Source organism: Phyllostomus hastatus, unplaced genomic scaffold, assembly GCF_019186645.2.
Source record: "Phyllostomus hastatus isolate PE091 unplaced genomic scaffold, TTU_PhHast_1.1 phas_contig_210, whole genome shotgun sequence".
NCBI lineage: Eukaryota > Metazoa > Chordata > Mammalia > Chiroptera > Phyllostomidae > Phyllostomus > Phyllostomus hastatus.
This window is the reverse complement of record NW_025333737.1, coordinates 30,058,505-30,194,485: the sequence shown is the minus strand read 5'-3', so window position 1 is coordinate 30,194,485 and position 135,981 is coordinate 30,058,505. Positions and strand designations below refer to the sequence as shown.

The 135,981-nt window shown below is 52.0% G+C and overlaps 13 protein-coding genes across 13 annotated transcripts in view; all 13 read left to right on the top strand.

Moving 5' to 3' along the window:
• KRT13 (keratin 13) overlaps window positions 1–47 on the top strand; it is a 3,829-nt gene extending 3,782 nt beyond the window's left edge. The window contains exon 8 of the mRNA XM_045835861.1: window positions 1–47. This exon is cut by the window's left edge and continues 380 nt beyond it. The gene's annotated coding sequence lies outside the window, so the exon portion shown is untranslated.
• A 7,389-nt stretch (window positions 48–7,436) lies between these two features.
• On the top strand, window positions 7,437–11,202 carry KRT36 (keratin 36). Its single transcript, XM_045836477.1, has 7 exons — window positions 7,437–7,949; window positions 8,597–8,679; window positions 8,941–9,097; window positions 9,623–9,784; window positions 9,889–10,014; window positions 10,203–10,423; window positions 10,794–11,202. Exons 1-7 carry the CDS (start codon window positions 7,500–7,502, stop codon window positions 10,972–10,974), a joined length of 1,380 nt encoding a protein of 459 aa, XP_045692433.1. The 5' UTR covers window positions 7,437–7,499; the 3' UTR covers window positions 10,975–11,202.
• Window positions 11,203–16,786: 5,584 nt separating this feature from the next.
• On the top strand, window positions 16,787–20,525 carry KRT35 (keratin 35). Its single transcript, XM_045836922.1, has 7 exons — window positions 16,787–17,257; window positions 18,089–18,171; window positions 18,365–18,521; window positions 18,634–18,795; window positions 19,086–19,211; window positions 19,686–19,906; window positions 20,195–20,525. The coding sequence occupies exons 1-7, from the start codon at window positions 16,787–16,789 to the stop codon at window positions 20,340–20,342; spliced, it is 1,368 nt and encodes a 455-aa protein (XP_045692878.1). The 3' UTR covers window positions 20,343–20,525.
• A 5,270-nt stretch (window positions 20,526–25,795) lies between these two features.
• Window positions 25,796–32,462, top strand: KRT32 (keratin 32). The gene is made up of 7 exons (XM_045836746.1): window positions 25,796–26,263; window positions 26,950–27,032; window positions 27,193–27,349; window positions 28,612–28,773; window positions 28,854–28,979; window positions 29,710–29,930; window positions 32,077–32,462. The coding sequence occupies exons 1-7, from the start codon at window positions 25,796–25,798 to the stop codon at window positions 32,204–32,206; spliced, it is 1,347 nt and encodes a 448-aa protein (XP_045692702.1). The 3' UTR covers window positions 32,207–32,462.
• Window positions 32,463–38,246: 5,784 nt separating this feature from the next.
• LOC123817190 (keratin, type I cuticular Ha7-like) lies at window positions 38,247–48,836 on the top strand. The gene is made up of 9 exons (XM_045836745.1): window positions 38,247–38,401; window positions 39,882–39,910; window positions 45,408–45,712; window positions 45,901–45,983; window positions 46,746–46,902; window positions 47,249–47,410; window positions 47,505–47,630; window positions 48,107–48,327; window positions 48,728–48,836. The coding sequence occupies exons 1-9, from the start codon at window positions 38,247–38,249 to the stop codon at window positions 48,834–48,836; spliced, it is 1,347 nt and encodes a 448-aa protein (XP_045692701.1).
• A 9,426-nt stretch (window positions 48,837–58,262) lies between these two features.
• Window positions 58,263–63,385, top strand: LOC123817103 (keratin, type I cuticular Ha7-like). Its single transcript, XM_045836575.1, has 7 exons — window positions 58,263–58,691; window positions 59,720–59,802; window positions 60,786–60,942; window positions 61,236–61,397; window positions 61,510–61,635; window positions 62,030–62,250; window positions 62,973–63,385. The coding sequence occupies exons 1-7, from the start codon at window positions 58,263–58,265 to the stop codon at window positions 63,103–63,105; spliced, it is 1,311 nt and encodes a 436-aa protein (XP_045692531.1). The 3' UTR covers window positions 63,106–63,385.
• Window positions 63,386–73,712: 10,327 nt separating this feature from the next.
• LOC123817189 (keratin, type I cuticular Ha1) lies at window positions 73,713–77,159 on the top strand. The gene is made up of 7 exons (XM_045836744.1): window positions 73,713–74,060; window positions 74,264–74,346; window positions 74,693–74,849; window positions 75,568–75,729; window positions 75,814–75,939; window positions 76,112–76,332; window positions 76,997–77,159. Exons 1-7 carry the CDS (start codon window positions 73,713–73,715, stop codon window positions 77,157–77,159), a joined length of 1,260 nt encoding a protein of 419 aa, XP_045692700.1.
• Window positions 77,160–84,770: 7,611 nt separating this feature from the next.
• On the top strand, window positions 84,771–87,955 carry LOC123817150 (keratin, type I cuticular Ha3-I-like). Its single transcript, XM_045836680.1, has 7 exons — window positions 84,771–85,133; window positions 85,220–85,302; window positions 85,799–85,955; window positions 86,755–86,916; window positions 87,001–87,126; window positions 87,299–87,519; window positions 87,898–87,955. The coding sequence occupies exons 1-7, from the start codon at window positions 84,786–84,788 to the stop codon at window positions 87,953–87,955; spliced, it is 1,155 nt and encodes a 384-aa protein (XP_045692636.1). The 5' UTR covers window positions 84,771–84,785.
• A 7,494-nt stretch (window positions 87,956–95,449) lies between these two features.
• LOC123817144 (keratin, type I cuticular Ha3-I-like) lies at window positions 95,450–100,898 on the top strand. Its single transcript, XM_045836670.1, has 7 exons — window positions 95,450–95,797; window positions 97,251–97,333; window positions 98,278–98,434; window positions 99,578–99,739; window positions 99,824–99,949; window positions 100,122–100,342; window positions 100,772–100,898. Exons 1-7 carry the CDS (start codon window positions 95,450–95,452, stop codon window positions 100,896–100,898), a joined length of 1,224 nt encoding a protein of 407 aa, XP_045692626.1.
• Window positions 100,899–107,188: 6,290 nt separating this feature from the next.
• Window positions 107,189–111,938, top strand: LOC123817104 (keratin, type I cuticular Ha3-I). The gene is made up of 7 exons (XM_045836576.1): window positions 107,189–107,567; window positions 108,600–108,682; window positions 109,176–109,332; window positions 110,545–110,706; window positions 110,800–110,925; window positions 111,098–111,318; window positions 111,508–111,938. Exons 1-7 carry the CDS (start codon window positions 107,220–107,222, stop codon window positions 111,623–111,625), a joined length of 1,215 nt encoding a protein of 404 aa, XP_045692532.1. The 5' UTR covers window positions 107,189–107,219; the 3' UTR covers window positions 111,626–111,938.
• A 9,323-nt stretch (window positions 111,939–121,261) lies between these two features.
• LOC123817734 (keratin-associated protein 17-1) lies at window positions 121,262–121,755 on the top strand. The gene has a single exon (XM_045837572.1). It carries the CDS (start codon window positions 121,262–121,264, stop codon window positions 121,601–121,603), a length of 342 nt encoding a protein of 113 aa, XP_045693528.1. The 3' UTR covers window positions 121,604–121,755.
• A 5,496-nt stretch (window positions 121,756–127,251) lies between these two features.
• On the top strand, window positions 127,252–128,817 carry LOC123817769 (keratin-associated protein 16-1). The gene has a single exon (XM_045837619.1). The coding sequence runs from the start codon at window positions 127,252–127,254 to the stop codon at window positions 128,815–128,817; it is 1,566 nt and encodes a 521-aa protein (XP_045693575.1).
• A 3,990-nt stretch (window positions 128,818–132,807) lies between these two features.
• On the top strand, window positions 132,808–135,003 carry KRTAP29-1 (keratin associated like protein 29-1). Its single transcript, XM_045836743.1, has 3 exons — window positions 132,808–132,812; window positions 133,376–134,433; window positions 134,834–135,003. Exons 1-3 carry the CDS (start codon window positions 132,808–132,810, stop codon window positions 135,001–135,003), a joined length of 1,233 nt encoding a protein of 410 aa, XP_045692699.1.
• Window positions 135,004–135,981: the final 978 nt, after the last annotated feature.

Genomic DNA, 135,981 nt, shown 5'->3' with positions numbered 1-135,981 from the left:
AAAAGAAAAGATACGTCAATAAAATTTCCTGCCTTTTTGCAAACGTACTTTTGATTCTGGCCTGTTTTCTGTGGGTGGCACGTGCCAAGACCCCGATTTGGGGCTGTGGGTGAGCAGGTCACCCCGATAAGCCCAGCCCAGGGAGCTCGCGGTGGGGAAGGACGCAGACACCTGAGCACGCCACCAGCGCACAGGTGCAATCATCGCAAACACGGAGGGGCGGTGCACGGGCGGCTCACGGACGGCTGGGGCGAGCCAGAGCCATGCAGGGGCACGTGAGCTAGTTCAGCGCCTCAAAGGGCGTCCAGTAATACGGGAGCAACGGCTCTAGTGGAGTCAGCTAATGGGGAGACGCAGATGAGAGGTATGGAGGGCGCTGGGGCAGGCCGCCAGCGCAGGGCTGCTTTGGGGAGAACGGGGCCCGAGACGACTGGCCCAGCCCTGGCCCGCTGCCTCCCTGCTTCCTGCAGAGACGATGGGCACCCGGGCCTCAGTGCCCCCTCGGCCCGCCCCAGGGTCCTGCCACTCCCGACAACCACAGGACTCAATGAGCAACCTGCCCCTCCTCCTGCTTCTCCGCTGCGGGCCTGGCCCTGCCCCATCAGCTCCTCCGTGGAAGCCCCAGCTCGGGCTCACTGCCCCCTCTCGCTCAGCTCCCTCCGAACGCGGTGACTGGGCTCCCGGACTCCGGTGCGGGCACTCTTCTCTTTTTCCTCTCGTCCATGACCGTTTATGAATAAAAACACTAGCGCCGTGCGTTACTGGAGGAGGTTCTGAACTAGAGGAGACAGTGACGAAAGGAGAAGAGACACTGTGCCCACACTCTCGCTGCACAGGGCTGCTCTCACGCTTCATTTCTTGCACCTTTGCGATAATGCACGAGTTGGCACCCGCCGCACGCACCTGAAGGCTGAGGCTCAGGCTGGCGCAGGGAGCTGCCCGGCAGGAGGGGGCTGTGTCCCAACGTGCTTTCCCAGATGGCAGCTGGCCTTCGTCAGAGTCAAGCGTTCAGCCCTGGGAACTCGGTGGCGGGGTGGGGGTGGGGGTGGGGTGGTGAGACATGAGGCTTTCTCCTAAGCCCCAGTGTTTAGGGGACAAAGACATCGGCCACAGAACATTCTCATGGTGTCCCCATGCCTCAGACCTCCAGAGCAAGGCGCCTCCGCACGGCAGGTGCTGCACAAAGGTGGCTAATTGGCGCGATGCCTGTGACTCCTGGCTGCTCTGTCACCCTCTTTCTCGCCTACAGCACAGGGCGCCTCCCTCTCCCCAGGCTCTGCCCAGATGGCCGAGCCTGTGCACCTTTGTGCTCCCGTGGGCTTGCGTGTCCTGCCTGGGTCCTGCAGGGGGCAGGCTCACTCCAGAAAGCAGGTGAGTGCCTGCAGGGCCACCTTCTGGGACACAGAGAAGGGACAGGGCTAGGCACTGGGCCCTAGCCTGGCTTGCTCCCAACATGGCCTCACATTGGGCAGCTGGGTGCTGGAGCAAGCAGATCACGGCTGAGGACAGAGCTGCAGCCCCAAGACCCTCCTGGGTGTCTGTTGTCTCTCTGTTTTGGGTGACAGCCTTGAGGGTCCACAGAAGACCTAGAGTAAGGGATAACTGCACCCAGGTTTTGCTGGCAAGGGGAACCTCGCTCCCTCCAGCCCACCGCCCGCTGCATGCCCACGGGAAGCCTGGCGAGGAGAAGAAAGAGCTTCCACAGGAAGGCCGTGGGCAATGGCACCGCTCCCTGTGTCAGCTGCTGGGCCTTTGTCCCTCCCTGCCTGGTACCTCTTGGGGGCTACTGGGGGCTTGCCGCCTGTTGGATGACGTTCCTGAGGTTTTTGGTGGCTGGAGTGGGGCAGGGCATGTGGACTGCTTCCCTTTGAGCAGCTCCACGGGGCGCTACAGAGTTGGGAGGAATCAGGCAGGTGGGTGGGGGCTGCCACTGGGGGGTGGAGATTTGGGGGAGTGAACCAAGAACTGGAATTCACGCGTCTGGCCCGGTTTTTACAGCCAGCCATAATGACTCTGCGGCTTCTTTCATCCCGGGATCTCAGGGCGGGTAGAAAGTGGAGTCCCCAGGGCCAAGTGTGGGTGATGACGACCTGCGGCAGCCCACAGCCCGGGGTGCGGACACGCCGGGAGGGCCGCTGCGCGCCAGCCCCTGTAAACGCAGACCACGGGACCCGATCAAACGGGGAACTCGGCTTTGTGGTTCGGTTAAGTGGCACCTGAACCAAGGGGACGCGGGAGACGGAGGTAGCAGCTTCTTTCTGCCCCTGGGCCTGGCGGTGCGTCTCCCACAAACCACACGTTCTCTAAGCACACCGGGGACAGCCGTGGCAGCCCCGGAATTCTCCATAAAAGCTGGGTGGGGGGAGCCAGGGCCTGAGTGCACCTGAGCAGGAGGCCCTGGGCTCTTCCAGACGGGAGCTGGCAGCCAGCACGGCCGCTCGGGAACAGCTGCCCACGGTTGGGAAGGCAGAGCTGGGCGTGAGAAAACCATAGAGGTACGGCTGAAGACTGGGGTCCGGTGGCTCTCTGGGCCTCCCCCAGGGCAAGAGCAGTTTGGGGCAGAATCCTGAAGCCCTGGGCAATTGCCGAAACCATAGCCTGGGGAGAGAAAACACCTTTGTATTGTGGGGGAGATGAGAGTCCCAGGGCAATTCTGGCCTGGTAAAGGGGGCGTTCTGAGGCCTTCTCCGGATAAGGTCAAGGCTCACGGGGACTCAGGACCATGCACGGAGCAGCATGTAGGAAGCTGGGTCCCTGGGGTGCCCTGCAGACCCAAGAGCCTGGGGAGGAACCCCTATTCAGAGCCATGGCCGACTCATCAGCTCTCCTGAGGCCTCTGGGCAGGGACTCTGGGCTCTGTAGACAGGGTTGGGGGCCGACGTCCTTGGTCACCTGCTGTGTGTCCAGACCGTCCTGAGCTCGGTGAGGCCTGGTGATAGCAGGAGGTTGGCAGAGGTTTGGGGCACAGGCTGGGGGCATAAGAAATGGAGCAGAAAGGGGCTTGCCAAGTCTTGCCTAGGAAGATCTGAGTCACCCCACTGGAGGCAGCTGCCATCAAGGTGGAATGTCACCGAGGCAGCCAGGACGAGTGTTAGGGCAGCTCAGCACTGCCTGCGTCCCCCTCGCTGGACGTGTGAGGGCAAAAATGGCAGCCACTGGGAATAGGGAATACAGGTCAGAAAGGGGCGATTTTGCAAGGGAAGCCAGGTATACCTGTCCCCAAGACCAGCCAGTCTTGGTGACAGGCCAAGGAGGGAGAAAGGAACAGCCGTGTCTTGTTTGCCGAGGCTCTCACCGAGGACTGCCAGCTAAAATGCAAGCCGCTCGGTTAAATCGGAGTCGCAAACAGACAATGAATCAGTTTTTAATGTAAGTGTGTCCCAGACATTGCCCGGATTTGTATTTGCTAAATCTGGCCACCCCAGCCGTAGCGGGTCCGTGAACACTGCCGAGTCTCCCTCCACCGAAGATGAGTAAGCGAGGCCTTCCTCCAGCTCCCGGACGAATGAACTGGGTAGCTTAAAATGTCTTCATTGAAGTTTTTCACCCCCACGATGTTTCCCTCGACGTGGCGTACCTGTTGCTGCGTGTCTGCACTAGCACCCAACGTCAGCGGGCAGCTGTTTAGGCACAAGCTGTTGATGTGGTTATTTGCCACAGAGCATAGAGAAACTGTGCCTTTCTGGGCGGGGCCGGGAATTTCAGGCGCTTTGTCGCTTGAACTAGTCGTTACAAGGGAAAAGCAGTGGCGCGTGTGTGAAGGAGTGAGACCAGTGTGGGTCTCCCCCTTTCTGGGTGACTAGCTGGGTGGCGTCTGAAGGGGTTAAGACACGGGATCAGCATTTCTTGGATCCTGTGAAGGGTGGTGAATTCTGTGGGACCTGTGTGCGGGGATATCCAAGGTGGGACAGGCAGCAGGAGACACCAAGGAAGAGGAAGTCTACACCAGCAGGACATTAAGAGAGGCAGTCATGGACTTCCTGAATGACCTTAGTCCCCTTGGCGCCCAGTTGTAGGTGACCTGGCTGCTCCGTGGTCCACTGTCTGCTTCCTCCGATGCCTTTGGGGCAGTGTGGGGTGGTGGTGGCCGGCACCCCCTGACCACAGCCCAGAGAAGCAGGTGAAGGGGCCCACTGCTCAGAGAGCCCGTTTCCTCCTCAGCTCGCCGTGACAGGCTGTGCCTGGTGCCTCCCGCATTGGAGGGCCTGTTCAGAGCCAGGGAGAAGGAGATTCAGGTTTGATTTCTTGGCTCTTTGCCCGTGGAGAACCTTGGCTTTAGATGGAAGCTCATTTAAGGATGGAGACTTCTTCTTACCAAAGAAGGAGCCACAAACTCAGTGGTTGACTTTGAACTTGGTGGCCTTCCACGGTGGGCTTGGGAAGAGCCGGGGTGTTTCCTGCTCCTGCAGCAGCACCTCCCTGAAGCCAGGGGTGAGTGGGCAGAGAGCTAATGACACCGAGCCTCTGAATGGGGTCTTCTGGGAGCAGCCTTGGGAGGTGGTCAATGTTGCCCCTGCCTACGGAGGACAGCCAGGGAGAAGCCCAGGCCAGTCTGCGCAGAAAGGAAAACCCCACTGCGTCCTGGAAAGGGACGTATTGCCTCTTTCTTCTGTGGGTCAGTGACAGAGAAGGGACGGCGACTGTGGGAGATGGTGAACAGGGCACAGACACACCCGGGTGACTTCCGGCTCTCTCCACAGGAAATGCGGGGCCGCAGATCCGATAGCGTCCGAGATGCGATGGCCGCAAGTGCGCCGTGTCCAGGCCTTTCATGTTCAGACAGGACCCTGGGCCTCGGAGTGGAGGTGGGTCACACAGAGACTTTGGGGCTGAGCTCGGACTGGAGTCCCGTTCCCTGATCCTTAGCCCAGTGTGGTTTTGATTAGTGTTGGAAGCAATGGTCTCAGAAGAGGACTCTATTTTGACACAGAACCCATTGAACGGGCAGCCTTGATTTGCCAAACACGGAGCAGGTGGATTTTCTCCGGGGCTGGGTCGCCGTGAGGGGCGGGGCTGGCTGCCACCTGGTGCTGTCCTGGGGGGGGTGAGTCCCGGTTGTCTCTGTGGATACGGGTAGAGCCTCTGCTCCACTCAGGCCTCCCTCACCCCACGATGGTCCACGCTTCTGCGTGGAAGAGAACAGAGCTGTTCTGTTCTCCTGGTCTGTCACCAGCCCATGAGGCCCCTGCCACACTCGCCTCCAACAAGTGGCCTTGGAGTCTGTGACGTTGAGAACGGCAGGGGACCGAGAGCGACGGAAAGACCTGCTCTGGCCAGCTCGTCGCCTGCCCCGGGAGGGGTGCACGCCTCTCCTCGGCCCTGGGGAACACGAGCATGGACGCCGGCCCACGGGGGCCCTCCTGAGCAGAGGCTGAGACGGGAAAACAGCCAGAGCAGCTCAGGGTCTGCTTCGTGAGCCGCCCTGAGGGAAACCTGGAATCAGCTTCAGATACGGGGTTCGCAGTGGAAGGGTTAGACACACGAGAATGCCAGTTTCAGCCAGAGACTCCGCCCAGAGAGGAGCTGTGCTGGGCTCTATCTATGTGGCAGAGGCTGCCTGCAGGGCGAGCCCGCTGTGTCGCAAATGAGGTAAACCGAGGCACACTGAGCACCGAGAAGGCCCCGCAGTGACCGCGAGACTCTGCACTGTTGTCCTAGAACACAAAGGGGGTGCTTAGAGGAGGCCCGGTGAGAGCCCCGGTCCCTGTCCTCACAGTCCAGTGGGTCTCCACTGAGGGCGGTGTGCCCCCCAGGGGATATTTGGCAATGCCTAGTGACATTTTTGGTTGTCACCAGTAGGGGACGGGATCGTTACTGGCACCTGGTCGCAGAGTCGGGGGTGCTGCCAACATTTTACGATGCACAAGAAGCCCCCATAAGAGAACTATGTGGTCTGTTTGTCAATGGGGTCAAGGCTGTGAAACCCTGGGACGGCCCCGCCCAAGGCCCCAGCAGCCGAGCTGGGCAGAGGGGCCGCCGAGAAGCACCGTGGCCGGGGCAGCCGGGGCCCTGGCTCCCAGGAGGAGCTCACCAGGCAGCTCTCGGGCATCCTGTCCAGGCGTCCACTGCACCGGGGGAGGTGCTGGGCACCTCCTGAGTAATTTCAGAGAGAAGCTTATAAAGCGTTTTAAGAGGTTGGTAAATTACAACTCCAGAAGCACATAAATGCTTCCATAAATTCCAGCCTTGCGAAGCAAGTCTGTGTGGGAGAGGAGGGACGGGTGGCCCACGCCTTGGGAGAGCCCGCGTGGGGAGGCAGGGTCCCGCACTCACCTTTGCTCCTTAATTCTCAGGCGCTCCTTCTGGCTTGCTTATCTGTCTGGCGGAGCTTTGTTTGTTCTTATTCCTTTCCTATCCAAAGAGGCTTCATCAACCGTTTCTGTACGCAGTTCAGGGACTGGGGGTGGGGTGGGGCGGGCAGAGCAGGCTGTCTTGGGGTCCTGATTCTACCCTCCTAGGTTTGGAGAATTGGGGGCCACAGAGAGGACTGCTCTCCAAAGCAGCTCCATTTTCAGGCTCACTCCCATGATCCTTTGCTGGCCACAGCCGCAAAGGACCAATGGAGACTGTTTGCTTAGCCTAACCAACATCTCCATAGCACCCAAGTGGTTTTCAAAACACTTTGACTCCTGACGTTTGATCAGTGTGAAGTAGGCGGGGCAGGTTGGCGATCTCCATGGACATGACGAAGACACGGAGGAGGCCAGACAGGCGGGGACGTGTTCTGCAGGTCAGCAGCAGAGCGAGGTTTTGAGCTTCGGTCTCTTGAGTGGTGGCACTTGACCTTGGTTGTGTGGGGGATGAGAATGTGGGATTTGGGGCCCGAGAGCCCCAGTTGTAGCTCCAGGCTCTTTACTCACTGCCTGTTTACCCAAAGCAAGCCTTTATGTATTTATTTCCTAACCATTCTGAGCCTCAGTGTCTACCCTGGTAAGATGGAGACAATATTGGCCGCTTTCCGGGACTGTCGTGAGGCGTAAATGAAATAACTCTACACATAATAGATGCTCCAGGAATGTTAGCTTGCTTTGCTCCTTTTTCACCATCCCTGGGGCCTGGACCCAGGGTGGCAGCTGTGAGGGTGGGGTCAGGGCTGATGGTGACAAATGGACGACAGATCGGGCTCCTTAAGGGAAGACACGCCAGCAGGGCAGGAACCCCATGTCATCTGTGAGGCCACTCCCAGTTTATAGGATCTGGTGCGAAGTCTTTGAAGAGGCAATAAAATTCATATCCTGTCACGAAGAGGCAACAGCGGAGAGTCCTGACTTAGCAAACCAAATTGGACCATTTTTTTTCTTTTTCTTTACAAGGCGGGGAATTCTAGATGGGCAGCAAAAACCGTGTTCTAATGAGATTAGCTTTCCCGGCTAGGAATTAGGCTTTCCCAAGAGTAACAGGACAACACCCCACGAAGTGGGTATATAAGCACCCCGGAAAGGCCTGGAGAGCACAGCGCCCCAGCTCTTGGCTAAGCTGCGACCTTCCTTGCTGGCATCATGGCCACCCAGACCTGCTCCCCGATCTTCTCTTCTGGGTCTGTCAAGGGCCTCTGTGGCTCGGCGGCCAGCGCTTCGCGGGTGTCCTCCGCCTGCTCCATGGGCTCCTGCAGGACTCCCAGTCTTGCCGGTGCTGCGGGGGCTGCCTCCTCCACCAGGATGGGCTTCTCCAGCCCCGGGAGCTGCTCCTACCTGTCTTCTGGGTGCCAGCCCTCTGGCTTTGCTGGGAGTGGGGCCTGGTTCTGCGAGGGCTCCTTCAACGGCAGCGAGAAGGAGACCATGCAGTTCCTGAACGACCGCCTGGCCAACTACCTGGAGAAGGTGCGGCAGCTGGAGCGGGAGAACGCAGAGCTGGAGTGCCGCATCCGCGAGTGGTACGAGTCCCAGATCCCGTACATCTGCCCGGACTACCAGTCCTACTTCAAGACCATCGAGGAGCTGCAGCAGAAGGTAACGGGGGCCTGGCCCCTGTCTAGCCAGGCGGCCCAGCCCCTGGAGGGGGCCGTCTTCCCTCAAGGGACTGCAGATGCAGCTATAGCCCTGAGGGAATTCTCGTATCTCCCTCTTTGGGGTCTTGATGTCCTGGGGGCCCCAGACCTCTCCGGGCTGGTAACCTGCAGCCAGCCCTTCCGCCCCTCCCCCCGCTGTCTCGGCTACATGAAGGTCAATAACATGCATCGAGCCCCTTTTGGACATAAGAGCTATGCCTGACATGCTCCTCTCCTTGGCTTACTTACTCCTCATCTCAGAGAGACGGGCATTCCTGGACCCATTTAAGAGATGAGGAGGCTGGATTTTAGGGAGGCTCAGCCACTTGCCCAAGATTGCACAGCCTGCCGGTGCTGGATGCAGAACCCGACCCCAGCTCGGCCCAGTTCTCTCCAGTCACCCTGGTGCTTCCCACGGGGCCGCTCTGGGAGCTACAGACGTCAGGACCCATGGCCACTGACACTCCCTCCACACCTGGGCTCGGGGCTCAGGGTTGGAGACGCCGAAGGTGCTGGTGGCACTCAGAGGTGTGAGCTGGGCTACCCCATCCCAGCCACCCCTACGCTGCTGGGTCTTCTCCAGCTCATGGGGTATCCCTTGCTCCCCAGATCCTGATGACCAAGGCTGAGAATGCCAGGCTGATCCTGCAAATTGACAACGCCAAGCTGGCTACCGACGACTTTCGGACCAAGTGAGTAGACCTGGTTGGGGAGGTTTCTGTGCGATTCCCTTGCTTCTGTCCCCTGCCCTTGGGAGCTGGGGAGGTGGCCGTGGGGCCAGAGGAAGCTGCAGGTGGAAAATGCGGCATTGGCTTTGGATCCCTTCTGGGTCAAGGGAAAGGACCTCTGTGCTGCTGACCCCATATCAGCCACTGCAGCTGGATGGCAGGGCTGGGGGCCCTCCCTGTGCGTGGCCCCTCTGTCGCAGACTCGGCAGGATTCTGTGTGCGCAGGTACGAGACGGAGCTGGGCCTGCGGCAGCTGGTGGAGGCCGACACCAACGGCCTGCGCAGGATGCTGGACGAGCTGACCCTGTGCAGGGCCGACCTGGAGGCCCAGGTGGAGTCCCTCAAGGAGGAGCTTCTCTGCCTCAAGAAGAACCATGAGGAGGTAGGGCTGGTGCCACGCAACCTCCCAGTGTTTCCCGTCCAGCAGGGAGTCTTGGGCAAGACAGTGGGACCACCACCTCCTCAGGAACTCCAGCTGACATTTGTTTATGGCTTACTGGTGCCAGGAACTATGTGACGCACTTTGCACTTCATTTCATCCTCACACCAATCCCAGGAGGGGTGTACTAATGACGAGCTTCATTCTACAGACAAGAAGACTGAGGCACAGAGAGGTTAAATCACTTGCCTGAGGTCACACAGATCCCACACTCCTGCCCACGACACTAAATCTCCATTTGAGCTGTAGTGCCTGCTAACAATTCCGTTCACCTGGCACTTGCGTCCTCCCCCCTCCCCCTGAGGAGGGAAGCACACGTCCACGAGGAGACTGAGGCCCAGAGAGGTTCAGTGTCCTATTTAGTGTCACACAGCTGGCAACCGAGGGAGGAAGGTTTGCGTGCAGCTCACCTGCAACCCCATCCAGCACCCTTTTTGCACCTTACGCCTTCTTGTCTGCTGTCTGCAGGAAGTCGGCACACTCCGGTGCCAGCTCGGGGACCGGCTGAACGTGGAGGTGGACGCCGCCCCCCCAGTGGATCTCAACAAGGTCCTGGAGGAGATGCGGTGCCAGTATGAGGCCCTGGTGGAGAATAACCGCAGAGACGTGGAGGCCTGGTTCAACACCCAGGTGGGCTGGGGGCAGCCCAGCGCGGCCAGCTCCTGGGGTGGGGTTGCCCTTCACCGTCGCTTCCCTTGGTCTGACCGTGCTCTGGGCACTTGCCTGTTTCTCAGACCCAGGAGCTGAGCCAGCAGGTGGTGTCCAGCTCCGAGCAGCTGCAGTGCTGCCAGACGGAGATCATCGAGCTGAGACGTAACGTCAACGCCCTGGAGATCGAGCTGCAGGCCCAGCACAGCATGGTGAGTGGCCCCTGCCGGAGGGGCCGGCCACCACTGGTGGCAGGCAGGCTCCCTGACCCTCCAGCCTCAGCACTTGGACCCCCACGGGGTGCGATCATGGGGACGTGCAGTATCCCAGGGCTGCGGGCTTCTGGGCGGGGTGGGCGGGGTGCCGTCCCACTGGCAGCTCACCCTCTTTCCCGCGGCAGCGGAACTCCCTGGAGTCCACCCTGGCGGAGACCGAGGCCCGCTACGGCTCCCAGCTGGCCCAGATGCAGTGCATGATCAGCAACGTGGAGAACCAGCTGGCGGAGATCCGCTGCGACCTGGAGCGGCAGAACCAGGAGTACCAGGTCCTCCTGGACGTCAAGGCCCGGCTGGAATCGGAGATCGCCACCTACCGCCGCCTGCTGGAGAGTGAGGACTGCAAGTGAGTGGCCCGGCCCTGGGGAGCCAGGCTCGGGGAAAGGGCTCGCCACTCAGTGCCGTGCTGGCGGCGTCAGCCCCAAAGTGGCTGTTACACAGGTGCAGGGGACTGATCCACAGCCTCTCGAGACAGATTCCTTCCAGCCCTGGACTTCGGTCATTCACAGGGGGACAGGCCAGTCCAAAGATTGTTTTAGCTGGGAGTCCCTAGTCCTCATCCCTGTAGCCCTTGGGGACATGACAGGCACAGTCTGAGGCCCTTGTCATCATCCCCCACCTGTCTCACATTCGGTCCCCTCGACCCGTTTAACACGATGTCAGCGCGATGCCCTGGTGCTGCACGCACACACCCTGAAATGATCTCCTCTCCTCAGGCTTCCTGCCCACCCCTGCGCCACGGAATGCAAGCCCGCCGCTAGGGTTCCTTACACCTCGAGCATGACCTGCGGCCCGGCTCCCCAGGTCAGCAGCACCCAGATCCGCAGCGCCAAGGACGAGATCAGAGACGGGAAAGGCATGTCCTCCAGGGAGCACATGAAGTCCTGCCAGCTGTAGCCGGCCACGCGGCCCGCCAGGGCGCATGCACCTGGGCCCGCAGGAGGGAGGACGCCCCTGTGGCCCCCAGCTCCCAACGACCCCGCTTCCCTGGAGGGGCTCCCCGCCGAGCAGGTTTTTCTACCAGAATACTTCTTACATGGTGTTTCTGAGTTTCACTGCTTTTATGCATGCAAAGTAGCTTCCCCTGGAGAGTCACCCAATAAAGCGTTCTTCTGGCATAGCAAACGGGAGTCCGTCTGTTCTCACGGGGTCGGCAAGTGGGGGTGTTGGGGAAGCGGCTGCACTGAAGCCCTGGGTTTTGGTTTCGGCTCTGCCTTCTCGGGCGCTGGGGGATACGGAATGACGGGGTGGTCAAACATATTTAGTAATGGGGGTACCTCAGGCCCTGCTCCACCAGATCAGACACTGAGCCAGCCCCAGTGGGTGCCAGTCATAGCCCTCAGGCTTGGTGGCCGTGCCTGTGGACACCCGCCTGGGGTGACCCCAGAAGAGGCAAGGGCTCCCAGGCCAGTCCTCCTCAGAGGCCCTGCCTGGATCTGGTGCTTCGGTCTCCCTGCCCTTCAGCTTCTCCCTCGTCCAGCTCTCTTTACCCCGCTCACCCGCCCTCACACCTGACCCCGGGACAGTCCCGAAGAGGGGGTTCCAGGACCAGCCAGAGCGGGGCAAACGCCAGGCTGCCAGCCTGGGCCAACCACCTCAGGGAGGGGCGTCGGGGCGACCTTGGGGGGATGAAGGTGGGAGGTGAAGCCATGTCCCCAACACTGGGAGCAAAGTGGAAGTGAAAGGGGGTGGTGGGGACAGTGAAGTGGGGGAGGGGTCAGATGCAGAGGCTCACAAGGGGGCAGAGTTCAGAGTGCCCCGGATTCTGCAGCGGAAGCCGTGCCCCCCTGGGCATTGAGCCTAACCGTGCCAGGCCCTGCCCACCTCTGGTCAGAGGGGCGTGGCCTGTGAGGAGTCCGAGGCCCTCACGCCTCTCGGCCTCCCTCCTCACAGGCCCAGAGAGGGCAGCGACTCCCCCGGGCCACACAGCGGTGAGGGCGGCAGGCCCTGGCCGAGCTACGCAGACTCCACCTCCACTGCTCTTCCCAGCACACGGGTTCCCAGCCCTCTCTGCGTGTCTGGCTCTGTGTCTGCGTCTGTCTTTTCTTTTTCTGCCTCTGGAGTCTCACGCGAGCCCTAGACCTCTGTGGGCAAGAGGTGGCCATGACTGATGGCACCGGGAAGGTGGTGCTCAACCAGAGGTGCAGCAGGCACCTCTCGGACCTCAGGGGGAGGTGCGCATGGGCAGACGGGAGCACCCTGTGCTGAGCCTGGCCCTGCATCTGGCAGTGGGCACCCAGTGGGGCTGCAGGAGGCTCAAGGGTGCACAGCACCCAGGAAGTAGCCATGAACTTGTGTTAAATGAAGAGCTCCTGGGTGGCATGTGGAGAGTGGGACCCCCACCCCGTGGGCCTGAGTTCTGTGCTTGGGTACCTGGCAGGGCGAGGGTGGGGCCTGCACTGTTGGCCAGCATCACCCTCGGGGGTGGGTGCTGAAGCTGAAGGCCGGGGCCTCAGAGGGGCTGCTTGGCCTGGGGGCAGGAGGGCCGTTCCACCAGGTCTCACTCTCCTGCTGCCCTGCTCCTGCTCTGGGGCCTGCGGTCTGCAGTTCCTGGCTCGTGCCCGAGGCTCAGGAGATGACAGGCAGGCAGCTGGGCATGCAGAGGGCGTCACCCCCATTTGGTTTGCTGGTACGTGGGAGCAGCCAGGGACTGGGGAGTGGGCTGAGCCTTCTGTTACAGCTGCAGCTCGAGCTGCCTGGGTAGTGTGTCCGAGCAGGCAGACGGACCACTCGGGGTTGTGACCCAACAGATGATCACACTGTCACCTCCTCGCACCATGCAGGCTGTCTCTTTCTGCACTCACTGTGCAGTTTACAGAGTGTGCACTCATCTCATGCACGCTCACAGGCGCCGTATCTATGGAGCTTTGTCCAGCCTTCCGTTACACTGTTTAGAGCACCTGTGTTGGTTAAGGAACCACCCCCCCTTCCTACTCTCAACCTCACACACACCCTCGACGGAGTTCCAGTTTAAATCACCAACCAGCGTGTGTGCCAGAACTGAACACGCGTGTGGACCAGACATTAACCCAGCGAGCGAGCGGCAGACTTTAATCAGCAGATGTGCACCGGACACTCCATGCGTGGAAAACCCAGCGCCGAGGCAGGGGCTCCCTAGGGAGAGGCAGGCGAGGAGAAGCAGCTTGGCCAACTAGCAGAGAAGAGGCGCAGTTCCCATGGGGCCAATGGTCCAGGTTTGCGGACCTCCCCCCGCGTGACCCCACGGCACCAGGGCCGGCAGGTGTGGGAGAGGGCAGGCTGCCAGGTCCTCGGGAGGGGCAGAGAGCACTGAGAGCTGGGACAGCCAGGGAAGGCTTAGGGGGCAGTTAGAATCGACGGGCACCTTGATGGGCGGGCAGAAGCAGGAGGAAGGAGGGCAGAGGGTACCTGAGAACATGGCCAGGTGCATCTGTGGGGTGTTCTGGGGGCAGCACAGACCCCACCTGAGCAGAGTGCAAAGTCTTACCGGGAAAGTTATCAGAATACTTGCCACTAATGTTAGTTCGTGCTGATGAGGAATTCTAGGTAATTATTTTGTTCTATTAGAAAGAATACTAAGAAAGGATGGAAATAGACCAGAACAATTTACAGGATAATTCATAGCTTTAAAAATATTACTTACATGTCTTATAAAATAATCTAAAAAACTCATCAAAAACTTGTAGCCGCACCTTTCACGCTGAGGTCTCCCTTGGGGCAGAATGGCTTTGGGCCGAGAGAACGCTTTGTTCTCTGCCAAAGGGGCTGATTAGTGCGAGCAGGTGCCGCGTGCCCACACGGAGACGCCTAATCTCCTCTTATCACTGAGTCTCTCTTTCCTCCTCTACGAGAGTGAGGGTGATAAGACTGACCTGGGAGGCATCTTTGTCTCTCCGTTCTCTACCCACATTTTTTCTCCTTCTTTCATCATTCCCTCCCTTTCAGTCCTCCCTTCCTCTAGAAATCCTTTCTTTGCTGCCTTAGTACAATTCACGATGAGCAAAACATTCATTCACTCATTCATTCATTCATGCTGAGACATCTAGAAGCCCAGCACTGTGCTTGACGCTGCAGAGGTTTCGAAAGCAGTACCAGGTCAGTCCTCGCCCCGAGGAACTTGCAGTCTTCCTGGGAGGACAGGGCTGAAACACGAGACAATCTCAGGGGACCAGTGACTGGAGGGCCAGCAGCTCAGCCCCCAGCCTGTGCTGCGGGTGTCTGCAGCTGGCAGGGCACAGCAGGGCTGAGCAGGGGGCAGGATCCCGGAACATCCCAGGCCTGTTTATTCCCCTATTACACGGGGGCATGGGCGATGCCCTTCTCATGAGACGGTGGAAGGAGCGGGTGAGAAAACGCCTGGAGAGAGCTCAGCGTGGAGACTGGCAGGTGCTGAGGTGCTCGACCACAGATGTCTGGCGCCATCAGCCTTGTTATTGCCAGGGCTGTGTGGGGAGAGGAATCCCTTCCGGGGAGCACAGGTGCGGGGCCCTGCCTGGGAACCCACGCGAACCCCAGGGCTGTATAAACAGACGGTGGCTTCCCAGCCTCCACGGCTCTAGGTTCTCTGGGCTCTAGGGTGGCTGCAGGCTGCTGCGGGGCTTGGGTGGAGACCTGGGCTCACCTGGGCGGGAAGCACAGACACCCAGGGAGGTGCAGCCAGGTTCCCAGCTCAGCTGCCTCCTTGCGCCGGGCATGGGTTTCTAGGGAGGAAAGGCCGAGGCAGCCAATGGGGGGCAGAGATGCCGATCACACCAGTCCCCCAGAGGCGTGGGAAGGGCATGGTGACTCACAGAAGCTCTGTATCTGAGGGCCCCCGACACACGCACCTGGCCTGTGGGGTGGCGGCCTGTGTGTTCAGAGACTCTCCGCACTCCCTGGCGACAGCTGTTTCATTTCACCAGTGTGAGTGCAACAAGACTCCACCCGTGTGGGGACGAGCAGTCACAGCAGCCTCCCTCACTGAGCTTGTACCACGGGATGGCTCGGTGCCATTCTAGGGGCTCCGTGCTCACACAACCCTCAGAGCAGCCCTAGGGAGCAGGCACTGTTATCCTCTTCCCAGTTACGGAGGAGGAGAAGGGAGAGGAGGATGAGGAGGAGGGAGAGGAGGAGGAGAAGGGAGAGGAGGAGGAGGAGGGAGAGGAGGAGAGAGAGGAGTTTAGCCACATAGTCCCTACGTGGCGGGGCTGGGATTCAAACCCACAGAGGTCGCAGGTAACCACGATGCTGTGCTCCCTCTCCTGGGACGCCAGGGGCTGCCGGCCATCGCCCTGGGGAGCCCACCCCATCCTGTCCTTTCCTTTCTCCGCGGAGACCGACCCCCTCTGCAGCCCAGGATGGGGGTGGGCAGCGGCGGTGGAGGCTGGTGGTGTAGTGGACAGGGCCAAGCTAGACTCGGGTTGGCATCTTGGTTCTGCTTGTCCCTGGGTGGTGGTCTTGGCTGCCTCGGCTTCTAGATGGGGAAAACAAGCGCGGGCTCCCAGGGCAACGTGAGGATTAAATGTGAGACCACCACGGGAAAGCGCTGAGCACCCGCCTGGAAGGCCGCTGGCCCGCAGCTCACAGTCCTCCTCCGGACGGAGCAGATAATAATAGTACGTGTCCCTGGAAGGGTAAGCGGGACCCCAGCCTGCAGGGCCGAACAGAAGGCAGAGCCCGCTGGCCTACCTGGTGAGACACCCTCTGCAGCCACGCCTGACCCTGGCTCAGCGCTCAGCCCCTCTTCCAGGCCCCACCTGCTGGGCAGGTTGGGTTTTCTGGGACCATATCCCGCCCTTGTCAAGCTTTCTCGGCACTAGTCCCGCAAACTCCTGTGGCAGAGCTAGAACCCTGAAGGCCAGGCTCTCTGCACCTTCTGAGGAGGCCGGGGAGCCAAGAACACGCCCCCCGGCCCCCGACAGCTAGAAGGAAAGGCGTCTCCACCTCTCCGCCAGGGCCTGGGAAGACAGACCTTCCTATCGGTGGAGGCGCCTGTGGGCCGGTCCCCAGGGAGCCGAGCTCGAGTCACTTTGGCTGAAGCTGAGGCTGCATGACTGGAACGGACCTCCTGACCAGGGAGACGGCGGGATGTGGCCATGGAGGCTGAGCTGGGTCCAGGGCGACCACAGGAACCAACCCCCCACGCCCCTCAGGCCTGAGGGATTTTCCAGGGACATGAAGCTTTCGGCACCGAATCCAGAACAATCCTGGGGAAACCGTAATAGTTGGTGACCACAGCCCAAAAGGGCTCTGGGCCTCTGTGCCTCCTTGGGCTGGAGGCCCCACTTTCCCTGCAACAACCAGACTTATTCTTCCAACCCAGAGGCCTCCCCTACTCCCCGGGGCCCATAAAAGAAGACAATGCTGGAGAAAGTCAAGGCCGTGGCGGGACGCCCACGCCTCTTCAGGAGGAGGCCGAGGGCTGGGCCCTGATCACAGGCCCCTTTGAAGGGCTGGCGGCGACTTGGTCTTTCCAGCAACACGGGGCGGCGGAGACACGTCTCCACGTAGCCGCCAGTCCAACGGGGCTCCTTTTTTACGAGGCCGGGAAGTGTTCACGGGAAGCTAAATAACAGGTTAACGAGGAGGTATCATAGAAAGTGGTATTAACTTTACGAGGAGAAAGCACTTTGTCTGGCGAAGGCCGACGCCCACTGGGGCAGAGATATAAACCCGTGTGAGGAGCCGCGTCTCTGCATCGGGGGGTAGCTGGCCTTGAAGGTCTGTCCCTTGTGTCCTGGCTGCTGAGGTCATGGCTTCCAAATGCCTCAAGGCCAGCTTTTCCTCAGGGTCTCTCAAGGGCCCGGGAGGGGGCTACGGGGGCTCCGCACGTGTGTCCACCGTGTACTCCAGCAGCTCTTGCAGGCTCCTGGGCCTCCCCCGGGGGGCCCGGAGCTTCTCCACCTGCTCCGCGGGGCTGGGCAGGAGCAGCCGCAGGGCTGCCAGCTGCCTCCCCACTCTCTGGCTCCCATCTGGAGGCTTTGTCACCAGCTACAGTGTCAGTGGGGGCTGGTTTGGGGAGGGCATCCTCACCGGCAGCGAGAAGGAGACCATGCAGTTCCTGAACGACCGCCTGGCCAGCTACCTGGAGAAGGTGCGGCAGCTGGAGCAGGAGAACGCCAGCCTGGAGAGCCGCATCCGCGAGTGGTGTGAGCAGCAGGAGCCCTACCTATGCCCCGACTACCAGTCTTACTTCCGGACCATCGAGGAGCTGCAGAAGAAGGTGAGGGGATTTGAGTGGCGTCGGCTGCTTGGGGGGCTGGTGCCACCTGCACTGGGCTGGAAGCCAGGACACCTGTGGCGGTGGCCCTGCTCCCAGGGGGCACTGCAGGGGTCACAGGGCATGTTCACACTGTGGCCTTGTTTGCTGCTCCTCCCAGTAATCTTATGGGGGAGGCATCGCCAGCCCATTTAACGGATGAGAACACTGAGGCACAGGCTGGTTCAGTGACTTGTCTAAAGTGGTCCAGCTGGTGGAGTGTGGAGCCAGAACATGAACGTAGGCTCTATGAACTAATTGATTGTGTCACCTTTGGTACCGTAGCCCGACTCTTCTCCGCCCACTCCCTCCTCCTCCTTCAAGGTAAGGGGATTGAATTTGATGAGTTTGGTGCAGGTCAGGTTTCCTATACCTGGTCCAGGAAAGGAAAAGCCTGTCTGAAGTTTCCTTCTTGCCCGGCCCCCATCCCCTAAAGGTCTCAGCTGCCTGCTGAGAAGGGCCATTTATGACCAAGGAATCTCAGAGCATGCCCTTGGTAATAACCTGCCCAGAGACCCCAGTGGCCTGGGCAGAAGGAAGACAAGAGGAAGCCACCGCGCCGGGTCTTTCCCGCAGCGTCTCCGCACCCCTCCCCCCACTCTGTTTCAGGTTCAGGTCACAGATGTGCTGGGAGGGACCCAGGCAGCAGGCCCAGAAGTCCTCATGGAGGCTCAGCCACTGAGAGCCCAGGGACGGACGGGTGCTGCCCTTTGTCCAAAGGGAGCGCATCCAGCTTGGGGGCACCCCACCCTCAGACTGTCCTTTCCTTCTCTGAAGTCACTTTCCCTCCTCCAGACTCTGTGCACCAAGGCGGAGAACGCCCGGCTGGTGGTCGAGATCGACAATGCCAAGCTGGCCGCGGACGATTTCAGGACCAAGTGAGTGTCCCGCTCGCCTCTTGGTTGGGGTCTGGCGGAGCTGGACACCGTCGATGTCTAGACTCGGGGTTTCGGCTTCATCAAGTCCCTGAGGCATCAGGGTGGACACACAGCACCGGGCCCGTCTGGGGTGGGATCTGACTCAGATACACAAAGGGCGTGTGGCTTCAAGGGCCCTGTATGTGCCTGCCAGGTATGAGATGGAGGTATCCATGCGGCAGCTGGTGGAGTCGGACATGAACAGCCTGCGCAGGATCCTGGACGATCTGACCCTGTGCAAGTCCGACCTGGAGGCCCAGGTGGAGTCCCTCAAGGAGGAGCTGCTCTGCCTCAAGAAGAACCACGAGGAGGTAAGTGAGTGTGGGGCAGGAGGTGAGCCCAGGGAGCAGGTAGGTGTGGGGCAGGAGGGCGAATGAGGCAGCCGGCTGGGAAAGTTGGCGCTGACCCCGGTCTGTGCCACAGGAAGTGAACACGCTGCGTTGCCAGCTTGGGGACCGGCTCAACGTCGAGGTGGACGCCGCCCCGCCCGTTGACCTCAATCGGGTCCTGGAGGAGATGAGGTGCCAGTACGAGACCCTGGTGGAGAATAACCGCCGGGACGCCGAAGACTGGTTCAACACCCAGGTGGGCACCGGGGAACGGTCCGTGCAACGGAGACACGCCTCGGGCCACGCAGGAGCCAGCTTGCAGCCCTGGGTCAGGCAACCTGTGTTTGAGTCCCAGCTCCGTTTCCACCTCACCAGGCATCGTGGGCAGGTTGCTGTCCTCTAAGCCACAAAGCCCTCGAGTGTAAAATGAATGGTTTGGGTGATCTGGAAGGTCCTTCTGGGCTCAGGGCCCTCAGTGGCCTCTGTCAGACCTCTGACGCTGTGTCCTCAGTCGTCCTGACCAGGGCCTGGGCGTGTACGTTTCAGACGGAGGAGCTGAACCAGCAGGTGGTGTCCAGCTCGGAGCAGCTGCAGACCTGCCAGGCAGAGATCATCGAGCTGAGACGCACGGTCAACGCCCTGGAGATCGAGCTGCAGGCCCAGCACAGCATGGTGAGTCCTGAGGCTGCTGGGGACCAGGCCTAGCTGCACACGAAACCCCCGACTTCCATGTTCTGACCACACAGGCAGGCCCTAGTGGTTCAAGTTCTCGAGCACCTGAGATTTTCTGTGCAGAGAAGATGGAATGAGGGCCCAGCCCCCATTCACAAATGTCCCAGTGGTGAAAGACAGGAGGCCTGTAGCAGCTGGCATGTCCGGGCAGCTGCTCCCATATTTGTGGGAGCAGATTCTTTCTGAGTTATTCAGAGATATTATCCATGGACTTACACTCTCGAGACCAAGATGGCTACGGGGGCTCTCAAGCAAGAAGTCTGACTGTGGTTCATTCTCGATGAAAGTGATTCTCCAAGCTTCTGCTCTTGGATTCTGAGGCTACACGGAGACTCAGATGGATGAGGTGCATCTTCCTTGCTCCTCCTCCGATCTCCAAACTCCTTCTTCTCTATGCAATCCTTGCTTTTACAGAGAGATGCTTTGGAATCCACCCTGGCGGAGACAGAGGCCCGCTACAGCGCCCAGCTGACCCAGATGCAGTGCATGATCACCAACGTGGAGTCCCAGCTGGCCGAGATCCGGGCTGACCTGGAGCGGCAGAACCAGGAGTACCAGGTGCTGCTGGACGTGCGGGCCCGGCTGGAGGGCGAGATCGCCACGTACCGGGGCCTGCTGGAGAGCGAGGACTGCAAGTGAGTGTCACTGCACGCTCCCATCTCCTGGGTGCAACCTACACAGTTCTGGGAGGCAGCACAGGGCCTGGGAAGAGCCCAGCCTTCGGCGTCAGGAGCCTTGGGTTTTAGTTCTGGTCTTATTACAAACTCAGCACATGACCCTGGCAAGTCCTCTGTCTCCCTGCGCCTCTTGTTTTCCTTTTGGTGAAACGAGGGGGGCAGGACTAAGCGGTTTTTAGGGTGATCTGAGTTATTAAAAACAGCAGCTGGAGAAACATACTGATCGGATCTTTTTCTTTCCCTTAGGCTCCCCTGTAACCCATGTGCTCCTGAGCCCTCGCCCTCCAAGTCGTGCCTCCCCTGTCTCCCTGCAGCCTCCTGTGGCCCCGCCACAGCCCGCGCCACCTGCAGCCCCCGCCCCCTCTGTGCGCCCTGCCCAGGAGGCCGGTTCTGAGAGGGACTGGCCCAGAAAGTCAAGGCCATTGTCTCCAGGGCTTGGACTTGGCCACTCCTGAACCCTAACCCTAAAGCCCGATCCCTTCTCTTTGTGCAGAGCCCAGGGCCTGGCCCCGAGGGGCCTCACGGCAAACACAGGCCATAAGGTTTCTCAGACCCTGTCACTAAGGCTGGCCGCGCCCGACGGCTGCAGCTCCTCATCATTTCAAAGGGGGCGAGGCCTCTGTTCTCAGGCTGCCTCTTGGGCCAAGATTTCCTTCTGGGTGCTGTCTCAGGAGGTTCTGAAACGCAGTGCAGGGCTTTGGAACAATAAAGCGCATTTGCTCTGGCTCGCGATGCCTAAGCAGCACCGTTCAGGATTGTCGGTGTGTGTCTCTGCTGGATGAGACGGTGACCCCTGGGCAGATGAATGGGGGATGTTTGACCATGTACGATGCTGGGGACGACGGGGGTCCCTACGCTCCTTTCCGGGGTGGGTAGAGAGGTCTGCAGTGGGGCTTTTGCTAAGCTTTCCTGATGAAGACCTTTCTCCAAGGGTCCCACGTGGTGGCAGATATTACCAAGCCCCTCCTACCATTCAGTATACATGGTCACCTTGGGGTCCTGGAGGATGGATACCCCTGGGGCCAGCGCAATGGGAAGCACCTTGGGGCCACTTTATTAGCTCATGTCTGTGGCTCTCAAGGAGCAGCCTCGTGAAGTCCCGCATCAGCGTGCTTTTAGGGGTGTGTGTACACCAACCCCACTCTTCCACGGCAGCCCTTTTCACTCAGCCTCCCCTTCCAGTGACCCCCCTGAAACCCACACTCCATCAGAAGCAGGAGACACGAGAGTGAGGCTGTCGTGATGTCCACTCACAACCCCAAGACACTTGTCCTGAGGAGGCTCATCACGTGCTGCTGTGACCTTGACACCTGATAAGGCACAGGGGCTTTTGGGTACCAAGGCATCTCAGCATAAAAGCGGGGGCTCCCCCACATCTTGACCCAAAGGCTCTCACTTGTGTCCAGAATGTTGCCTTCACCCCGCCCCACCCCAAACAGACAACGGCACACACCACGTTCCGATGGGAAATGCGGAAGGATGATGGTGAGACTTTCCAAAATGGGAAGGAAGGCAGGTTGCCCCCAGATGGCCGTGGGCTCTTTTGAAGATGCCAAGAACACATGCTAAGGAGCCTCGGTAGTGCTGAGAGTCATAACCACGTCCAGAGTGGAAAACAGATTGGGGAAGGTGCTAGGTCACCCTAGGACCTCACTTCTTAGGGGCACCCAGTGTAGTTTGCCCTGATTCAGCGTTAGAATCCTCCCCTTTCCAGCGCCCCGGGAACGGAGGCCCGGGGCTTTGGCTTCTCCCAGCCCTCTCCTTCCTGCCGCTCGGCATCACCTCTGTTCCGGGCTTGGTGGACACCTTGGCCAGTTCAGCGGAGGCCCAGACACCCAAAGAGGGTGCTGGTCTCAGGATCATGCAGTTCATTCAACACCCCCCACTGAGCACCTTCCCGGCCAGTCGGCGTGTTAGGTGCCTGGGCAGGACTGACCCTCGTCAGACGGGGGCCTGGGGGTGGGACAGGGAGGAGCCCGCTCTCTGCCTCTTTTCCTCCCTAACTCAGTGGTGGGAGGAGGCCAGCCGGAGGGGCCAGGGCGTTAGAACGGTGAACGTGGGCTCCTGACGTGGGTCGGACTGGCCCGAGCTCACCGCTTGGCTCCACCCACTACCTGGGAGACCTTCAGCAGGGGCGGGGCTCAGTTCCGTCATCATACATGAGATCGTGGTGTTGACTGTGTTGTCAGGTCCCTCCGGCTACGCCAGGCTCACGCTGAGCGTTTGAAAATGGGTCAGTGTGTGGAGTCGTTATTCTAGCTGGATGCCTGGATGCTCTGGCGGTGGGCATCCATCTCGGCCTGCTTAGGTTTCATGTCTGAGGTCTCCTTCTAAGCGGCAATGTCCAGGGCACACCGGGCCAGCTAACGTGAATCAGTAGTTACATGACTTTTTAGCCAATTCTGACTTAGAGCAAAGCCGGCGGGAGGAGCTACAGCCAGCAAGCGGTAATGCACACTCTGTATAACACAGGGGCCTGTGCTCACTGTTTTACACAAGACACAGTCTTCCTCTTTACCATGTTCTTTGTCATACAAGCCCCTTTCAAATCCACACTAACGCCCTCCAAGATGGAGCTAGCCAGGTCCTGCCTTGAATGACTATCTATGTTATTTGCTTGTGTTTTTGAACTGTAAAGCTGTTTGCATTTGGCCAGAGGTCCTCAGTCCTGGCTGCACATTGGAAGGACCTGGAGAACTTTAAAGTATATGGATGACTGGTCTGAAATCCTGAAATCTTGACTTTAGTTGGTCTGGATTATGGCCTGGTGTTGGGGCTTTTAAAAGCTCCCCACGTGGTTCCAAGGTGCAGTCGGGGTTGAGGGTGCTTTTGGCAAGACAGCTGGGAGTTTGGGTGCTCAGGGCAGCTCTGGCGGAGACCTTTGTACGACCTGGTTCCCACGTTGTACTTTTGACTATTCTTGGTCCTGGCGTCCCCACTCCTCCTTCCATTTCAAACATCTGTACTACGTTTTTAATTGCAGCTGTCATATATTTAACTCCGAAGAGCTCTGTTCTTATGTTCTGTTCCTCTTTTATAACACCCGGTTCTTGTTTCAAGGATGTAACTGCTATACTTCTCTCCGAGGTTATAAAAAATATGTGCATAGATGTCTTAACAGATCATTTTAGAGTCTGCATTATTTTTGTTCCCCCCTAAATTCCTCTTCATTGTTTTGTTTGTTTGCTTGTTTTGTCTCTGTTCTTAATGTCGGAAAACTTCCAATGTCTGGTGATTCTTCTGCTTTTATTTAATGACCAGGCACTAAATAGAAACCGATGGAAGTTTCTACGTGTATGAGCACGTGGGCAAACTGGCTGTTTGGACGGTAGAACTACCTAAATTCGGTTTTCGCAGGTCTTTTCCGTGGGGTCATTTTTCTGTTTTTTCAAACAGTGGGAAGAAGGGGGCCGTCTGGGGCCGGAACCTGACATGCATCCTATCTGCCCTTTGTTTGTTTAAATGGGTCCTTCATCCTAGACCTCTTTGGCCCCAAACGCTCACTGGTATTTCTTTCTTGTCCCCCCCACCCCATGTTCTTGGCTTTATCTGCATCACTTTCCTTTCTAAGCCTCCCATTTTTCTATTAAATGCGTGTGTTCGATAGTTTGCGTTGGCCTCAGAGAGGCTGGGGTACAGTGGAAAGTCCTTGGGTCCAGGTAGACCTGGGTGCACCCTCTCGCCCTGGAGTGGCCTTTCCCGCCCCCCACTTCTTCCCTGTGAAATGGACCCAGCTCGGGCATGTTGGCTGGGACCCTGCTCTGCTGCAGCTTTGAACACTCCGCTCTCCTTTACTGTGTATAGTGGGCTTTGCTGCCAGATGTCTTGGGGACCATGGGGTGGGACTGCATCCCAGTGCACAGCCTCTTAGCACCTCCCTGGTGCCTGTCCTCCCAGCCCCTGTCCCCCTGGCCTCTCACCGCTTCCTGCCATGACTGTCCTGGGAACTTCAGCCTCTCCTCCTCTCTCTCCCTCTCCTGCCTTGCCAGCCAACATCAAAGTACTTGGGGGGTTCATCTTTTATCCCCAAAACTCCTTAATGTGTTTTTTCAAGTAAAGATTTTTATTTTTTCTGCAAGAGGAATTCTGGTGGCAGGTGTTAAGATACACCTCTCCTTATACTCCAGCTGTTCTCAAAGCTGCCTGGAGGACCTGTTAGACACAGGTGGCTGGGCCCCACCCTCAGGGTTTCTGCCTCCGCTGGTCTGGGGTGAACTTGAGAAACTGCATTTCCAACACGTTCCCGAGGGATGTTGATGCTGTCGCTCTGGAGACCACACTTCGAGAACCATTGCCGCCCCTTATTATAATACTAATCACCTTCTAGTTTTTTAAGGTGATGGTTTAAGAGGCAAATGAATGCCAAGCGCCCATCATGGTGCTAGGCACCTGTATGCGTTCCATATGTGTTGGTTATGATTCAGAAACCTGGTCTGATGAGTCTCACTCCTTCCGCGCAGCTGGGATTGCCTCCACACCTCTGCCCACCTGATTCCACTGTCGTCCCTAAACAGTTAATCCAGACAAAGGGGCTGGGAATCACACGGAGAGATAGTTCAATCTAACCCTTTCAGTTTGCATGAGGCCCAGAGAGGTAGAGCGGCTTCCCCAAGGTCACACAGGAAGGTAGAAGGTAACATCTCTACCTTGACTTTTCTGAAGCAATAGAAACAGTACATGCAAAATAAGACAAGTGCTTATATTCCAACATTACGCTGAGAAGATGAATAAGTAAGATGTGTCTATACAACGCACACATTGAACATGCAGCGTGTGAGTGGGCAAGCGTTGCAGGCAAGGACCGAAAAGCACCGGTCTTGCCCGTCGCTTTCTTGAGGAATGCCCAAGGCTTCTGTAATTGGGGTCACCTGCTCCCGATCTCCTGGCTTAGCTCGTCCGGGGCTGCAAAGTGTCACTTCTCCAGGGGGCTGCTTCGCACCGCCTCCGTCCTCTGAGTCCCGAAGTGGACCCTGTCCCCCACTGCGAACAGTGCAGGTAGAGCCTGTCCCAGCCCGGCCGGCCTCAGTCTCAACAAGTAATTGAACCTGACAACTCTGTCCATGGAGCAGGGGGAACCCAGGGGGAGGACCCAGAGGCGGTGAAGACAGGGCATCCGCCTCCCAGAGATGGTCATGACGCTGAACATCTTTTCCACCAGTGGCCTTCTCTCACCTCTCTTTCCCAACAGCGTCCCGCTGAAAAGACTCCCCGGTTCTTAGGCTTTCTGTCTGCGTCCTGAGTTTGCTCCCTCCTCGCAGGTATACATTCTCCACGTGGGTAGGAAGATGAATCGTGCCCAGAAGCCTAAGAGGCTCTTTCCTACCTCCCGGGGGTTTCGGCCACTGCCGGTGTTGGCCCAGGGCTGTCACCCACACACTTCCTCCCCGAGGGGCCGGGCCTCCTCCCACGTTCAAAGGAGCGGCTGCTGCCCCACAGCGCGGTGGCCTTTCCCAGGGCCGGGGTGGGCGGGGGCGCGGTGGGCAAGGCCACTGGGGGCACCGTGGTCTCCTGGCGGCTCCGCCCTGGTAATGAGGCCCCAGGCGTGCAGTCCATCCTTTGAAGATGTGTCCGGAAGCTTTCCCCTGGTGATCAATGACAGGAGCCCAGAGTCCTGCTTTAGCCAAATGACACGCTTGGCCTCTTTTATGAGGAAAGGAACTCCTTATTGGAAACTAAATTACAAATTAATTGGCAGCTTCCTCTGAGGCTGAGCCTAAACATCAACACCACCCCCTGATGACTTTCTAGCGTAAACCCCCTCACTCCAAGGGTATAAAAGGGCCCGGACGGGATGGGGTCTGCAGGTGCTGGTGATCCAGGCAGCTGAGGAGAAAGGGCCTCCCCGACATGACATCCGCCTGCTCACCTGCCTCTGTCAAGGGCGGCGCGCGGCCCTCCTCCGTCTGCTCCGGCAGCATGAGCTGCCGGCCGGAGCTGTGCCCGAGTTACGTCTGCCAGCCCGCGACCTGTGCACCTTCCGTCTGCATGCCCACCACCTACCGGCCGGCCAGCTGCTTCCCCAAGACCTACGTGTCCAGCTCCTGCCGACCCAGCAGCTGCCGGCCATCCGGTGGCATCTCCAGCCCCATGGGTCCCTGCGGCTGGTACTGTGAAGGGACCTTCAATGGCCACGAGAAGGAGACCATGCAGTTCCTGAACGACCGGCTGGCCAACTACCTGGAGAAGGTGCGCCAGCTGGAGCAGGAGAACGCCAACCTGGAGAGCAAGATCCAAGAGGCTTGCCAGTCCCAAGCGCCTATCATGTGTCCTGACTACCAGTCTTACTTCAGGACCATTGAGGAGCTCCAGCAGAAGGTGAGGGCAAGTGGTGACCGGTCTCACTGGGAAGGCGGCCGGAAGGGCTGCCGTTCCGGATTGGAATCTCATCATGTACTTAGCTACGTGCATGGGAAAGATACTTCCCTGGGGCATAGAATTGTCTCATAGTGTGAGCGCGCAGCCAGGGCCCTGACTGCGGAAAGAGGCCCGGGATGTGGTGTCAGTTCTGCCCCTGATTCATGGCATGACTTTGGGGGGTTCCTTCCCTTCCCTAGGCCTCCATTTCCCCATCTGTGGAATGGGGATAACAGCGGTCCTTACCTAAAGGGGCTGCCAAGGGGGTTCCGTGACTGGATGCAGGTGAAGTGCTTAGTGCGGCCCCTGGAACACGGGGCGTTTTCAGTAAATGTTAGTGCTTGTTAAGGACCCTCCTCTGTTACCGGAATGACTTCTGACCTCCAGAGAGTCTTCCCTTCCCTATTGGTCATTGAATCCAAAATGGGGCGTTTGGATTTGTGAAGACGCAGGGGCTTAAAAAAATAAATCCCATGTTTCCAAACACCGGCAGTTCACTAAGTAACCCGCCGTGTTCCAGGGAGGAGGGGCTTCTGCAGGGATGGGTGCAAGGTTGCTGTGTTCCACTGGCTACATCGTCTCCTCACTCGGGTTCTTTATCCTTCTTCTTGTCCTGGACGGACCCCTCTGTGTGCTCCGGCCTGCAGGTCCTGTGCACCAAGGCGGAGAACGCCAGGATGGTCGTGCACATCGATAATGCCAAGCTGGCCGCCGATGACTTCAGGACCAAGTGAGTGTGCCCAGGGGACGGGGCTGCCTTCTCTCCTGGCCCTGGCTTCCAGCAGCTTCCCGTTGATTTCACGGGGAGTTGGCAGAGCGCCAGCAGTTCAAGGTCTCCCCTGAGTCCTGTGTTCCGTCTCACCCCTTGCTGCTGACCCTGTCCCCTGCAGGTATGAGACGGAGCTGGCCCTGCGGCAGTTGGTGGAGGGCGACACCAACAGCCTGCGCAGGGTCCTGGACGAGCTGACCCTGTGCAAGGCCGACCTGGAGGCGCAGGTGGAGTCCCTGAAGGAGGAGCTGCTCTGCTTGAAGAAGAACCACGAGGAGGTGAGCGCTGGAAACCAGAATGCGGGAAGAATGTGGGGTTTGGGCCAGAGATACTCGGACTGAAATCCCCAGGCCTGCCACGTACTGATTCTGTGCCCATGCCTGATGTAGGTAACCTTCCTGAGCCTCCCCGTCGGTGCCCTGGGCACAGCACCATCAGGAAGGGGCGCTGTGAGCATTGCACGAGAACTGAATGTCCCTTGCTCAGTGCTCAGAAAGGCTGGCGATCCTCTCTCTGCATTTCCTGGACTGGCACGACTGCCAAATGCTTTCTCGCTGCATTTGTTTTTCTCACGAGAGCCGAGTTTCAGGGGAGAGTGGTGCTCGGGAGCCCCAGGGGCGTCAGGCTCTGGAACCCACACCTGGCCACCTCTGTGAGGCTGGACTGCTGGCGTGACCCCCGTGTCTTCTCAGGGAGAGTCGAGCTGTCCTGGTGTCCCTCTTTTTTCTGCCCCCACCCTCGTCACCCTTGTCTCTTCTATTTGCATGTAATATACTTCGTCCAGAAGCCATAGGTCACCCCTTTACTTTCGGACTTTCCCCACAGGTCTGTGGAGGGGAATTCCCTCCACCCTGGGCACCTGTGTGCTGCGACGCCCACCCCAGCTCTGCTGTTTTTTTTTTCTCTTTCCCTGGGTTGACTCTCAACCTCTTGACTTGGGATTTGAAAGAACAAGTGCCTCTGAATCCTGGCTGGGTTTCTTTAGGCCTGAGTGTAAAGTAACAATCAGGCACCACGCATTTGCCAAGTGCCCTACGGTGCCTGACTCATCCCACCTAATCAGAGAACTGGGACCCGAACCAAGAAACCACTAATGAGGCTTATCGCGCACGCCAGGGTCTCGGTGACAACTTCTTTTCTCTGACAGCCAAACCCGCGGAGGTGCCTGCTCTGATCTGGCCTCGAACCAAGCGAGGCCAGGCGTCTGCTGCCCCCCTTCCCAGATGAACACGGGTGGGAAGGGTGGGCAGGGACACAGGGGCACAGGCTCCCCACGTTTGCTCACATGGATCAGACACACCCTGATGCCGCTCTTGGCTTCTGCCAAACTGACAGGAAGTGTGTAGCTGGAGTGCTTCTCCCACGAGGAGGGTGTCCGGTTGGCCCTGGAAGGCCTTTGGGGTACCACAGGGCACACTGTGCTCCCCAAAGGGCCCTGTTAAAGGTGGAGATCTTGAGCATTTTGTGTTCTGTCTTTGCACGTCGCCTCGGGAGGTGAGCTTGGATACTGCAACTCCCTGGGGCTCTCGTTCCTTTTCAGGAAGTCAATGCCCTCCGAGGCCAGCTTGGGGACCGCCTTAACATTGAGGTGGACGCCGCGCCCCCCGTGGACCTGAACAGGATGCTGGAAGAGATGCGGTGTCAGTACGAGACGGTGGTGGAGACCAACCGCAGGGATGTGGAGCAGTGGTTCAACATGCAGGTGGGCCTGTCGCGGGTGGGCCGGCCCCCGCGGTGTCCCCGAGAAGGCACCCCCAGATGCTTCCATCTCCCCCACTGCAGATGGAGGAGCTCAACCAGCAGGTGACCACGAGCTCTGAGCAGCTGCAGACCTACCAGTCAGACATCATTGACCTGAGACGGACGGTCAACACGCTGGAGATCGAGCTGCAGGCCCAGCACAGCCTGGTGAGTGCCACTGGGGGGGCACCTGTCCCCCAGCTCTGGCTCCCAGGTGACACCAAGCGCAGGTGCGGGCATCCAGGAAGGAGGAGGGGGGCCCAGGTTCAGCCCCTGAGGATGCCCAGCTGCCCTCTCCTGGAGGGAGGTTTCTCTCAAGATCCAGCTTGAAGACAAAATGGGCATTTCCAATCTAGCGTGGGTCAAGTGGTCACTGTCAAACATGACTCCCCAGAATGCTTGTTCTCTGCTTAGTCCGCCCTTCCAAGCCCATGCTTCTCCACCCGACCAGTGGAGATTTAAAAAAAACCCCATGCCCAGGTTCCTCCCCAGAAGAATGAAATCAGAGCCTCTGGAGGTGGGGCCTGGGCCTGGGTGTTTCTTCCAAAGCTCCTGCATGGCTCTAACATACAGCCGGGGCAACAGACCATTGTTCTAAATAATGCTGCAGGGAAGGGGCCTGGCAGGCCCCAGGTCCGAAGCCCGAAGCCAGTCTAAGGTTGAAGGAGGAATAAGGGATTCAGGGTCACACGGATCTGTGTTCAAACCCTGATCTGTTGCTTACTAACTGCTTAACCGTGAATGAATCCCTTGACCTTCCTGGGCTTTCATTTCCACAGGGACTTAGGTAGGGAGAGGTCATGCCCAGACCCAAAGAGCAACTGGGCTCTTTCAGGGTCTTCCCGAATCAGGCCATGAAAATTAGACCTGTTCCTCACAGTCTTTCCTTCTGCCTTAGAGGGACTCGCTGGAGAACACGCTGACGGAGACCGAGGCCCGCTACAGCGCCCAGCTGGCCCAGATACAGTGCCTGATCACCAACGTGGAGTCCCAGCTGGCGGAGATCAGGAGTGACCTGGAGCGGCAGAACCAGGAGTACCAGGTGCTGCTGGACGTGCGGGCCCGGCTGGAGTGTGAGATCAACACGTACCGGGGCCTGCTGGAGAGCGAGGACTGCAGGTGCGTGGGCCTGGCTGAGGCTGCACGGGGAGATGTGTGGGAGGCCTGGGGAAGCCGTCGGAAGCAACTGGATCTACCCAGAAGGTAGAGCTCTGGTGTGGTTAAGAATCGATTAGGAAGCTGATAAGATCTGAAGAAGGGCAGGTATTCAAGCCGCCTTTCCTGGCCCTAAACCTGGCCCTAAACCTGGCCCATTGGCGAGCGTTCCGCTCCATTCCAAGTGAACAAACTCCCTCCAAGTGCCCAGCGTGTGCCAGGCGCCAGGGGCAAGACCGAGATGGATGATGATAAGGCATCTGCTCTCAAGCTGATTCCCATCTGTTCAGAGAGGCAGGCAGACAGGCCACTGGAGGCCGTGCTGGGGGGACATGTTCTCGGCACCTGGGAGGACAATTAAGTGGCTTCCTGGGATGACCTGGGGCGGGGAGGGCGGCAGGCGAGCTCAGCTGGGGCCCACTCGTGGGGAACCGTGGAGACCATGCTGGAGAGGGAGGGCTTTTTTAGTACGCCATTGCGAGGCCTTGCTGTTTTTTTTTTTTGAGGAGGAAAGGATAGCATTTGCTTCACTGCCGATCTCCCCCACTGGAGGGTAAACAAACACCTGGAGTGCAGAGACAATATAACATATTTTTATCCCCTGCACCTGGCACATAGTAGGTGCTCAGTAGACGTTTCTTGACCGAGTCCTTGAGAACTCAAAGCTGCCCCTCAGGAGGATGACGCAGGTGGCCGTGGGGAGGGCTGAGGACAGGGAGGAGGAGCAGGCAGGGCGCTGTTGGGAGGTCCTGGCCTGGCATACACACCAGGCGGCAGGGAGGGTCCGGATCAGGTGAGAGGCGGCGTCAGCCACCAGCCGCCGAGCAGGCAGAATCAGTAGGACACCCCTGGGCTGTGGACACCCGTGGGCTGATCACGGTGATAGACGGTTTCTTTTTTTTTTTTTTTTAAGATTTTATTTATTTTTAGAGAGGGGAAGGCAGGGAGGAAGAGAGGGAGGGAAACACTGATGTGTGAGAGACAGAGCAATTGTTTTGCCTCTTGCGCCCCCCCAAACAGGGACTTGGCCGGCAACCCAGGCATGTGCCCTGACCGGGAATCAAACCTGTGACCCTTTGGGTCACAGGCTGGTGCTCAATCCACTGAGCCACACCAGCCAGGGCCTGTTACAGGCGGTTTCTTATTCTCCATTCAACTTTGCTTCTCTGCCATTTAGATTCTTGTTGCCAAGTCAAATGGTTTTCAAGGACCGGGCTGTCAGCATGCATGTGTGACATGGCTCACGGGGCCTTGTCCAGTCAGCGTGGTGCCGCCCCTCGGGGCCGCTCCCGTCACAGGAGAGCAGCGGTGTCGCTGCGTCTGCTGACTGTGCAAGGGAAGCTGGGAGTCTGGATTTCTGTCAATGTTAAATTCTCTCGAATTTCAAATATCTTTAGCAAATTAAAAAAAAAACAATATAGTGCCCGTCAAACGAAACACATTTCACGCTGGAGGTGGTCCTGGGCTCCTTGTTGTCCGTCCGGCAGCCAGTGCGTTGCTTCTGGTTCCGAGCCCACACCTGTCGGAGCCTGAGATCATCCTGTTTCCTTCTGCCACATGTTTCTTCTCTGTTCATCGATGAACTCATCCTTTTCAATACCTTCTTATTAAGTGCCTGCTCTGGGCCAGGTGTGCAGGTGGGCACACGTCCACGGCTGCTGACCTCACTGCCCAGTGGGGAGAGAGATCATAATAGAACCACCACAGATCACTCTGGAAGGAGCCACAGGGTACCATGGTGGGGAGGGGGGTCTGATACGGAGATCCAGGGGGGCTTCAAGGAGGATGTGGCCCTCGAGGGCAAGGAAGCTGCTCTGTATCCTGAGTTTAAATGGCAGCCACTGAAGGTCTTAGGCAGAGGAGGGAGGTGATTAGATTTGTGTTTGTAGGAGCTCACTCTGGCTACCACGTTGGCAATGGTTAGAAGGGGCAGGCAGGAGTAGGGCTGGGAGACCAGGTAGGTGGCCACGGGGGTCACACAGGTGAAGATGACGAAGGCTGGAACCAGGTGAGCGGTAGGCGAATTTGGGCGGCAGCACGGGGGGCAGAACCGGCTGCGCGTGTGGCCCCCTCCGCTGCTTCAGCCCCTCCCTGTGCCCTTCTTCCGCAGGTTGCCCTGTAACCCGTGCTCCACGCCCTCGTGTGTCCCCTGCGTGCCCGCCCCGGCCGTGCCCCACACCGTCTGCGTGCCCCACACCGTCTGTGTGCCTTGCGTGCCCTGTCCCCAGACCCGCTACTGAAGTCCTTCCGTGCCGGTGGATGCCGGAGGGACCGGAGCTGGGCAGCTGGCGCCTCCGCAGGCCGAGCCTGGCCTCGGTTCAGCGGCCGCCCACTGAGAGACCTGGGCCAGCATGGCCAGCAAGGAAGCCCCGGCCCCCCAATGCTTAGAAACGGCCTCTCTCTTTTCCATGAGCTAATTGTCTCTGCTGATGTTCCTGGTTCCCTGCCGCCCCAAGAGCACGTGTTCTCAGTCAGCTGGCCAATAAAGCCTCATCCAGCGGCGCTGCCAACGTCCTCTGTGTGTCATTCACGATGCTCTCTCCGCCAGCCAATACCACTGCTGCGTTGTCATCAAGAGGAATGGGGCCAGATTCTGTGCCTGTTTTATGCCCCTCTGCTTCCATAGAGGGTCAAGAGGCATTTTCCAAAAAGGCCCACATGCCAGAAACCAGTCAGGACCAGGCAGTTGGTTCAGAGCCAAGTAATAAAAACAGAAAAAGAGGAGGGAGGTAATTATGCCAGGAGCCCCGGCCAGACAACTGTGAGTGAGAATGTTGCAGTGATGGCCCCGCCCCTGAGCCTCACTGCAGCTGGTATAAAGGGACCATTCTTTCATAACGTCCTCGCTGACTGCCTGAGGGAGTGGGGGTAGGCTCTGTGTCAGGCTGGTTAACCCAGGTGAGGGTCCCCCGCCACCTCGTAAATGCCCCATTTAATCCTTGTAACAACCTGTGGCAAAGGGACCCCTATTTCACTCATTTTACAAATGAGGGAACTGGGACCCAGAGAGGTGAAGAAAGACACTTGCTCAAGTTCACACAGTTAGTCATCGGGGGACCCAGGACTCACACTCAGGCCTTCAGCCTCCGGAGATGCTTCCCCAGTTCACGTTCCAAGTCCTGGCCACTTGCAAACTCCAGCTGGGTCGAGGGAACACCACCCGTGCAAGTGATCCCCAGCGTCCAGGCACTTCTCAGCAGAGAGGGAGCTAAGACCGATGTGTGTGGGCCCCACTCCTTCCTCAGTAAGGGCCTGCTGATGAATGACAATGAATGAAATCCATCCCACCACTTACCGAGCACTCACTTGCCCCCCGTATTGCGTTGAGCACATTACACAGATGAACCTGTGTGGTTTTCATGGCCACCTTGTAGGGAAGGAATCATGTCCGTCTTAGAGGTGGGGGACTGAGGTGCAGAGAATGGTTTCGTTAGTTGCCCCAAGTTACAGGCAAGGACAAGGATTTGGACCCAGGTCTACCTGCTTCTGCTGGAGCATTATTCTAACCACTGTGCTACACTGCTGGATTCCTACCCAGAAAGAATGTACACACTGACAAAGTCTGGAAGAAAGTGCTGGGGGAGCAGAGGAGGCTTCATGGAGCTGGTGGTGGCCTTTGAGACCGACCTGGAAGGTCAAGGGGGGATGTCTGCGGAGTCACAGAGGGGTACAGCTGAGCGGGGTCTGCGGGAAAGCCGGGGTCCTGCCTGGGGTCCTGGGCTGGCCCTGCTGGCTGGAGCAGCAGGTTCCTGGGCAAGACTGGTAGAAATAAAGCTGACATGGTAGGAAGGTGTCAGACCGTGGGGGGCCTCGGTTACCCCCAAAAGAGCCTGGACTCCCTCCTGCAGGCAATGGAGGGGGGGGCTGCTGCAGGGCCTAGGGTGACATGAGGGGCGGTATGTTTTAGCAAGTTTCCCAAAGGAGTGTGAACGGGGCGGGGGGGGGGCGGAGAGGCAGCGAGGAAGCTGATGAATGGTGCGGAAGAGGCTGGGAGGGACCTCAGCTAAGGCAATGACAGTGGCAATGGGAAAACAAGGGAGCAATTGGAGGGACTCAGTGCAGGACCCAGCTGGGCAATGGCAGATAGAGAGGAGAAAGCCGGGAGCAGGAATCTGGGGCACCTTTTTGCACCTCACCCTCCAAATCTATACTCTAATCTTCCTTAATGAGCTGAGGTGATGTTTTCATTAAGGATCTGCCCTCTGGACTTGCCAAGAAATTACGAGAAATGGATTGGATCCTGAAGCCGCCTGGGGCTGTTTGGACATGAGTCTACAAGCCTGGCAGACAGAGTCGTGAGCCTGACTGGAGACACACACACACACACAGCTATGGTTCCTGGTGTGTGTGTGTGTGTGTGTGTGTGTGCGCGCGCGCACGCGCAAAATTTTGGTGAGCTGAAATGCCAAAGTGTGGCGTCAGGTGGGGGTGCTTCTGGCTACCTGCGTGTTCTGAGTACAAACCAGCGGTGCTTCCCTTCAATTCCTGTGCAATGGTCTAGAATGTGCTTAGCTTGACAACCACAAGCGACTGAGCAGAACTAAATCTTTGGTTCCAGAATCCTAGGCCCACTCGGTCCAATGAGGCAGCTGCTAACTACACGGGGCTACTGAATGTCTAGTGAAATAAAACGAAGTCAAGCGGAGAAGTTCAGCTCCTCAGTGGCACCAGCCACATCATTTCAAGTGCTCAGCACCTTCGTGTGTGGTTCGTGGTACCATGCTGGGCAGTGCGGATGGGGAATGTTTTTGTTATTGTAGAAAGTGTGTTGGATGGTGCCAGGCCAGACTGTCAGAGTCAAGAGGGACCTTCCCGAGGATCTGGCCCCGCCTCTCCCGCCCCGTTCCAGACGGGGATTCCGGAGGCCCAGACCGATGGAAAAATGTGCTCACGGACACACAGCCGACAGGTGGGGACTGGAGCCAGGTCTTCCGATGCCAAGCCTAGCGGGTCTCTCCGAGTTTGTTATGCTTTCTCCAAGCACCAAGGCTTGTTATTCTTTCAGGCTAATAAATATTTCCTCTTTCCCCATCTTTCACCGCCCTGAGGAGAGAGACATTTTCTCTGAGATGCTGCAATTCTTCCCTGGGAGTATAGTTCCCTTTCAAATAACAATGAGCAACCTCCAACCTCAGAATCTCCTTATTCTTTGCACCTTTGGCTCAGGAAGAGCGCAGACCTCAGGCTGTGGCCGGAGCTGCGGCGGGAGCAATCACGCAGGACTTCCAGGACGGGGCGGAGGGGGGGGCGGGGGGGGGCGGGGTCCAGGCCCCTGGACCAGATGCCGACTCCTGCAGGCTCCTTTGCCCCAGCACAGGTTGTCCAGCCCGACCTGGCCCCTGTTCCCACACCTGTGTGTGACTCCGACTTGCCGAGACCTGTCTGACCACTCAAACACCCGTTAAAGCTTTTTATGTGAAACCAAGCCCCACAGTCCAGGGCCAGGAGTGCCGCCCCCTGCTGGGCATGGATGGGCACCCTCTTTGGTGTTTGGACGGTACCTCCGAGCTAGAGACCTCCTGAGCTATCCTCCTGCCGAGCGCATCTCTCTTATTTGCTGGATGAGGACGCCTCGGGCATAGACTTCGGGAAATATGTCCACCGGCACCCGGACCTTCTGGAAACTGGACCCAGTGCTACACGTACGGGGGATTCTCAAAGGAACTGCGTCTTCATATCAAAGCATTTGGCTTTAATTAACCCCGGTTTACAGGAGAGCTCAGACAGGGCTGTGGCGGAGTCATAAAACCGCTGGCCTATTTGATGTGTGGGAGAAACTCCCACAGACAGCAGGGCCCTCCTCGAACGGGACTGGGAAAGGAGGAACCTGGGATTCAAAGGCACAACTTTCCCTGAAGCCATTGAAGGGCCTGGGACTCATGCCTGCCCCTCACCATCTGAGGGTGAGGCCCTCTTCTGAGGCGGGAGTGGGGACAGAGCGGCCTCCAGGAAGCCCAGCCAGAGGGCAAGGCTCCCAGAGAGAACGGCCCAGGGGAGCGGGACACAGCAACAGGGAGACTGCGCCTGCGGACTGAAGCGCACTGAATGGGCGCCCCACCCCCCACCCCCAGAATACCGGGGAGGCTTTCCCAGCCTGATCGAAAAAGGGCATGCCAGGTGATAACTGGGAGATCATCAACAATAAAATAATTGTCTTTAAGTTTCACACATGTTAGCATACGAATGCAATTCGTATTTCATCTCAATTTCGCTAAACAGAAAGTTCCCGAGATCACTGGGCGTCTTATCTTTGTGAACCATCGGTTGAGAGACATTTATTTGCGAACGGTCCTCGCCCTCAGCCGTGAGTGAGTAACCAGGCACATGGGGCAGCATCTTGCTGTGCTAGAAACTCCCCGTGCCTGGGCTGGAACCCCAGTTCTACTGTGGCCACACTGTGCAGTCCGGGCAGACCCCTGACCCCTGTGCATCTCAGTCTCCCTTTTCCCTTTGGAAACAGGGGTCATTCTACCTCCTCCCGAGGGTCGGTGGGATGGAATACCTCTGAAAGACCTGTCATGATGCCAGTATGTGGCAAGCGCTTGATACAAGGTTGGTTAAGGGAAATCTGCTTTGGCAATAAGTGCCCCTGTCTTCCCAATGGCCGTGGCAGCTGAGTCACTTTTCTGATCCACGTGAAGCTCTAGTTTCAGAAACCACAGCAGCAGCAGCAGCAGCATCAACAGAGACAATAGAAACACACAGGCAACTTTGCTTTGCTCCAAGGTCCCAGAACCTCTGGCTAGACTTCTGGTCCTGGTCTAAATGCCTCAGTAAGCTCTGGCTGGCATAGCTCAGTGGATTGAGCGTGGGCTACGAACCAAAGCATCGCAGGTTCGATTCCCAGTCAGGGCACATGCCTGGGTTGCAGGCCATGGCCCCTAGCAACCACACATGGATGTTTCTCTCTCTCTTTCTCCCTCCCTTCCCTCTAAAAATAAATAAATAAAAGCTTTTAAAAAAATGCCTCGGTAAAGTGCAGGGGACAGTCTTGGAGACCCTGAGTTCAGTTCCGGAGCCCACCTGGGTGCTGCCCTCCCCCTGGCAGCGTGCAGGGCGGACGCAAGCTCTCCCCTCGCGCTCTGAGGGATCCAGTTTCCAGGCCCAGTTCTCTGGTTTGCGGAGTGGCGGTCAGCAAACCTCTGCTCACAGGCCAACCCCCGTCGCTGCTTGTGTTGGTCAATACATTCTACTGGAACGCAGCCACGCCCATCACTTTCACATTGTCTGTGCCGGTCCTGCCCCACAGGGCCAGGGCTGAGCTGCCTGAGAGTGAAGAGACTGTCTGGCCTGCAAAGCCTAAACTATTTACCATTTGGCGTTTTGATAGAAAAGGTCTGATGCACAGGAGGGAGGGTGTGATGGAGTCAGGAGCCCCGGGTCCCAGCCTGGGCCTGTGGCTGCCTTGCTCTGCACCCCGAGGAGCTCACAGCCCCTCTCTCCTCTGCAGCTGAAGCAGGAAGGGGTTGAACTGGCACTTGGAGTTTAGTTCTAACACCTTAGTGCCCCTTCATTCTGTGCCCAGTCTCTCTGGGACTCCTGCCCTGAGACGAGAGGGCCCCACGCTCAGTGAGCTCTACCTCTTCAAGAGGACTGCTGTGTCTTTAAGGCCACGACACTCCAGAGAGACATTAGATGGTCCCTTAGGGAGCAGAATTTCTCAATGGCGTGTCTTTAAAGAGATAACACGAAACATCCCTTTTGGCAAGAGGGCAGTAACGAGGAGCCCAAAAGCAGTCACCTCTCTCTTTTAGGAGGTGGGGTGCTCCTTGTGGAGACCGAATAACTGACTGTTGGCTGACCTGATGGCAGTGGACATGCGGACATCATGGGGGAAGCCTGCAGATTGCACCCACGCCCTCAGCGGGGAGCTACATGGTCTGGGCAGGCAAGCACTCTCATGCTTGAGTGCTTGGCCCCGGTAACCAACCTGCAGCTCAGCTTTCGAGGGCCGTGGCTTCCAGCTGTAGCAAAACCTGTGGCTCTTCAAGCAAGCTCTGTGAAGTCCATCTGAAGGCTCCTGGCTCCAGGAGGGCTGTGGCAAGCAGCTGCCAGAGGAACTGTGTGCCCAGGGGCTGTCCAGCCTCCGGCACCACACAGGGCCCACCTGAAAGAGAGCATCCAATCTGGTAGCCATCTTCCCAGAGCCTGTGGTTCATGGCTAGTCCAGCCCGGCCCTTCTAGCGCTCCCCCAGCTTGCTCCCTCCTAACACAGGCACCTGTAACTGGCTCTGTGAAAGCTCCTCAGTGGCCACAAGGAAGAGATCAGGCAGCTCCTAAATGGTCTACTGCCTGCAGAAGGCACAGCAGCTGCAGCAGGGGAATGGGGGGCTGGGGGCTGAGACCCAGCAGTGGAGCCAAAGGCAGCTCCCCGACGTGCGCTCCAAGGGCTGCCCACACTCTGAGAGCATCGAAGAGCGGCCACAAAAGGGAAGGCGAGTCCTGGGGCTCTGGCCCCCATGGCAGGGACAGAGGGGCGAGTACTGGTGTAAGAGAAATGGAGGGGTTGCCTGGGGCGGGGGATGATGGTCCATAAATGTTCATGGGGATGCACTGCATTAGCCAGAAATGAACTTGGGTGTCAGACGCCCGACCACCTGGTCTTACACCTGGCTCTATTTGACCAGCACCACGGCTGATGACTGGGACGAGAGGCCTCTGATCAGGATGTGGGTTCACTCCTTCATGATCCAGATCTGCCTTATTCAAGGACATGCTGGCATTCATTCGGTAGTTGAGGGAGCCTTGGCTATGGGCAAGCCGCTGTTCCAGTCACTGTTCCAGGCGCCGTGGAGCACACGCTGCCTAGGGAGTGAAGCTGCACGCTTTACCTCGGCATTCAAGGCCACCGTGCCCTGATCCTCACTTCCTGTAGCTCACGCCTTTCAAATCTTCTTCACACCGCCTGTCCTTCTGCTCCAATGCTTGGCCACCCCCACAACACTGCTCACAGAGGTGATGGTATCTTTCCCATCGTCGCACGTCCAAATTCTAGCTGGCTTCCCAGCCGGGTGAGCTGTCACCACCTCCTGGGAGCCTTCTAGAGGTGACCCCACAGGTTAGCCCCCTGGGAATAACCCCCAGCCCCATATCTGAACATCTCCTATGGCATTTTCACCTCTCTGTTCTGCTTTGGGACCCCCGTTCTGTACAAGGCGGTGAGAAGGATGAAACACCTAACTTCATTTGGGAAAGCAAATTAATCCCATTCATTTGGTGTTTTCTTTTCGGTGCTGGTGTTCAGCGGGCACGTCCGGCCTCTCCGCACGGTGTTTCCACAGACTCCTTTTCGACTGCTGACAGCTGCGGGCACCGTGTCTCTGATCTCACCGTTGGTTCCACTAGATGGCCAGGGTGGGCGGGGAAGTTCCTCAGCTTTATTCCTTCCAACCTGCCCAATCTTCACCCTCCGAGGTGAAGATTACGGTTTCTATTCTATCTAGGAACAAATGCACCTTCATGGAGAGCTTCCTGGGCATCTGATGTTGGCTGAACCTGTGTGCTTGGGTCCGCTCCATCCTTACAACGGTTCTATGAGGCCGATAGAACCACTATTTCCATTTCTTAGGTGAAAAGATGTTAAGCTTCAAGGAGTTAGTAGCTGAGCCTAAAGTCACCGAGCCGATAAGCTGCTGAGCTGTGATGAGGGGCCCCTTAACCGCTGAGTGGGTGCCCATGAGGAAGTGGATGAGGAGGCACAGCGAGGTCAAGTGGACCAGGCCCAGGGTCACGGGCAAGGCTCTGCTGGCAGGGGCCCCGGACGAGGCGCCTCCCACCATCTGCCCCATTGCGGCTCAACCCCGACCTGTGTGGTCTGCTCCCCTTCCACACACATCAATGGCAGAACGAGACATGGAACCCCACCCACCCGGGTTTGCGCTGTCACAGAGATCAGCCTGTCCCACTTAACTGCAGACTTAACTGTAAGACCCGAAACTGCAAAACTCCTAGAAGAACACATAAGATAAAGTCTCCTTGAGGTTGTGGAGAAAAGGGAACCCTAGTGCACTGTTGGTGGGATTGCAGACTGGTACAACCACTATGGAAAACAGAATGGAATTTTCTCAGAAAACTAAAAATGAACCTGCCTTTTGACCTAGCAATTCCACTGCTGGGATTACATCCTAAGAACCCTGAAACACCAATCCAAAAGAACCTATGCACCCCAATGTTCATAGCAGCACAATTTATAATAGCCCAGTGCTGGAAGCAACCTAGGTGCCCATCAGTAAATGAATGGATCAAAAAACTATGGTACATTTACACAATGGAATTCTATACAGCAGGAAGAAAGAAGGAGCTCCTACCCTTTGCAACAGTGTGGATGGAGCTGGAAAGCATTATGCTAAGCGAAATAAGCCAGGCAGTGAAAGACAAATACCATATGATCTCACCTTTAACAGGAACCTAAACAACAAAACAAACAAACAAGCAAAATATAATCAAAGACACTGAAATAGAGAACAGTCTGACAGTGACCAGAGGGGAGAGGGGAGGGGATTTCAGGGGAAAAAGGGAAGGGTTTGCAGGAACAAGTATAAAGGACACATGGACAAAAACTAGGGGGGGTGGAAATGGGAGGAAGGTGGGGAGGGCTGGGTGGGTGGGCTGGGATGGGAGTAAAGGACAGAAAACTGTACTTGAACAATAATTAAAATAAAATAAAAAAATAAAAAATTAAAAAAAAGATGAAGTCTCCTTGACGTGGGTCTCAGCAGTGATTTTTTTGGATATGACGCCTAAAGCACAAACAACCAAATAAAAAATAAACTGGTGGAGCTACATTGGGCTCGACAGAGAGCACGCCTTTATGTACAGGGTGGGGCGACAGGGGGCTTACAGTTGTGAGCACGCGAAACACAGAGTTTACTCTTGGCTTATCCATTACGGTATCATTCTCCATGCAAACAACTGTAAACCTACTTTTGCCCCACCCTGTGTTTATTTATTCTGAAAACACTAAGCTTTTAAAAGGGGACGACAGTGAAGTTTGGAGACCCTGAAGAGGAAGGCAGCTGACATTTCTTAAGTGCCTACTGTGTGCTGGGCGTTATGTGGGCAGGTCTACCCCCGCCCCTCGCCACCTGACCGGGAGCTTTCACTCTTACCCGCAGCCCTGTGTGTGAATATTACTGGAATGTTCGTGGTGGTGGCGGGGGGGAGGGGGAGGGAATGAGTGCATTTCAAGATTAAGTAACTTAGTTGAGGTTAGACAGCTCAGAAATGGAGATCTTTGGTGTTTTCCATTTGCACTGCTGTGAAGTGATAGAAAATGCGTGTGTGGATGTCTGTCCCCGGTTCCTGGCACAGAGCTCCCAACACCCTTGTAATTTCTTAAGTGATAAGAACTCCAGCAGCATCCTTTGTTCTAATATTTGCTTGGTCTTTGTCCCTGGTTCCTGACTCAGAGCTCCTCAATCTCATGGAGCTTCCTGGGTGATAGGACTGCCGTTTGTTCTAGTGAGGCCACTCTTGGCGGGGTCCTAGGTGGGGCCTGGTCGCGAGATAAAGACCACGCTATAGTTAGAAGTTTGGAACTTTCCACCCGTTCCCGTGCTCCAGGAAGAGGACTGAAGACTGAGGTAATGAAGGAGCATGCCTGTGTGATAGCCCCCATAAAAATTCCAGCACCTTCCCCCATGTCTTGCCTTATACATCTCCTCATCTGGCTGTTCATCTGTATCTTTTATTATGTCCTTTTTAGTAAAATGGCGAATGTAAGGAAATGATCCCCTGAGTTCTATGAGACATTCTACCAAAGTATTGAACCCAAAGAGGGGCTTATGGGAACCCTAATTCACAGCCAGTCAGTCAGAAGTACCAGTGACAACCTGGGAATTGCAACAGGCGTCTGAAGAGGGGGACGGTTTTGTGGGGCTGAGCCCTTAACCTGTGGGACCTGACACGAACTCCAGGCTGATAATGTTGGAATTATAGACATTCAGAAGGTGTCACGGAGAATCAGCAGGCTTGGTGTGTGGAAAGCCCATCCAGTCTATCCAGTGCTGGAAGTGCTGTGAGTGTGAGACTAAAGAAGAAAGAAACAGGAGTGTTTTCTTTGGATAGTTGCAAAGGAAAACTAGTTTCAACTTTGATCTGCTCTTGGGCCACCGAGAGGGTAATGGGAAGGAAATGGCAACAAGTCTGAAGACCTCGGGGGGAGTGTGGCGCCACCCACACAGGCCCAGTGTGGAGTTTGTCACAGACGTCTGCCCCACGCTGAGGCAGGGACTGTGTCTTTGGGAGATGCACTTCTAGTGTCTAGAGCATGTCCCAGGAGGTGGGGAAATAACACTGATCCGTGAGTAATCATGGGCTATGGGGCTGGATCGAAGAAACCAGGTGGTAGAAATCCTATCTAATTTGGAAGAAAAGGTGCCTTTTCTACTCATCAAAGCTTCAAGAGCTGCATACCTAGAATAATAAATTGGTGTGCTCCACCTCTCTTCCTAAGAGTCTTTATGGTTTTCTTTGGCACTGTTTCCTAACACCGAGGACACATGGCAGTAGGAGGCTCTATACAGGGGAGCTGTCTTCAGTCTTCGCATGCACTGCAGTGTGTGACGGGTGCTGTTCCCATACAGAGCACAGGCCCCTGGAGGCTCCCATTCACTGTCCTGCAGCGTAGACACGGTAGGCTACGGGTTAGACACAATTTTCAGGCACTAGCCTGCAACTTCATACCTTTCTCTCCCATTGGTTGAGATACACTCACAGGTAAAACACCGTGTTTGAAAACAGCATCCCGGGACCACAGTTCCTCACTTCCGTCTACAGTAGACTTCCTGCCTCTGGAGACTGGAGTTTCTGAAGTCGGAATCGGTCCAGAGAACTTCGTGTGTGCAGGCTGAAGGGTCCCATCTATCTCTTGCTCTGTCCTCGCCACTTCTTGTCATTGAACCTGGCTCATGTTTGATCACCAAGGGCCACAGGGACTCTTTTTAAGGGCTGGGAAGGAAGGCGGTCCTAGGTAGGAGGGCAAAGATCCTCACTGCAAACTCATCTGAGGAAAATGCAAATCAGTAGAAACAAGCGAGCTTACAAAGGGACATGCAACATCAGTGTCATTATGCAAAACAGCATACTCGATAGAAGCCGAGCCAGGACCATAATGGAGCTTCAGTAGAGGGGAGCATCATGCAAACATATAAAGCTTCAGCGGTGATGCTACAAAGTAAGAAGTGCTATTTATGTTGAGATGGAAGAAATTGTGGACTTTGGCTGATGAACAAATCCTGCCAGAGAATAAGGTCAGAAGAGGAATTCTATTTAGCAAGTCAAAAGAAACAACTTTGAAAGTCAAGTTCTCCAGTTCACAGAGAAGCTTGTTCCTATGGATGAGCTGGGGAGGGTAGCAAAGGGGTGTCTGAAGATGAAACCTATGCAGATTGCACCCAGAGGCCTCTGAAGGATGGGGTGGCCTGGCCTGGCCTGGTGGTGTCTTCTAATTACAGTGTCTATAAAGGGTTATTCACGGATAAGCGCTGAGTAACCTTAGGCCAAAGCTGACTACCAGTTACCATTCCTTGAAAACCCAATCTGGACAGAGTCAAATTCTGTCTTTCTTTTTGATAGAACTCCAATGGCCTGTGTTTCACCTAAGCACAGCTGGTCCCTACAGAGAGGTCTGTCCAGTTTTTGCTCAATGCTCAAAGCACTGGCAAATATCCATTTTCTTACCATTTTGGGGGGAGATCGTACTCCGCATTAGGTCAAGTTCAGTCTTAGGAGCCTGACTACCACCTGCTACACATTTTGAGAGAAGACTTTGGAACTCTACCAGTTAGCTATCTTGGTTCCCTGGTACCGAGAGCTAGTAGGGAGTGGGCTGTAGTGCAAGAATTTTGGAAATAGAACTTTCTCCCGGGCCTCTCCCTGTGTGGCCCTTGGGGAAACCCTGCCCTACTGCTTTGGCGCCCTCACGTCTGTATTTTCTGAGGCACGAAGAGAAATGACATAGGATGCCAGATTCTTGCTTTGTCTCTTAATTTCAATGATTTGCCCAGTTTGTTGACCTTTTAGTCCTTCTTTGTTCTGGCAACGACACAGTTGTTCTCCTCCTAGCGGGGGGTGGGGTGGGGGGTGGGCTGGGGGTCAAGTTGACGAGAACAAGGATAGGCTCCGGAGTCCAAAGAAACTGAACCTGAGATCAGGCCTGGCCACTTTACAAGGGGGTTGGTCTTAGGAAAATGACTTCACACCTCTGGTCCTGGGTGCCTACTTCTTTCTTTCTCTTCTAGAAGTAAGATAATAATACACACCTCGCAGGAAATGGTGAGAACAATCAAACAATATCATTGATCCATCCCCTAACACGTACATGCTGTAGGTGTTCCATAACAGACTTTAGAATCAAAGAAGTAAGGCAGGAAGAGGACCTGCAGTGACTCTGATAACCCAATGTTTGAGTTTCATGGCCAAATTCTTACTTGGGATTAAAAAGATTATTGTTCATTTTGGTTTGTTTCTGACTTCCTGAGCTCACCTTTCTTGGTCCAGGTCAGGCATGGTTTGCAGGGTCTCCCTCACACTGATGAGCCTCTCAGACACCCGTGCCCACCCAAGTGGTGGCTGCTTCCTGATGGACTTCACATCAGGTGTGGGGCACAGTGCCCCACGTTTAGGATGGGCCAGGAGGTGCATGCTGGATAAATGGGCTTACTGAAATCTTATTGCCCCTCAAGTGAGTCTGAAATGCAAACAACTGAACAAAGAAAGATGTAGAACTTACGAATAAACCAAATCATAACAGCTACTAACCAGGAACCAGGACAGGGAGGGCTGGTTGAGTCTTAACCCAGAGAGGACCACGGTACTCATAGGGGTTTATCTCTCCTGCTGCTCCCATGACCAGTTGGAAGAGTCATGCCTTAGAGCGGGAAAATCAACAAGGTGGGCCAACCCCCGGTCAAGGTGTAAACATCTGATGGCTAACAGGAATTTTGTTCTTGGGACTATAGTAAAAACATCTGATCTCCCGCCATCAGACAACCCGATATCAAAGAGCCAAGAGGCACCTCAGATCATCGGCGTTCCTTTAATGAGGCGAGGAACTCCCGATGGTAAACTCAACAGCTGAGTAACAGGATGACGCCACAACGACAGGCCGAGAACCAAGGCCGAGAGGTCAAAGCACTGGGCCAACACCCACCTGGCACGAGGTATAAAAGGCCTCGGAGGGAAGGGGGTTTGCAGACTCAGACTCTTGGTCTTTCCAGCTGCTCTGAAACTCCTGTGTAGCCTCCGCCCACACCATGGTTCCCTTCTGCGTCAGCTCATGCCGGCCTCTGGACAGCACCAAGACTCCTGGAGAAAGAAATGTGTGTGTCCCCCTTACTGACATGGAGGACCAGCTTGGGGTAGAAGACCAGAATGCCTCCCTGGGCCTCTTGGCCACCCTGGCACATGCCAACCGTGTCCGTGTGGGGACGACCTCTCTGGGCCGACCCAACCTCTGTCTGCCCCAAAGCTGCCACACCGCTTGCCCCTTGCCAGGAACCTGCCACATTCCTGGCAACATCGGAATCTGTGGGGCCCACGGTGAAGGCGTCCTGAACGGGCACGAGAAGGAGACCATGCAGTTCCTGAACGACCGCCTGGCCAACTACCTGCAGAAGGTGCGGCAGCTGGAGCAGGAGAACGCGGAGCTGGAGACCAAGATCCGGGAGTGGAGCAAGTGCCACGAGACCACCGTGTGCCCCAACTACCAGTGCTACTTCCAGACCATCGAGGAGCTCCAGCAGAAGGTGAGGTTCGCAGCAGCCTGAGGTGTGCTGGGTCTGGGGGAGGCAGAGGGCATCGCAGGCAAACACCACTGAAGGCTCAAAGAGCTTTCGGTTTTTGGGTTTTCCGGAGCAGGAGTGTGGATGACATGTGCAGGGCTGAGCCCAGAGTGTGATGTTTGTGTGTGAACGGTCTTCTTGGCTTTTCCCAGATCCTGTGCAGCAAGGCCGAGAACGCCAGGCTGGTGACCCAAATTGACAACGCCAAGCTGGCCGCGGATGACTTTAAAATCAAGTGAGTAAGGGCTGAAGAAGGCCCGAGTAGCTCCTTCTTCCTCCACCTGAGTCCCAATGTCTACATGTTCGTTGAATGAGTGGGTTACTGTTCCGTTTCTTGCTCCCTAAATTCCTAACTTAAGAAACCTCACAGAAGGTGGAGGAGAAAAAACACTACGAAGCCAAGCATGCATAGCGTAGCCTAGTATTCCTCCTACTTCATTTATTCCCAGAAATGGAAGACAAGGCTGCCTGAGCTCATTACCCAAGAGCAAAGTAAGATGTCCAGAGTAAACTGAGTAAGGACAGCCGTTGAATTTCACAGATCAGCTGGGGCAGGGTCCCGATTTAAGTACGAAGAACCTCAGATACCAGGCATTTCCACTAAATAAGGATGAGAGATGACCAAATAGCCCGACATAACGAATAAGGGAGCAAATCAAGGTCCACTCCCCCCGCTGTTGCTTATCCTACGTAACAATAGCCCATGCAAGGGCGTGAGCCCTGTACTGAGTCCTAAGATACACGATCTCAGGCAAGTCAGTTAACCTCTCTGAACCACAGTTGCTTCAACGCACAGTGGTAAAATTATAACCGCGTGACTGCTTCACTAGACCACGGCCCCTTTGAGAAGAGGGGCTGCATGGAATTCCTCTCCGAGTCCAGGGACTGAGCTCAGCGAACGAATGAGGATCCAAGGCCGTGAGGAGGTGGGAACGGGGGTCGGCCGAGAGGGGCTCCCGTGGGCACCCTGTTGACCGTGCGTCTCTTGCGACGGAAGGCACGAGAGCGAGCACTCCCTGCGCCTGCTGGTGGAGGCGGACATGTGCGGGATGCACAAGCTCCTGGATGACCTGAGCCTGGCCAAGGCCGACCTGGAGGCCCAGCAGGAGTCCCTGAAGCAGGAGCAGCTCTGCCTCAGGAGCAGCCATGAGCAGGTCTGGTCCAGCGGGGAGGACACTGGGCGGAAAAGGGAGCATTTCCCCACCTAATGCCGTGGCTCTAGGATGAGAACCTGGGTTCCACTGGCATCGGGATCCTGGGCCGATCGGGGCCTGAGTCAGGCTGACTCTGTGGGATGTGGCAGGTTCTTTTCTGAAGGGTTGCCTTGTGCGTTTAGGAAGGTCTCCAGGGGCGCTCCTCCCACGGGCCCCAGGAACCTTCCACATCAGCGCGAATGTGGGGTTGCCCCTCATACTGCTTGTCAGGGGAGGGGTGCAGATGCTGTGTGCTCTGTCAGAAGCCCTTTTCTCACAGAGGGTGCGGGTTCTTCTGTCCCTGCAGGAAGTGAACACTCTGAAGTGCCAGCTGGGAGACAAGCTCCGCATTGAGCTGGACACCGAGCCCTCCGTGGATCTGAGCAGGGTGCTGGAGGAGATGCGGTGCCGGTACGAGGCCATGGTGGAGACCAACCGCCAGGATGTGGAGCAGTGGTTCCAAGCCCAGGTGAGGCGGGGCTGCAGAGGAGGGGGGACAGGGGAGCCCGGCTTCCGTGTGAGTCAGGGAGCTGATCTGTGTGGTTTGATCCACTGTGCTTCAGTCGGAGGGCATCAGCCTGCAGGCCATGTCCTGCTCTGAGGAGCTACAGTGCTGCCAGTCGGAGATCCTGGATCTGAGATGCACGGTGAATGCCCTGCAGGTGGAGCGCCAGGCCCAGCACAACCTGGTACGGGTCTTCCTTCACCCTCACCGCACCCAGCCGTGGCCTGCTGGCGGCACCTCTGAGCAGTCTGCCCAATCGGTTCCATTAACATTCAGTTAGAGCTCCGTCTGGGTCCCTCTCCCTGGCAGAGGGGACTTGCCATAAAGGCTGGTTGGACCCAGAAAAATGGTTCCTATGAAAAGTGAATTCCACTTCTTCAGAGTAAGGGGTGGGGGCCTAGGCACTCGTTTTGTGAGATCTTACTGGGTTTCCACTTCATGTCAAGTACTTGGGATGTCAGAGGGGACATGACACAGTTCAAGTTAGATTTGTTTTGTGTGTGCACAAACGCACGGTCACCCTGACAGCGATTTCTCCGGAGCTCCGGGAATGCCCGGTGACTGCTTGGACGTAGCCTCCTGCCTGGTGAGTTCGGCCCCGATTTTCACTCCTGAACTTTTTGTCCCCTGGGCCTCTCTCCCCACCACTCCCCACTGCAGAAGGACTGTCTGCAGAACTCCCTGTGTGAGGCCGAGGGCCGCTACGGCACTGAGCTGGCCCAGATGCAGAGCCTGATCAGCACCGTGGAGGAGCAGCTGGCCGAGATCCGGGCTGACCTGGAGCGGCAGAACCAGGAGTACCAGGTGCTGCTGGACACGAAGGCGCAGCTGGAGTGCGAGATTGCCACGTACCGAGGCCTGCTGGAGAGCGAGGACTGCAAGTGAGTGTGACCTAGGCAGTTTCTGGCCAAGCCACGTTCCTGACTGCCAGATTCCTCAGTGATAACCGGTGTGTGTGCTCGTGGAAGGAGAGCTCATTCTAAGGAACGGGCCTCACTCAGGGACTCATTGACCATTGCTGGTGTGTGTGCGCTGTATCGTTGATAGACTGGTACATGGATGGTAGCCGGGTCCCTTGGCCACGTCCCCCTGGGGGGCACCTGGACATGGAAAGCTACAGCTGAGTGTGGAAGAGGGGCTGGCGGAGGAGGTTCCGCTGGGCTGCGTGGTTTGTTTGCAGCAGGCCTGCCCTTCACCATTGTGGTCCGAGCTTCTCTGTCCTCACCACTGGGGTGTCTTTGTATTTCTCGTGTCTAACTCTTCCTTCCCTGTCTCCCTCAGACTCCCCTGCAATCCCTGCTCTACACCGGCCTCCTGCACCCTTCGTCCCAGCTGTCCCCCGCCAGCCTGTGGGCCTCCCTCAGCCTGCAGAGCCTGCACTGGGAGCTGATTCTGAGGGCCCGAGTCCCAATGCAGGAGGTTGGAGCTGTTCGCACCGGGGCTGGGACTGCCCTCACCTTGCTCAGTCTTCTAGAAGCACTAGACCCGCTGAAGGCTGTTTCACTGAATCCAAGGGCAGCGATACTTCTGAGTAGTGGCTTCCTGTTTGTGCCTTAGGCCGTTTTCTTTTTTTCCCCCAGTGTGGTATTTTCTTGCACTTAAACTATTGTTCTTCTTGTCCCAGTCTCTCTTCTGGAATTTTGGTTCTACTCCAGTGCTTCAGAATCTCTAAAAATGTAATTGGGCTCCTGTATTAAATGGTGAATAAACCTTCCCGTATCAAGTGCTCTCCTTCCTGTGTTTGGCTGCATGTGGTTGTGATAAAGTGCCCGGGCCCTCAAGACCTTGGGTGGTTACTGGCCCTGACGTGTTGCTGTCAGGGTCCCTCTGGGGCACTGGGGCCTGAGCCTCGGGATGACCGACGGCCCTCTGCTGACATTGGAAGTGCCTTTACCTTGCCCGGTGATCCCCATAGGCTGGCGAAAGGAAGCTGTGTTGGTGGCCAAATTAGAATTCCTTCAGAACAGCTCAGAACTAACACGTCCCTCCTGTGTTTTTGGCACCTTCAGACTCTTGGGATTTTGTTCAAGAGAAAAATCACACAGATCAGAGTTCCAGCCCAGTCAAAAGGAGGTCCTGCTGAGAACTGCCTTGGCCAAGGTGCCCAGTTTTTTCTCTCATTTAAACTGGCCCCTTGGGGGAGGCACAGAGTTTCCTCCTGCTCCCAGACACGGAGGCCCAGACTGGGCCCTGGGGACAGCTGTGTTGGTCCTGGCCTGCTTCTGGGATGTGGTTTTCTCTAGAGAGACGCCACCATCGATGTGCGTGCTGTCTCCTCTGCCGCCACCTTCCAGGGGCTGGGGTGGGGCCCAAGGTGGCCACAGGCGCTCCAAATGCCTGCCTGCATCTGGGACGTGGCTCTGACATGGGCCGAGGGGCTTTGCAGCCAGACTCTTGGGGAGCAGCACCCGAGGGGCTGTGCTCCTTCCTTGCTGTGCTAGTCAGTTTCACTGGGTGTGTCCAGCAGAACGAAGCTCTCAGATCTCAGCCCACCCATGTACCGTGGTCCGAAGACCCATGTCAAGTTGGCCCTTCTTCGGGGCAGCACAATATGGCGGCAAGAATGTGTGTTCTAGAGTCGGGTGGACCCGGGCTCAGATCCCACCTCTGCAACGCCAGTGGAGTGCAGTTGGCCAGGTCACTGCACTCTCCTGAGACCTACTCCTTGGTTGTAAAATTAGAATAATTGTGCTTCCCTCTCACTGTTGTTGAGGGATAACCCATAGAATGTCCCTAGCATATAGAAATAAATATGGGTTTATGGGGTTCCCTGGGGACCAGCAGGGACAGTCTTTTCCTCCCTGAGGGAAAGAGGGGCTGACGAGGTGGTGGCAGAACCCATTGTAGCACCAGGGGCCACATTTTCCCATGTCGGTGGCCGGGAAGTTGGTCCATACTCCCATCCACTTATAAACCATCATGAAAACCATCCACTGTTTTTACTGGAGTTCAATTTCTCACTCCAAGTGGCCTAACCAAAAATTTTAATAAAGTATTCTTCGGGTTGTCAGAGGACAGGAATGTCCATTGGGCTCTTGGGCTTCCTTCTATTGAGTAAGCCCTAAGAGTCGTATGTTTTAAGGAGTGACCATGACCCTTTCCTGTGCCAGGGCCATGGAAGTCTGGTCTGTCTGCCACTTCTCTGGCTGGGTCACACTCTGAATAAACTCTCACTGTGGGACCCCCATGGCTATTAGGTGTGGCAGGAAAGGCTACTCAGACACAGGCGGGACTGCGGGCTAGGGAGGCCGGTAGGTGGCTGGCCCAGGGCACTTGGACTTTGTGGTTTTACTCTTACAGCCTGAGGGTTCAGGGCTCCCTCGGACACCACTCCCAAGCACTCCTCCTCTTCCTCAGGGTGATTCTCCCATCCGCACACCACGTTCCTCTTTGTGGTGTGGCTGCATCACGATGTGGTATCTGGGTTTGCTTTGGCCACAGTAATTTCAACCAAATTGATTCTTTTTTTTCTCCCTGAGATGTTTGCTGCCTGGACTTGAGACCAGGTCCAGATTTGAGCCACCTCACACTAACTCCATTGGTTTTCATTTAACCAGCCCTGCACTCCTGATGTGCTGGTTTGTAATATTTCTTTCCACTTGGGTCTCTTCAGGCTCCTCCACCCACCATGTTTTTTGACTCCAAATGCCATTTTCCTCAAATCCCAGCAAAATGGAAAGGTGTAGGGTGGGTGGCTGTGGGCCCCTGGGGGCAGACGCTGGCAGCCACTGACAGAGCTTTGGGAAGGGACCATCACTTCTGTTCCCACTACTGTCCATGCTGGGAAGCCAAGAAAATCGAGGTGGAATTCTGGACTTTCCAGAATGGGAACATTTGAAATTTATATACTAGTTTGTGTGTGTGTGCACGTGTGTAGTCCATTATGTGTGATACACAAGGCTCTGCCTCGTCCTCTTCCTAAGAACAAAATCAAATGTGTCCCTACTGATGACCCCTTACAATAATCTTCACAAGCTCATCTTTCCAATCTTTTTCTCATCCATGGCTTTTCATTTAATGAGTATTCAAAAATCCTTCGCCTTCTCACTTAATGTTGTCTTAACTTTCAAAAATATAAATACCAGCCCTGGCCAGGGGGCCCACTTGGTTGGAACATTGCACACCAAAAGGCTGCAGGTTCAAACCCAGGTTGGGGTGTGTATGGGAGGCAACCGATTGATGTTTCTCCACCACTCTCTCTCTCTCTCTCTCTCTCTCTCTCTCTCTCTCGCCCCACACCCTTCTAAAAATCAATAAATATATCCTCAGGGGAGGATTAAAACATTTTTTTAAAAAAAATACCAAACTCATTTTATGATTAAAAGACACCTCATTTACAATATAGATTGTGCTTGTTTTCAAAAGATACTCCCTCTATCCAAGATATCTTCCCTGTTTTGAAGATTCCCAAATGCCGCACCCCTCTGATGTCATTCTCCTATTGAGAATCAGGGCTCCTGTTCAGGGGTGAGCCCCTGAGCTAATTCAACCTCTCTACCTGCCTGCAGGTGTCAGGAACCTTAGCAGCTCAGGAGAGTTTCTCCTTTTGTCCAAACAGCCCAGGTTGCCGTCTCCAGCTCCAGGCATTTATCTCTGACCCCCTTGGTGGGCAGCCCCATCCACTACCTTTCACACTCTCCAAACAAACCTAGATTGCCCTTCTCTCCCTTGAGCCAACTCTTTGCCTCGACTTCTCAGCTTCCCTTCCCATCACATTGTTGACCCAGGAGCCCAGGGGTGCCCTCAAGGACATTTTGGTGTGTCCCTCCCTTCTTTGGTCTGCCATATACAGCAAATCTCTCAGCCTTATAGAGTCCTTTTATAACATCTCTGTCCTCCATCCCTTCCTTCCTAGTGGCACTGCTGGTGGCTAGTAAGAGCCTCCTCCTGCCAGTCTTTCAAGTTCCTGATCAAGTCTCTTTGATATTCTACATCCCTAACACTGTGACCTCTCCTTCCTCTGAGTTACACTGTCTATCTCTACTGCTCTCAGTTTTTTGAGAAGGGGGAATTTCTCTGATTCATCTCTGTACCCTCCGTGGGACCTTGAGAGGACATTGCTGTGTCAGGAGCACATGAATGTTGGATCACCTAAAGTAGGTCACCGGGACAAGGTCGCTGATGAAAGCAAACTCTGCCCCGGTGAATACTGCCCATATTTGTTCATGTCTGTACACAGGTACTGGCCTCTTCTTAACACAAAATCATCCAAAATTTTATTCTAAAGCCCCACTTAAGGGTGGTAAGAATCACGGGGAATATATTCAGAGGAATGTACTCAGGATGGTAGGCAAGGGGACTTAGAACCATGCTGAATAGAGAACCAGGAGTGAGAGGCTTCCAGTCAAACTGGCGGCCATGGCTCACCTCTTTGCACAACCACATCAAAATTACAACTAAAATATAGAATAACTACCACTCAGAAACATCTGAAATGGAGTTGAATGGAAGTCTGACAACTGTGGAATTAAAGAAACCACATCTATCCAGACTGGTAGGAGGGGCGCAGATGCGGAACAGTCTGGTCCCTCACCCATGTGTGGAGGATGAAAATTCAGGAGGGATGTCTTGGGAGAGAGGAGTCCCAGCCCTACATCAGGCTTCCAAGCCCAGAGTTCCAGTGCCAGGAAGAGAAGTCCCCACAACTTTTAGCTGCAAAAAACAAAACAAAACAGGGGTCCGTGGAAGAAACTTTTGGAGTCCCAAGCAGTTCCTCTTAATAAACACACATACAGACTCACCTACACAGACTCACTCCCTCTGAGCTCCAGTGCTGGGTGGCAGCTTGATCGGCACCAGTGACGTACTGGGAGAGGCTGAAGTGTCCGGCATTGGGGTGAGCAGAGGCCATCATCCCTTTTCTGAGCTCTTCCCCTGCAGAGCCACGGAGCCAGCAGGCTGGTGCCATATAGGTGGGCTAATACTGTTTGACCCACTTGGAGATCCTCAGAGACTCTGCCCCACCCAATTTATGGACCCACCCAAGCTGCTTTTCCATGGTCTTTGCTTATGCTTCATGGCTTCCTAACTGGTCTTTGCTTATGCTTCATGGCTTCCTAAATCCTCTAAAACAAGCAACAGCTGGTCTCAGTGAGCGCCAGGCCAGACACTAGCAGCAACCAGATTAGTTTCATAGCTTTGCTTCACCTGGGAATCTCCAAGCCCAGCACAAGTAGCAGCCTTCTCAAGTTGCTTTATAGCTCAGGAAGGGAGGATCTGGGCAAAACACAGGTTGAGGCTGACCTTGGCCTGTACCACTCAGGAAACCTCAGGGCCAGTGCACCCAGTGGACAGCTACAGATCACTTTGAAGCACCACCACCCTGCCCCTGCATACCTGATCCTCCATGGAAGGTGGAAGTTGATCAGAGGACACAGCCAATCTTGCAGGTTAACTGGCCTGGGTAAATCCTTCCCATTGATCTGCCAACAACAACCAAAGCTGAACTGCAAGAAGAGAGTGAACTCAGCCCACATGAAAGACACACCTTGAATACTCAGCTTGGGTGATAGGGTAGGCTATGACACTGGACCCTACAGGACACCTACTACATTAAGGCACAGTACCAAGACACAGAATCAAAGCAGCTCTAACTAATACATAGAAACAAACACAGGGAGGTTGCCAAAATGAGGAGACAAAGAAACATGATCCAAATGAAAACAGATCAAAACTCAAGGAAAAGAGCTAAATGAAATGGAGATAAGGAATCTATCAGATGCAGAGTTTAAAACACTGGTTATAAGAATGTTCAAGGAACTTAGTGAGGACCTCAGCAGCATAAAAAAAGATTCAATCAGAAACAAAGGATTCACTAATTGAAATAAAAAAAGCAATTTACAGGGAAACAACAGTAGAGTGGATGAACCAAGAATCAAATCAATGATATGGAACATAAGAAAGATATAAACAACCAATCAGAAGACCAATAAGAAAAAAGAATGCAAAAAAAAAAAAAAAAAAGAGGGCAGTATAAGCAGCCTCTGGGACAACTTCAAGAGGCCCAACATTTGCATCATAGGGGATGCCAGAAGAAGAGAAAGAGCAAGAAATTGGAAATCTATTTGAAATAATAATAAAAGAAAATTTCCCTAATTTGGCAAAGAAAATAGACATGCAAGTCCAGGAAGCACAGAGAGTCCTAATCAAGTTGGACCCAAAGAGGGCCATACCAACACAAATCATAATTAAAATGCCAAAGGTTAAAGATAAAGAACCTTACAAGCAGCAAGAGAAAAGCAGTTAGTTACCTACAAAGGAGTTCCCATAAGATTTTCAGCTGATTTTTCAAAAGAAACTTTGCAGGCAAGAAGGGACTGGCAAGAAATATTCAAAGTGATGAAAAACAGGGACCTGCAACCTAGATTACTCTATCCAGCAAAGCTATCATTTAGAACTGAAAGGCAGGTAAAGTGCTTCCCAGACAAGGTAAAGCTAGAGGAGTTCATCATCATCAAACCCTTATTATATGAACTGTTAAAGAGACTTATTTAAGAAAAAGAAGATCAAAACTATGAACATTAAAATTACAGCAAACTCACAACTATCAACAACCGAGTCTAAAAAAGTAAAACCAAAAATGAAAACATACTAAGCAAACAATGAGGACAGGAACCGAACCATAGGTATGGGGATCCTTTGGAGAGTTATCAGCTGGGAATGGGAGGGGGGGAAGGGGGTGGGAGAGAACAGGGAAGTGGTGCAGGGATCCAGAAGCATAAATGGTAGGAACAGAATAGACAGGGGCAAGTTAAGAATAGCACGGGAAAGGGAGAAACCAGAGAACTTACACACACGACCCATGGACATGAACTGAGGTGGGGGCATTGCTTGAGGGAACGAGGGCACTGGGAGGAGGGGAAAAATTGGGACAACTGTCATAGCATAATCAATAAAATGTTCTTAAACCAAGAAAAAACTATAGCTAGGCATAGGAAATAGAAAGATGAACAAGAAAAAATTCCCTGTGTGGTCTACATTCAAGTGAGAACACAGGCAATAAATAAATAAACAAGATTAGCCCTGGCTGGCGTAGCTCAGTGGCTTGAGCGTGGGCTGGGAACCAAAGTGTCCCAGGTTCGATTCCCAGCCAGGGTACATTCCTGGGTTGCAGGCCATAACCCCCAGCAACCGCACATTGATGTCTCTCTCTCTCTCTCTCTCTCTCCCTCCCTAAAAATAAATAAAATCTTTAAAAAAAAGAAAAGAAACTTGTAGATTATTAAATTTCTAAAAAAAATAAATAAACAAGATTAAAAAAACTCCAGGAATTAGAAATCACACAGCAGCCACAAAGAACCGAAGGTCTGCCACGAGGCAGAATGACGGGATTCATCCTCTCTGGGACCCCATGGGGTAGCACGAGAATGCAAATGAAATAAAAAGCAAACTCTGACTTACTTGCTAATGCGTCACCAGTGCCCAGCACCTGTGCCTGCTCAGCATAGGTAGGTACTCCATAACAAACATTTGTGAAATGAATGAATAAAAGAACACATGAACACGATAGGTAAAAACAGCAGGGGGGTAGGTTTGTCTCTCCACAAAGAACTTTCTAATAATCCCTATGCTGTCAGTCTCTGAAGGCGAAACTGGCTGTTATTTATCTCTTGACTCCAATGTCTTACACAAAGCCTGGGGTACTGTGAGCCGAGGGGCCAAGGCGGCCAATGACGGGATGAGTCATCCTGGAAAATGGTGGTCTGGGCAACCAGTTAGAGGGAGGGTGTCAGAAAGGATTTATTGCCAGAGGGTCCTAGACGAGAGGACTTGGAGACCCCCTTTGGCTTGGGTATTTCATAACTGCTGCCTCAGGGCCCTCCTGGTGAACCCATTCATCTTAAGAATGGGGTCAAAGGCGCGTCTTCGTTAGCATAGTCTGGAAGCTGGCTGGCTGCCCTCTTCCAGGGTCTATTAAACGGCTGGCCACTGGCTTGCTTGTTTTAGGAATAGAGGAGGCCATAAAACTTCTGATGCTCTGACTGTGTTTGAGGATTAAGAAAATTCAAATTTTGTTCTAGAATCTCCTAAGTCATGGACAGTCAAGGTAGGGGCATTTCAAAGAAATGCGAGAAGTTTCAAAGGATGAGAGATCAAAGTTCTTCCGCGTGTGTCTTTTAAAATAAGGTGAGGAGGGACTCGGTGGGTGAGAACACCAGTGTCTAGCAAGCAGGAGTGCTCAGAAGGATGGGGAGGTGCCTGAGAACAGGCACCGTAAATCACCTCCCTCCTTAATTAGACTGTAGACTCCAATACACAGGGACGTAGTTTTACTTCTTGGGAATCACAAATTCCCCAGTTTCATTCCCAAGTTTTTCCTCCACTTCCAAAGCTGCTCATCCACTTCCCACTTGGGCAGGGCGAGTCTCCTTTGCCAAAACCAGTTCGATACCTTGTATTCTCATTTTAATTCCGTTTACAATACTTTAATTTCTCATTTGACTTCTTGGACCCGTGAGTGACTGAAGTGTGCTGTCAAGTTTTCAAACACCCAAATCAATCTAGAATTTAGGTTTCTCTTTTATTGTTCTGGCTGAGTGTTTCCCGCTAATATTTATACAGGAAACTTCCTTCTCTTTTCTGTTCCTTTCCTTCAAGAGGAAGGAGCCTGGCTATTTTTCTTCATATTTGAGAGCAGCGGCAGATCTTATCTTTGACTCGCCTTTACCTGAACACTGTATGTGGGATGGTGCTGGCATTCAAGGCTTCTCACAGTCTGGGCTAACCACGGCTTCCCGGGGCTGGCATGCGTGTGTTCACTGGGAGCACCAATGCGGGCAGGCTCTTTTCCATTTCCCAGGCGTGTTTGATTCTGTTCATTTTCTTCCCTATGAGAGATATTGTCTCTGCCACTCCTCACGGCATCATCCTTCAAAACACATTTTAAATGCTCCCTATTCTGTGAAGTCTGTTTTCTGGTCTCTCAATGTGGTCTTTTCTTAAAATTTTCACTGCTCCTTTATTTTAAAAAGTTTTTTTTTTTTTTTTAAACACTCCTCCTAGCCCTGGCTGGCATAGCTCAGTGGATTGAGCGTGGGCTGCAAACCAAAGTGTCGCAGGTTCGATTCCCAGTCAGGGCACATGCCTGGGTTGCAGGCCATGACCCCCAACAAACACACATTGATATTTCTCTCTCTCTCTTTCTCCCTCCATTCCCTCTCTAAAAATAAATAAATAAAATATTTTTAAAAAAACACTCCTCCTATTGCCTTTATTAAGATCTAGGCCATTTATTTTCTTCTCTCTCTTATTAAAATCTAAACCCCCTCCCTCCATGCAGGCCAAGTAGTGTCCCACCCTGGGTACTTCCCATACATCTGCTGATACAAACTCATTGTGCTTTTCCTCTTTCCTCGGCCTGTCTGCTGGTCTAACAGTTGTGATTTTGCCATAATGAGAACATTCCAGGGTAGGAGAAGATCACGGGAGTGACAGAGATTTTGAGGAAATTTGAGGAGTGTCTGGGTCTCGGTCATTTCACAGATAAAAGCTGATGGGGGGAAGGAATTCACCGCCCCAGAATGTGGGCAGCTCCGCAAAGGGCTCCTTTTCAGTCTCTTTTCCAGGACTCTGCCCGGATGAAAAGCATCCTGTGTGGGTTAGGCCTCTTTCATGAACTCATTAACTCTTTACAGGAGACAAAATCACTGACTAACCGAGGGATCGTATGACATTCAACATAAATATTAATGAGCAAAATGCCAGTTTTCTTGCACCGACTCCCACTACAGGCCTATATAAGACCTAGAGGAGAAGGAAGGTTTTCGTTCCGAGCTATCCAGCCGTGGACGCGACAGGAGTCCAGCCTTTGAGCGCCATGACTTCTGACTGCTGCAGTTCTTCCCTCTGTGGGCAGCTTTCAGAGGCCGAGGCTGCCTCCCTGGGCCTCTTGGCCACCCTGGCACATGCCAACCGTGTCCGTGTGGGGACGACCCCTCTGGGCCGACCCAACCTCTGTCTGCCCCAAAGCTGCCACACCGCTTGCCCCTTGCCAGGAACCTGCCACATTCCTGGCAACATCGGAATCTGTGGGGCCCACGGTGAAGGCGTCCTGAACGGGCACGAGAAGGAGACCATGCAGTTCCTGAACGACCGCCTGGCCAACTACCTGCAGAAGGTGCGGCAGCTGGAGCAGGAGAACGCGGAGCTGGAGACCAAGATCCGGGAGTGGAGCAAGTGCCACGAGACCACCGTGTGCCCCAACTACCAGTGCTACTTCCGGACCATCGAGGAGCTCCAGCAGAAGGTGAGGTTCGTGGTGCTCCAGATCACGGGTTGGCGAACTATGGCCCGGGGGGCCAAATCTGCCTGCTGCTTGATTTTGTAAATAAAGTTTTATTGGCACAGCTATGCTCGTTCATTGATGTATGGCCTATGGCTGCCACTGTAGTGGCAGAGTCATGACAGAGACTCATGGTCTGCAAAGCCTAAAATATTTAGTGTCTGGCCCTTTACAGAAAAAGATAACTGACCTTTGCAGGCTATGTCCGGGGCCTGGACTGCCAGTGTGAGCCGCACCAGCTGGAACGCTTTTTAGGTTGTGGGAAGAGGATCTCTGGAGTGAAGGTGAATGGGGGTGTGTCAAGGATGAGACGTCGGAGTAGGCTGTCCGGGGTTCTGAGCTTATGCTCACGTACTTACCGTTCCTAAACTGTAGTTGCAGAAACAGTGCGACCTAACTGCTGGTGCAGCGAAAGGGGTCAGAGGAGCACGTTCTAGTGTCCTGTGTGAGCCGGGGTGTATCCAGCGGCGGCACTGGCCTCTCCTCTGCTGTCCCCTTTGATCATCAGGTCAATGCTTCTTAAGAGCCTGCATCCCAGTTGTGTAGACAGGAAGACACAGATTGTCAGATGGGCGCCACGGGAATCTTGCTGGATTCAGAGAAGACCTCTGAGGAGGTTGACCAAACCAGTGGAATGGACTTCTTCTTGGGAACGGACCCCACCTTATCTAAAACTCCCATAACTAGCCATTGTTCTCCGGTCTAGACTCCAGGTCTTCTGGTTTATGTCTGCTGAGCGCCACATCTGGCAAACGAAGTCTTTGTTGTACGTTCAGTGTGCTACTACCTCCCGTCTCCCAGTTCCTCAGACAAGCATCCTCGGGCACCCCCCCCCCCGCCCGCCGCACCGTGCAAGCATCTCGTGCATGTTTGCGAGTTTGTGTTGTCTGAGGGGATACTGCAGTTTGAACTCCAGCCGACAGGACTTCCTTTGACCTGAGGCCACAGACGGTCTGCGAACAGTGACTCACGGAGCTGCTTTCTTTCCCCAGATCCTGTGCATCAAGGCTGAGAACAACAGGCTGGTTGTTCAGATCGACAGTGCCAAGCTGGCTGCAGATGACTTCAGGACCAAGTGAGTTGGGGTTGGACGGGGAGAGGGAGGAGCCAAATGTCTCTCCTGGCTACTCCCTTGTCATGCAGTTGACACCAGCGATGTAATCAACCAGGTCCCAAACCGATACTTCCAGCAAGAGAAAACAAAGGGCATTAAGCCCAAGAGCTTAGAAGAAGCACCTCCCCTCCAATCCACATACTTGTTTTATAGTTTATGACATGATTTAGAATTGTCAGCCACTTGGTTCTATTGTAAGAAGGGCCTGGTGAGGCAGGCTGGGCAGTGGTGGCCTCTTCTTCATGGGGACGCGGAGGCTCAGGGCACTGAAGTGACCTGCCAGAAGTCACGTGGCTACTGAGTGGCAGAACTGGAACTCGGGCCCGATTCCCTGCCCTGAGGCCACTCCCTAGGCAACTGCTGCCTCAGTGAGGACACGACTCCACGCTGCGGCCGGACCAGGCTGAGAGCAATGATAACCATGGTGCCGTGGAGGCTCGTGAAGGCCCAAGGGTTCGTCCCACCGGAGACAGGCCCACCTGGGAGCAGGAAGGGGCACGGCACTTCATTGTCCTTCTTCAGGGCACTGTGGAAGCCTCATTCCTCTTGAGCTAAACAAAGCCATGTCCTTCCTTACGTCCTGGTATTGGACATCTAATCCGAGGATACCAAGGTCCATCTCAGTGGGGAGAACGGAAGAGGGGCATCTGCAGTGATCTTGCTGCACGGTTGTGGCCTGGGCGCTCTACCGCCTCCTCTCTGGCTGTCAGCCCCGTGTCCATCCCGGCATCCTCGGCCCTGGCCGCTCTGCCTGGTCTGTCTTAGGCGCCTAGTGTTGAATGAGCGGGGGACACCCTGTTGCTTTCTGGCCATGAGCACACTACCCAGGAAAGGCCGACTCACAGTCAGACTGCGGAGAGAGGCCAGTGAGGGTATGGCCGTCAGGTGGGCCCTGGGGCCCCTTCTGCTCTTGACCCCCAACTCCTGTACCTGCCCCGGTAAAGGTACCAGATGGAGCGCTCACTACACCAGCTGGTGGAGGCCGACGTCTGCGGCCTGCGCAGGGCGCTGGATGACCTCACACTCGCCAAGTGTGACCTGGAGGCCCAGGTGGAGTCCCTGAAGGAGGAGCTGCTCTGCCTCAAGAAGGACCACGAGCAGGTGGGTGGCTCTGTGTGTGACCTGTGTAGGCTTCTGGGGGGTGAGTTCAGGCTCATTCAGGGGAAGAAATGAGTCTCTTGTTCCTGAGCAGGACGGGCGCTTGGCAGACCCTGCCCTGCAGTTACCTCATCCACTCAGATGGGGAATTCTGGCTTTCAGGGGGAGTGTGTCCTGTATCCACGGAGGAGCACCGGGAAATCGCTGGGGATGACAGACAGGGGGAGATCATCAAGGCTTTGGGTGGAGGACAGTGGGCGCCCCATGAGCAGGGTGTCCTCCTCCTGTGCCCACAGGAAGTGGACACTCTGAGGTGTCAGCTGGGAGACAAGCTCCGCATTGAGCTGGACACCGAGCCCTCCGTGGACCTGAGCAGGGTGCTGGAGGAGATGCGGTGCCGGTACGAAGCCATGGTGGAGACCAACCGCCAGGATGTGGAGCAGTGGTTCCAAGCCCAGGTGAGGTGGGGCCGCAGAGCGGGGGGCAGCTGGGGGTGGCGGGGGACAGGGGAGCCCGGCTTCCGTGTGGGTCAAGGAGCTGATCCGTGTGGTTTGATCCACTGTGCTTCAGTCTGAGGGCGTCAGCCTGCAGGCCATGTCCTGCTCTGAGGAGCTGCAGTGCTGCCAGTCGGAGATCCTGGATCTGAGATGCACGGTGAACGCCCTGCGGGTGGAGCTTCAGGCGCAGCACAACCTGGTGAGCTCCTTCGTGTGCACAGAAGGCTCAGCTTGGCTGCCACTCGCGTGAGCAGTTCCAGATTCAGTATACGCCACCCTTAAATACAGACCAGGACACAGCTTCAACCCGGACCTCATTTCCTTTGCATTAAGCATTCTCATGGATGCGGATGCTGAGGGAACGAACATTAACCCAGATGAGGGAGGTTCTGCCAACCTATCCGAAGGTCTGTGATGAAGAGCCACAGCCCGCTGGCACGTTGGCCGTTCCTCCAGCTGGGGAACGCTAATGGGAACTGGACTGTTCTCCGGGTCTGGCAACGTCTTGGGGTGTCAAGGGTTGTCTGCAGGGCCTGCGGGCAGGAATCCATCCATGATTTATAACTTGCTCCTCCTTTCCTTTGGCACCACAGAAGGACTGTCTGCAGAACTCCCTGTGTGAGGCTGAGGGCCGCTACGGCACCGAGCTGGCCCAGATGCAGAGCCTGATCAGCACCGTGGAGGAGCAGCTGGCCGAGATCCGGGCTGACCTGGAGCGGCAGAACCAGGAGTACCAGGTGCTGCTGGACGTCAAGGCGCGGCTGGAGTGCGAGATCAACACGTACCGGGGCCTGCTGGAGAGCGAGGACTGCAAGTATGTCACCTTGTGTCTGTGTCAATGTCATGTGTAAAAGCAGGGACCTCTTACTGGCAATGACCTCAAAAGGGAAGGTGGCATTGCAGACGCCATTATCTTTGAAGACAAACTTGCTACCCAGTTAGCTGGTGAGCTGCCTGGATGTAAGGAGGGTGTGCAAGAGTTATCACCTCATGCTGGCCATTGTGTTGACCACATGACTCTCCCAAGTGCTAGCCACTGCCACAAGGGTTACCATACAGGGAGCTCAGTGCATTCAGGTTTTACTAAATTCTCTCTGGAAGAAGTAGCAGGGAACTTCATACTCGGCATTAGAAACTGCTGCACCCGGGGAACTAGCACCTACTCTCATGCAGTTCCTCAGTCGAGCTGTGAAAAAGGTAGGATGACTATTACAGCCCTTTGGGCAACAAGGAACAAGGCCGGGGCTGTGTTTAAATAAAGAGCATGGCCGGTGTCTGGCCCGCTCTCGTCCACCAGCCTTTCTGCCTTTCTCTCTGCCTCCTGCCTTTCCTCACGGCGGGTAACGCTTGTTTTACACATGGGTGCTCTGAGCTAGGGCCACAGCTTCCCTGTGGGCTCTGGCAAGTCACCCCCTTTCTAAAGGGACCTCTCAGGTCTAAAATCCTGTTGCCCCTCCAATTCTAAAGTGCCTGTATACTTTTGTCTTTTATGTACTTCCAATGCCAGTGTTATAGGCAGCTGTTTTCTCCCTGTAGGCTTCCCTGCAACCCGTGCGTGACCCCAGCCTCCTGCACCCCCTGTCCAGCCCCTGCAGCCTGCGGCACCTGCTCCCCCTGCCTTGCCAGGCCTCCTCAGGCCTCCTGTGGGCCCTGCTCATTGCCTGGGTGATGACGTATTCCTCAGCCCGAGGTACCGGAAAATGGAAAACGTTCCTTCGGCTCCCCCAGGCCTGCCATCCGAGCCTTACTTCCGCAGCCAGCCCAGGGAGACAGGCCACACGTGGGGTGTGTGTGTGGGGGGTGCTTCTCCGTTGCTGGGCTTCCCCGTCCAGCAGCTCAGCTCTGGCCCCTGGATTTGTGCTTCCTTCTCTCTCTTCTCTCTTCTCTCTTCCACTGCTTCCTGGTCTCTCTGAGATGTGGCAGGTAGCCTTGTTTTTATTTTACCAATAAATTTCACTTCTCCAGCAAAAAAAGAGCCCTCTGCCTGCCGGTCTGTTTCTCCATTCCATGCCGACAGCGTTGCCGGGAGCTCCTTGGGCGCCAGCTGTTCCCGGAGAAGCAGGGCTCATTGCTCACTCACCAGGGTGGTTCTGGGAGAGGGCAAAGTTGGTGACGACTGGGGCTAAACCGGCACAGAGGAGACACACCTGGCCCTGAACCTGCTCAAGCCTAGTTAGAGCCACATTCACGCAGTTTTTTAGGAACACACACTAAACAAAACCCCCCTTTTACCTGGATGAAGCAACATGGTTCTCGTGCAAAGGAAAAGCTCCACCTAGAGGTTCTGCTGGGCGTCCTCAGAACACCCCACACAAAGTCCGGTTTCGTGATCTCATGCTCGATTTGAGCAAGACACTGAGCTGGGCTTTACAGACATTGCCACCAAGGGTCCCCCAGAAACCCTGCAAGCAGGGAGCGGCTGTTATTATTTCTGGCTGCTGAGTCAAGACTTGAACCTCAGTGTCTTTGAACTAGGTCCAAAGCTCGTGTTCTGGGAGCTTTGAAGGGAAAAACACTGAAGGGGGTGGCTGTTCAAATATGGTCCTCCAACCAGTAGCAGCAGCGTTACCTGGAAACTTGTTGAAGATTCAAATTCTCGAGCCCCATCCCAGCCTTTCTGATCAGTAGTCTGGTTACCAAGATGTCCAGATGATTCTATGCACCCTCATGTTTGAGAACCTCTGGGTTAGGGGGGCTTATTTGGGGAAATGAGCCCCTGCCTGGCCACATGCTCTGCAGAAGGTGTGGCTTTGCTCCCCTAATAAGTTCCATGGGCGAGGAATGCCCCAGACCCCTGACATAGTGAATTTCTGCTGCGTGTTACGAAACTCTGGACATGTTCAATGGTGGTGATTGCTGAGCCCGTCAGACTGTCAGCCTAGAAAGGGTCAATCAAACTGAGCCACCCAATGGCTCCTCCACAGGCCCCACTGGCAAGTCCTTCTGGCAGCTGCTGGGCTTGAAACTTTCGGGCAATAGACACATGGGCCCCAGGCTCCATATTTAGGCAGCTGTGGCCGAGAACAGCATGTCTCTGGAAAGCAGCACTGCAACTGGCCAAAGATGGGGGGCTGCGGGTTTCCCATCTCTGGAGACATTCAAGCGGGGTCTTTGCAACCACCTGGTGGGGATGTTGAGGTGGGGCCTCGGGTGTCTGATGGGGCTGGATGAGATGATTGTAGAGGGTCTTCTGGCCCCCAAATTCTATGACTCCAGTTTTCTAGATCTTATTTGTCAGTGAAATCACAAATGTTCAAGTGGAACCAACAAACCTGTTCCTCTCCACTCTGCAACCTTCTGAATCGAAGGTGCTTGCTGAGACATTTAGAAAGTCTGGCTAATGGCTGTTGAATCCAGCCCATCCTGGTGCAGGAGTGAGCACCATCCCGAGCCCCAGGGGTGGGGAAAGCTAAGCCAGGGCCTGGTTGCTCTGCCTCCAACTGCCCTCAAGCCCAGAATCTTACCTGGCGGCTACTGTCTGTGCAGACAGGACTGTCGCTTGGGAGGCGTCAGGACTCCGGAAGAGGCTTTGGAAGAAAGGTCAAAGGCTGTCAAGCCCTCGTCTCCCCTCCACTGTGCCTCTGCCTTGTTTCCCAAGTGGTGGAGGTGTTTGGGCACAGGTGACACACCTCTGAGGCGCTTACCTAAGAGTGGGTCCCCATAAGAAAGAGCCATTTTGATGAGGCTTAATTTAGCCCCTGGCCCAAACACCTTCACCTGCTCCTTTGTACTTAAATAGCTCCTTTCATCCAACAAGTTCAAAGCTGTCTAACAAAATAAACCCAGTTGTTCTTGAACACCACAGAGTGGGCAAGCATTGTGTTTGTTCAGGAGAGCGAGAAGTGAGTCATTCGGAGATTGAGGGAGTCTTCTGGTGACATGAAGTGAGTCAGTGAGGCCCCAGGATGACTGACCCGTATTTCTCAAGTTCACATCCCATGCCCTGTCATTTGTAATTATAACATTAGCTTTCACGAGACATTGTTTGTGCATGTGTGCGTGTGTGAAGTGGTTGGAGTTCCTGGGAAGGAATGCTGGGTGGAGGGGCCCATTAGGCTGGGGGAAGTGTGAAGAGCTTCCCTAGAAACCTAACAGCCCGTCATTACCACCATCCCTATCATCACTGCCACCACAACGATTGTTTTCTTCATCATCTTCCTCCTCTTCCTCCTCCTCATCACCACATATCTTCATCACATTGTAATCAAAGATCACATTCATTGAACTCTTACTATAAGCCAGGCACTAAGTTACAGATCAGCTTATATGCACAAACACATTGAATCCTTATAGCAGTTCTATAAAGCCAATGATTTTGCTAGCCTCATTTTTGCAGATGAAGAGACGAGGCTCAGAGAGGTTAAATAACACACCCAAGGTCACACAGCTACTATGTAGTGAAGTCAGGATTCAAAGCCAGGCAGTCTGCTTCCAGCAGCTGCTCTCAACCTCTGTACTCAGCGGAGGCTGAGTCTCAGATTATGTCCGCAGAACCTTAATTGCCCCCAGTGCTTTTTCTCAAAGGAAACGAGAGAGTGTTTATGCTAGAGAAGCCATTTCTGAGGATTTATGCCACACAAGGGGGAGTGAGGAATGGAATTCCTATGGCAACTCAAAATAGCACGACCAGCCTGGCCATTTCAATGCCTGGGAATCATCATAGAAGGTCACCCCATCCCCTGCCATTACTACGGCCGCTTTGTCTATTGAGGAAGAGGAGGAGAAGAAAAATGGTCAGAGCCCCTTATATATGTTCAGCATTTTACCATTTACAAAGCACTTTTGTATGTGTTTCTCAGTTGGCGCCCCCTTCCTCCCAAGCCCTAAGGGAGACAGAACAAGCGTCACCACCCCATGCTGCCGTGGGAGAAGTTCAGGGTTAGGGAGGTGAAATGTCCCCCTCAGTTCTCATGGCTGGTCTCACCCAAGCCCAAGTCCTCTCGTTCCCAGTGCATTGCCCTTTCCCTGCACTGAGCCACGCAGGGCTGTGCTGGAGGTACGTCTGGCTGGCGCTGCACATTCAGGCCCACTCTCAATGCTGGGGAAGGGGGACCGAGATGCATTTACACGGCGAGGGTATTGCAGGGCCTGGGGTTCTCCCCAGGGCTGATCTTCCTGGTGCTTTCTCCCACCGTGCAATGTCCTCCCCACCACACCATGTTCAGACTGAGCTTCTGGTCTTTGGCTGTCTCCTGGCCTGCCTCAGCGGGGGCTCCCTCTTGATGCTGTTTTTTGGTATCCAAATCTCCCTTGGCTCCCTTCCCCTTCCCTGGTTGTCAGAAGTCTTCACCACATGCTCAGCCCTTCCCACGGGCCTCCAAGGCCCTGCAGGAGGACGCCTCCACCCCACCAGAGGGCTGGGATTCGAGGCGGCTGCACTGCATCTGCTCACCAGCAGGTGTCACTCTGTGTCTCCCCACGGACCTCATTCCCCTTTCCAGTTCCTCTTTCACCTGTTTGGTTTAGCATTGCCGCTTTTCTTTCTTCTGCCCCCTACCACATCCCAGAAGCCTCCTTCACCTGTTTTGAAACACATCTCAGTGCCTATGGGAGGGGGACACCGCTGTGGGGCTGAAGGGATGGGCAGTCACTCCCACCGCCTCCTGGTCTCTGAAACAAGCACCAAATACCAAAATAATGAATTACCAGGCCTGATTGAAGCAAAGATTCTTAAAAGGGGGACCAGTTGTATGAATCCTACCTTGTTCCCCTACAGAGCGGGGTCACCAACACACCTTGGGGACACAGGTAAATCATCTGAAACGACCCCAGCCCCCAGCCCCTGGCTGAGAGTCATGAACTGGGTTGAAAAGCCCCGACTGGAGCCTGGGGCAGGAACAGGAGTGGGAAGAAGTGGGACGGGGGAAGAAGGAAACTTTGGCGGTTGAAGGGCTGTCTCCCCCAAAGCCAACTGACAGCCAATTATATTACTTTATATTAGAGTTCGCTGTGGACCTGTCTGTCTGATCAACAGGACCGAGAGCTCGTGGAGGAAGGGGCGGGTCATCTCCCTACTGCCCCCTGTCCTCCTGTCCCCAGCCCTGGGACTATACTTGGTGCTTGGTAGCTGTTCAACAAATGACCACTTTCCTTAATGTCATATGCACAGTCCTCTAATTATATTAAACACAAACGTATTCCCAAATGTCCATCTCACACCTTTTAAATATCTCACCTCCTTATGTTTTTATTTCTCAGATATTTTGAGGGGACCCATATGAGCCTGAATTGCTCATAAAAAGATTACCCTCTATCAGAACTGTGATTCTTCTTTATCATTTTAGTCCCATGCCCAGCTCAATAAATGCATTTTGCATAAAATTGAATTAAATAAAGGAAGTGGGTCTGATAGTCCATTGACTGCTCAATTTCCCTCTGAATGAATCAAATTTGTAGTTATTCCGATGAAGAAATCAAGACAGTACATGAAGTCTGATCCTAACCTGAGGGACCTCGTGGAGACCTTCTAAGGCCAGAGTCCCATTTTCCCTATTAATTCAAGCAACAAGTTCACTCAAGCCTGTTGATATTTTGAAAACACAACAAGAAGGCTACATTTACAAGGGATGGTAGCAGTATGTTAACTCACCAGCCAGTCCATCAGCTGTCTCCATCCTGAATGCTTGTGTCATTCCCCCTTCTGCAGGGAAAAAAGGAACCTCCAGGTAACGTGGGTGATCTGTTCTTCCCCGCATCTTCCGTGTGGCTGTTGATGAGCCGAGACCCGAGGCCCATGCAGGTCTGACTCCCTCCGCTCCTTTCTTCCCTTTTCCTCTGCACACACCCTATTCGTTCCGGAACAGGTAGCCTGGCCGTGTTGTGAACTACACTGCTTGCACGTAGACAGTGTGTTTCTCAGCCACAGACAAATCTCAGACTGGATCAGGGAGGTGATGCTCTGGTCTGGACGCTTTGGAACAACGTCACTTCTTTCGGAAGCCTCAGAAGCTGCGGTCTTGTGTCTACGGGTCTTCTTTGAGTCATCGCTGCTTACATCTCCCAGGGCCCACAGCAGAGTGGGCCACTCTTCTGTTCCCCAGTTTAGGTTGTCTTGGTCACTTCTCAGTTTTGCATCCTGCAGGTTCATTCTTGTGAAGGTGGGGTAGCTTTGTCCAATATGCATGGCCCCATGTGGTTCTGAGGGTTCCTTCTGGGGTTCCTCCTCCCCTCTTCTTTATGTTCTTTCCTCTCGTACTAAACACATTGTTCCTGGTTCCATCTCTCTCCATTTTTCTCATCTTGCTGCTTCTTACACATATTCTGTTTTGGCTTGTCAACTCAGTCCTTGAATCTTCTCATACTGGGAACGTGCGTGCTCTTCCTGGACTAGAGCCTCTGCAAGGCTATGCTGGCCAATCAGTAGATAAGACCACAGCGCTTGGTGGATGATGCTGGCATTGAGTCTATGCTCAGGGGAAACCTCCTGGGGAGGCGAGGAAGGGCCGATGGAGGAAACGGTTCCTTGCTGGAAGCCAGCACAGCAGAGCAGGCTGACAGGAGTTGGGGATCAGGAGGCTGTGCTGCTCCTATGAGCAAATGCCCATCAGCCTGATTCACAGACCTTTCCATTTGTCCCCAGCCCAGAAGTGAGGCAGGGACTTCCTACTGACTGCCACTGCCCAGCCTTGCGTCCTTCCTCTGCACAGTCTCAGTGATGCCTGCCTCAGGACCCACCTATTTCTTCCCCTTTAATTGCCTTGGGAGAAAACAAAGAAATTTTGGTTTTATTGTAAGCCTAGGGCTTCTTTGTAGTGTGATGGGGCATCTTAATGGCATTATAATAAGTGGTGATAATGGCCTTGGAGAAGGCAGATGAAGGACCTTTTTTTGAATCTGAGACTCAAATGCAGAGCCGCAAGAATATTATCATGAAAGCTTGATGGGGAGAAGGACTCCAATAAGTTGTCAATAAAACTCCACTCTGGCTGGTAGCCAAAGCCACAGTAGAGGTTGCATCTTCCACCCAAGATGCAAGGGGTACCTGGTGATGCTTGTAATTATGCAGCTTATGTGTATATTCAGAGCTTTGGCCACCTCTTCCAGGTTTTCTGATGCCTTCCTTCATCTCTCAGATCAACCCCAAGTGCTCCAAGCTTGCCTTGATAAGTCCCCTGCTTATGCTGTGTCTCAGCATTTTCTCTCCTGGCAACCAGGTCCTTGGATTCACTCTCATGACCATAGAGCCATCCTTGGTATCTTTTAACCTTTGGTTTGGTTCTTAAACTAGGTGATTGTTGGGAACTGCCCTGCCTGGTATCAGAAGCTGTAACCCCCGCCTAGGCTAAGGCTGAGGGAACGCCCTTGGAACTGTGAGCCAGCAAGGAGACAAAAGCTTATCTCCCTGGCAGGAGCACTGCTTCTGCTGCTTCATTCATAACTGAACCCCAAAGCTTGGTCGGTTAGTCAAAGACAGGTAAGATTCCCCAAGGGGGGAATTACCTAAGACAGGCACGATCACGTGGGAGGCCCCCAAAAGAAGGACTTTGGGGGCTACAGCAAAAGGGGGTGATGGACCCTCACTCCTGGGCTTTGACACAGCCTGAGTCCTCATTGTCTGGGAGAAAATCTCCTTATCTCTTGGTTGCCTTAGTTTCATTGCTCCACCTAAGCCTGAAATAATGACAGTGTGGTGCAGCTCTGTGCTGAAAAGGGTGGGTTCCCCGGGTGATCAGGCCTAAGAAAGAATATGTAAGATCCTGTGAAACCTGCTTTGTTTAGAATGCTCTCAGATGAATGAGAAGGGTCCAAGGGTCCAAGGAGGAAGTTAGTTTGTTCTTTAAAAGTCTTACAGCTCTTTGACCCTGACTCAAAATAGGCCCTCAGACTTCCTTGTTATCTATTGTTTGATCCTTACTTCCTGGCAATGAGTAATGAGCTTTTACCTGAATTCTTATGCAAATGAAACCAATAGAAAGCCTCTTCAGAGGGGGAACAGCGCGCTCTCCCCACCAGGAAGGGTGGCCATGGCACCCTCCAGGGAGAGGGTGGCCAAGCACTCCCCACGTGAGGAGTGGCCCTGCTGTTCCTATTCCCCCACAGGACCTGGTCGTCTCTGTGTGTGTTTTTTCTCATTTTCCGACGAGCCATCCGCAGCGTTCTGTGATCACTGCTGGCTGGTGACCCACGCATCAGGTTATGTGTAGCCCAGTGAGCCCAGGGCAGGATCAGTACATCTCCCTGGTGTATCAGTTTCACTTAGAGAATTGGGCAAAAGGTTAGACAGTTTAACTGGAAATTTTGGAATGATTTTAAAAATCAACATGGGTATATTATGGACTATAAAGTCAATTCACATGATGCTTTAAGATCAGCTTCAGACTTCTGGTCAAGATGGAAGTGTAGGTAGTCAGGCTTCACCTCCTTGAGCAACCACAAAAAGAACTACAACTAAATCTCAAAACAAACTCAGAACTGTCAGAAAACTGAACCATATGGAAGTCTGGCAACCAAGGATTTAAAGAAGCCACATTCATCCAGATGGATAGGAGGGGCAGAGATGCGGTGACGAGGCAGAGAGGCAAGGAAACTCGATGTGGTACAGAGAGGCAGTGGTGGAGGCAGAAGGGGTGCAGTTGGTCCCACATTCATGTTTGGTAGATCAAAGTCTGGGGAAGGATACCTTGGAAGCAAGTGATCCCAACCCCAGGCCAGACCGGACAGCCCAAGTTTTTAGCACTGGGAGGAAGAATCCCCATACCTCTGGCTGCAAAAACCAGTGGGGGTTGGAGTGATGAAAAAAAACACAACTGTTGGATTTTCAGAAAACTCCACTTAAAGGGCCCACATGATCTTAAAACATATGCAAACCCACCCACTCTGGGATTCAACTCCTGGGCAACAGCTGGGAGAGTGCCAGTCACATACAGGAAGTTGATGAAGTGACTGGAAATGGGGAAAGTACTGGGAAAACCCCCAGAGGCCAGACAGTGGCACAGTTCCCTCTCTGATCCCTCCCCAAACACAGAGCCACAAAGTGGTGAAGTGGGTTGCCCCACCCTGGTGATTACTTAAGGCGCCACACCACACAGTTTATAAGTGCCTTTTACAGGGAGTCAAAGCAACTCTGCCTAATACACAGAAACAAACACAGGGAGGCTGCCAAATTGAGGAGACAAAGAAATGTGGCCCAAATGAAATAACAAGACAAAATCCCAGAAAAAGAATTAAGTGAAATGGAGATAGCCAACTTATCAGATGCAGAGTTCAAAACACTAGTGATCAGGATACTCAAAGAATTCATTGAGTATGGCAACAACATAAAGAAGGAAATGAAGCTTACACTAAGTGAAATAAAGAAAAATCTGCAGGGAACCAATAGTGAAGAGAAGGAAGCTGGCATTCAGATAAACAATTTGGAGCTCAAGGAATAAACATTCAACCAGAAGAGAAAGAAGAAACAAGAATTCAAAAAAAAAAAAATGAGGATACTATAAGAAGACTCTGGGACATCTCCAAATGTGCCAACATCTGAATCATAGGGATGCCAGAAAGAGAAGAGAAAGAGCAAGAAATTGAAAACTTATTTGAAAAAAATAATGAAAGAAAACTTCCCTAATTTTGTGGAGGAAATAGACAGACAAGTCCAAGAAGTACAGAGAGTCCCAAACAAGTTGGACCCAGAGAGGACCACACCAAGACATATCATAATCAAAATACCAAAGGTTAAAAAATAAAGAGAGAATCTTAAAAGCAGTGAGAGAAAAGCAGAGAGTTACCTACAAAGGAGTCCCCATAAGACTGATTTTTCAAGAGAAACTTTGCAGGCAAGAAGGGACTGGTAAGAAGTATTCAAAGTGATGAAAAGGAAGAACCTACAACCTAGATTACTCTATCCAGCAAAGCTATCATTTAGAATGGAAGGCCAGATAAAGAGCTTTCCAGACAAGGCAAAGCTAAAGGGACTCATCGCACCGTCATTATTATATGAAATGTTAAAGGGACTTATTTAAGAAAAATAAGAAGATCAAAACTATGAACATTAAAAAGGCAACAAATTCACAACTATCAACAACTGAATCTAAAAAGAAAAACCACCCAAAGCTAAGCAAACAACCAGAACAGGAACATAAGTATGGAGATTATTTGAAGGGTTAGCAGCTGGGAGGGGGAAGAGGGAGAATGGGGGGAAAATTCAGGGATTAAAAAGCATAATTGGTAGGTACAAAACAGACAGGGGGATGTTAAGAATAGTATAGGAAATGGAAAAGCCAAAGAACATATATACATACCCATGGACACGAACTAAGGAGGGGGGATTGCTGGAGGAAAGGGGGGTACTGGTCAGAGACGGTCAAAGGGGGAAAAATTGGGACAACTGTAATAATATAATCAATAAAATATACTTTTAAAAAAAGATCAGCTTCAAAGGTTTTCAGGCTTGTGGAGGCCCCTCTGGTCTACCTCCCAACTCTTCCAGTTACCTGCTCACTCTGCCCTAATGCTGTGGATACCCTCGTGGAAAAGTCTGCCAGCACCTCCTTAGTCCTTTCTCGCCTGCCTCCAGATCCTCACCCTAGGTAACTGGAATGCATTTATGTGGATCTCTCAGCTTGCATTTTTTTCAACTCTTTTTCAAAATGATCTCTTCCTCCAGACCCTTCCCTGTCTCAAACTAATTATCGAAGCCTCTCCCTTTAAAATTCCTCCATAATCCTTCTAAGTGGTGCACAGGAGGTGACAACAACCAGCTGTCCATCCTTCTCAGCCAGTCCCTATCCACCTCAAGGCTTCCAAGCCTTGGGGTGTTGCAGCGTTGAAAGATTCTTCTCTTAAAGCAGATGGAAAGGGTGTCCGTTGCTGCCACTTCATACAAGTGCCTCCCCGACTCAATCCCAGTCCCTCTCTAGACATGCCAGGTGGGCCAGGAGATGAGTCTGATTATAGATGTCCAGGACCATGTGATACAGCAGAATGTCATTGGATGGACCAGCTCCCAGTTAACAAGGGCAGTTACTTGGGCTAGACAGTGCAGCCTCTTTGAAGGTCTACCACAAACCTCTGATTTCATGGGTGAACTGCCTGAAGAGGAGTCCTGACTTAGCAAGAAGCCCAAGTAAAGAATTTTATGGGACAATGGACTCGTCTGAGGAAAGCAAATAACAGACTGAAGGGAAGGGCATTTGAAAAGTAGTGAAGATGTAAAAAGAAAAAAGACTTTATAGTACATGTCCACACCCTTAGCGGGGAGGGTATAAAGGTTCCCAGGAGGAGACCCACATGCTCCTCAGAGAACTGGGACTCTGTCTTTTGCTGGGCACCTCGCTCCCTCGCAGCACCATGCCTTACAACTGCTGCCTGCCCAACCTGAGCTGCCGCTCCAGCTGCCCCTCCCGGCCCTGCGTGGCCCCCAGCTGCCACAACATCCCCCTGCCCGGGGCCTGCAACATCCCTGCCAACGTGGGCAACTGCGGCTGGTTCTGCGAGGGCTCCTTCAATGGCAGCGAGAAGGAGACCATGCAATTCCTGAACGAACGCCTGGCCAGCTACCTGGAGAAGGTGCGGCAGCTGGAGCGGGAGAATGCGGAGCTGGAGAGCCGCATCCAGGAGCGCTGCCAGCAGCAGGAGCCACTGATGTGCCCCAGCTACCAGTCCTACTTCCGGACCATCGAGGAGCTGCAGCAGAAGGTGGGGGCCTTGCTGTCACTGCTAAGCAAGGGGAGTTCTCCATGATTCTCAATCTGTGGCAGAGAAGTGTGTGTCTTGCTTCTATGTCATCATAATGTTGCTTCCCCTTTTTATTTCCAAAGTAGCTTTTTAAAGCCATTTTGTAGAGGTGGATGGTGTTCTGTTTATTTTCAATCCTCACTAAGCAACTTCTTGTTCTCCAGATCCTGTGCACCAAGTCTGAGAACGCCAGGCTGGTGGTACAGATTGACAATGCCAAGCTGGCCGCGGACGACTTCAGGACCAAGTGAGTTTATTCAGGATGCGTACGGGGGTTTGCTTTTTTTGTTTAACTTCCAGTTAAAGAAAAGGGATTCCTGTAGCTTTCATGAAAAATGGTTTGATCTATTGGTCATGAAGGATTCTACAGAGATTGAGGGGAACCCAGCAAAGGAATCACAAATACAGATGAGGACGCAAATCAACCTGTTGATTTTTTGATCAGTATTGGGTCTTGATAGCCTCCAGAACCCTCTATCTCTTGGTTTCACTCTTGTGGAAAGTGGGAAGACAAGATGAATGGGGTTATGAAAGACCATCCCTGTGAATCCTGGGGGCCTGCCAGTTACTGCTCTGATCCTATCCGTGTGCAGGTACGAGACGGAAATGGGCCTGCGGCAGCTGGTGGAGTCAGACATCAACAGCCTGCGCAGGATCCTGGACGAGCTGACCCTGTGCAAGTCCGACCTGGAGGCCCAGGTGGAGTCCCTGAAGGAGGAGCTGCTCTGCCTCAAGAGGAACCATGAGGAGGTGAGACCAGAAATGAGAAATGAAGAAACCTGACTTAGTGTCAGGCTGAGGGTGGCTTTAGTGATTTCCTTTAAAAATACTAACACTTCGTAATGACAGAAACAATGAAAAGGTAAAACCTATCCAGAAAAGATGTCTCTTACAAACAAAACTGAGTTTCCCTGACCACCCCACCAACTTGTGATTGGCTATGGAGTTGTCGAATGACTCCCTACATTGTTGTATTCATGCTGTGTAGTCACTTCTCAGCCCCAAAGGCCAAACAACCGAGCCCGGTGAATCCGAGTCTCTACTCTTTCAAAGTCTTGGTGAAGAGTAACCTGGGGCTTCTTCTTCTCTATCTTGGGAGGGGCCATTAAATGACTTTCTTACTTGATGTCAGGAATTATTTGACACATAATGTGAAATTGAACAGTCAAGTCTTTGTACTATGAGGTCATCTGCAGCCAATCAGCAGACTGGGAAAATAGAGCATTAGTCTGTCCTCCAGTGGCATCCAAGCAAGTCCTTGGGAATGTTTTTGAGTCCAAGTACAGTCATGGTGAGGAGGGAGCTGGGCCACGTGGAGCGCAGACCACTTTGCCTTGAACTGTCATATTGTTCCACTAAGTCTCTTTCCTTGGGAAATAGACTAGCAGGGCTCCGAGAAGCAACGCCATTTCTTTGAATCTATTCTTCATTGAGGATAGTTACTCTTGCTTTTTTTTTGAATCCACAGGAAGTCAACACCCTGCGTTGCCAGATTGGGGACCGCCTCAATGTGGAGGTGGATGCCGCCCCCACTGTGGACCTGAACCGCGTGCTCAATGAGACCAGGTGTCAGTACGAGGCCCTGGTGGAGACCAACCGCAGGGATGTGGAGGAATGGTTCACCAACCAGGTGGGTGCCTCAGCCCAGGGCCACTCAGGACCTTGTGGCCCTCAAGGCAGAGTGTGATCCCGTCTCTTACCTTTGGTGTCTCAGACCCAGGAGCTGAACAAGCAGGTGGTGTCCAGCTCAGAGCAGCTGCAGACCTGCCAGGCGGAGATCATCGAGCTGAGACGCACGGTCAATGCCCTGGAGATCGAGCTGCAGGCCCAGCACAACCTGGTGGGTACTGTCCACACCTCCTGGTGACAAGTGTGAGGTCGGGGAACCAGAGTCACTGGCAGGCCTTTTGGGTCACAGTCTCCTGAACTCTTGATGCTGTGACTTGCATGGAACCCTGTGGAGGGACGTGTTAAAGGAGCAGCTGTGTGACCTTCCTTATGTCCCCCCACAGAGGGACTCCCTGGAGAACACGCTGACAGAGACAGAGGCCCGCTACAGCTCCCAGCTGTCCCAGGTGCAGTGCATGATCACCAACGTGGAGTCCCAGCTGGCAGAGATCAGGAGTGACCTGGAGCGGCAGAACCAGGAGTACCAGGTGCTGCTGGACGTCAAGGCGCGGCTGGAGTGCGAGATCAACACATACCGGGGCCTGCTGGAGAGCGAGGACTGCAAGTGAGTGCCGGGCAGGGGGTGTTTGAGGATGCCATGCACACATGCAAGCACACTCTCCCGTTGGACTCCAGGAAGGGATTGCGTGTCTTGGAAATGATGCTATGCCTTCACACCAGACATGCTTACATAGAACTCAGAAAACACAGTATCACCATCACTAAAAACATAAAAGGCGAGAATTGCTTGATGTCCACACAAAAATTGTGCAGCCAAGTCTTTGCATGCTACTGTGGTAATATTGAAGAAAGATCAATGATATTCTTTACATTTGATTTTACTATATTTTGTAGAGGGTACACTTTCATATACAACCTCATCTGGTCTCACGTACAGGTGAGGACAGGAAGGCTGGGCCAGTATTCTCCCCATTCTGTAGGTGAAGAAACTGGGGCTTGGAGAAGTTAAGGGGTCTTTCCAAGGTCACTAGCTAGGAATAGACAGTGTTGGGAGTGAAAGTGAGAATTTCAGGGTTTCTGTCTAGAAGTTTCGCAGTATATAGTAGGGAGACTGAGAAATTTGAACATGAGCTTCATAGCGGCTGAGCCTGTAGCCTGTCTGTTACAGATCAGCCCACGTCCTGACAGGCATTTCATTCTTGGGGTCTCTCTGGCATATATTACAAGTCTCCCTCAATTCAACTTTCCGTATCATTCTTTTTCTCCAGGCTGCCCTGCAACCCCTGCGCTACCACCAACGCATGCAACAAGCCCATTGGGCCCTGTGTCTCCAGTCCCTGTGCCCCCTGCACCCCCTGCGCTCCCTCTGTTGCCTGCACACCTTGCGTCCCCCGGCCCCGCTGTGGACCTTGCAGCTCCTTTGTGCACTAGAGCCCAGGGGCTGCCAGAGGAGCAAGGAGGCAGGGCCCAGGGCTCCCCAGCTTTGACCTGGCCCTGGTCCATTGACACCAGGGCCTGAAGACACACTTTGCACGGCCAGAGCTGCCCAGTGGGTCAGCCAAGAAAGCTCGCCCACCTACTCCAGACCACTCCCTCCTCTCCCTTTCCTTCACTGGGGTCTGTTCCTTCTTCGCTTCTCCAGAGAACCCTCCTAAGTCCCAGCGGCCTTCCTTTGGATCCTCCTAATAAACTTGACTTTCCTGGCAAAGCAGATATCCTTCTCATTGCTATTCATTTGTTTCGCCACACCTATCACTTGAGCACTCTATAAAAAGCCACTTGAAAGTCAGGCCGTATAATGACCCGACTCTTGGATATGGAGCCGTTCCATGCCTGGTGGGCAGAGGGCTGAGGCAGGGTGGCAGGAGGAAGGGCGGGGCAGCCGCAGGGCTACAGCTCCTCTCTCCTGTTGACCATCACTGGATTTCCTCCCACACTCTTCCCTCTTGACCCGGACATCTGCTAGGGCTGATCGTATCCAAGTCCAGAGAGGGGAGGCACAAGTTGGGGCCAGAAAGAGGCTCTGAAGAGCTCACCTCTTCTAGGTAGGAAGTTCTAGGGTCCAGCACTGTGTTACCTGGGTTATTGGTGGTCCCAGTGGCCTCAGGAACACCTAAGGAAGGGACCCCCTGACTTGCCCGCTGAGCCCAGGACTTCGTCCTTCCTCCCTCCCGTGTGGGTGGATCAGGAACCTGGGCTCCAGCTTCTTGCCCTCTGTGCGCTGGGGCTCAGAGAACCCTCACCTCTTCACTTGGTACTCCTGCCTTTCTCAGTCCAGTCCAACCAGTGCCTGCTGAATGCCTCCTTTGTACAGATGCTGGATGGTGGGGAGGGGAGAGTCACACCAGGAGAAAACAGTCCTGGCTCCAAGTTATTTACAATTTGTTAAAAGGGATAAAACTCCTCCCCAAGCAGTGTGGTTACAAGGCATAGCCCTGACACTGTGAACAAAAGCTGGAGGAACAAGCAAGTCTTCAAGAACTGAAAGTGACAGCAGCATTCATCAAGAATGGGTATCTTTCTTTATTTCTAATGAAGAGCCATGGACAGGCTGATCATTGACTTGGTAAAACCTCAGAGGACCATTTGATAGGACGGGATGAGAGACCACACATGTCTTTAATTTTTCCCACTAACTTGCCCATCATATCAGGCTTCCTGAGGCTGGCATCAGACCCCACTTTGGCAAAACACAGCCTTGTGTAACTGCAATGATAAAAGAAATTGAAATTATATATATATTTTTGATAAAGCACCTATTTATTCTTTTTACTTGAACTTCCCCTGATCCTCATTTTTAAAGCCTCAATTCCAGGATGGATTCAGATTTGCATATTTTGCTACTTGGCTCGTGAGAAGTCTCTGTCCTGCTCTAATGTGGTTTGCCACCATGTCTGTGATTTCCTCCAAATCCAAGGTCAAGCTCGGTCGGGAGGTCCTTCTTAAATTTTCTTATTCCTTTATTGTGTATTCTGCTTAAGTATGTTATATTTTACAATAATGCAGAGGTAATTCTAACAGCTTGTGTGGTCGGCAGAAACATCACCCCCCTTCCCTGCGGGGTCCCTGTTCTAACTCCTGGGACCTGGAATGTGTTAGTTTACACGCAGAGGGAAATTAAGGTTGCAGATGGAATTCAAGTAGCTAATCATCTGACCTCCAAATGGGGGATTGTCTTAGATTATTTGGTGGGCCCAACGTGATCACAGGTGTTCTTACAAGTGGAAGAGGGAGGCAGAAGAGGGGGAGAGGGAGGTGTGACTGCGGACACAGGGTGTGGACACAGAGCGATGTGGCGTGAGGACATGGCCCATCGCTGCAGGATTTGTGGATGGAGCCGGGGGCCCTAAGCCACGGAACACAGGTAGCTTCTGGATGTGGAAAAAGGCAAGGAAATAAATTCTCCCCTGGAGCCTCCAGGAAGGAGCACAGGCCTGTCAACCCCTTGATTTTTTTAAAAAATTGTGGCAAAATATATATAACATGAATTTACCACTCTGAAAATTTTTAGTGCACTACTCAGCGCCATCAGATGCTTTCACACTGTTGTGTAGCCATCACCATGATTCATTTCCAGAACTTAAAAAATTTTTTAGCCTCACCTCAGGACATTCTTATTGATTTTAGAGAAAGGGGAAGGAAGGGAGAGAGATGGGGAGAGAAACATTGATGTGAGAGAGACACATCAATTGGCTGCCTCTCACACATGGCCCGACTGGGAACCAAACCCACCACCTTTTGGTTTACCAGATGATGCTCCCACCGACTGAGTCACACTGACTAGGACCCAGAACTTTTTCATCACCCCACACTGAAACTCTGTACTCATTAACCTTCCCAGCTGCCCCTGTCCCAAGTCCCCGGCAACCCCTATTCTACTTTCTGCCTATGAATTTGACTATTCCAGGTGTTCCTTGTAAGTGGAATCTCACAACATTCGTCCTTTTGCGTCTGGCTCATTTCACTTGGTTTAAGCTATAGTTGCACATAAGATACCACTACAAAGTATGAAGAACAATGCAAAAAAAATCAGAGCATAAAAATATATGCAGGTCAATGACCTTCAAAGTTGTTCTTTGCACACAGAATCCAACTAATATTTGGAAAATCTCTTGAGGCTTTTGACTTAACTATAAACCACCATTATATCAAGATTTTTTTAAAAAATTAATTTGTCTACTTTATTCACAAGGCTTCTCTTTGAATGGCTTCCAAATGATCAGATCCATCCTTAAAAGACAAAGGTTTGCTATCAACAAACTGGATACTACACAGGTCCAGGCACCGCAAAGCGGCAGCTCCGCAGATGCTCTGAGTGGAGCGAGCATCCCCGGAACCCAGGAAGAGTTCGGCCTGGTATAAAGCTTTTTGGATCTGTCAGTTCTGCCATGTCTTTTAAACACAAAAATCTGTCTTGATCGCAGCCTTAATTTTGTAACTGTGTTCTACGTTTTCTTAAACATTTCCACGTGGCTTTTACATTGTTTCTAGGTACTACTCTGTCATCATCATCAGACACACAGAGAAGGACAGTGGTTCTCAACCTTGGCTGTGCCTTGGAATCACCTGGGGAACTTCAAAAAATGTTGAGACCTGAGTCAGCCCCATGAGAGCCTGATTTCATTGGTCTAGGATGCAGCCCAGCCACTGGGAGTTTTAGAAGCTCTACAGGTAATTCTCATGAGCCAGGCTGCCATTCACCTACCAGAACCTGAGTTATATTTCTGATCTGTGCTCTCATCAGCTCTGTCTTTGGATGGGACAGAAGCTTTTCTAAGCCTCAGTTTCCCCAAAGGTAAAGCAGAAGGAACAGTCTCTTCCCTACCTGCTTTGTATACTTTCCATGAGATTTGTGAAAGATTGAGTTTATGAACATGTGTAAACCAAATACTGCTATTAGGATAAAAAAGTACAGTCATCTTAAAAAATTTTGTTTGGTTTCATGCCTAACAGTGGACTTTATATACCATCCTGTTGTCTTTCACACTGTTGTTTCTCTCTTCCCTAACCCCCCCTTATCTCCACACCGGGAGTAAATCTTCTCCTGAGCTCTGCTGAACACTCGTTGGCTGCAGGCCCATCTTCTGATGGGGGCCCCAGGTTCCTGCTCGGTCGGCATGTCCAGTGCTCTTCAGTGGTCCGTTTCACTGACTCCTGAGCTGTCTTGGTCCACAGTCTTAGCCAATTGGGCCTATCACTCTCAGATGTCTGAATTTTCCCCAGGCTTACATCCTAAATATTTTTTATGATTATTTTCCTTTCTGTGTCCCTGAAAATTTTATATTTGCTATGGGGTAGAGCGAAGGCACTTTTTTCATCCCTGGATCTGGGGTCGAAGTCACTGTTGGAGTCCTTGGAGGCCTGCGGCTGCTCTCGGCATCCGTAGGAAGAGCAGTGCCACCCTGGACTCCTAAGTCTTTTTCTCTATGAAAGCCCATTTCATTACTTTCAGGAGTCACATCTTTTCACAAGCTTGTGGGGTTTGTCGCTTTTTAACCTCTGTTCTACCGAGGAACAAAGCAACAGGCAGGAAGCCCAGGCGTGTCTTCCTGTCTGTCCTCAGGGCTGGCATCAAAATTCTTGATCTGGTTTCCACGTTTTCTCCCAGTCCTTGGGCTTCGACACACCCCGACCTAGGCAGCGTGTCATCTCTCTAATTCACCCTGAGGTGTGATGGCCTAGACAGACTTGAATGTACCTACCTGTGTCACATGGACAAGTTAAATTTCTTCCCAGCATCTCAGATCCCCTATTTCTGACATTGGTGACAATCCCCATGGATGGAATCCAAACTCTCTGGGGTGAGACGGGAACACTGTGTGAAGGGTCCTGGTAGACCACCTGACTGGAAAGTGACCTATGGATATTCATCTCCTTCTGACCTCACTGTCTGTGCCTCCGTTTTCTCTTCCATAAACTCAAGTCCTTCTGGCTACGCAATGCTTTGATTCTGCGACATGGAACTTACTGCTGAAGTGAGCTTTGCAAGGATAAACGTTCAAGGCCAGACAGGTAGGTTTTCTCCCAGATTCTAAATCACCTCAGGTCATGCCATTGTGAATTTCCATTTGTTTAGATGATAAAAAAAATAAAACAAAACAAATAAACGCCCTGCAATTTAACTTCTAATCTGGACATATCAACAATTATGAAAAAGGATGCCTGCTTCCATTGGTCTTAGTTCAGGAAGGTCCCGTAGGGAGTAGCTGGGTGAGAGGGCTGCTTGGGCAGAGTGGCCTTTAAAGGACTGATGGGGGAAATCAGGAGTGGGGAATAAGGCCCCAGTGGGGACCAGAAGCAAAAAGTACAAGCAGGACAATAGGGACAGAAGTTAATCTACGATGTCCTCCCCCTAACAAATCAGAGAAGCTTCTGTGCCAAATGTTCTGCACTGTGTGTAGGAATTCAGGCTCAGAAGCTAGACACCTGAGTAGCTTAAATCCCAGCGCAGCCATTTATTGGCTGTGGCTCGGAAAGATTCAGAGTCTTTCCTATCTATGTCTTTAATCTGTAAAGGGGAATAATTTTACAGGCCAAAGTTATAGGGCTGTTGGAAGGATTAACTGAGAATTGTGTCACCACACTCAGCACCTTGTTTGGCATGTAATAAGTATTCATGAAATGGTATCATCATCATCACCACCACCACCATCATTATTATGAATACTGGCGCAGAAACACAAGGCTGGAGGATTCCCAGAAGATGTGTAGAGCCCATTCCAGTGACAAGAAAGGAGGCTTTGGTGACAATACAACCCCGAGGAAAGGACTTGTCCTCCTCAAGAACTACCCCAAATAAGATAGCCAAGCCCGCAAGACCAGGAACCTAGCGAAGAAGGTTGGGACCATTCGCCCCCTGCTAACTTCCTATTCCAGTCACCAAGGAGATGCAAAAACTTACATTTTCATTGATTAAGTCATGAATATAGTTCTGTGCTCTTAGTGCTGGCAAGGTAAGTGAATGAGTTTTGATCACCATTGGGCTGGCATGGCCAACCTGTCCAGGTTTCTGTTCAACACAATTGAGTTTTCAGAAAATTCTTCATCTGAGTCATCTGGGTCACCAATAGGAAGGGGGAAGGTTACAGAAATAATCGTCATCACCCCTGTCCCCAACCATAGTCACACACAATGTCTTACTTAACTTGCACGACAAAATGAAGTGGGCAGCATTATTATCACTTCAGGTTAAGAGATGAAGAAAGCAAGTCAAAAAGGGAATTCACTTCTCTGAGGTCACATCGCCAGTGAAGATGGGAACTGAGGTCATGTAGCTCTGGGTGTATGCTTTTCTGTCCCTTCTGCCCTGCCTCTGAATCCAGACTCACCCTTCTTAAATGACTTACATTGTGTGCCACAAGTAATCTTTAGGGAGTTCTATCTAAACCGTGATTTTATTTCTGTGCAGAACAAAGGACAGATAGAGTGGCAGAAAATAGAAGATGAGTTAAGACAGCTACTTTGTTAAGGTTCATTATTGAGTCCTGGCTGGTGAGGCTCAGTTGGTTGGAGTGTCGTCCTGTACACCAAAAAGTTGCAGGTTTGATTCCTGGTCAGGGCACATACCTGGGTTGCAGGCTCAATCCCGGCTGGGGCACATATGGGAGGCAACCAATCAATGTTTCTTTCTCTCTCTCCCTCTCCCCCTTTCTATCTCTAAAAGCAGTGAAAAAATGTCCTCGGGTGAGGATAAAGAAATTAATTATTGGGCAAGAGGGTTTGGAAGCGTCAACGGGTGTCTGATCCCAGAGGTGAAGGAGAGAGACACACTCACTGTGGACGGTGCCCACTTCTCCAGGATGACAGCGTCAAGCTGCATTCCCATGGGCGCCGTGACTCGTTCTGGGGGTGTCTCGGGTTGGCAGGGCCACGCCTCTAGGGATATTCACTGTTGTCCCCCACCAGTCCTGCTCGATGCTTTTAGAAAGAGGGCTAAGTCTAGGAATGAGGCAAGAGAAATTTCCAGAGACTTCGAGATGAGGTCATCATGAACACAAGGGTAGCTCTGAGCACTGCACTCTGGGGTTCCCTTCCTTGTTAAGTCGGAAGCATTATGCTTCCTATTTAAGCAGCAGCACTGCCATTTGACTCTCTGTAGACTATTCCCATCATGTTTCCTTTTATATATTTCTTCTTTTTCTCATCTTGGGGGACATTGTCGCTTCAGTGAAAATTGGTAAACTTCTTCTGAAAAGGGCCAGACAGTAAATAGTTCAGGCTTTGCAGGCCATGTGGTCTCTGTTGCGACTACTCATCTCTGCCCTTGGAGAACAAGAGCAGCCCTAGACAATACCTAAATGAACAAACAAGACCGTGTGCCAATAAAACTTTATTTATAAAAAAGGGCAGTGGGCCGAACTTGGCCTGTGTGCAGTAGTGTGTTGATCTCTGCGTCAGCACTATTCCTACCCACTCTACTTGTTTCATTTCCCAACCATGAACACTCAATTATTTTCTATCTTTCTCTTATTGACAAATTCCCTAAGCCCTAATTCATATTTGCATTGAGTGAGGCTATTAACCCTTGCAGCTGATACAGGATGAATTTCTGCTATAAAGTCAAGTTGAACACTGAAATGTGGGTACACTTGGAAGAAGAAGGTCACCAGGAGGCCGTTCACTCCAAACTTTCTTTCTAGGGAGTCCAGGGGCAGAACTCCATGGGTGAGGAGTCCCAAACTACTCCACCCCATGTCCCTGGATGTCCTCCCCTCTGAGTAATGGGAGCAGCCATTTGGGGCTGTGATGATTCTGCCTCCTTTGAAGCCATCTGATGAAACACTGATTTCACCAACCACCAGTACCCAGGAGGAGCCCGGCGTGACGCAAGATGAATGGAATAATTTTATGGGATGAGGGGGGACTCTGAGACAGCATCTAACCAACATATTTTGGAGAAAAAAAAATTACCTGAAGCATTAGGAAAGGAAACTATGCTGGATGCCAAGCCCCCACCCACAATTTAAGGGTATAAAAGGACCATGGAGGAAGAAGAGACTCAAACTCACCTGCATCCACCTCCATCAGCTCATCAGTTCTATCACCTCTCACAGCACCATGCCTTACAACTGCTGCCTGTCCAACCTGAGCTGCTGCTCCGGCTGCCCCTCCCGGCCCTGCGTGGCCCCTAGCTGCCACAACATCCCCCTGCCCGGGGCCTGCAACATCCCCGCCAACGTGGGCAACTGCGGCTGGTTCTGTGAGGGCTCCTTCAATGGCAGCGAGAAGGAGACCATGCAGTTCCTGAACGAACGCCTAGCCAGCTACCTGGAGAAGGTGCGGCAGCTGGAGCGGGAGAATGCGGAGCTGGAGTGCCGCATCCGGGAGCGCTGCCAGCAGCAGGAGCCACTGATGTGCCCCAGCTACCAGTCCTACTTCCGGACCATCGAGGAGCTGCAGCAGAAGGTGAGGGGTGGGGTATGTGGGGTGCAGCAGCTGGCTGTCTTGGAACACTAGGACAAGTGGGCCTCACAGTGGGGTCTCGTTTTCAGATTCTGTGTGCCAAGTCTGAGAACGCCAGGCTGGTGGTGCAGATCGACAATGCCAAGCTGGCCTCTGATGACTTCAGAACCAAGTATGTTGAGACTTTTTGGCCGGGTGGCCTCCAAGGTCCTTATGGCTCTTTCGTGACCCTGTGGGCCTAACGTTGCCTGGAAGGGAAGAAGATTACATGTCCTCTTACAGCTGGATATGAAAAGTCAGTTTCAGAGATCCAGATTCATATGGTGTCTGCTCCTCAGGCTCTCTTTCTGGGTGGTCTCCTGAAACCCCTGAATTCAGAGACTGCAATTAATTCTGGGAGAACCGATTGCTTTGGTGGTACATTAACCAACAACATGGAGAGGAGAGAGAGACTCCATCCCAGGAGTCCCCATGGGCTCTGTCTGGTGTTAGGGCAAGTCAGGTCCTCTCCGGCCTATCCATGCTGAGCTTGAGGGACACATCGAAGGGAAGGGATGGGAGACTGTGTCAGTTCAAAGACAGCTAGGCCAACCCCTTCAGATAGGACCTGGGGCAGGAAGATGGGCTTCCTCCCTGGCCCTTCCTCCCACACCAACCTGTGTGTGCAGGTATGAGATGGAGCGCTCCTCCCGGCAGCTGGTGGAGTCAGACATCAACAGCCTGCGCAGGATCCTGGACGAGCTGACCCTGTGCAGGGCCGACCTGGAGGCCCAAGTGGAGTCCCTGAAGGAGGAGCTGCTCTGCCTGAAGAAGAACCATGAGGAGGTGAGAGGGAAACAAAATAAAACAATAGGCTTCAGAGCTAAGCTTTCAGCATCAGGAGGCAATTGCTATCAGGATCCCTGGGCTGGCACCCTTCTCAGAGGAACTCAGGGTCAGCTCAGGGAGTCATATCGGGATATCCACAGCATACAGTTGGGTGAGCTGGGAGGGCTGGGCAGGGGCTGGTGGTGCTGAGGAAGGATATCCACGCTCTCTGTTGGTCACTGTTAGGTACTGAATTTGGTGGTAGAGATTGAGAAAAAAATAAAGAAATGAGACATGGCCCTTCTCTTCCAAGAGCCCATAGTCTAGTCTCTGGTCTAAGAGTCAGCCATGTAAAAACTTGATACAATACTAGCAGAGGGAAATAAGTGCTGGATTAGATGGGCACACAGAGTGTTCTGGAAGTAATGCAGTCTGCCCGAAAGGAGACTCTTCTCAGAGGCATGTCACGGGGAGGAGGAAGATGGCTGAGCAGACACGGAAGTGGCACAGCGAGCTGTGGCCAAGGACGGCCCGTGGGTGTGTGTGGCTGGGCATGTGGTGCCTGTAGGGATGTGTCGGGAAATGACCAATGACCTGAACATGCCCAGGAGTTGGGACTTGGTCTTACAGGAAATCTGAACTTGTTTCAGTTTTCTGAGAAAGAAATTGAATTTAGTTTTACACAATATCTGTGTCTTTGGAAAGAGCAGGATATTCTTTTTAGTGCATTTTTTGGTCAGGCTTGTTCTCACTCGACCACAGCAGGAAGATAGCAGACCTATTTCTGTGGGTTCATTCCTTCCCCTTCCTCCACCAGGAAGTCAACACCCTGCGTTGCCAGATTGGGGACCGCCTCAATGTGGAGGTGGACGCCGCCCCCACCGTGGACCTGAACCGCGTGCTCAATGAGACCAGGTGTCAGTATGAGGCCCTGGTGGAGACCAACCGCAGGGATGTGGAGGAATGGTTCGCCAACCAGGTGGGTGCCTCAGCACAGGGCCACTCAGGACCTTGGGACCCTCAAGGCAGAGTCTGATCCTGTGTCTTACCTTTGGTGTCTCAGACCCAGGAGCTGAACAAGCAGGTGGTGTCCAGCTCAGAGCAGCTGCAGACCTGCCAGGCAGAGATCATTGAGCTGAGACGCACGGTCAATGCCCTGGAGATCGAGCTGCAGGCCCAGCACAACCTGGTGGGTACTGTCCACACCTCCTGGTGACAAGTGTGAGGTCGGGGAACCAGAGTCACTGGCAGGCCTTTTGGGTCACAGTCCCCTGAACTCTTGATGCTGTGACTTGCATGGAACCCCGTGGAGGGACGTGTTAAAAGAGCAGCTCTGTGACCTTCCTTATGTCCCCCCACAGAGGGACTCGCTGGAGAACACGCTGACAGAGACGGAGGCCCGCTACAGCGCCCAGCTATCCCAGGTGCAGTGCATGATCACCAACGTGGAGTCCCAGCTGGCAGAGATCAGGGGTGACCTGGAGCGGCAGAACCAGGAGTACCAGGTGCTGCTGGACGTGCGGGCCCGGCTGGAGTGTGAGATCAACACATACCGGACCCTTCTGGAGAGTGAGGACTGCAAGTGAGTATGAGGCAAAGGATTTCTGGGAAAACATGTGTGGTGGACCACAAACACTGTGGACAATTACCTATTGGCTATATTTTCAATACACCAAATAACACATTATTCTAGGGTCTACTACGTGACAGTTAAGCCATATGTAAGGTTAAAAGCAAAGGGCACCCCCTGCTTCAGGGAGCTAACAATGGAGGTAATATGTTTCAAAAGGGCAATTTCCCACTTCTGCCCATGGCATTCTGGGGAAGGGAAAAGGATTTAGTGACAATCACATTCGATTCCAAATAACTCTACCCACTGAGAACTCATAGGTGGTTGCATTAAACCTTGGTGTTTTCTACACTCCCCTCCCTAATGCATTCTAAAACTCTGTTCTTCCAGCCTCCCTTGCAACCCATGTGCTACCACCAACGCTTGTGGAAACTCCTGTGCGCCCTGAGGCAGCTCTCAAACAGGTTGCTGTTAACTTGAATACCAGCACCCTCTTTGAAGACTACAATGAAGCTGTTTAGATCCAACCTTGTAAAGGTCCCAGGTCCTGCCTCTGCAGGAGCTCAGTTGCCACAGAAACCTTGTCATGCCAACTGTGATATCTCTAGATATGGAAAGTCTTTCCAGATCCAACGAGCAAAGACACTCCATCAAGATCCAATGTCTGGAAAACTCCCTCCCACTGAAGGTCGAGTCTCTGTATCTGAAGATGTCCAGCTCTCTGTAATCTGAGCTCCAGGTATTACTTTAGGGCGTTTCCTCTGTGCATTGTGTTTCCTGCTTTCCCGGCTTCCCTGGTATTCTCTGGAATGCAAGGAGGCTACTTCATTTACTTCCCAATAAACTTTATTTCTCTGGCATTGTAAATGTGCTTCTCATTCATATTCATGCATTGTAAAGTACTTCTCAGGGCTGTTTCATAAAAATACCCTTTCATTAGGAGGATGAATGAGTTGAATGACTGAAGCCAGCTATCATCGTCCACTGGTAAATGAGGATGGCGAGGGAGGGCTGTCCTCCTGGGAGGCTCCCACCAAGGGGAGACCATGTGAAAAACCTGGCCTTCAACACGCATGCCCATCTTGTCTAGGCTGTGGGGCCGGTGGCAACTCTGAGACTCCTCTCCAAACCTCACTGCTATCTCCCATTGCCACCCTCATCACTGTGAAATTCTCTGCTCCCCCTTCTCCAACACTGTAAAGACCAGCTTCTGTAGAAAAGGCTCAAAGAGCAGCTGCCTTCTCCTCTCCATGTCTCAGCTGCACCTGCGTCACCAATATATGAGGCCTGTCCAGAAGGTATCTAACCATGTAATGTGAAAAATAGGGACATTTATTGAAGATACAAAATACAAGAAATGTTGTACATAGGACAATGACATCTCAGTTCCCTTCAAAGTAGGCACCTTGAGACCTTACACAGTTCTCCCAATCACCATCAACTGCTCCATTGTGTTTTCCTGAATTTCATAGATAGTCTGAAATCTCTTCCCTTTCAAAGGTGATTTTAGTTTTGGAAAAAGCCAGAAGTCACAGGGCACCGAATCCAGGCTGTAGGGGTGCTGGGTCACCTGGGTGATTCGAAGTTTCACCAAAAAACTCTGAATAAGACGTGATGCATGAGTGGATGCATTGTTGTGATGAAGCTGTCAATCACCATATGCTTATAGCTGTGGACTTCTGAATCATCTGAAGAGTTTCTGCAGAGGAATGTTTAAGCTTAATGCAAAATTTGACGCTGATTCATTGCTCTATTTGCTCAAGTCATTTTGAATGCAATGGCCACACAGTACACACGATCACTCAACAGCATCTACTGCCCCCCTGACTAGTACAGTGAAGTCGTCATTGTTCATGCATGTGCATTCCAATCTACTCTCCTTGGCTGCCAGGGTATATCAATGTTGCACAAATGGTTCTCATTTTATTAAGAATGGCTAGACTTTTTCTGGACAGGACTTGTAGATGTCTGTCCTTCCCTCAAGATGTACCTTCAGTGATTCCATGCATGCTCTGGGTCTTCTTCTATCTCTAACTACCTGTCCACTGACTCCCATTTAGCCCGACTTCCCCTTTCTGTCCCCAGAGGAGGAAATGCCCAGATCCTTGGCTCCTTGGTTTTCTCTTTCCACTCTTTGCTGATGATGCCCAAATCTCACTCTCACCTGAGCTCAAGTTCCAGTCTTTGCTTGCTGGTAGGACAGTTTCAATTGGTATCAGGCCATCACGTCACATTGGACTAAATTTAATTGGACTAAAACTTATTTTTGCCAGACTGGTTCATCTTGTACTCACCTATTATGCCCAATACCTTATAATCTCAAGATCCTTTAAATGCAGGCAGGTGTGTCTCCTTACTTCCCTCTCTTCAAGTTTACTCTTCCCTCTAGGTTTTTGATCATATCTATAATGTTCTTCCATAATCTATTTACCATTTTACTCCTGTAATTCCAAAAAAGGCCAATGTTCACCAGTCTCCTCCAACACACATTGACCCTACCCTACCTCCCTCTTGCCTCATTTGTGAATTATAAAAACTCTCCAGTCTACTGACCACTTGACAGATTATCCATTTAATTTGATGCTATCTGACCAAAACAACCAACATCAGTTATCTGGTGTGTGCGCCTGTACTCTGTGGGGTGCTGAGAACATGGATATAAGTGAACCCTGGTCTTGACCCACAGCATGTGTAGAGTCTAGGGTGGATAGGACAAAGAAATAACCTCTACACACAAACATCAATGCGGCCCAAGAAAGGCGTAAGTAAAGAATGACGAATTTCTGAAGTCTGAAGGCATGATAAGAAGAGGCTCCAAGAAGGAGGTAGCACTCAGCCAGGGCTTTGAAAACCCAGATATTCTGTTTATATAAATTTTGTCTGCCTGTCTCACTGACTACATGCCCTTCAAGAGAGGCGGTATCTTCACCTGATCAAAACCTACTGTAAACCACAGAATGCTTTACGTGGAATAAACAGGGAACAATATCACTAATGAGGATTCATGAGAAGGACATTAAAACTTTATATACTTCCCATAGTTCCAACTTCAATCAACTATGACTGTATGATATTAGCATAATTCTGGAATACAGTTTGATGGGATATGTTTGGACAGATGAGTGTGTGCAGGTCTGAGAAGAGGGAGAGTTTTTTCAAGCATGAACTTGGCCCGGTAAGGAGATGAAGGAGGAGGTAGGTTTAGAGCCAGACAGACCAATTTTTAGCCTGAAGCAGAGGATAAATATAGAAGATGATATTGCAAGTAGGTAAAAGTCATATTTGGAAGTGCTTTGAATGGTTATCTGTGAAATTTCCTTTTAAGGAAGGTTGGCAGTGATACACCAGGAAGCTATGTACAGGTGGGATTAGGTGAGAAAGAAGGAAGATCAATCTGGAGGCTGATAAAAAATGAGGACCGAGAGGGTGGCGGTGGGGTAGGGGTGGATTGCAGAGGCGCAGCCCGGGAATGGGAAGCTGACTGGAGGCGGAACAATGGAGTGAGGCAGAAGGAAACTAGTACTAACTAGCTACCTATTCTGGGTCAACGTGAGTGAAGTTTTTGAGCCTCAGAAAATGAAACAATAGTATATTTCCAGTGGAAAAAAAGCTGAAAAAAAAAAAGACTAGATTTGAAAGAAACGTTGGCATTATAGTATAGTAGAGGTGCAGGGGTTGTTAAGATTTTCCAGGGGAAGATGTTAGTGTGTGGAAGGACCATGGGGACACTGATAGAAATGAGAGACTAGGCCTGGGGCCCCCCAAAGTCCCTGGAGTGAGGTTCTGCCTTCGCTTAGCTGGGTCTCTGAAAATAGAGATGACCTCTAGTTCAAAGCAGTTGGAGAGGGAAGGGGAGGGGTGGCTGAAGTGACAGAGAAGTAAAAGATGGAGAGTTTTGATGAGGGGATGGTCAGCAGCATCCACGTCTGAGAAGATGAGAATGCAGACAAACCCCCTGGAAACAGCAATGGGGAGATCACTGGGGGCTGTAGAGAGAGCAGGGGCTGTGGGGTGCTGGGGGAAGGAGACATAGTTCAGCGTCTCTTTCCCACCTGTCTCAAATCATCAACTCGAGAGTGACCTTAACGCAAATGTTCCAAACAACACCGTCATACTCAACACGACGCTCACTTTGCCTTATCCCCTGTGGACTACTCAATGTGTTTTAGCATCTGCCACCCAGTCTGACCTCAGAGCACTCACATACACAGGGTCGCATTCCTTCTGAAACCAGCTTTCCCGGACAATTAAGTTACGTTGCTTGGGATCATTTCATGTTCTTTTTGACGTCTCTATTCTAGACTGAGTAGAGTTAAAAACATACTGATGAACATTGCATATTTCTGACTGGGTTTGCCCCTTAAGACTCTTGTTGAAACTCCATTCCTACTGGGAGTCCAGGACTGAGTATGAGAGAAGCAACGGTGGCTTTGGGGAGGGTTTTTTGCAAAATGAACCCTAAATCCCATTTTGAGGTGTCTGTTCCTTTCTTTGCTCAGTGCACCTTACTACTGACCTGGCTCATTCTTCAGGTCCTCTCCTGCTCGTCCCTCGTTGGAAACCCTATTGGGGCATCTTCTCAGAACACAAACCATTGGCTTAGTTGTTGGATTACCATGGCAATCTCTCCTCTCAATGCAGGGAGGCTGGGCAGTTGATAACTTGGCAACGGCCACCTTTATGGAGCAGTCTGTGGAAGCCCTACATCCTGGTCTCGTAGGTAGCTCTAACTGGGGTTGGCTCAACAGGATGGGCTAGTGTTGGTACTGACAACGTTTCTGCTTCTCTAATTCCCTGCAGTGGGGGATGCCCCATCTGTCTTTGGCATAGGTCAGTCTCCTGCTCAGCGTGTGCCTCCTGATGGTATTGCTGGCCTCTCCTTGCCATTTGTATACATAAAAATACAAGTATTTGACAAGTGGTCCAACATACTACTTTGCATTTCCCAGAGAACACATTTTACATTTCTCTTTCTTTTTAACTGGACTTATTGGGGTGATACTGCTTAATAAAATGATGTAAGTTTCAGGTGTACAATTCTATAACACATCATCTGTATATTGTATTGTGTGTTCACCACTCCAAGTCAAGTCTCCATTTCTCATGGTGAGAATTTCAAGGGCTGGTACCTGGCCATGAGGGAAGATGGTTTGGGGAGGAGGGGGGTGGCCTTCTAATGCCTTTAAAGTCCTGTCACAGGGAGGACGGCCTCAGCGGGCTCCACTCCATGGTTAACTACCACTGATGAGTTTACGCGTCGTCTCTCCCACGAAAATAGCCTTGGCTTCCATAATAAATAGCATCCTTAAATCTCAACTATAATTTGCGTCTGCCACAATTACATGGGCAGGTGTAAAATCTTTCTGTTTGTTAGGATTTCATTTGCTCATCCTATTTATTGAGGGGCCGTAGACTAGAGACAATGCCATCGCTTATGTGAAGGCAACAATTCTCAATACACAGTAAGTGGAGTAAATAAAAAGCAATTGTCTTCTAGAATTCCTGGGAAGCTAATGGAAACTTGGCTGTTTTCTCTACAGACTCAAGTCTTCTCAACCATTATCATGGTTATTTCTACTCAACAGTGGGAATAGTCGTGTTTTCTTTTCCTAAAAAACATTTTATTTATTTTTAGAGAAAGAGGAAGGGAGGGAGAAAGAGAAGGAGAGAAACATGAATGTGTGGTTGCCTCTCACACGGCCTCTACTGGGGACCTGGACTGCAACCCAGGCATGTGCCCCAACTTCGAATTGAATGGTGACTCTTTGCTTTGCAGGCTGGCGCTCAATACCCTGAGCCACACAAGCCAGGATGGAATACTTGTGTTTTCTAAACTCTACCTTCCCCTGTTGAAGGTATGTAGATACTTATCTCTGGATTATTCCATTCTGATGGAGGCAGAAGCTATTGTAGTGGTTGTAGGGACCCCATGGACATATGTACCAGTTTACAACACATACGCCTTTCCTTTTCTTTACAAAGTGCCATTGTCTAGATTTTCCTCTTTGGAAGCCTGGGGCATAGGAGAAGGGGAGAGGGAGAGAAAAGCCTGTGAATCCAGCTATTCTCTGTGTGTTATTTGCTCTCATCCAATAGGGCTTCAGTCAGTTTGGTACGTACTTGAAACCACACACCCATTCCCCATCTCTTTGCAGGCAGAGACTCGGGCAGGAGGGCCAGAGAGTTGAGCATTGCGCACATGGGGGAGATGTCAGGGCCTTGAAAGCATACGTTGTGGGAGACCACACATTTTCTCCAAAGCTACTATCTTTTATGAATGTGTATTTGAAGCTCCATCTTGGAAATGCCTTGTAGAACCACCCAAGAAAATGGACATTATTATTTTATAGTGCCAATGTGTTTCTGACCCATTAAAGATGCTACTGAGTTTGGTTGTTTGTCCCACTGACCAGGCTGCGTTCCAAATGCTATATGGCTGATCCAAAAATACACACACCCTCAGGAGGTGAAGATTCGCCTTCAGTGAGGATAAGATAAAGAAGTGTATGGGCTGAGAGAACAAATCTGAGGAAGGGGCGATCTGAGTAATGGCCGTATGGAAGGAATCCGAATGGAGCTTTCACAAGGGACTTCTTTAAGAAGCAGCTCTCAGATGCTGAGTACGGATGGATTAAACATGACCTCTTCCTAGTTCTTACCTCCATCTGGAACAGCATGAAGGCAGAATATCTGTTTGCTGAAATGATGCCATTGCACATGTAACAGTGTGGTGGCTTTTCAGGGTCACAGCCTTTGGAGAGCTGGGCTCAGGTGTTTCTGAGTCAAAGTCACCGAGGGTTTCCTTCTTTCTAGCTTTCGGTGGGTAAGGCACTTTCCCAAGTCATAGACTTCTTTCCGTTAGACTAAAAATGACCTTTTCTTCTTTGGTAGAGAGCAGGCTTTTATTTCTCGGCTCATTCTAATTCAGGACTCAAGCCTAGTAGTGGCTGAGTCCCATTGAAGTCAGTCCATTTGTGCCCTGCCGCCTCGCAGCAGTGAGGAGATGGGCAGAGAGAAAGATGGCTGGAGATGGAGCGAGTTCGGCTGCTGGAATCGGAAAGCTCGGGGTGGGAGTGCTGGCCCCACCATTCCCACCCCGAGGGCATGGGCCACCTCTCTTCTGAGAGGTGGTGTCCTCCTCTACCAACCCCGCAGGGCTGCGTGAGGACTGAAGGAGAGGACACACACGAGGTGCCTAGCCCAGCGTGCACTCCGCCAGCAGCAGCCATTGTAGTGCCGGTCATGCTGTGTGGAAGCATGTGGCACAGCCCTCATGTTAGTTTTCCGAATGTCCTGTGAACATTGACGAATAGCAGACATGGAGCTTGGGGGCTTCCTGCAGCCCCCACTAGGGAGAGGGTGCCATTGCCTCCATCTGCCCTGGGTGGGATGGCTAAGGGGCATTGACCTGCCTGGCCTTCTAAATCCTTTCTGGTCTCACCTCCCGGGATTCCCTGCACAACAGGCTGGTTTCCAGCTGGGCTTCCTGAGATGGTCTTTGTCTCCGAGTCTTCACCGAGCAGGAGCTGAGTGGGGCCCAGACCATGCCTCGTTAGGGACAAAGAGGCACAGAAGTGCCTGCAACTTGGAGGATGGGGTCCAGCTGTCAGTCTCACTCGACACCCCGTGAATAAGCACCCCGTAGGCAGTAATAGGCTGGTCACTTTGAACTCTTTACTTAACCAACCAGCATGATGGGTGAGGAGTCCTGACTTAGCAAGAAGCCAGAGTAAAACATTTTATGGGGTAAGGACTTGTGTGAAGTGGCCAAAAAGCAAATGGAAAAATTGGTAAACAGGGTAAAAGGGGGCAATGCCGTACGTGGCTGCCCCACCCTCTGCTGACTGAATATAAGGCCCTTGGAGAGGACCAGGGCTCACACTGGAGAAAAAGGAATCAGGCTTTGATACTGACCTGTAGACCTCAGCTCCCTCCTGACACCATGCCTTACAACTGCTGCCTGCCCAACCTGAGCTGCCGCTCCAGCTGCCCCTCCCGGCCCTGCGTGGCCCCTAGCTGCCACAACATCCCTCTACCCGGGGCCTGCAACATCCCTGCCAACGTGGGCAACTGTGGCTGGTTCTGCGAGGGCTCCTTCAATGGCAGCGAGAAGGAGACCATGCAGTTCCTGAACGACCGCCTGGCCAGCTACCTGGAGAAGGTGCGGCAGCTGGAGCGGGAGAATGCGGAGCTGGAGTGCCGCATCCAGGAGCGCTGCCAGCAGCAGGAGCCACTGATGTGCCCCAGCTACCAGTCCTACTTCCGGACCATCGAGGAGCTGCAGCAGAAGGTGAGCGGGGGTGGGGAGCCCCACACTGCCAATTTAGTGAACTGTTAGGGCTGCCCAAAGCTATTACTGAGAATGATGAAGACAGAGACTTCATCAGCTCCGGTGTGCCCCATCAGGTAGTCTTAGGACATCCCTCTGGGCATCCCACGAGGGAAAGGTACAGACCAGGGGGAGGGTAAGGCATTAGGCCAAAGTCAGCCATAGCCATTTTATATTGCTTCTTACCTAAAACCAGAATATCAGATTCGTTAGTTCTATTATGATATCCTGGTCTTATTTTCAGAGCTATAAAACATTAAAATATATATATATATATATATTCACCCAAATTATTTCTTGGAGCTAGGAATTTCGTTAGCGAATTCTCCAATATATAAAGCCCTTCAAAACTGTAGTAATAGCCTGTAAAAAACAAAACCCAAAACCACAGAGCCCTTGACTCCAGAAGCCTCACTACCAGGCATAGACACTGTGCCATCCGCCAGAGCAGGCATGCGCACACGTGAGAATTCCTGGCCAGAAACACAGGGACTGAAGTGGGGTAAGTGAAGCATCAGCATGGAGGCGGGGCTCAGCACACAGTGCACATCAGGAGGGGCTTCCCAGAAGAGGCGACATCTGAGCAGGGTTTGGAGCATGAGCACTGTGCCAACTGCATGAGCTCTCAAATCTCAGAGGGGAGCTGCTGTCCACTGACCTGGAAGGGGAATGCCAGGGAAGAGCCGTGTGATCTGAAGAGCATGCACTCCCTGACCCATGCTTAGTACTAGGCGCGGTGTTGGAGTGGGGGGTGAAGCACTAAGATGACCCAATAGGGGAGAGAGGTGTAGAAATGAATGGCCGTGGCGAGGGTGATCAGGTGCGTAACTAGCTAAGGGCAAAGTACCAGGAGAGCTCATAGAGGAAGTGACCCCCTGTAGGAGCTGGGGAAGGAGGGGACTGCGGGTCATGCAAGGGGTCTTGCTCGGTGGGTGAGGGCGTCCCAGGGCTCTCCAGGTAGAAGGAGTAGGTTTGTGTGACAGGAATGTTGTCCAGGGTGACATGAGGGAAGAATGCGGAGAGGTCAGCAGGGCGAATAAGTGGGTCAGAGACTAGGCTGAACAACCTGTCCTGGTTTGTCTGGGATCTTTCTGGGTTTAGCATCCCAAGAACCGCCTAGTCCTAAGCAAACTGGGGCGCTGGTCCCCTGTGTGAGGCTTGGGACCCAAGATGCTCAGTTCCCACAGGAAGCCAGCAGCAGACCAAGAAGAGAAGAATTCATGGCAGAGGGCACACGTCCTCTCGACTGTTTCGGTTTTGAAATGGTCAGTTCTATTAATCCTCCTTTTGTCCCCAAACCGAAAATCTGAGAAGACTAAACTGTTTAGAAGAAATGTGGCTGAAATAAAATAGCTTTCTCCATGAAGACACAAGGCATTCCTTCTTAGACTAACTCCTTCCACAATTCATCCAGATCCTGTGCAGCAAGGCGGAGAACGCCAGGCTGGTGGTGCAGATTGACAACGCCAAGCTGGCCGCGGACGACTTCAGGACCAAGTGAGAATTTTCTAATCCTAGAGAAGTCTGATAAGGGGCAGGCAGAGCCGCAAAGGGATGGACCCTGTGCTAGGAGCATGCGAGCAGAAGCTGTTTGCTAGCGGGGGTGGAGGGGGACCCACGGTGTACATGCATTGGGGTTGTTAGGGTCACTGTGTCAAAGTCTCCTCACCCAATGCAGAAATTCTGTATGTTAAGTTTACTTTGAAGGAGCTCAAGAAACCACTCATTCTATCTCTTTTTCAACTTAATGTTTGGATCAAGCTGAAAAGTGAATTTCACACTGATTTCTTAGTGTAGGGTAGTCACTATCTGCCTATTAAAATAGAGGAGGCAAAATCCGTTTCAGGGAATCTAGGAATGACCACGACAATCCTAAAATCCCTGGCATTTTGCAGCTGACAGTGTAATCTTACCTGAGGCCTTTCTTCATCCTCAGTCCAACCTGATGGAGTGTTAGTGCTGTTGGTGCCCATTTTACAGATGAGGAAATCAAGGCTCAGAGAGATTAAGGAACTTATCCATGGTCCTAATGACAAGGCTGGGTCTAACTGACTTCTCAATGGGTGCTTCTGTCATGACACCCGATGGCTCCCCAGGGTGGCCGGAAAGGAGGGTGAGGCAGCCGGTACAGCAGGCTGACCAAGTTCACAGACTCACTTCGGAAGGTGAGATGATGGCAGGACTTAGTCGACAGGAACCCGTGAATGGGGTTCGTGGGACAAACTCAGTTACTATGGATTGGAACCTTCTCTCTGGGTCTCAGGGCAGAAATAGGTCTTTTTACTCAGCGTGGTGATATTTTCTTCATACACTTTGAAAAATTTCATAAATGAAGTTTTATAAACTTTGAGAAATGTCAAAATATGGGTCAACCAAGGAAAGCCTAAGAGAAGTTCTTTCTCTTTAATCTCCTTGACCTCCGGCTGTGTGCGTGCGCGCAGGTACGAGACGGAAATGGGCCTGCGGCAGCTGGTGGAGTCGGACATCAATAGCCTGCGCAGGATCCTGGACGAGCTGACCCTGTGCAAGTCCGACCTGGAGGCCCAGGTGGAGTCCCTGAAGGAGGAGCTGCTCTGCCTCAAGCAGAACCACGAGCAGGTGAGGGAGACCAGCCTCCAACCTCCCAGTATCGAGAGTCCCTAACTCCGCCGGGCAGGACACAGCAGGTCTTTGCTGAAGCACACCCTAGAGCTACAGAACATTTTGGGAGCTGCTCAAAATGTATTTGGGAGATTGCTGTGGAATGAGTCACAGGTCTCCATTTTTAAAAAAAATCTGAAAGAGTATGGTCAGCTGACCTATGTCTACTTGGGGCCAGACCTGTGGCCAAAAGTCCAGACAAAGATGTTTAAAATATTCCTAGCATTGGATAAGAGCTGTTACCTTCTGAACAGATGCCTAAGACTGGCTGAGAAAGGAAGGAGATGGCAAACTCTTTGCAGTAGGCGTCACCCAGACATCAGAACCCAAGCTGGTTGGATGGACAGATGAGCGAAATGGGAGAAATGAAGGAACTCAGATAATGGTTGGTTCAGACTCAGCACTGAATGTAATACTAGGAAATCAGATGCCTGTCTGAAACATTGGATATTTTTTGTCATTAAAATTTTTTTAAACTTGTTGATTTTAGAGAGAGAGGTTGGGAGAGGGGTAGGGGGAGAGATAGACAGATACATACATACATACATACATACATACATATCTGCTTATTTATGTATCAGTGGCTGAGTTGCATATGTGCCCTGACTGGGGATCAGACCGGTAACCCTGAGGTACTACAACAACGTGCTCACCAACTGACCTACCTGACCAGGACAAACATTAGACACTTAGGAAAGGAAACAACCCTTAATAGATAGTGCATGATGGTAGAAGAAATAATATAAATGGGAGCTGGAAACTTGGTTTCTCTATATTGAAGTAGCAACAATTATAAACCAGTTATCATGCCAGGCTTATCACTGAGAAAAGAAAAAATCAGAGGAAAATGATAGAATCTTGGAGCGGGACGCCACGTTAGCAATCCTTTGATCAGGCAGGTGTTCATGATACAGACGAGGGAGACTCAGACAGGAGGCCTAAATCACAAGAGGTCACGTAGCTGGGTTCCACATCAGCTGGGCTTCAACTCACGAAATCTTGAATTTCAGTGCAATCTTCTTCCCAGCACATTAGATTCCCTCAAAGACAGCTTATTTCAGACCCTTTCTGTGGGTTCATTCCTTTCCCTTCCTCCACCAGGAAGTCAACACCCTGCGTTGCCAGATTGGGGACCGCCTCAACGTGGAGGTGGACGCCGCCCCCACCGTGGACCTGAACCGCGTGCTCAATGAGACCAGGTGTCAGTACGAGGCCCTGGTGGAGACCAACCGCAGGGATGTGGAGGAATGGTTCGCCAACCAGGTGGGTGCCTCAGCCCAGGGCCACTCAGGACCTTGGGACCCTCAAGGCAGAGTTTGATCCCGTGTCTTACCTTTGGTGTCTCAGACCCAGGAGCTGAACAAGCAGGTGGTGTCCAGCTCGGAGCAGCTGCAGACCTGCCAGGCAGAGATCATTGAGCTGAGACGCACGGTCAATGCCCTGGAGATCGAGCTGCAGGCCCAGCACAACCTGGTGGGTATTGGCCACACCTCCTGGTGACAAGTGTGAGGTTGGGGAACCAGAGTCACTGGCAGGCCTTTTGGGTCACAGTCCCCTGAACTCTTGATGCTGTGACTTGCATGGAACCCCGTGGAGGGACGTGTTAAAGGAGCAGCTCTGAGACATTGCTTGTGTCCCCCCCCAGAGGGACTCCCTGGAGAACACGCTGACAGAGACGGAGGCCCGCTACAGCTCCCAGCTGTCCCAGGTGCAGTGCATGATCACGAACGTGGAGTCCCAGCTGGCGGAGATCAGGAGTGACCTGGAGCGGCAGAACCAGGAGTACCAGGTGCTGCTGGATGTCAAGGCGCGGCTGGAGTGCGAGATCAACACGTACCGGGGCCTGCTGGAGAGCGAGGACTGCAAGTGAGTGCCCGGCAGGCAGCACAAGCCCAGCTGTGCTGAAAGATAAAATAAGGACTTTGTAGGTCAAGTTCCAGAAGCCACTGTGTCTGCAGAGACCAGAGGCTTATATTATAGCAGGGGGAAGGGCAGCATATTTGTTGTTGCCATTACCTGGCCTAAAGGTACTTTCTGGTCCAGAAGATACTTGAGAGACTGGACTTCCCCATGACTCCAGGGTTACAGAGGGCGGGCTGGGATGCACAGAGTCTTTGCTCTTTTCTGCCACCGCTGCCTCTGACTTTGCAGAAGGGGTGATGGAGCAGGCTTGGCCTCCTAAGGTGTCAGAGCATGAATCCTGCTTATCCCCATGTCAACTTGGGTTGAGCCCCCTCTTTTCCAAAATGTTAATTATTCCTCTCATGCTGACAAGCTAATGATTCTGTGTCCCAGGCTGCCCTGCAACCCCTGCGCCACGACCAACGCGTGTGACAAGCCCATTGGGCCTTGTGTCATCAATCCCTGTGCCCCTTGTGGCCCCCGAACCCGCTTTGGACCCTGCAGCACCCTTGGGTGCTAGACATCCTGGTGCCAGCAGGAGGATTGTGGGAAGACAGAAGGACCACCAATGGAGCAGCCCGTTTCCCTGATGCCTGTCACCGCAGGGCCCCACCCCCGGCATCGCCATCAGTCACAGGCTGGAGGAAGAACATCCGTCCGGGGCGGGGCGGGCTCTGAGCCCGGCTTGCCTGCTCCCCTTCACTCAAGGCCGCCCTCCTGCAGTTATTCTGTGACCTGCCCTGAGGGTCTGACAGGCTGGGGCGGGGAAGGTGTCATCTGAGACTTCCCGTGGTTCCCTCTGTTGCTCTGACCTTTTCTTGCAGTCCCCAGTCCCTTGGCGCATCTCCTAATAAACTTTCCTCTTGCAAAGCAGAGATGACGTATGTTCAATGTGTATGTGCTTCTTATAAACCCACTTGAAAGCTTAGGCGGGCTGTGTAGTTGAATCCTCCCCCGAAAGGTCTTTGTCATCATTCATTAATAATCATTAGGTGCAATGAGGGCCAGCAGGAAACCAGTGGGACCACTAAGGTGAAAGGCCTCATCTAAATACATAAACTCATTCATTATGGGAACTTCCTCAGTAAAATACAACGGTTACCATTTCTAGGAAGTCCCACTTTTTCTTTTCCAAGTGCACACAGGAGGAGGGGCAGGAGCTAACATTCACTGGACAGCAACCAAGGACCAAGAACTGCATGACTGATTTCTCTCTCTTACTCACATATAACCACCGTGGACTGAGCGCAGAGCTGGGTCTCTGAGTGTCAGTTACACGGGAGGTGGGACTGCGAGAGACTGAACCTGGTTTCCAACAAGCACACAGAGTTGATACGCCCTTCAGAGCTGTCACCTGGGAGAGAGGAGGCTATGCACCCAAACATCTCTGGGACTCTCTCCTTTGGGCAAGAATGAAGAATTGAAAGTAGGAGCAAGGGCTACCTCTTAGGTTTGAGTGGTGCCCAGCAGAGTTCTGAAGTGTTTCTCTTCTGGTTTGAATGCTTTAACCAGCGGGACTCACTTTGGATTTGGGGATCCCTCCCCAAAAAAGTTCTTTAGAATCAAACTAGGACATTTGAGTCTTTGCCAATGTGACAAGTGATAGCTTTGCTGGTGCCTGGCTCCTGCCGGTGCCTACTGATGCCTGGCCAGAGGTCGCCTGGCCGTGGTCCCCATCTTTGGCCAAACCGCTGGTCATGTCTTCTATCCTTGAGGTGCAGCTGGTGCTCTCTCTCCTTGCTGAGATGATGCCAGCTCTAATCTTGGTCTTCCTCTCATGCTCTGCTGTGGTTGGAGTTCCCTTATCAAGAGCACAGGCAGGAGGCCCTGGAAGGTGACTGAGTGGCACACCAGGCCGTGCATGGCACGTCTCAGACCCAGATGGTGCATCTCAGTCTCTCTTCCTTCCTGCAGGGACAGTTCATCCCTAGGAGACACCTCCAGGCCTTGTACAGATACCCCTGTGCAATCAGTCTCATCAGGTGCCCATGCGTGCTGGGACCACCGTCCACCAACAGTTACCTGCAGAAGGGACAGGTGCCCAAGAAGACAGGGACCACTGTCTTCTGGGTTTTGTTGCCATGGCTGAAAAGCCTACTGCCAATCACACTGTGGTTCTATTGTTGATAATTCTTCTTTTTTAAATCTTTTTGTTTCTAAGATCATCCCTTTGCTTCCAGTGTTGTGTCGCTTCACCGAATTATGTCTAGAGGTGGGTCTTTGTTTTCCTTCTTAGGACTGAGGTGCTTCTGGAACCGACTCATGTGTCTCAGTGCCTGGGTGAAATCCTCAGCCATTGTCATTTTTGAATATTGCTTCTGTCCTATTCTGTTTTCTCCTTCTGAATCATTTTAAAAATAGCTTTATTGAAGTATAATTCGTATCATAATATAAAATTCATGTGCCATAAAATTCACCTATATAAAGTATATAGTTTGGTGATTTTAAATATGTTGATAAAATCATGTCACCTTTACCACAGTTTTAGAACATCTCATCACCCCTCGGCCCCAGGACTGGGAAGCCACTTCTTTCTCTACAGATTTGCCTACTCTGGACATCGCCTGTGAATGGAATCATACAATGTGTGGCATTTTGTGACGGGCTTTTGAAAATATAGCATAATGTTTTAAATTAGAACCCAGTAAGACAGTTCAGCCTTTTCTTTTTTTTAATTTTATTTTAATCATTGTTCAAGTACAGTTTTCTCCCTTTTACTCCCAATCCAGCCCACCCACCCAACCCTCCCCACTTCCCTCCCATTACCACCCGCCCTAGTTTTTGTCCACGTGTCCATTAAATTTGTTCCTGTAAACCCTTCCCATTCTCCTCTGAAATTCCCTCTTCTCTCCCCTCTGGTCACTGTTAGCCTGTCCTCTATTTCAGTGCCTTTGGTTATATTTTGCTTGTTTCTTTGTTTTGTTGTTTAGGTTCCTGTTAAAGGTGAGATCATATGGTATTTGTCTTTCACCGCCTGGCTTGTTTCGCTTAGAACAATGCTTTCCAGCTCTATCCAAGCTGTTGCAAAGGGCAGGAGCTCCTTCTTTCTTTCTGCTGCATAGAGCCTTTTCTATTTAAAAAAATCTTCCTGTAACAATGAACATAAACTTTTTTTTTTTAGTTTGCCTTTTCATTAGGGGGCAGTTTTGGGGAGATGTAGCTTTTTCCTGTGGTCCGAGTTCCAACTCTCTCACAACCACCAAAGGCCTCGTCTCCTGCCCCTCGGTCCTCCAGTCTGACCTACTTCTCCCCTTAGACTCTCCCATGAACCGCAAACTCTCCGCGTGTGCTTCGGCTGGTTTCTTCCACCTCTAAGTCAATGTTTCCCCATTTGCAAAATGGAAGTGTTGGGTGAGCTGCCTGCCTGGGTCCTTGGTAGCACCAACATTCTGAGATTCTAAACTTCATGGGACTCAGACACTGCTTGCCGAAAAGAAACTTTATCATCAGATGTTTGTGTGAGAAATCTATTCTACAGACAGTGCTCAGTGAGGTGGCCCTCATACCCGGCCATCTTGGGCTGCGGGCTGACAGTCGACTGGGAGGACATTTCTCTGAGGCTTGCTGCTCTGGGCATTCTCCTCTCCTCACCGGAAGCTCAGTCCCACACAGTGGTCCACTCATGAGCTAGAGGTCACTGGATCTCATAGCTTCCCCTCAACACTTCCGAACAGCTCCCTCTTGCAATCTGCAAACTCACCAGTTACCCCAAGGGTGTTGATGCTAATCATGACAGAGTCCCTATTTCCAGAATAACAAGTGCTACTGCAGTGTAACACTGATGTTGGAATAGGAGCCTTGCCCGGGTCCTTTACAACTCCTTATTTCTTTCAAGAAGGCTTGTAAGAATTTCCTGTTGGAATTTTTAACATCAATTTTATGTCTTCTTTGGTATGTGTGTGCTGAAGTAATACATATGTTTTCAAAAGATTTGGAGAAGACAAAAAAGTGTAGAGAAGAAAAAGCAAGCACTCATAATCCTACCGTTTAGGAGCACCCAGTGTCATCACTGTCGTGGGGTTCTTTTTTATCTCTCAGTTGTCCTCATTGTTAAAATCATATTACTTTTAATTTTGTTATGACTATTTGCATACTTTATTTTGGGTAAATGTATGGCTCTTGAGTAGGGACACTATCATTTGAACAGTTGTGATGCTAAGTTTCTCCAGCTGGTAGGAGAAGCTTCTCTATCTGATGGGACATAATTGTACACAAGTTGCTTCAAGCTGTTGGGATGTAACTGTATCATCAATATGGAAATAATCATTGCAGTCAGAGAGGCAACAAAGTACTTCAGTATTGCTGAATTCTCTCATTTCCTCATTCACCCTTTATTCTTTTTTTTAAACACTTTATTTTTAGAGAGCGGGGAAGGGAAGGCCAAAGAGAGAAACATCAGTGTGTGGTTGCCTCTTGCTCCCCCCCCACTGGGGCCATTCCCAGGCCATTTCTCCATTCTGAGCCTCAGTTTCCCCATCTGTAAAATGAGAGCATTGGATGAGATAATCATTAAGATCACTGCCATCGCTCTTGTTCCAGGACTTTCTCTCTTTTGATAATTTTGTCATTTCAGCTCTCCTTTAAGAGGCGGAAGGGAGGAAAGGAGGAGCCAAATGCAAAGCAGTCTGGCCTTTGAACTGCAGCTGAAGCCGAGGGGCTCGGACTCCGCTGTGGGCACCTTTATCTGGGTCATGCTCTGTCCCCCACTAGGGCGCTAGGAAGGAGCCCCTCCTTTCCCTGGGCGCTGTATCGAGGCACACAACTAAATTCTTTCCTCAACACTCCTCTTGAGGATATGAAGTACATTTCATGTTATGCTTTGCAACAAAACAGAAGTTACAGGCGGCACAAACAGTTCTGAGTGCTTCTGCTTCTTGGGTAATTAATTGTTCCTACATCACCAATTATTAGGAATTGTCAGATCCAAAGAAGCCTGACATCTCAAACTGGGTAAAGTACACTCATTGTTGTAAGACTGTCTGAATTGCGAGAGCAAAGCTCAGGAGCTCCTAATCAGGTGTACAGACTGACTGTGGCAGGCTAGCAATCAGCATCTCAGCTCAGGGCGTTCAAAGTCTCAGTTCACCAAGTTCAGTGTGGGTGCTATTTGAAGAGCACAGGTGCTGTGTACAGTGCGAGACCAAGGAAGAGTCCTGGCAACTTGTCCGTCAACGTGTCCGAGACCCTCTCCATGGTTCTGATCTTATGGAGCCCCTTGGCCGCACCTGACAGTTTTGACCTTCCCCTCCACTTTGAAGCTCTCTCCTCCTTGACCTTCTGTCTTGCCAAGAACTGGCTCTCTTCATTTTCTCTCGCCATTTCTCCCTGGCACTTTTTCTTTGTCCTGCTCTCTGGTTGGGGAATTTCCCAAAGTTTGGCCCTCAGCCCCTCGTTGATCTTCTCAGAGCACTCAAGTGCTCTGCCCTTGACTCATTGCTCCGACACTCACATCTGCACTGGGATTACATCTGTCATCAATACCAGTCAATCCTGAGGACCGGCTGAATGTTTCCCTGTTCCCTCAAATGCAGCTCATCTAGAACGAAACTACATCACTACTCTACTCAGACCCTTCCACGGTTCCCCACTGCCCTTAAGATAAAGCCTAAAATCAAAGGGATGTAAAGGTCCTTCATGTCTTCAGAAAACTCAGCTACAGAGACAGGTGGCCACATAAGTCCTGACAATGCCATGTTCAAGGTGAGCTGTGAGTCTGGAGAGGAGGAAGACAGGATCTGTCAGAAGTCAGGGAAGGAAGGAGGTACCTACGGAGCGGCACAGGAGGATGGAGAGAACCTGCTTCTCCTCCACCCTCAGCACTCCCTGGCTCCCACTGTCCCTATTGAGCTTCTCCCAGTCCCTCGGAGGCAGAACCTCCCAACCTACTGAGGTCTGAAGAAGTCAGGGAAGGAGGTAATCCACTTATTTACACGGCACAGTATGATGGAAAGAACAGGGATCTGTGCTGGCATCCTGGCTTCTCAACATATTAACTCCCACCCTCCAGGTCATGGTTTGCGCATCTGTGGAATGGGAACAACAACATTTAACCTTAAAGGGTCACGGTGAGGAGTGAATGAGATCATGTTTCGGAACAGTGTCCAGCACCACTGGGCCTGTGCAGGTGCTCAGCAAAGGCCAGCTCCTTCTGACTGAGGCCCTGGCCTTACCCTCCACTCCTCACAGTGCCCTCCCAGTACGAACTAGGACCTTGGCAAATGTCTGGTATCTGGAACGTGGACATTATCGTGGCTGTGGATGGTGCCCGCCGTCTCAGGCAACAAGGCCATTGGGAACTAGGCTGTTTGAACGGCTCCAGAGGGATCTCGTCCTCGTTCTGAGAACCACGAATTTGGAATCTGGCATCTGCAAATCTGACCTAGCCCAACACACACAGGTCGCAGCTAAGTTTTGCTCTCTTAGCGACAGGAGCCAGAGGCTTGCCAAGGAGTCAGGGCTGTGAAGCTGGGAGCAAAGGAACAGTAGTGTCCCTGGGCCGCCGCACCCCGCCAATAAAGGCCAGGGCGTTCGCGAGGCCAGCTCTTTGAAGCCACAGTGTGAAGCGCTTGCCTCACTGACACGCTGCGTGAAGAGGAGTGCTGAGCGAGGGAGAAGCCCGAGTAAAGACTTTTATGAGGTGAGGGACTCTTCTGAGGAAACATGACAAACCCAGAGGAAAGGCTTTTGACAGTCACCAAGTAAGTGAGAATGAAAGGGCTGGCTGCCACGTCCACACCCTCGGCGGGGATGGTATAAAGGCTCCCAGGGGAAGGAGACCCACATGCTCCTCGGAGAACTGGGACTCCGTCTTCAGCCCGGCGCCTCGCTCCCTCCCGGCACCATGCCTTACAACTGCTGCCTGCCCAACCTGAGCTGCCGCTCCGGCTGCCCCTCCCGGCCCTGCGTGGCCCCCAGCTGCTACAACATCCCCCTGCCCGGGGCCTGCAACATCCCCGCCAACGTGGGCAACTGCGGCTGGTTCTGCGAGGGCTCCTTCAATGGCAGCGAGAAGGAGACCATGCAGTTCCTGAATGAACGCCTGGCCAGCTACCTGGAGAAGGTGCGGCAGCTGGAGCGGGAGAACGCGGAGCTGGAGTGCCGCATCCAGGAGCGCTGCCAGCAGCAGGAGCCGCTGATGTGCCCCAGCTACCAGTCCTACTTCCGGACCATCGAGGAGCTGCAGCAGAAGGTGAGCTGCCTGGGCGGGAAGTTGTAGGGAGGGAATCTGAGATACGACTTGGAAAGAAGATGAGCTCTAAGAGTGATGGAAACACAGGGGTTCAAGCCCGGCTTTTCCACTTTGTTTTCTTGAGGGCCCGTGTTATTCTAGGCCCAGGACTGTTAGGTCTGAGTATTTGCATAGTGTTAGTATGAGTATTTGCATATGGTGGTAGCAGCACTTTGCATAAGTAAGCTGTAATTAAAAGCTGTCTCTGAGTGCTTCTGTGCCTTTGCCAAGCTCTGGAATCATTAACCCTGGGGTGAGAGAAAAAACGGAACCCAAGAGGGAAGCTGAGGAAGCGGGGCCGTTTGTAAAGACTGAACCCTTTTCCCTTCCCTCATCTGCACTTCGGACCGCTCTGACCTCTGGTTGCTGTCCTCCTGTGGGCACCCGATCTCCTCGATTTCGCTGTCCTGCTCTGGGTGCTCTGGGCTTTTCCTGGCGAGCACTGCCCAGCAAGGGCAGAAAACAGCTGGCTAAAGCCAGAAAGAGTGAAAACTATCTACCGGGACATAATGCAAAGCCATCCTGGGTGGCTGGGAGGGCGTGGTTGCTTCCTCGAGCCAGTCCCCCCCACCATGGCCCCGCCCCCCAACTGCTAGTTTACGCATCGACCTTCCCCACTGGTCAGAAGTCTCTTGAGGGTAAGATCTAGTGATCTGGTGCTTACTCTTCTTTATGTCCTCAGCTCTTAGAGCCATGCCAGATATATAGTACATTTTAAAAAATAAATGCTACTTACTATCAGCTTTTCAGGATTGCTTATTAGGAAAGAAAAAGGAGAGTGATTTATCTACTGATACTTTCCTTATATTGTGGTGTTCTTTTCAAATTTAATTTCTTAAATATTTATTGAGCACACACACAGTATTTAATAATTTTACATAAGATCCACTGCAATTTTTTTTTCATTCTGTGCCTTCCACATACGTGAATTCGTAGGGATGGCTGCTGTCGAGACACAGCCAAGCTCACTCTAGAACGTTTTGGGTCTTCCAGATCCTGTGCAGCAAGTCTGAGAACGCCCGGCTGGTGGTGCAGATCGACAACGCCAAGCTGGCCGCGGACGACTTCAGGACCAAGTGAGTGGCCCGTGGGGTGCTGCCTTCCTTCTCTGCTCTCTGTCCCCTTCGCCTGCCCTCACACTGACAAACACCGGCAAAACCCCTCCCTGGAGGTTTCCCCCGAGATCTCTGAGGCTGCCCGGAGCTCAGACTCTTCTCCAGATCCAGCCTCTTCCTCCTGCTCCCCTGTGGCATGACATCCCCTCTCTGGTGCAGAAGTCTGCTCTCCGGATGCCCTCCGATGCACAGAATTCAACCAGGAGCATTTGGGAGATGAATTCATTTTGCAAATGTCACCATTTTGGGGGGCTTTTATCCCCTTAAGCCCACCAGCTCTTTATTTGTCAAAAATAATTACCAGTGCATTTTTCTGCAAATGCTACTTCTTGGTGTTAGAAGCCTAAATGAAGTAGAAGGCTGTGAAACAGACAAGCCCCAACCCCCGGTCGTCTGACAAACCAAACCGGAGTCGAGGCCAGGCCGGTCTCCAATGCTCCTGTATGCCTCACAGGTATGAGACGGAGCTGGGCCTGCGGCAGCTGGTGGAGTCGGACATCAACAGCCTGCGCAGGATCCTGGACGAGCTGACCCTGTGCAAGTCCGACCTGGAGGCCCAGGTGGAGTCCCTGAAGGAGGAGCTGCTCTGCCTCAAGCAGAACCACGAGGAGGTAAAGTTCCCCAAGGAGCAGCGGCATCGAACTTGCCAGGGCCTGTTTCCAACCCCACGGGCAGCGAGTGCAGGAGAGGCTCAGCTAGCCGGGGAAGGCGTCCTCCAAACAAAAGGAATGAGTAATAGCTAAAAACCTCTGAGACTGGGGTTTGGGAGCCAGAGGCAGGAATAAGAGGGAAGGACGTACAGCCACTCAGCAGCCTCCTCTGCCCCCAGGTCAGTGCCAGTGGGCTGAAGGGGCCTTTTACTGAATTCTCCTTCTAGTTACTGGAGAGGCCAGGACCGGGCCTCTCCACTCGGCAGGAGGGCCGAGCTGGCAACAACACCCCTCTCTTCCTTCATTCTGAGCTCTTTCTGCCAATCAGAATTGCCTGAAGGAAACTGAAAAAAAAAAAAAAGGCTCAGCACCACTGCGTGGCTGCATGATGAAGAAGACTGATATGCAAACCTTAAACTCCCTAGCAATGTAAATGGCGGTAGTTACTATGAATCCAGTGCATAGTGTGAGCCAAACGCTGTGCTCAGTGCATTAGAACTCCAGAGGTAGTTCTCATTCTACAGAGGAAGGAACTGGGGCTTCTAGGGGCGCATAGGAAGAGGGAGAGATGAGGCCCAGTTCAAATCTGTCTGACACCCACCGAAGCCCAAGCACCACACAATGTTGGCTCTGGGAGGGGATTAGCAGCGAAATGAACAGACACTTATTTCCTCCAGCAAAATCTATACTGGTGGAATCAACAGATCACCAGTTATGCTATTCTATGCCAGCATGGCAGATTTTGAAGTAAGCATTTTTTTATATTCCTCTTTAGCCAGCTCTATCCTTTTTATTTATTACCCATGGTTAAGAACCTAAGGTAAGAGGCTATCTGGTATACCAGCAAAACACCGAACTTGGTGTTTGGGGTCCACAGTGCAAATCGTGGTCCATTACATCTCACCTCCCCAAATGGGGAGTGGTACCCTGAATACGAGGGTGGAAGGAGGTCATGGACTTGAAAGCACTTGTAGAGTAGAATACACAAATTATCATGAATATAAAACCCAGTTAATGAGGAGATCAGAGGGAAGTGAGTTGTTGAAAGCACACAAGTGATCACAAGTTGAATTGCATTCTTAGAGGAGAGGATCGAGACCCTTTGTGATATTTTAAATGTTCAAATCTTTAAAACTTAATAAATACTGTTAAATATTTTAAACTTTCCATCAGGAAGTCAACACCCTGCGTTGCCAGATTGGAGACCGCCTCAACGTGGAGGTGGACGCCGCCCCCACTGTGGACCTGAACCGTGTGCTCAATGAGACCAGGTGTCAGTACGAGGCCCTGGTGGAGACCAACCGCAGGGACGTGGAGGAATGGTTCACCAACCAGGTGGGTGCCTCAGCCCAGGGCCACTCAGGACCCAAGGCCCCTTGTGGCCCTCAAGGCACAGTCTGATCCCGTGTCTTACCTTTGGTGTCTCAGACCCAGGAGCTAAACAAGCAGGTGGTGTCCAGCTCAGAGCAGCTGCAGACGTGCCAGGCGGAGATCATCGAGCTGAGACGCACGGTCAACGCCCTGGAGATCGAGCTCCAGGCCCAGCACAACCTGGTGGGTATTGGCCACACCTCCGGGTGACAAGTGTGAGGTCGGGGAACCAGAGTCACTGGCAGGCCTTTTGGGTCACAGTCCCCTGAACTCTTGAAGCTGTTACTTGCATGGAGCCCTGTGGAGGGACGTGTTAAAGGAGCAGCTGTGTGACCTTCCTTATGTCCCCCCACAGAGGGACTCGCTGGAGAACACGCTGACAGAGACGGAGGCCCGCTACAGCGCCCAGCTGTCCCAGGTGCAGTGCATGATCACCAACGTGGAGTCCCAGCTGGCGGAGATCAGGAGTGACCTGGAGCGGCAGAACCAGGAGTACCAGGTGCTGCTGGACGTGCGGGCCCGGCTGGAGTGTGAGATCAACACGTACCGGGGCCTGCTGGAGAGTGAGGACTGCAAGTGAGTGTAAAGCTTTCCTTGAGGGCACGTGAGGGTGGTGTGGGGGTGAGGAGTCTTCTCGATGGAAGTGAATTTATGAAGTCCAGCTTTTGTATGGCAGCCAAGGAAGATATAAACCAAGTATGTTTAGCATCTTCCCAGTTCTTCAGCTCCTTTTACCCTAACTTGCCCCAACGGTTTTGTCTTCAGGCTCCCCTGCAACCCGTGTGCCACAACCAATGCCTGTGACAAGCCCATTGGACCCTGCGTCTCCAGTCCTTGTGCCCCACTCCCTCGGTGTGGGCCTTGCAATACCTTTGTGTGCTAGAGGCATCGATGGCAGGAGTGCAAGGGCCCCGAAGTCACACCCTAACTTCACCCAAACATCTCCAACAGTGACCGGTTTGGGTCAAGGAAGAAACTTCTATCGGCACCAGCTCCCAGGGGTCACCTCTAGGCTTCTGCTGAATTTCCTGGCTTGCTTCTTTACTATAGGAGACAGCAAAGTCTACTCATTGTCTCTATCTTCTGAAAAATACAGAGAAATCTGTAACGGGATCAAGTAGTATCCATTGTCCCAGTGACACATTTGCATAATGTGCTATGCTTTAGCAGGTACTTATCTAGATGCGATGTTACCATAATTACATTAAATGCGACCTTGCTGATGGGCACCCTAGGAAACTAAATAGAATTGGAAGAAATACTGCTTGTCACTCTTTTGGTCTTTGGAGATGCAATAAAAGATCCCTTGTCAACCTCTTAATAAAATCTTTTTCTGGCACAAAAGTGATAATTGTCCTTTTTGTTCATTAATTCCAAAATTGGGTGTCTTATATAAATAAAAAAGGTAGGCAGTGTTCTTCCATCAGATGAAGGGGTCATCGTCCCAATATACGGTCTGTGGCTTCTCTTAAAGGAGAAGTCTCCACCAGGCGTCACCCACCCATCGACGTGGGCTTCACGTCTGGGAAGGAGGTGGTGGGGAAGGACGGGCAAATCCGGAGAGCACCTGCGCACGTTTCCTGACAAGGTCTTCCGAGGGCACAGGTGAGGGAACCAGAGACACTGGTCAACCACAGGAGGAAGTGAGTCTTGAGAGAGTGGCTGTCTCTCTCAGCAACGTGAAACACTGTGACCCGGAAAGACCTGGGGAAAATATATTTGGCCAACAATGATCTTCCTGCCCCTGGACATCGTGCTCCTGGGTCTCTGGTTTTCAGACTCAGGCTGAACCGTGCCACCAGCCTTCCTGGTTCCCTGGCTTACAGGTCGTGGGGCTTCTTAGCCTCCATATTCATATGAACCAAAATTTCCATGAAAATATAATTTTTTATATATGCCAATTTCCATAATAAATCTCATTATATATAATAAATTATATACATATATATTTATTGGTTCTGTTTTTCTGGAGAACCCTCATACATGGAGGGAGAGCGCCAAGATGGCAGGTGATCAAGTTCGCAATGACCTGTGCGTTCCAAACATACCACACAGGCCCGGGAAGCTTTTCCTGGGAACAGGAGACCGGAATGGCGATGAGTGGGCATTCAACATGGGCCATCTTTTCTGGTTCTCACACTTCCCTGGCTTCAGTGAACCTGGAGGTGTTGAATGAAATTTGCCTTCGGGGTCAGCTCAGAAGGCTCCTCTCCTTCCTGTAACTTTCTTGCTATAGGAGGAAGGGAGTGAAGGAGGGAGAGAGGGGAGGAGAGAAAAGCAAAACAGAGAGTGAGAATGTAATGTAGGGCTCAGGTAGAGGGTTATTAATAAGCCTCAGGAAACGGCTGACACCAGGCACACCTTGGTTTTGCTGCTGGGGAGAAAGGAGAGGGAAGAGGCAGAGGACGATGACTGTAGGCTGTTGGCATCCCCTGGATTAGGGAAAGGACTGCCTGGGAGAGAGAGAGAGACACTGTGTGACATTCTCTCTTATCCCCCGTGCCCTTCTTACAAGAGCTACTTTTCCTGTGGACATTCTCCATTCAAGTCCGGGCCAATGCAGAGGAAGTGACTGCAGAGGAAGAGACACTGTGTGACTTCTGAGGATCGTTCATAAAAGAAAAAGCGGCTTCTCCCTGGTCCTCCTGGGATGCTTGAGACCCACATACTGAGCCATGAGGAAGCCCAAGCAGCCTTCACGCCTTTCCAGGTGACGCCCCAGACATCACAGAGCAGACACCAGCCCGCCCACCATGCCTTTCCAGAGCTCCTGACCTACAGGATCTATGAGCATAATAAAATGTTGGTTGATTTATCACACTGTATTTGGAGTGTTCATTAAGCAGCAGTAGCAACAAGAACAAGGGCTTTCTCCAGGGCCTCTAGATTGTCTTTACCTTGGGCAGGAACCCAGTGAAAACATCAGGCATTTGCTCTCTATTTTCCAGCATCCATGACATTCTAGGGGCTCTAAACAGGGATGACTTTCTATCGTCAGCTGTATTTCTCATGGTAACAGTGGCTGAAATAAACATAATGGACTAATCAGGTGGTAATTATAGAAGAGGCTGTACCAACAAGCTCACAGAAGATTCACGTATTAAAAGGCTCCTTGTAAGTATTCTGTAGACGTCAGCAGTTGCGGCTCCTGCTTAACCGAGGAACCACCCTGACTGCAAGAAGTCAGGATGCCTGAGCTGCTGGGATGGGCTTTGTGACCAGAGACCTCCATCTTCCAGGCTGCTGGCGCCCGAATAAAACCATTTCCTTTACAGCAGCGCCCGCCTCTGGAGTGTTGGCTTTCGAAGCGGCAGGCGGCCAGACCTGCATTTGCGCAGAGACCACCCTTGTAGATAGTTCCCAGCTTGCCTTTTATTCCTTTAACGATGGCAACGCACCGTATTGTAACCTGTGTTTGATAACTCAGTATCTGAAGTCTTTGCGGCCCGTTTATGACTGGCTCTCACTCACAGTGCCTTGTTGTCTTGTGTGATCAGTCATGAATGGCTGAGTCATTCCTTGTGTCAGTCAGGACACACTACATTACAGCTACCACGGTAACCATCGACTCCCGCCCGAACTTCCCAAATCTTAACCACGGGAGTTCCTGCCTTGCTCATGCTCCGAGTCCTGCAGAGGCCATTAGGAGGCTCCCGTCATCCTACTTACTCGAGAACCCAGGCTGCCTCCAAGTCTAGCTCCACCGCCACAGGTCTGCTTGGGAGGGGGCGACTTCCGCAGTGACTCATAAAGCTTCGGTCACATGTTATTAAGCCAAGCAAGTCCCTTGGTCATGCCTAGCTTCAAAGGATGTGGAGAAGCACATTCCTGTCATATTTCTGAAAGGCAGAAATATTTGGTGAATGACACTCATGTTTATCATCTCTGTTTTCCTTGGAATATTATCTGTGGGGCTTCATTGAGGTGGGATGATGGGTGTGTGTGTCCACCATGGGCATCTGTTCCTGCCCGTGCACTCAGGCACTACCGGCCAGAGGCCTCTTTGAGCTCATGGCCTGAAGATTTTGGGGTCATGCAGGTAATGTGCAAGACCAGTGCCCTGTGCTGGGAATGGGTGGGTGGAAACTGTATATGGCTCCCCATTGCACCAAGGGTGTGGCCCTTTGGGGTCCCAGCTTTAAGGATGGGTGGGTCTGCTAGGGGAGGCTCTACAGTGGGTGGGACCTGGACTTTATGTTCTGTTTCTACCCCCGAGAGGTCACAGAAACTGTAACTCAAGTTTGTCAGATTCATCAAGTGCCCTTGAAGGAGCCGAGGTTTCAGCACTCAGGGCCTCTCTGGGCGTCTACCAGGTACTTGGTTCTTTGATAATTTTTTGGCAGTTTGTACTATCTTCCCAGTTCTTCGATGCTTTAAGGAGACTCAAATGTTTAAAAACAAGGAGGCAACGCCGTATTTGGTGGTTTTCCTGGTGCAGGTTCATGCAAACGGCCTCATCGGCCACACCCCCTGAAGGAGAATCTCCCGAGCTGCTCTGCTCACTGGCCAGTACACGGGGCTCTTTCCATACAAATACACGAACATGACGTACAACGAAAACTTCAGTCCCTCCATCACAGCAGCCACACTCTCAGCGCTCAGCGGCCCAGCGGGTGCCACGCTGGGCGGAGTAGACATAGTGCGGTTCTGTGGTTGCGGCGGGTTCTGTACGACAGCGGCCAGGGAGGCCCGGCGGCAGGGACCCCACTCTCTCCTCGTGGGCACTCGGACTGCCCTGCCCTGCACTGTGAGGCATCATCTCACATTCGTTTGTGATTTTATTTATTCATTCCTTTAGTAAACAGTTGGGAGTGCCCGCCATACGGGAATCATGGGTGTAAACCTGTAAGATACCTGTGATCTCTGTGGATGTAAAACCCACAGTCACTTGAATATATTCTTTCTCGAAGACTTAAGACAAAGATGATTTTCTCTGGTTCTCCCAAGGAAGCCTGCCGCAGAGGGAGGAGAATGGGCTTCAGGGGCAGATGGATCTGGGTTCAAAGGAAGCCCCGCATCTTCCAGTTAAAGCGGCCGACCTCCGGGAGCCTCAGTTCCTCATGTAGAAGATAAGGATAATGATACTTACTGCATACAGTTATGCTGAGTGTTAGCCAAGAGAACACAGAGAAAGTGCTAGGGCGGTACCAGGCACAACCAGAGGGCTGGGAATGCACCCGCTTTGCCAAGAGATGGTTTAGTGGACACATGATTTAAGTCAGTGCCACATAATACAATAAGCTTCTCACATCAAACCAAGTTTCTCTGGCGTTGCATCTGGCGAAGCTAGAATGGGGGCTTATTTTGCGATGGTCTCTAATAGAAACACCGGAAGCTGCGCATGTAATGTCACCTGGTGAACACTAGAGGCCGCCAGAACAGATGCCAGGCCCAGGTTTTTAAGGACTCTGGCCGCACCTCCGCCCCTTGTTCTTTATTGGACAGCAAGAATTCATTTAATGTGCACTTAGGGCCCCCGGTTAGGAAGGCCAGCGCATTTTCTGTAAAGCAGTATCAGCCACACCTCAAAATAAATTCCTAATGGATAACAGCATTACGTGTAAAAAATGCAACTATAAAAACGGAAAGTTAATAATTGTCTCGTCTGGGGATGGCGAAGAAGTTTCAAAGCATGAAAGCAGCAGAAAGAAAAACTGTAGAAAGATCTTCCTACATGAAAAGAAAATTATACACATAAAAACACCACAGACACAATGGAAAAGAAATGATACTTTGGGACAAAGTGACAGAAAGGAAAGTTACTATGTGTAGCATACAATAAGTTCTTATAAATAAATTGGACAAGATGAAAAGCTTCACAGAAAAATTAATTCCCCAAACAAGAAATAAAAGTGGCCTATGAAATAAATGCACTATTAATGAAATAAGTACAAATAAATACTATAATGAGATTTCATGATTGGACTGTGAATCACGACAAATCTGTTGACAAAGGATTACATCAGAAAAGGTCAAGAAGCACACGATTTCATGGCTATGTGGCATATAAAGTGAAAACTCATAGACAGAAACAGTGTGGTGGTCGCCAGAGGGAAGGGGGCCGAACCTGGGGTGATGGGAGAAGGCTGGACTTCGGGTGGTGGGCATACAGTGTGTGTGAGTGACAGAAAGGAGAGTTAATATATGTAGCGTAAAATAGTTCTTATAAATAAATTAGAAAAGATGAATAGCTTAACAGAAAAAGTACAGATCATGTATCACAGAAATGTACACGTAGAACCTATATAATTTTATTAATGTATGTCACCCCAATAAATTCAATTTAAAAAACTGGTATTGGGAGAGCACTGTCAAATGGGTGCAAATGGGGACATTTTTCCTGGAGGATAATTTTAAAACATGTATTCATAGCCTTAAAATTAGTAACATGCTGAAGATTCAGTAATTACGTTTCTAGGGAGACTGCATAATTACATATTTCAGGGAGATAAGAAAGATGCATAAAAGTTCACATTGATGGAAGTTCATCTCAGTGTTTTGCTTTCAATATTGGAAAACTGGGAACAACTCAGATATCCGACAATAGGAAGGTCTAGGTCAACATGAAAATATAAATGCTCACATATTTATAATATTCAATAATCAACATATTTATGAGCATTTTCGCAGGTTAAGTACAATGCTCAGTGCATGAATCAGTGTACACAGTAGGATTTGGATTTTGCAAAACTCCATGCCAGGAGGAAGCCTTACAGTAGCACAGGTCTTACTTTTCTCCTGTGGTCTCCTTCACCGCTGCTCTGTCCTCGCGACGTGGGCGTCACTGGGGTCTTTCAGTACCCACTGCCCCCAGCCTAGGGTTATCACTGTGGAAACGCAGAGGGAGTGACTTGAGTCAATGCTTAGCTTATGCAATTTGAAACAGACTTTTGTGTTGGGCGGGGAAGTGACAGAGAAGACCTTGGGCCTCCCAGGAGGGGTGACGAAGGATGCGGAATCTGTGGAGAGCAGGGAGAACTCAGGTATCTCAGCTGGTGCCATGAGAGGGAGGATGCGGTCGGGAGTAAGAGAGGACCATGCGCCTCTTGGGGGACGCCCACCATGAACTGGTGGTCACTCTCTTTTATGCTATGGGACTGTCCGCGGCCCCCAGACTCAGATTCCGTCTCCACTTGAAGGATGAGGGGGAGAAATCCTGAACGATTTCTGACCTTACACAGAACTGACTTTTCCCACCCCATAAGCTGGAATGAAGATTTGAAATACGTTCAAGCAGACTGAGAGAAAAACAGTTATATATTTTTAACATACTTTGGAACATGGATTTAGAAATTTGTACCTGATACATATATGGACTTGTATGTGTATACATTTATATTGATATCAATATCAATGTAAATATTTAGAAAAAGCAAAGGAAAATAAGATAATTAGGAGTAAAATATTGTTGTGGGTTTATAGATGATTTTTCTTACCTTTGTATTTTTTGTATTTTTGTATACAATTTTTTTGTATTTTTCAATAATTCCACTGTAAGTAGGTGTCAAATTTATAATGTAAACATTATTATTATTATTAAAATACAGCATTAAAGGCTAATGACAGCCTGGGGAAAACATTTTTAACTCATAGTACAGATGAAGCTTTGGTTTTCTATTTCACAAAGGACTCCTGTCGATCAAAGAAAAAGACCAACCACCTATTAGAAAAATGGAGTGTGGAAAAGATGATTGACAGAAGAGGGAGCGTCAACAGCATGTAAGCATGTGATCTATCCCCTAATTTTATTCACAATAATGGCACTGCAAATTAGAACTATTTCAAGAGCTTATCTTTTTCCTATCAGAGCGTCAAGGTGGCCGACTTTGATAACGCGCTGGGTTGGTAAGGCGTGAAGAGGCGAGTGCTCATCTGTCCCTGGGTGCTCCGTCCCACATTGGTGGCGGGAGTGTCCCTGGCGCCCTTCTGCAGGGTGCCTTGGCAACATCCACCACAATTACAAACACGAAAACCCATGCGCTCAGCAATTCCTCTTCCAAGAGTTTACGGGAAAGACCCATAAAGATATGCTAAGTTATACAATCGCAAATACTAAACACTAAAGTTCATAATAGCAAAATAGTGGAAATTAGATACAAATGTCTTTCAATAGAGAACTGGTTAAATAAATGATTGGTACGATTAAACCCCATAAACAGCTTTATGTGCTGATGGAAGGGGTTCTAAGATACTTTGTTAAGAAGAAAAAAGAAAGGGAGAAAACTGTACTTGAACAATGATTAAAATAAAAAAAGAAAAAAAGAATTAAGAACAGCATGCATATTTTGCTACCATTTGTGTAATGAACTATATAAATGTATCTTTCTGGATAGAAATAATAGCTAATTTTATCAAGCAATATGTGGCCCATCACTGTTCTAAGTGCTGCATCTGCATGCACACGAATCCATCTAACCTTCACGGCAGCCCCATGAGACTGGGGCCATTACCACAACCTCCGTGTTAGAGACGAGTAAATTCGGGTCCGGGGGTTGAGTGATACTGGGGGCGGGGGCGGGCGGGGGAGAGGCAGGCCTGGCTGGACACAGGAAGAGACGGGAGGCTGTTCGTCGCATCCCTTGTGCACAGCGACCCCATGAATGCACCGTCTATCATTTAAAAAGAATGAAAAGAACGTGCCTGCTGTGAAGGTCGCTGCGTTACACTCACCCCAAGGTGTCCGTCTGCGGGTGTGGAGCAGCGGGAGGACCCTGCACCGGGAAACAGAGCATCCGTGGCCCAGCCTATCAGGAAACAGGGCAGGGTCAGGTCGGGCCCTGCTGCCATCGTTTGTACATTAATTAAAAACAAACAAACAAACAAACAAACAAACAAAACCCTTGCAGGAGATGGTCAGGCGGCACTAAGTTCTGCCAGTGTTTCCTAACCCACCTGATGACCCAGCCACCTGGGAAGCTTTAAAGTAGCTGCTCAAGCTCCTGCGAGCACACAGTCTGATGGAACAGAACTGGGTGCAGGCCGGGACCCGTGTTTTTCAGAAGCCCCCACCCCAGGCCATTCTGATGGAAAAAATCTGGTTTAGGAACCCTGAACCACATGGTCTTTGGGGTTCCTCCCAGTTCTAAAACTCCACATCCCTTGATGTAGGTACTGTGTCGTAACAGATCCAATACCTATTCCTTCTCGCGGTCTCCATTCCCCTCACCTCCTGGTTTTCAGTCCTTCCAGCCCTTTCTAGAGGATGCCTTATCTCCAGGCTCATCTGAAAAAAGGGAAGGAAACTGAAAAGGAGGGAATGTGTCCCTTGATCTAGATCTCCATGACAACCGACCTCCACCCTCCACCTCCCACTTCCAGAGGGCGGAGCCCACAGGCTCCAGAGTTGCTATTCCCATGCCAAGGGATGAGGAGGTGCTGAAGCCCAGGTGGGGACAGCAAACTTGGCCCATCTCAGAGTTCACACATGAACCCGAATCCTCTGTGGATGCTAGTTTTCCAGTGGCATCTTATTCACCAGATGATATTCTGGCTATTTTATACGCCTATCTCTCATTCTGCCCCATGGTCTTTTAAAAAGTGCACATTTCGACTTTAACGTGGTTTTGGAGGTTCAGTGACCATCCTTCCTCTTCCTTTCCTTCCCTTCCTTCCTTTCTTCCCTCCCTCCCTCCCTCCTCCTGCATCTCCTCCTCTGTCTCCTCCTTCCCCTCCTATCCAGGAAAGGCCTGGGGCCAGGGTGTCTCAGGTTCCGACCACTGGCTCTTCCAGCCCATTTAGAGAGACAGGTGTGTGTTCGGCTCACCGCACAGCCCAGAGAAACGTGTTTCCTCTGCCTCTTGCAGGTTTATGGTGAGTCTCTGCATTGCACAGGGCAGTTATTACTCATGATTGATGGTTACTGACCAAGCCCAAGCAAACGTGCGGCACCCTCCGCATACCACACACGCGCACACACACACACACACACACGCACACACACACACACACACACACCTGGCGCTAGGATGAAGATGCCATTCCCAGCTGGGAGGAGCCACCCGGCCAGACCTCCTCCTCAGCAGCCTCTGCCTGTGGCGGAAAGGCCCAGGGTATCTAGCTTTCACCAGTCCGGTCTTCCAGGATGAGCATCCGGGACAAAAAGAGCTGGCTGCCCACTTGCCACCAGAGAAGACTCGGAAGAGGCGCGCCCAGGCCAGAGCCAGGGTTTGCCTCAGCCTCCTCCCTCCTCTCTCCGGCCCGGGCTAATGATGGCCGGCCCCTGTGTGACCATGATGACAGGTCTTCCCAAAGATGTATTTTTACCCTCTGGACAAATAGCAGTTGGGACGAGTGGGGCTTTTTTTATGAGTTGAGGTACTCCGAGCTGGAAAATAAACAGGCAGCTAATGAGACGCTGTCGTGGAAACTGGCATAAATAATAACAACAAAAAACACACACATCTGACCCTTGGGCCAACACCCTTAGGGAGGGGATATAAAAGCTGCCGTCCAGCGAGTGCCGGCCAGACTTGGGGAACTCCGGCTGCGCTCCTGACCTGCGCCCTGACCAGCCGGGATCATGGGGTGCTGCCCCGGGGACTGCTTCGGCTGCTGCCCTCAAGAGGAAAATTGCTGTGAAATGTGCTGCTGTCAGCCCTCCTGCTGCGGCTGCTGCGGGTCCTGCTGCGGATCTTGCTGTGGTTGCGGAGGTTCAGGCTGCGGAGGCTCGGGCTGCGGAGGCTCGGGCTGCGGAGGCGGAGGCAGCTGTTGCGGGTCTTCCTGCTGCGGCGGATCTGGCTGCGGGGGAGGTGGCTGCGGGGGCGGTTGCTGCGGGAGCTGCTGCGGATCCGGTTGCTGCGGCTCCACTGGGTGCTGCGGCCCTGTTTGCTGCCAGCCCACCCCTGTCTGCGACACGAAATGAGGACCTCTCCCTCCCGCCTCGCGAGGGGGTCTCGGGGAAAGCCGCCATCTACTCCAGGTGGAGACCCGGGGTCTCCAGGACCTTTCAAGGCTGTGTCCTGTCTCCCGTTTTATTTGTAGAGGAGGCTTGTTCTCCTATGCCCGCCCTAGCGTTTCAAGGCCCTGAGAACAAAAGCCATACGCTGGTGAGGAATTAAAGCCAGGTGCCACTCAAAGTGATCCTCGAAGCTGGAAGGGTGAACCCCCACGGCTTGGTTTTAATGAAGCTGAATGTCTTGGCACCACAAGGCATCCTCTTATTCAAGGTGTCTTTGGGACTGACCCCTCTCCTTCAGCTTTTGGAGGCTTTTGAGATACAAAAAATTCCTCTTTGTTAACTTCTTAATAAATTCGAGCATGCTGGCATAACCAAGTTAGTTCTGCCGCCTCTTCCTTCACCCCCTCTAGGACCCTGGACCAGGCAAGCTTACTCTGGCATCCACAATAGGGCTTTGGAAAGCTGGTTTGTGGGCCAGCCGCATCAGAACCGCCTGGGGGTTAAAATAGAGATTCCGGAGCCCTCCCCGGACCAGGCAGAATCAGTGCCTGCATGAGCTGGAAATCTGTGTGTCTAGCAAGAACCCCGGGTAATTCCAATGCACTGAGGTTGGAGAACCATCCTTGTAGACGGACGCTTCCATGTGCTCCACAAGATTTGCATGGGGAGGCTTTAAAAATGCAGATTCTTGGGCTTCGCTGCTAGAGATTTGGTCCACCAGCCCCAGGGTAGGGGCCCTGGGCTCTGCATTTTTAAAAGCTCCCGGGTAAGGTCTGATGGCTGGCCCAGTTTAACCTCAAGGGAGGTGCACGGCTTCCTTCTGCGTCATAATAGTTCTAGGCTGGTTCTGCCAGAGGCTTCAGGTTGGGTCAGAACTTTCTGGCGAAGTCAGAGGAGAAGGCTTGGTAAGACAAGCTTGGTTCTGAGTGGAAGGGTCCCTGTGGCACGATTTTGACAACACATGGGGCCTAAGGACGTTCTGGGCAGGCCGGGTCCCTCCTCCAGGCTCCTGCTTCGGCAAAGGCTGCCTGCTCTGGGTTAGGGCCTGGTGTCCTGGAACCAGCTGAATTTCTTCTGCAGGAGGCCCCGGGTGGGAGGAGGGAGCCTCCATCTGCGAGGTGGGGCCTGACCCGGGTGGGCATGGGTTCAGCTGGGAGGTTGAAATTCAAAAGACGGCTGATTCAAACTCTTGCTGAATGTGACCTTGGGCTATATATGGAATAAAACTAATTCTGCTTTTGCCCTGGGAGAACAATATTAATTTCTATTCCTACAGAGCAATGTTTTACTCAACAAACAAAAATAATTTTCTGATTATAAGCACAGCAATGATTCTTAAAAACATGAAAAAATACAGAACGATATAAAGAAGAAATGATAGCCACCTGAATGCTTCCCCTCAGGGTTTATTGCTAACATGTATCTTTCCAGGTTCCTGTGTAAGCGGATTTTCAAATAAAACTGGGGTTATGCCGCTTTTACTTTTTTGCCTTAAAATTATTTTCTGTTTAATTTTTAAAAAATTCTTTCTTTTTAAAAATATTTTATTTATTTATTTTTAGAGACGGTAAGGGAGGGAGAAAGAGAAAGAAACATCAATGTGTGGTTGCCTCTCATGTGGCCCCCACTGGGGACCTGCCCACAGCCCAGGCATATGCTCTGACTGGGAATTGAACCTGCGATGCTTTGGTTCACAGGCCAGCACTCAATCCACTGGAGCTATGCCAGCCAGGGCTATTTTCTGTTTAATTTTTTATGAACTAACTTTGAGATATAATTGACACGTAATAAATTACTCCCATTTTAGTGCACAGTTTGATGAGATTTGACAACTGTATATATTTAAATAACCATTATGGCCCTCAAAATCTAGAACTTTCCATCGCCCCTCAGACTCCCCAGTGCCTTTGTGCAGGCCATCCTCCCCACCCAACCTCAGTCTCAGACAAACGTTGATCTGCTTTATGTCATAAATGTTGCCATTTCTAGAATTTCATATAAATGAAACCATATGCCATGAACTTTTTTACTTAGAACAACATTTTTAATTTTCATTGATGTTTTTGTAGCTATCGATAGTTCATTCCTTTTTATGAAGTGAATAAACTACAGTAAGACTATTCATCTACTGATGAACATTTGGGTTGTGTACAGCTCTTTGCTATTATGTATAAAGCTGTTATGAATATTCATCTACTCATTTTTGTGTGGACATATGTTTTCATTTATTTTGGATAAATACCTAGGTGTTGAATTGCTGGGTGGGGAGTATAGTAAGTGAATGGTTCACATTGTGAGAAACTACCCAGCTGTTTTTGCAAAGTGGGTGCACCGTTTTGTGTGCCTGGGCGTTCCAGTTGCTCCATGTCCTTGCTAGCACTTGATATTGTCAGTCTTTGTATTTTCAGCCATTCTAGCAAGTGTCTAGTGATAGCTCCTTGTGTTTTCATTTTCTTTGCTGCATTAACAATTCCAGCAGCATTAGCAGTATCTTGCTCCAGGAGAGAATATGAGATTTGTCTATGCCCTGGTTCAGTTTTAGACTCTGCTATTTAGGTCACTTTTGTTCTGCCTGGAGCTGGCCTCTTCAGTGCTGGCTCTGTAACCCCCAGGACAAAGCCACAAGCAGAGCAGCAGCATGCCAAGGGGATGCCGTTACCAAGAGGCCGCTTGGTCTACATGGTGCAGTTGTGATTAAGAGCAGCTGATTGTTTTACTGCTCATGACTATGGTTATTTTTTTTAAATTACTGGCAGAGAATTGCCCTTTTTAGCTCTCTACAGAGGTCCTTATTCATTGATTCAACAAATCTTCATAGTGAACTGCCTATGTATCAAACACTGTGCTGGGTGCTGGGTATACATCAGGGAATAAACACAATTCTTATCCTCCTGGTGCTTATCACATCAAAGGACACAAGAGCTGGTGAAAAGAATAAAGTAGGAATGGGCCAGATCAGGAATTGTCAACATTTTTCATCTCCCGGCACACATAAACTAATTACTAAAATTCTGGGGCATACCAGGAAATATATTTTTTGCTGATCTGACAAAAAAAAAACAGGTATAATTTTGATTCATTCACATCAGACGGCTATTGTGTTGGTTGTTGTCATTTTTAAAAAATCTGATAATCTAAGGGAAAAGAGGTCAGTGCCCCTGACTAGACAGTCAGGTATTGCATGTTTTACAAATTCTTGAGGCACACCGTTTGAAAATCACTGGGCTAGGTAGTTAAAACAGCAGCTTATTCTGCTTAGCAGGAAAGAGTTCTTTGAGGAGTCCATTCTAGCATAATGGGTGATGTCAAACAATTTATCCAGCTGAGAGCAGCTATGGATGACCTTTTGGGAGGAGGGGCATCTCCATCTGGAATTTCACTGCTGGTCCAGCGGAGGGAGAGAAGGTGGTTGGAGAGGAGGGGAGCTGCAAAGCCAGAGATTAGGGTCTTGCATTCGTCTCCTTGCTTTGCCCTCTGCAAGGCTTTCTAAAAGTTCTCTTCCTCGATTGCCTGAGAGCCACATCTCAAAGGATGGCTCTCTCTCTTCCTAATCTTTCACTCTCAATGCTAAGTCCTGTAGATTAGATTCTGCCTTTTTAAAATGCCTTATATTGCTCCAGTCCCAAGCCACTGCCCAGTTTATGTTGTCACCATGAAGCTTTAGGGTAGTTGCCCCAGACCTCTAGTGGTCTGCCCTCTTCCAGGCTTGCCCTCCTTCTTCAGTCCCATCTCCACAGCCAGGGAGACCTTTCTGAAGGGCAAACCTGGTCAAGCTTTGCCCTGCTTAACGCTCCCAGGTGTCAGTGTGAAACCCAACCTATGGCCATGGTCCATGGCCATGGCCTTTTCGTGACTGAGTGCCCAGTAGTCCCTCTGGACCCATCACTGTCCTTTCCTGTTCCCTTGCACTTTTCACCTGGCTGTGGAAGCCTTTGCTGCTCTCCAGTGTTTCGTGCTCCCAGAAGCCTTCCCTGCCTCCCCCCAAACCATGCCGGTGTTCCTCCTGGACGCCCCACAGCACCCTGCGCATCTAGGTATCATAGCGCCTTTGCGTGTACGGTGCCATAATTGCTTATGGTTGTATCTCTTTCCTCTATGCTGGAGCTCCTTGTGGCTGGAATTGCCACTCATTTGTTCTGTATCATCACACAGAACCCATGACAGTTGGCTGCAATAGATGAATAAAATGGAAATTGAGCACATGATGGCATAAATTAATGAATAAAGAGGAGAATGATGAATGATTGGAAAAATGGTTCAGCTTTTCCAGAGCTGCCTTTTTCATCGATACTGAAAGCACATGGCGAAGCAAGGCAGGGCCTTAGTGGCAAGGGTATCAGGCCTCGGCACTCAGAGATCAAGGGTTTGTTTCTCTCCTCACGTCTGTCCCAGCAGCGGCACTGACATAGCCCTCTGAGAAAGCATGTGCGCTCTTAGCTTTTGTTCACAATGTGTTTGTGAAAAACCTTGCTTTTTACCCTTTGGGTCTTGGATGAATCTTTATTTTAGGGGCTGTTGACATCACCAAAGGACAATAGAGATGTCATAGTAGAAAGTCGTACACCTGAAATGCATGTTATTAACCAATATTATTCTAATAAATTTAATTTTAAAAATCACCAAATGCAAGAAGAACTCTGGAGGTCTACTGGATGCTTGAGGTGCAGATGAGAGGGAGAGAAGGAGGAAACAGAAGTAGAGTGACCAGGTCAGGTGCCTTCGGGGGACAGGTAGAGCCGGTGGTCTGGGGCAGGGCTGCTCACAGAACAGGATGAAGGATAGCAATGTGGGCTAAGCCTGTGACCTGTGGCTTGACAGAGCCTACCGAGAAAGGTCTGTCCAGTCAGGATGGTGAAGGGGAAGAAGAGAGGCTCCAGATTTGTGGGCAAGCTGCATGGGACCTTTTAGCAAGTGACGAACGTGTTGATTCCAACCCCTCTTCCTTTCCTTCATCTGTAATGGAGGAGGAAGGTTCCCTATCTCATGGGGTTACTGATGGTTTTAGATAAGATCATTGCTATAAGGCACAGGCATTTAAAATCCAGCCCAGAGATCCCCTATCCCACAGAGCCTGTTGCAGATCCTCTCCACGGATCCCTGTGTGTCTATTGTTAAGTAAATCATTACATTGCACTGACTTTGCTTGCATGCCTGCCTGCCCAGCAGAGAGCAATATCTATGAGAATGAGTGAGTAGGTCTGACCCCTGGGCATCCCTTGTGTCTTGCCCAGGGCTTGGTACAGAGGTCTAGAAGATGGATAAATTATAAGTTCCTCTCTTCTTCCCCCATCCATGATGCTCAGAAACACAGATCACTCAGCTTGGAGGCGATGATGCTTATTCCAAGATGATCTGTAGCTCCAAGGATTCCAGATTTAGCAAATCAGTAAACAAACAGCTTCTTTATGAGTGGATAAACAACTTCAGGTCAACAAACCTTGACATAATAAGATGTTCCTCTGAAAAGTGGCCCAAACAGCAAGGAGGAAAATGATGCTGGAGCTCCAAACAGCATGGGCCAGTGAGGGGGTATAAAAACGAGGGCCCCAGGGAGCTGTCCCAGTCAGGAAGCAACCTCACGACACTCCCAAGGGAGCAGAGCCACCTCCATCATGTCGGGAAACTGCTGTTCTAGGAAATGTCCCTCCGTGCCAGCCATCTCTCTCTGTTCCACTGAGGTGAGGTGCAGAGCGCCCGTCTTCTTGCCCAGTTCCTGCCAGAGCCAAACGTGGCAACTGGTGACTTGTCAAGATGGCTGCGGATCATCCAGCTGTGGCCCACCATGCTGTCAGCCTTCCTGTCCCGTGAGCAGCTGCGTCCAACCTGTGTGCTGTGAAGCCACCATTTGTGAGCCCTCCTGTTCTGTGAGCAGCTGTGCCCAACCCGTGTGCTGTGAGGCCGCCACTTGTGAGCCTTCTTGCTCCTTGAGCAGCTGCTGCCAACCCGTGTGCTGTGAGGCCACCACCTGTGAGCCCTCTTGCTCTGCGAGCAGCTGCTGCCAACCCGTGTGCTGTGAGGCCGCCACTTGTGAGCCCTCTTGCTCTGCGAGCAGCTGCTGCCAACCCGTGTGCTGTGAGGCCACCACTTGTGAGCCCTCTTGCTCCGTGAGCAGCTGCTGCCAACCTGTGTGCTACGAGGCCACCATTTGTGAACCTTCCTGTTCTGTGAGCAGCTGCGCCCAACCTGTGTGCTGTGGGGCTGCTTCCTGCCAACCGGTCCTCTGTGTCCCCACCCCCTGCCAGCCCAGCTGCTGCCCAGCTGTCTGCACTGTGCCTAGTTCCTGCCAACCGGTAGTCTGCGAGCCCGCTTGCTGTCAGCCGGTGTGCCCCACCCCCAGCTGCTGTCCATCCATCTGCTCTGTGGGCAATGGCTGCCAGGCTGTTTGCTGTGACCCTAGTCCTTGTGAGCCATCTTGCTCGGGGCCCAGCATCTGCCAGCCAGACTCCTGTGCGGCTCTCCTCTGTGGGCCTGTCTGCCTTCGCTCTGTCTGCTGCGTTCCAAACCCTTGCGAGCCACCTTGTGTCCCTAGCACTTGCCAACAGCCCTCTTGTTGTGTCTCCAGCATCTGCCAACCCATCTGCTCCAAGCCCAGCCCCTGCTCACCCATGGTCTGTGTGCCCCCTCCCTGCCAACCTACCTTCTACGTAGTCAAGCGCTGTCAGTCTGTCTGCTGTCAGCCTGTTTCCTGCTCACCTGCCTCCTGCCAGCCTTCCTGCTGCCACCTGGGGTCTTCTGCTTCTGCCACCTGCCAACCAACCTGCTCTCGGACTTTCTACATACCCAGCTCCTGCAAACAGCCTTGCACGACTTCGGTTTCCTGCCGCCCAATTTGCCGCCCAATCTGCTCTGGACCCCTCACCTGCAGGCAGCCGTATGTGACGTCCATCTCCTACCGCCCTGCCTGCTACCGCCCCTTTTTCTCCATCCTGCGCCGCCCGGCCTGCATCACTTCCATCTCCTACCGCCCACTGGGCTCCTGGCTGCCTTGTACCGACTCCTGCAAACGGGATTGCAAAAAGTCCACTTCTAGCCAAGCGGATAGTGCCGACTCCACTTCCTGCAAGGTGGAAGTCTCCAAGGCTGATCCTGGCCAGCCTGCTGAGGCCAAGTCCACCAGCCCAACCACTCGTGAAGCCGTAGCCATCCAGCCTGCTGCCACCAAGCCTGCCAATTGCTGAACTGACCTCAGCCCACACATTCCTGAAAAGTGAACCTCCGACTAGAGAGAAAACTCGACTGCCCCATCTGAAGCTCATCATGACTTAGCTAGAATCTTTTTCTTCCTGCACCCTCACTCCCATCTGCTGCTGCTTCAGAGAGCTGATCAGGAATGCCAGTGTCAAATGGTCCAAATGAAGGCCTCCTGGGCACTGAGAGGGGGACATGCTGGGCTCCTGTCAGCTGTGGCCACCAAGCTTTGCCATCTCATCTCAAGTCTCTTTCCTGGCATAAATTTCTTTCAGTCCTCACGTGTGCACTCCCTTGCTGGGTGTGCTCATGTTCCTTGGGGACCTCTTCAATGGGATAAGGATATTTAACTGTCCAATAAAATTGGCTAAGCTGAAGTGACATGCCGTTTTCATTGCGCTCTTGTTAATGCCACATTCTCATCAGCTGACTTCCTTCAGCTTTGAGAGCAGCTTCACTCATCCATTTGTCCATCCAACAAGTTTTATTAGGTAGCTCTTAGGTGCCAGGGACTATGTGAGGCTCTAGCAGTGAGAAGACAAAAGTCTCAGTTCCAGCTCTCAGAGGAGCGCACTCCAGTGGGGAGACAGGTGGATAGAGAGACAATTAACTATACTCCATTGTGCTACATACCAGGACAGAGGCAAGGGCAGGCATTGTGAACTCAGCAGGGAATGAGGGGCAACCAGGGAAGGATTCTTGGGGCCTGAAGTCTTGTCTTTCAGCTCAATTAGAAGTTAACCAGTTAGAACCCAGGAAGGAAGTGTTTTCTAGGCAGAGGAACCATATACAGATGAATGGGCTTGTGAGCGCACTGTTCACTAAGCGAGGCCTGGGCAAAGGTGTGCTTGGGGGAGTGGTGAGCTCTGAGGTCAGAGGAGCAGAGGGCAGCAGGGAGCTGCCCTCGTCAGGCCTTTTATGCTGGACAGAGGCATTTGGACTTGGTGCAGGGCTGATATGAAGGCATCAGGGAGCTGTGTACAGGGCAGTGATGTGAGGGGCACTGTGTTTTGGAATGTCCCTTGGGCCTTGGTGTTGAGAACTGCATGGAGGATCATGTTCTTGGAGGCAGAGAGACTGGGGAGGAAGCCAGTGACTTTGGGATCCCCAGTGTGATGAAAACAAGCGTGGAAGGCCACACTTACAATAAGAAAGGTAACCTGGATTTCTTGTGCCAAAGCTTTGCTTATGTTTTCATAGTCCCTATGAAACACATTCTTTGTATAAACTCCACACATAGCCTGTACCATCTCTAAAAACAGCTTCTTCAAAACAGTGATCCCTTACACTTAGTACACAGAATGAATGGAGGACTATCCCTTGTCCTCGAGGTGCAGCTTGGGCTACCCTAAGCACAGGAGAGGGTAGACCAAGGCTCTCAACTCCGGCACTACTGATATTTTGGGCTGGATCATTCTTTGTTGTGGGGCTGTCCTATGCATTGTTTGATGCTAAGCAGCATCCCTGACCCCTGTTAACTAGATGCCAGTAGCACCCTTGGATTGCAATGACCAAAAATGTCTCCCTTCAGACATTGGCAAACATTCCCTGGAGGGGAGTGTGTATGCAAAACTCACCCCTATTTGAGAACCACTGGGTTAGACAATGGCAGGGGGAGAAGCTTATCTTGCTGCTCGTATTGAAGTTGCTGACTCATCAGGCTATTGGGATTTATCTCTGTCTCCTTCCAGAGCCAGGAAAGGAGTTGGCCAGATTTTAAATCTCTGTGCCAAGAATGGACTCAGTGTTTCAGGTAAACCACAGTCATTCTATGAGATTTCTTCTCCCCTGTTTTATAGGGGAAGAATATAAAGAATGAACAAATCAAGTGTCCATCAACAGAGACAAGAAAAATGTGGTATAGTCACACAATAGAGTATTATGCTGCAGGGAAAAATGACTGTGCAATGGCTGCATGCCACATAAGTGAACCTCACTGGTGTGATGTGGGTTGATACAAACAAGCCTCAGAGAACATGTATATATCTGAAGTTCAGAAACAACATATATACACATGCATTTACATGTATGAGTACACATGCACTCACATATATTTACAAATATGTTATATATACCATATATGACATATACATCATATTATATATGCTATTATAAAACATATTTTATATCTATGTTTTTTAGGGGATAATAAACACAAAAATCGGATAGTCACAGCTGGTAACTAACATATGAATGACTAAAACCCATTCTGCCCAAAGCCTGTGTTCTTCCATATTGTCACACTTCTTGATGTGATCACAGAGGCCCTTGGTGACTCTCCAGACTTCCTTAGTGCCTTGAACCACAGCAAAATGGAAGTTGTCTCTATTGAGTTGTCTCTATTTTTTCAGCTTTATTGAGGTACAAGTGACAATAAAGTTGTAAGAGAGCGAACGTGTACAGTATGATGATTTGATATACGTATATAGTGAAAGGATTTCTCCCATCTAATTAATGAACACATCCACCACTTCATGTATTTGTCATTTCTGATGAGAACATGTAAGTTCTCTCAATGAATTTCAACTATACAATATGGTATTTTGAACTATAGCCACCATGTTATATCCATGAGATCTTCAGAACTTATCACCTTATGGCTGAAAGTTGGTACCCTTTTATCAACTGCTTGAGAGGGAGGCAAAAAAAGAATGAGAGAAAAATAGATGTAAAAATGGATTCATTTGAAACAATAAAAGTGGTATGTATGGGTCTAGGGTATTGGCATCTTTTTCAGACTGAAATTGATGTCGTTTTTCAAATATATTTAAGTTCCATTTTGATTGACTTACTTGGTTAAGACCGAAAGTAGTTCTTCTTGGGATATACAAGCTTTGGGATGCAGACCATCAGGAGCAGAGCACAGTGTGAGGTCCCTCGTAGTTCGTGAATGTTGGAATCAATAGTGACGAGGGCACAGGAAGCGAGTAAGGCCGTGCCTAAGAAGCTATGGTAGAGGGAGGCATTTTAGCCACAAGGGGACAGTTTCCCAGGCATCACTCAACCCGAAAATTTCTCCTAAAATAAGAGTGAGGACGGTAGAAGGTGGTGGCATTTTGTATCTAGTGCTTTGCAAAGTATCTTCCAGGATTTCCAGCATTTTCCAGAATCATGAAGCAGATGGTAAGAACAAAAATAACCTGAGCAATGCAGTTGAAGACCTCCTGGTTCTTTGAGCACCAGGTTATGAGCTAAGAGATCCAACAGAGTAAGTTAGAGCGAATGCGAAAGCTGAGATGAGCCCTGTCTAACCCCCAAAGCCACCCTGTTTCCATTCCATTGTGCATCCCACTTCGGACCAGGCCAGGGCATGGACTGGTGCTGGGGGCTGGAGTCAGCTGGTGAGGCAGAGCCAGGACCGGCCCAGAGGAAGAGTGGAAGAATCGGAAATGAGCCTTGCAAATCCCCCTTGGAAGAGGTTGATTTAACACGAAAACGACTTTGTAATAATCCCCATGTCACTTCTGGTTTTTGCATTTTTATATTTATAGAATTCATATGCTGTTGACTTCATAGTATGAGTTGAACCTTCCTTGATGAAACATTTGGTGGTTTTAAATTTCCAAGTCAAAAGATTGTCTTTGGGTGTCTGGATAAGCAGAGGCAAGTACTCATACCAGTGTGATCTAGCTGAGGATGATAGTTGCTGAGCGGGCACGTGACCCCCAGCAGGGGGCCCGGGCCCTCTGCCCGTGAGCAGGTGTGCTGATGCACAGATGCCAGCCCTCCATCACCAGGTGGGACTCTCCCCTGGCTCCTCCAAAGTCAGGAGGTCCAAATGGTGGTTAATTTCAGGGGGTTCTGGAATCAGCCCGACCTTGGTTTGGGTCTTACTTCTACCCTTTGTTCTTTGCATCATTTCGGGGAAATTATTTAAGTTCTGAGTTAGTTTTGCTACTGCCAACATGGTGGTGACAATTACACCTCCTAACTAGGGTCATTGCAAAGATTCCATGAAAAAATGCAGCCAAGGACACGGTATGGAGTAAGTGTGTGATACATGGAAGCCATCACTACTGTTGCCGGTACTAGCAGAGTTGTTTTTCAGGAAAGCCAAACGAGAAGGTTCTAGAAAGAATGTCCTCGGGCTGCCCTGCCTGCCTTTCTGTTTGCCATGTCTGACATCGTCCTCCCTTACCTGGGTCATGGCTTCGTTATCCGATTGCAGGGAGCAGAGCTGCGTTCCTGGCGGAAGCGTGGGCTGCCCTGGCTGGGCGTGGCCTCCCGATGAGAGGGTGGTGCCGGGAAAGGCCCTCTTCGGGGAGGCTGGAGGACAACCTGTAAAAGCGACTGCTCATCTCAGGACAGAGGCAGCAGCAAGGAATCCAAACTTAGCCGAGAAAACTCCCCACTCAACAGACACGTTTAAAAACCAGGGACACCATCTCCCCAGGCTCCCGAAGCCTGCTAATCAGATGTTTGTACGCAGACCAGCAGAAACAATAACAAGGAAAAATGCTCCGTGGGGCGCCACACACCCCTGGCGCAGGACTATAAAAGCCTCTGCGTGTCAGGCGTCTCTCAAACTCAGGTGCACTGAGTTTGCAGCACCGCGGCGGGGAGCTGCGGTCCTGGAACCGCCACGGCCGTTCCAGCTGCGCCCGCCATCTCCATGTGCCCCAACTTCCGAAACGGAATCTGTTTGCCTAGTTCCTGCCGGAGCAGAACATGGCAGCTGGTCACACGCCAAGAAGATCGTCAGCCGTCCGGCAGTGCCCCAGGTGGCTGTGACCCTGCTCCTTGCCAGCTGACCTGCCTTCCAGAAACGTCTTGTGTGGGTTTTGTTTGCCAACCCATTTGCTCCTGCACAGCCTGCGATGAACCCGGCACTGGGCAGCCTCCTCGTCTGGTTAGCTCGTGCCAGCCCGCCTGCGCAGAATCCACCGGCGGTCCGGAGAGGTGCTGTGAAGCCAGCTCCGGTCGGCCAGGCTCCTGCCAGCAGCCCGTTTTCGTGTCCGCATCGCAGCAGGCAGGTTGCGGCCACTCAGTCTGCTGTGACCCGAGGGCCTGCCAGCCGCCCTCTTCTGAGAGTACTTCCTGTCCTGGAACATCTTGCCCACCAACCGTCTGCACCGCTAGTCCATGCCAGCCAGCTGGCTGCCAAGCAGGTTCATGTCACACCACTAGTGGCGAAGGTCAGCCCTGCAAATCCATTTATTACCAGCCCATCTGCTACATTTTCAAGACTAGCCAATCAGTTCCCTGCATGCCTGTTCCCTGCCAGCCATCGACTTATGTGTTCGGTTCTTGCACTCCTTCTTGCTGTGTGACCTCCCCTTGCCAGCCCCTGTGCTGCCAGCCAGCTTCCTCCATATCCTTCGTCTGCCTGCCGGGGGCTAACTGCCAGGCCCCCTGTTCTGCAAAGAGCTCGTGCAAACCAGCCTCCTGTGGCGCCGTGTCTTCCGGCCAACCAGCTTGTGGCAGACCCACTTTCTGCAGCCAGACTGGCTACAAATCCGCTTCCGGCCAACCAGCCTGCTGTGTGACAGGTTCAGGCAAATTGTTTGATGGGGGCTCCTCTTGCTTCCAACCGACTCCTCCGTATCTCCGCAAAGCCAGCACCTGCTTGCCCACTTCCTGCCAAGTTGGCCATGAGTCCAGCTCCGGTAAGGCAATGCTCAGCTGACGCAGTGCTCTTTGCACCTCCACTCAGGCCTCTGGCTGTCTGCAACCTCATGGCCATCCTGCGGGGCCCGCCTCTGGCCGGGCGCAGTGCTGCCTGCTCGCTGACGGCACTCCCAGGCCAGCCCCATGTTCTCTCCAGGTCCAGGCGCGGGGACGTGTCCAGCCACAAAGAGATCCTTCTAAACCGAGGAGGGCCTTTCAGCACGCGTGGTCCACACTGTAGCTTGCGCTTCCTGGTGTCAATGCATTTCACCTTCTTTCCGGTTTTTCTTTCAATGCTGCCCTGTCTTGAAAAAGACTCCTTTGCTGCCAACTGCTAATTAAACAAAATGAATAAGACTCTCAGAGTGCTTTCTTTCCTCTCAATGCTCCCCTCTGTAGATGTCCTGCAGGTCACGTCTGGCCACAATGGCCTCGGGCCCTCTGACTCGGTGGGTCTGCGTTTGGTCTGCAAGGGCAGCTGGCGCCTAGAATTGGAGGTGCTGAGCCTGGACGGGAGTAAGGACAACGGTTCCCTGGCCTCCAGTCTTTATACCACAAGAGCTCCTTAGAGCTGAGTGGCCTCAGTTTCCCCACAGTGAATAGACCTGGGAAGACAAAGACAGACGTGGTGCAGGGACACCACAGATGAAAATAAACACGAGGTTTTCATTTTCAGCTAAGGGCCAATTCACTTAAAACTGGTGTAAATGATCGATTTGCCTCATGGCCAATTTAAACAAAATAAAAAAAGTCTTTAAAAGCTTTTGGCGGTTGTTCGCTCCATTTCTGACAGTTTACGAAATAGTTTTGAAAACAATTAGTCCAAGGGAACGTCTGACCAAGTTTTATGTTTCTAACGTATACCTATTGAATCTAAACCTTGTTAAAATGGTTGGGTTGGTTTTGGGGGCGGGAAAGCTTGGATGAGGATTTGCAGCGGGCACGTGTAGCAGCGGCACAGACAGAGCCCTTCCTCAGGGGGCTCTGCCCTCCCCGTGAACCAGGGGGCATGGGGTCTGCAAAGAGATGCAGGTCCGAAACCCAGAGTTCCCACACAGGTCCGTAGGCGGGTGTGCGCCGCGACATTTCGGCGATGACATAGGTTTTAAAGAAAGTCTGTGGCCCAGCACTGGGAGAGTGGGGAGGCACTAACGGTCGATTCCTTCCATGGGGTATTGGATTTGCCTGCTTCTCCAGAGGGAAAAGAATGTTCATATTTTAAATATTTCAATATTTATTTATTTAAAGGGATGGCTCAGGTGAATATGGAGGCTGGCGCATCCAGATCTGGGATCTGAGGTGTGGGCCTGCGGGCCGGGGACCCAGGAGAGCCGGTGATGAACAGGAAGCCTGGCAGCTGTTTGCCGACGAATGTGCATCAAAGAGAATCATGCACCACGCTCTGCCTCTTGGGAGAGCGTGGCGCATAAGGAGACAGGAATGAAATGAATTAATATATAAATACATAAAGAAAAAAAATGAGAGAGGGACCCTGCAGGGACGAAAAGTGATAACGTGCCACCTAAGGGATATAACTGACTCAATTA

Excerpts from the sequence above, each read along its gene's own strand:
- KRTAP29-1 (XM_045836743.1), top strand. Across the intron at positions 134,434-134,833 it reads TGGCCATGAGTCCAGCTCCG|ATGTCCTGCAGGTCACGTCT; the intron begins GTAAGGCAATGC and ends TCCCCTCTGTAG.
- LOC123817144 (XM_045836670.1), top strand. The coding sequence starts at position 95,450 with ATGCCTTACAACTGCTGCCTGCCCAACCTGAGCTGCCGCTCCAGCTGC. Across the intron at positions 99,740-99,823 it reads AGGAATGGTTCGCCAACCAG|ACCCAGGAGCTGAACAAGCA; the intron begins GTGGGTGCCTCA and ends TTGGTGTCTCAG. Across the intron at positions 100,343-100,771 it reads CTGGAGAGCGAGGACTGCAA|GCTGCCCTGCAACCCCTGCG; the intron begins GTGAGTGCCCGG and ends TCTGTGTCCCAG.
- LOC123817103 (XM_045836575.1), top strand. The coding sequence starts at position 58,263 with ATGACTTCTGACTGCTGCAGTTCTTCCCTCTGTGGGCAGCTTTCAGAG. Across the intron at positions 61,398-61,509 it reads AGCAGTGGTTCCAAGCCCAG|TCTGAGGGCGTCAGCCTGCA; the intron begins GTGAGGTGGGGC and ends ACTGTGCTTCAG. Across the intron at positions 61,636-62,029 it reads TTCAGGCGCAGCACAACCTG|AAGGACTGTCTGCAGAACTC; the intron begins GTGAGCTCCTTC and ends TTGGCACCACAG.
- LOC123817769 (XM_045837619.1), top strand. The coding sequence starts at position 127,252 with ATGTCGGGAAACTGCTGTTCTAGGAAATGTCCCTCCGTGCCAGCCATC.
- LOC123817189 (XM_045836744.1), top strand. The coding sequence starts at position 73,713 with ATGCCTTACAACTGCTGCCTGCCCAACCTGAGCTGCCGCTCCAGCTGC. Across the intron at positions 74,347-74,692 it reads GCGGACGACTTCAGGACCAA|GTACGAGACGGAAATGGGCC; the intron begins GTGAGTTTATTC and ends ATCCGTGTGCAG. Across the intron at positions 75,940-76,111 it reads TGCAGGCCCAGCACAACCTG|AGGGACTCCCTGGAGAACAC; the intron begins GTGGGTACTGTC and ends GTCCCCCCACAG.
- KRT32 (XM_045836746.1), top strand. The coding sequence starts at position 25,796 with ATGACATCCGCCTGCTCACCTGCCTCTGTCAAGGGCGGCGCGCGGCCC. Across the intron at positions 26,264-26,949 it reads TTGAGGAGCTCCAGCAGAAG|GTCCTGTGCACCAAGGCGGA; the intron begins GTGAGGGCAAGT and ends TCCGGCCTGCAG. Across the intron at positions 27,350-28,611 it reads TGAAGAAGAACCACGAGGAG|GAAGTCAATGCCCTCCGAGG; the intron begins GTGAGCGCTGGA and ends GTTCCTTTTCAG.
- LOC123817104 (XM_045836576.1), top strand. The coding sequence starts at position 107,220 with ATGCCTTACAACTGCTGCCTGCCCAACCTGAGCTGCCGCTCCGGCTGC. Across the intron at positions 108,683-109,175 it reads GCGGACGACTTCAGGACCAA|GTATGAGACGGAGCTGGGCC; the intron begins GTGAGTGGCCCG and ends TATGCCTCACAG. Across the intron at positions 111,319-111,507 it reads CTGGAGAGTGAGGACTGCAA|GCTCCCCTGCAACCCGTGTG; the intron begins GTGAGTGTAAAG and ends TTTTGTCTTCAG.
- LOC123817190 (XM_045836745.1), top strand. The coding sequence starts at position 38,247 with ATGGTCTACTGCCTGCAGAAGGCACAGCAGCTGCAGCAGGGGAATGGG. Across the intron at positions 39,911-45,407 it reads TAAGACCCGAAACTGCAAAA|GCCGACCCAACCTCTGTCTG; the intron begins CTCCTAGAAGAA and ends CGACCTCTCTGG. Across the intron at positions 45,984-46,745 it reads GCGGATGACTTTAAAATCAA|GCACGAGAGCGAGCACTCCC; the intron begins GTGAGTAAGGGC and ends TTGCGACGGAAG.
- KRT36 (XM_045836477.1), top strand. The coding sequence starts at position 7,500 with ATGGCCACCCAGACCTGCTCCCCGATCTTCTCTTCTGGGTCTGTCAAG. Across the intron at positions 7,950-8,596 it reads TCGAGGAGCTGCAGCAGAAG|ATCCTGATGACCAAGGCTGA; the intron begins GTAACGGGGGCC and ends CTTGCTCCCCAG. Across the intron at positions 10,015-10,202 it reads TGCAGGCCCAGCACAGCATG|CGGAACTCCCTGGAGTCCAC; the intron begins GTGAGTGGCCCC and ends TTCCCGCGGCAG.
- KRT35 (XM_045836922.1), top strand. The coding sequence starts at position 16,787 with ATGGCTTCCAAATGCCTCAAGGCCAGCTTTTCCTCAGGGTCTCTCAAG. Across the intron at positions 18,172-18,364 it reads GCGGACGATTTCAGGACCAA|GTATGAGATGGAGGTATCCA; the intron begins GTGAGTGTCCCG and ends TGTGCCTGCCAG. Across the intron at positions 18,522-18,633 it reads TCAAGAAGAACCACGAGGAG|GAAGTGAACACGCTGCGTTG; the intron begins GTAAGTGAGTGT and ends TCTGTGCCACAG.
- LOC123817734 (XM_045837572.1), top strand. The coding sequence starts at position 121,262 with ATGGGGTGCTGCCCCGGGGACTGCTTCGGCTGCTGCCCTCAAGAGGAA.
- LOC123817150 (XM_045836680.1), top strand. The coding sequence starts at position 84,786 with ATGCCTTACAACTGCTGCCTGTCCAACCTGAGCTGCTGCTCCGGCTGC. Across the intron at positions 85,134-85,219 it reads TCGAGGAGCTGCAGCAGAAG|ATTCTGTGTGCCAAGTCTGA; the intron begins GTGAGGGGTGGG and ends TCTCGTTTTCAG. Across the intron at positions 86,917-87,000 it reads AGGAATGGTTCGCCAACCAG|ACCCAGGAGCTGAACAAGCA; the intron begins GTGGGTGCCTCA and ends TTGGTGTCTCAG.